We start from the raw sequence: 129,521 nt of genomic DNA, 5'->3' as shown, positions 1-129,521 counted from the left end.
GGTTAAACTCTTACAAGAACCCAGCGACCAGGAGCCTGTGGCTCCTCTCACCATCGGACAGGTGATCTGTGCAAAAGAACCCAGTAAGCACTTATTAAGCACTTGCTGTATACACAGCACTGGACAGCAGACCAGAGGGAAGAGAGAAGGCAGTCTCTCTCTCTCAGAGGATCCCCAGAACTCAATTGCGGGTGCCTGAGGGCCAGCAGTGACCAGAAGGCAGTTCTGTGGCATGGTCAGGCAAGGTGCTGTAGCAGTACAGAGAACAAAGAGGGGAGGGACCCAAGGACTCAGTTTGGCTGATTGCTAGATGCACAATCTCCTGGTCCCTGCCTCAGTTTCCTTTTGTGTAGCATGAGGTCATTGTGAGGATTGAAGGCTATAATAGGCATAAAAGTTCTTCGAGGATCAGAGGTGCTCTGTAGTGTGACACATCATTCTGCACACCAGGTGGCTGGATTCATTATAAGGAAAAGACACGAAGGGGTAATTAGCTCCTGGAGGAGAATCAGAACTGGAAGCCAAGGTGGGCACAGCCAGCTTCAGCCAGGGCTCAGGAGGGCTGGCTGCCTCCACCTGTCTTCCATCGCCTGCCCCTCCCCATCCCCGCTTCTCACACACACACACACACACACACACACACACACACACACTCAAGCATTTGCAAGGAGGCCGCCCCTTCCGTGCTCAGTTTGAGAGTCTGCAGGAGAGAGATTTCTGCTGAGACCTGCTTGGGACCACAGTGCTCAGACCCTGCCCTCAGACCCCCAGCTGTCCGGGGGAGTTCAGTCTTGCTTCTCCCTTGTCCTGGTCACAGCAACCAAGACGCCAGTCAGTAGTTTATTCAGCCCAGAAAAGAGCTTGTGTAGGAAGCAGTATAGGCCTCCAAGGGCAGAAGGCCATGACAGGGCATGGAGGTCACTCACCCAGACACATCAACTTCCAGGACCAGCCTCCCTACACCCTGGGCGAGACCCCCAGCCCTGGGCCTGCTGGGCTGTGCCCCCTGAGCTGTGTGGGCCGGGCCCTGTGTGACTTCAAGGAGACCCTGTGGGAACAACACACCCACATGTGATCAGACCAGAGGCTGAACAGAGATGGGCGACCGGAGCCGGCCCCCTACCAGAGGCCTTGCTGTACATGTCCCCCTAGGACCAACCGCAGGGCCTTGCTGGGCTCTGCCACAGGCTGCCGTGGGGCTCAGGGGTCAGGAGGAAGCTGCACGGGCAGCACTGCCCCAAGCCCTGGGAGCCACCTAGTTAACTGCCGGCTGTGGCCAGCACGGTGCAAGCCTCACAGGTCAGGGAGTGGAGGGCCGCGGCCCCGGCCCAGACTCGGGCTGCTCAGACCCAGGCAGCTCAGCAGCGGTGAGCCCAGTGGAACAGGACGTGAGTGTCAGCCGCCGGCTGTTAGCCCAAGGAGGACTGGGGTGGCAACAAGCCCATATGGCCTGGCCAATCTGACTGATTTGGTCACTGAAATGTCCCCCAAAATTCCTTCCCCCGGGAGCCACAGGTCACAGCTGGTCACAGCCTTGGGCTCACCTTGGGCCTGTGGTCTGGGCGGGCCTGGCTCTGCCAAGGGGAGCCCCGGTGGTGACACCCTGATGAGGTCTGGCCCAGGAAAGCGCCCAGGAGCTGCCGCTTGTACCGGAAGCAGCTCGGCGCCCGCGAGGAGGGTGGCCCTGGCCCTGTGAGCACGCGTCTTGTTCCGCAGTATAATAAACGAGGAGGGGTTTTCGCCAGCTCCCATTTGCCACAGCTCCTGTAACCCCTGAGTTTTGTCCCTGGGACAAACACCAGCCCGGGGCGGGGGACCCACTTATTCCTTGGGCTTTGGTCAGGGAGAGCCATGGTCCCCAAGCTATTGTAATTAATGGATCTTCACAAATTTTTTTAAATGCTCAATGTGTGTGCTTAATGTGTTAAAACATACTCAACAACAAGCACTTTAGAAAAATGTAAACAAATGTTGAAAGTTTGGATATGCCCGCCTCTGAATTCCTCCGTGGGGCACTCCTCGCCAGACTCCCATCAGGTGCCCATGAGGCCAGCATGACAGATGGCAGCGGTTCAGTCCTTTGTCCATACAGGATACAGTTTTTAGTGCCTGCACTTGACCTTCCCTTTGAATCAGGAGTCGAATAACATCCAGTCCATAACATTGAGAGTAGAAGCCACGGTTGGCACACGCTCAGGGCAACTGTACCCATTCTGCTTTGGTCTCCTTCGTTGTTCACTCTTCCGCTAAGCAGAACTTTCATTCTGTGTCCCCGTGAACAGCACAGCCTGGGGGGCTGAAGAAGGAGGATGGCAAGTTCCAGGCTGAGCTGGGCAACCCAGTGAGATCCTGTCTCAAAAAATAAAAAGGACGGGGGTGGAGCTCAGTGGTAGCCCCTGGGGACCCCTGGGTTTAATCCCCAGTACAGGAAAAGGAAATTTTTCAAATTAAAAAATACAGCACTGTTTAGTCCATCCTTGCCAGAAACCTGGGGCTCACTGTTCAATGCACCTTTTTTTAAAGCCTTCCACCTGGTGGGTCAGCGAGTCTTTTAGATGTCACCCGTTAAGTGTGGGCCAGACCTACATGCTTCCATGTCCACCGTGCTCTCTTGGTCTCCCCACCTCCAGTATTAGCCACCACTCTCTCCCAGTTCCTCAGTCTGCAGCCCAGGCCACCTTGGAAGAATTCGCATGTGCGCATAGATCAGTGTTTGGAGGGAACGCCATGGGACTGGGCAGGTGGGGATTCCCCGCCAGTCTGCCCTGGGCTGGCTCTGGCTCAGTGGTCTTGACTCTCCCACTTCTCCTTCCTGAGTCTACATTGCTTGTCTGTAAGATGGGAGGCAGAGTCAGCAGCAAACTGGGCGTCAAGTGACACTTTGGGAACTGCACTCTAGGTCAGGACCCCGCTGACTTGGGAAGCCACTTGAGAGCCATCTTCGTGCTGTAGCAGGCCAAGGGGGCCTTTTGTAGAACCCAGCAGTGTCCTCGGCCCTCAACATGTTACCCGACCCTGACCCCACTGCAAGGCCTCACCCAGCCCCAGCCCCAGGGGACGTGTGGCCAGCGATGAGTAAGAGGTCAGGATTTGCAATCCGACTGCTGGAAGTTTAAGTTTGCAGTTCTTTGGCCACCACAAGACCTCGGTCAAATGAATCAAACAACATTGCCCTATGTAAATTTATGATTTTTAATTAAAAAAAAAAAAAAGACCTCGGTCAAAGACGCCCATCAGACTATTTCACACTGTGTTGTGGCCTGATGGACTTTACCCTCAGCCCTAGCCTGGGGGTGGGTTGCGTGGCCTCCAGTTCACAGTGTGGAAAATGAGACCAGAGAGTCAGGAACTGCCTGAGGAGGGTGCTAGGACATACCCCGCCCTAGGCCAACGTGCCTTAGTGAACAGAGGACCCCCCCGGGCGGCCACCGTGAAGCGCCCCTAAGCCAGGCTGAACTGTTTCTGCCACATAAACAACTTGGTGTTTGCCAGGAAGAGCATCCCCCGTTTACACGAGTCAGACTTCGAATCTTTCAATTGCTCAGTAGAAACCAAACTTTGAATTTTGAACCTGGATCTTTTCCTGGGTTGGAGATGAGCCATTGATCCTCTCGCTTGGTGCTGGGCAGCAGCAGTGACCAAGGCTCAGGCCTGAGATCAGGAGGGGCGGGGACCATCAGTGGACAGTCACGTGAGGCCCAGCTGGGATGCTGGGAGGGGGACGGGGGACTGAGTGCGCTTCCCCCAGGACGTCTTCGCCTTGGGATGGGCGCGCTGTGGCGGAGACCCTCCCCACGGGGCACCTGCACACACCCTCTGCCCAGTTGCCTCCCCAGGGACAGTGGCCGCTCCTTGTGTCCATGTTTCTCACAGCAGTTGTCAAGACATGACTCACATGCCACGCAGTCCACCCACTTCAGCTTTCCGTTATCTAAGGAGTCGGGTGACCATCACTGCTATCTAATCCCAGACCCTCCTCACCCGCAAGCAAAATCCCACACCCACCAGGGTGGTGCCTAATTCCCCCTTCCCGCTTCTGGCAGCCGCCGCTTCCCACTCTGGCGTTCTGTCCACAGAAACGCCTCTAGTGACATAGAATCGTGATTATGTGCCTCTGGGTGGCTCCTCCCACCTCCCTCCCACTGGGAAGGACTTTGGGGCTGGGTCCTGAGTCCCTACCATGCCACCTCCTGTGCTTGTGAGAGAGTGCTTCCCAAGAAGGAGCAGGACGGCCACCTCACAGAACGTCAGAGGGTTTGACCCAAACGGAGTATCCTGAGGCCTTTCCCAAGTCACACAGCGCCTTAGGCCAGCCCAGGTCCCTGACCCAGGACCACAGGCCGGGAGTGCTGCGTTCAGTCGCGGTCTCTGCAGACTCAGGACTGGGCCCCTGCTTCTCTCTTCACCCGCAGGCCCCGGGGTGGGCTGACTCAGGGAGTCTCAGACCGAAGGGCCCAGCTGGGGCCCAGATCCAGCTTCCAGACAGGCCAGCCACCAAGCGCACCAGGATGTTTATAGACAACCCTGAACCATGGCCAGAGATGGGGTTCGAGCCTTCTCGGGACACCTCCCTCATGCTGAGTCACCCTGTGGCCCCCACAGTGGCCTGCAACACGCATCTGCTTCCTCTCCAAGTCGGGCTGAGTGAGGACAGCTGAGTGGCCCCTGTGCTGGCCCTCCCTCTGTCTTGCACAACAGCAGGATGACATCAGGAACGGTTCCTGCCAGGAGCCCACCAAGACTGGCTGCCTCCACAAGGGACCTCACACGACGTCCAGGCTCTGCAAAGCGGCTCCCAGAGAGGGCGCAAGAGGCCAGTCGCCCTGCCCAGCAGGGGTGGAGCGAGGATTCCAGCGCGGGACCTCCTGGCTTCCACGCCAGCCCCTAAGGACCAGTGTCTCACCTTCAGAACAGGGTTTGTTCACCAAGCACCTGCCTGGGGGAGGGGCGGCCCTGATGGAGATGCAGGAGGCCCCCTCTGCCCACAGATGGCCCTTCTCCAGGCCTTTTAAAGCAATCTGAGTGAAGGGCCACCTTCCACTTTTTTGGGCTATTTTTATGACATTATTTACTTCCCAGAATTTCCCAAAGTTTCACCGATAAATAAATAAATAAATAGTAAATAAATAAATAAACCACCCAGGTTCCTGATGAAATAAGTCCAGGAAATGTGACTAGCATGCCTTCCTCACGGGAATTCCCACGCCTACGTGCCTGTCACAGGCCCTGAGAAGTCCTGAGGGAGGCAGGCCTGTCCACCTGCTCTCTGACACCAGGCCTCCCGGATTTGATGCGCAAAGGGTTCTTACTCTCCTTGCCCAGCTCCTCCTTCTTTACCCGAAGTCCAAATGTTCTAAACCTTCTTCTCGTCTCCCCGCGTGGTCCCTCTGACTAATCTCAGACACAATTACGGCTCCACATACCGTACGTGACGGTGAGTTCCGTGTGCCAGCGTGGCCACACTCCCGATGCAGTTATTTAGACAAACGTGAATTGGGCTGTTGCTGTGGGGCACTTTGCAGAGTTGGTCGTCACCTTGCAGACCACTGGCAGTAAGTAAAGGAGGGTGCCCTCGTCAACCGGCTGGGCCTCATCCACAGAGGACTCCATCAGGGGCTGAGAGCAAACACACAAGGTCCCTCAAGGGGAGGTTCTGCCTCCAGACAGCAGCACCCGTCCCTGCCTGGGTCCAGCCTGAGGGGCCCCTGCAGAGCTTGGTCTCGTCGGCCCTGCTGTTCTATAAGCCAAGCCCTTGAAATAACTCCTGAGGTAGGTGTTGGACCCATAGGAAGATAGATAGATGGACGGATAGACAGAGATGGGCAGGCCAGCACCCTGGTGCACACCTGTAATCCCAGAGAATCCGGAGCCTGAGGCAAGAGGATCGAAAGTTTGAGGACAGCCTCAGCAACTTAGCAAGCAACTTAGTGAGACCCTGTCTCAAAATGAGAAATAAAAAGGACTGGGGATGTGGCTCAGTGGTAAAGTGCCTGTGGGTTCAATCCCCAGTACCAAAAAAAAAAAAAAGAGAGAGAGAGAGAGATACGTAGATAGATAGTTGATTCATACATAGAAGAGAGAAATACAGAGGTAGAGATACAGAGAAGAATAGAGCCACTCACACAGATATCCACACAGAGAGGATGGGCCAGAGAGACAGGGACAGAGACGCACAGAGGATGGGCCAGAGAGACAGGGACAGAGACGCACGGAGGATGGGCCAGAGAGACAGGGACAGAGACGCACGGAGGATGGGCCAGAGAGACAGGGACAGAGACGCACGGAGGATGGGCCAGAGAGACAGGGACAGAGACGCACGGAGGATGGGCCAGAGAGACAGGGACAGAGACGCACGGAGGATGGGCCAGAGAGACAGGGACAGAGACGCACGGAGGATGGGCCAGAGAGACAGGGACAGAGACACATGGAGGATGGGCCAGAGAGACAGGGACAGAGGAGCAGGGAGGCAGCCTGTCGCCTCTTCTCTGGAGATCCTGACTGATGAGAATCAATGCCAAGAGCTCTCAAAAGCCAGTTCCCTTCACAGGAGCTGCCTCTGGTGCCAGTGTCCACTGGAGAGGCCCAAACCGACCCTTCCGATCCTCTCTTGAGAAATGTGTCCTCCCTCCGCCCCCTGCCCCTCAGTAGATGGAAGCCCGGCCACTCCAGCCAAAGCTGGAAGAGCTCTTGGATCCCCTCCTTCCTGCTTCCACAGCCCTGTGCCCCCAGGGAGCCCTGCCCTAGCTCACCTCTCCATCTCCTCCTCACTTTGACCCCCGACCCCTCTGCCACACCTGAGCCAGGTGAGCTTTCCAAAGGCCTGAAAACCACAGCAGCTTTCCTTCCCTTGGGCGCAGTGCTGGGCCACCCAGGAGGCCCAGGCCACCTTCTGCAGGGCACCTGGCAGTGCCCCCAGGGAAGCCCAGCCCCTCGCCTGCTACACAGTCGGGAGCAGCCCCAGCAACTCGCGGGTTCCCCGAAGGAAGGGTGGAGTCAGCGCAGAGAAAGGACCCGAACCCCTGCAGGAACTTGAAGCAAGTGCTGCTCAGATTTATTTTAGCTCTTCTTTTACAGTATTGAGTAAAGCAGGATTAAACAAGATCCAAGTTATAGAGAAATTACCACAAAATTTATCATTAACCCCACTTTCCAGCAGGTGTCTAACACAGAGCGGGTACATTAAGGTCAACCTTCTATATTTTCTTAAAATTACTCACATAAGCATATTGCAGAGGAAGATATTTTCCTCTTTTCCCCCTATGACCTTTGTTTACCCTTTGGTGTCAGACCTATTGCCAGCACAATGACTCTATTTTGTTTTAAGCTAATTTTACCGAACTGCTAAGCAAAACATGCACTTAATCTTTAGCTCATATTATTATGTTTTTGATTTAACGTTAAAGGTCTACTCTATTACCTAAACAAGCTCAGTTAAAACTAAGCTAGGTTATTCACTGCCAAACAATCAGTGTGAGTGCTTAATTTTTATCCTAATATTCTTTATGTTATTGATTTATCCTCTTCCTACTGTAATACATATGTGAGACCTAAGCCAGCAGAAACTACTTAACCAGTTAACATGCAATGGGGGCGTTCGATTTTAAGGTAAGATTTTTCTAGTTGTCTATGTATGCTGTTTCTTTGTTCTTTAGTCCTACATTTCCAAGCCTTTGAAGGAAGGACAAATATTGGGCATTTGTCCACTTACCATTAATATTAGTTATTCATTCACCATTTTCATTGCACACTCCTGTATAGGGAAGAGGTGGGTCTCTGGGGGGTGGGTTCTTATACCTGTTTGCTTGTTTCCCTCGAGGACCACAAATGTCCCCCAGTTCTGTAAGCTAAGTAGGGCGGTCCTTGCTCTGTGGGGACAACAAGTCTCCTGCTCTGTGCGTCAGGCCGCTTTGCTGGTAAAGCGTTAACCGGGGCAGGTGTGGTCAGCATGGGAGCAAGCAGTTCCTGTAACTGTAGTTTCTGAAGAACTCCCCACTCTGTACTTTCAGGCTTTTGTGTGACATTGGTACATTTTTAAAGCATTCCCCATCCTCCCCCAAGCTCCGCAGACTCATGGAGGTTAAATTCTTATCACAACAATCCAGGGAATTTGATTTGCAGTTGCGCAGTTATAAGTGTGATAATTACAAGAAAACACCCAATTCCCGGGAGATGACGGCAGTTTCCTGGAATGGGGGCCTTGCCAGGCCCTTCTCCACGCTCGGACCTTGTAAGCAGCATGGCGGGAACCGTCCCTACCATCACAGCTATGGAGGCTCGTCCAGTGTCAGAACCTCCACAGGTCCCTGGGGCCCTTGGGACCGCCTTTCAGCTCGGTGCTCCCTTTGCCTGATCTTCTGTCCCTCCTTTTGGTGTCACTGAACTAGGAAATTTCAAACTGCTCATGCTGCTCTGGAACGCTGGGTCTGGCTGGCTCCACCTGCCTCACCTGCTCTCTGCACACGGCCTCCTCAGTTCCTCCAGCCACTGAGCCTCAGGACCTTTGCTTATGCTGTGTGCACCTCCTACTCCACGACTGGCTTCTTTTCGCGCTCCAGGACCCGGCACAGGACCCGCTGCCTCCCTGAATTGCCTAAGCACAAGTGCTCACCTCTCTCTGTGTCACAGGCCACTGTGTCCTGCTCCGTTTCTTCACAGAACTCACAGATTATAATGATGGGTGCATTTCAGTTGGTATCTGCCCCCATCCAGGACGGGGATGGTCCAGAGTGGCCCCACGTCTTCCAGGCAGGGTATGAGTGTCCTCAGCAACCCCAGTGGCCCTGTACCCAGAGCGTTGCAGCTCCTGGAAGCATGGTGTCCTGGGGACCTGTATGGCCAGTGCTAACATTGGCTGGCCATGCCCACTGTCCCGCGGGAACCTGGTTCCATCTCCGCGAGGAGCACCATAAAGGACAGCCCTTGTGTCCCCACCTCGTTCTTTGCTGCACACGGGGCCCACCGGGCATCTAGGCTACCAGACAGTAACACAGGAGCTGTGCCTGTGGGCACGTCTGCCAGGTCATACAGACAAGGTCACAGCACAGGAGAGACACAGGAGCATCTCCATGTCCCGGGCGCCCATGGGCAGCTGGACAGTGCAGCATTGGCCTGCACCATCTGATCCTCCCAGAAACTTTCAGAAGTAGGTGGGACTGGAACATTCCTAAGACTGCCAGGTCCCCTGCTGTCCCCAGAGGTCCTGAGGGGGCTGGCCCCTCTCCTGCACCCACTCAGCTCAGCAGGGCCACAAAAGTTGTTCCCTTACTCTTCCTTTCAGTCCATTCATGCCCCCCGCAGGGTGGATGGGGCCCAGCCACCAGGAAGGACGATCCACTTCGCCTAGGGTTCAAATGCTGGCCCAGTGCAGACACCCTTGTGGAAACACCCAGAAATCACAGGAACCCAAACATCTGGGCAGCCCATGGCCCGGTCAAGTTGACACAGGAAACCACCTGTCACACTTGGCCTCAGGCAGGATTAACCCCTCTTCCTCGTGCTCAGAGGGCGATGGAACCCGGCTGCCCTCTGGCTCTCCACGCGCACTTTCACAGATGTTGGTCTGTCCCAGTCCTCGCCAGCCTGAGAGCACCTGGCACAGGCAGGGAAGGGCCTCAGCCGTCTCTGCCCTGCCAGTGCCCACGCTGTGGGAGCCAGGCCATGTTTGTTGGCACAAGACGCACTGTTGATACACCTATCTATAGATGCGTGGGGTTATGAATTCATTCGGCAGGTATTTATTAAGCACCTACTGTGTTTCAGCCCTGAGGGAGGCACTGGGACTTCCATCCACAGAGATAAACTCTTCGCCCCAAGGAGCTCAGATGGCGGCGAGGAAGACAGGAAGCGAACACAGACAGGAGTGTATACGCGCAGAGGCGGCAGGGCTGTGAAGAACGACAGAGCCTGGCACAAGGATGGGCTCTTCCAGAAGGCTCTCTCACATGGGGGACTCGTGGGGATGGAAGCAGCTGGGGGAGAGGTGTGCGAGTCTATGGGATGGGTGCTTCAGGCAGAGGGAGGGGGCAGTGCAAAGGCCCTGGGGTGGGAGAGAATGGATGTGTCCAAAGCAGAGCAAGAAGGCCCAGGGACCGTGGGATGGGTCTCGGGAGGCAGCCCGGACTGGCATATACGGGCTCTTCCTGTGCCTGGCACAGAGCCTGGGAGGGCTTCACGCTGAGGCGTGACCTGGCCTGACTTGTTCTAGATAGAGAAGCAGAGCTGACCCTCCCAGGCGCAGGCCTCTCCCAGGGTCCCTGGGAGGTCTCCCCGGGCAGGTCCTCCCGTGCTCACAGCAGGGTCCTCCCCACCCCCTGAGAGGAGGCTTGGGGAGCCCAGCCAGGAGGGAGAGTCTCTCCTCGTCCTCGGAGCTTGAACCATCGACTGGCCCCTTCCCATGTTGGACCTGCGCCCAGGGCCTGCACCTTGGCCAGGCGGCAGCTCAAGCCCAGGCCACACCCGGGGCGCCTGCAGGCCTGGACACGCTCAGGCCCACGATGGCGGCTGTGAAGTTGTACACGCGCTGACCTTGCTGATAGAGGGCAGGGGTCACACCTGACCCACGCAGCGGTCAGCACTGAACAGGGAGAGGAGCGGGGACGTCATCGGCCAGCGCTCAGGGCAGGGAGGCCAGGAGGGGTCAGGAGACCGTGGGTGGCCACTCACTGCAGGGTGGCTCGGATGTCTGGCTAGACCTTGGAGGCTGTGCTGAGGATGTGGGCTCCGTTCCCGCCTTGAAGAACCTGCTGGAGGGGTCTAGAGAAAAGAGCGACTTGGGACCTGGAAAGTGGCCCTGGGTGTCGCTGTGAGCCTGTGACCACGAGTCCTCTGCCTGGCACGAGCACGGTCCCGCCCTGCCCCGCCATGATGCAAAGGGAAGCCCAGTCCACCCCAGTGCTGGTTCCTGGCATCAAGGACAACACAGGGCAGACTGGCCTGTGCCACTGGCTGCTCAGGGTGTCCTTTATTTCCAGGTGGCAGCCCTGAGTCCCCTGCTGGCCACCTCAGCACCCGAGAACCCAGGGGGCTCTTAGCAAGTCAGTCAGGCCAGAGTGTGAGGGTCAGTGGGGTTCCGGGGGCAGGAGTACAGACGGCCCCACATTCAGGAAAGACCCCCTGGAAGGCCCCGCTGCGGGCTCACTCCCAGCCCCTCCTGCTTCAGGCCTGTGTCCTGCAGAGCTTGAGGTGCCCTCACATGCCCGTGGCCCACGCGCCACAGCCCACAGGCAGAGGGGGACCCTCTGCTCCCTTGGACCAAGGTCTGCCTCCCGTTTTCCATCCCCGGCCAGTGACAGCTGGGCACGCATCTTCAGAGAGCTCCGGAGACACGCTCAAGGCAGCCACAAACTTGCCCCTGGAAGTCCAGCTTCCTGGGCCCCCAACAGTGACCGCATGCACAGGGGCCACCCTCTCCACCCTCTGCCTTCCGGGTGAACAAAGCTGAGATCAGACCCGCCAGGCTCTCTTGGCAGAACCCGACCCTGGCCGTGGGAGAGTAAATAGATGCTTGGCAGGGGACAGCTGGGAACAGGCACCTCTCAGACCCAGCCAGTCGAATCTCCTGTCGGAGGGAGCCACTGCCAGGGGCTAGCTGGCCAGACCCCCGCCGCACTACCCCAGAAGGAAAGACTGGGACTTGGCTCTCTTCTCTGGCTAAAATCTCCCCCAGGACAGTGTGAGGCCTCTGCCCATCATTCCCCTGGAGAGGTGTCTGGATAATAAGGAACGTCCCCAACGGCCGACGCCAGCTCCCCGCACACCTACCAAGCAGATCTCAGAATGCCCCTCGCACCCCATTTGAGGGTGCTGCTGGTCCCCACCAAGACACAGTGACAGAGAACAGAAAAGCCAAGCAAAAGCCAGATTTCAAAGACAAAGGAAGCATGTCACGTTGCAGACATGCGGGGCTGGCCTTCCAGGAGCTCTGGGTTGGCAGGCGAGGCCCTGCAAGAAGCCGGGAGCTGACCCGGCTTGGCTCCTGGTCAGTGGCCTCCCGCTGAAGGCCCCATTGCCCACCCCCCAAGGAGAGCTGGGATTTCCTACTTTCTGAAATGCGGGGTCCCGCCGAGGGTAACTTGATGGATGCAGACACATCAAACCCAGATTTCAGATTGCCAGGGAGAACCAGGGGCGTGCCCGGGGCCTTCCTGGCTCTGATGCTGCATGAGTCAGGCCTTCCCGGCTCACGGCTTGGGTAACCGGTCCACGCGAGGATTCTTGGTCATGCACCCCCGGTGACCCAAATTCCAAAGGGGAGCTCAAGTCGACTCCAGAAAGAGTCGCAGCAGAGCCCCAGGCGTTCGGGAGCTGACAGCGACTGGGGCGAATCATCCCTCCACGAGGCGGAGGCTCTGGAGGTGCCCACACCCGTTGGCAGGGCCTGTTGGGCGGCGTGCGCTCTGGGTGGGAGGGCCGGCCTCCCAGGATGTTTCCCAAGGAGCGGGGAGAGGGCTGAGTCATCTCCTACCATCCCAAAGTGCCAAGTGAAAGGTCAGCGAGCGCTCCCCTCCAGACCCCAGACTGCCTCCTCCGCCTGGAAGGCCGCCCACAGTGACATCACAGAGCAGACGTGGTTTCATTTAAGGCTGCCACCCGTCCCCGGCGGTCCCGGAACTGAAGGCTGGCTTCGCCGGCAGAAGACCCAGCCCGCTGTGAGCTCTTTCAGTTTCCATCCAGGTGAGCAAGTGACCACCTGTTTTATTGATTTTTTTTTCTCTTATGAATGTAAAAAAGAAGAGATTACATCTCTTTAAAAAAAATCTAACAGAAAGCTTCCTTCACACCCGCATATTGGCAGAATATGTTTTCTTAAGTGTACATTTTTTTAACAAAAATAATTCCAAATGGATTCCATGCCTTGTTTGGGTTTTAATCCCTTTTCCAGGATTGGGAGGCCGAGGAGGAGTGTTTGAAACAGCAAGGAAGGTTCCAGGCACTCTTTAAATCACAGTCAGTGAGACTCATCTCTGCTGTTTTGTTGCGGTGGCTCTGTAGTGTGTGGGGCTGGTATTGTGACGCCTGCTGTGTTACTTTTCTCACTGAGGATAGCTTTGACTATCCTGGATCTCTTGTTTTTCCAAATGAACTTCATGACCTCTTTTTCTGTTTCTATGAAGAATGTCACTGGGATTTTAATTGGAATTGCACTGTATCTGTATCTGTGTACACATTTGGTAGTAAGGCCATTTTGACGATGTTAATTCTGCCTATCGAAGAACAAGGGAGATCTTTCCATCTTCTAAGGTCTTCTTCAGTTTCTTTCTTTAGTGTTCTGTAGTTTCCATTGTGCGTGTCTTTCATCTCTCTCTCTCTCTCTTTTTTTTTTTACGTGATGTTGGGGACTGAACTCAGGGCTTGTGCATGTAAGGCAAGCACTCTACCAACTGAGCTATATGGTCAGCCCTTCTTTCACCTCTTTTGTCCCAGGGTTTTTTTTTTTGTTTTTTTTTTTTTTTTGAGGCTATTGTGAATGGGGTAGTTTTCCTAATTTCTCTTTCAACCGATTCATCATTGGTGTATAAGAACACAATTGATTTATGGGCATTGATTTTACAACCTGCGACTTTGCTGAATTTGTTTATGAGATTCCATTTCACTCTAGTCAGAATGACAATTATCAAGAATACAGGTAACAATAAATGTTGGCAAAGATGTAGGACATTGTTGGTGGGCCTGCAAATTGGTGCAACCACTCTGGAATGCAGTGTGGAGATTCCTCACAATACCTGGAATGGAACCACCATTTGACCCAGCTATCCCACTCCTTACTATATACCTAAAGGACTTAAAATCAGCGTACTACAGAAATGCAGCCACATCAATGTTTATAGCAGCTCAATTCACAATAGCTGAACTGTGGAACCAGGTTAGGTGTCCTGCAACAGTTGAATGGATTAAGAAAACATGGTATATATGCACAACAGAATATTACTAAGCCATAAAGAAGAAGGAATTTATGGCATTTGCCTGTAAATGGATGGAACTGGAGACTATCATGCTAAGTGAAATAAACCAATCCTAAAAAACCAAAGGTCAAATGTTCTGTCCAATATGTGGATGGTAACTCACAATAAGGGGCGTGGGGAGGGAAGAATGGAAGTTCATTGGATTAGACAAAGGGAAATGCAGGGAAGGGAAGCAGGATGGGAACAGGAAAGACAGTGGAGTGAATCAGACATCACTTTCCTATGTTCATATATGATACACGAGCAGTGTAACTCCACATCATGTACAACCTCAAGAATGGGATCCTAATTAGAATAAGTTATGCTCCATGTGTGTATGATGTGTCAAAACACACTCCACTGCCATGGATATCTAAAAAGAACAAATAAAGAACTGTAGGAAATAAAAAGAAAAAAAAAAATGAAACTCGTCAGCGCTAAGTCCAGCCATTCCCTTGCAGGGACTCTGACCTCACAATCTACAGATTCTGATTTATGAAAATCAATCCTCCCCAGCTGGCTTATGAGATTTCCTAAGGACAATCGCTGCTGTGGCTGTGTGTGGCTTGGACCCCACCTTGCTCTGTGACACGCTGACGTTCTTATCCATGCCGTCTATATTCCCCGTGTCCTCGCTGTCACCTGACTGTTGAAATCGAATTGGAAGAGGGCTAACTTGGTGAAGAAAATCACATCTTTCCCAAGAGCACAAGCCAGACTTGAAAAGTGCAGAAGTCAGAAAATATCACTCAGAAATTACAGAATTCTCATCTTTGGGAGATATGCCCAGTTTTTCAAAGAAAAGCAAATTACTGGGATCGATAGCTATGGTTTTCTGAGCACTTACTCTGTGCCGGGCAAAACCTCCAAGCTAAAGCCAAGAACTGACGAGGGAAAATTTCTCCTCTCTGGCCAACTTCAAACGCAGGTGGTGAAGAGGACCCCAGACTTGTGCTGTGGCTGCAGTGGCCACAGTCACGGCCAGGCCCTGTGGAACGGAGGGCAGTGCCTGCTGGCCCCTCAGACCCAGCCGAAGGCTCTGCATGGGCAATGGGGGTGGACACCCCGGGCGGACGTCAGTGTCCTGTGGCCGCTCTCACAAATTACCACCAAGTCTGAGGCTGGAAGCAACACAGATTGATTCCTACAGTTCTGGAGGTCAGGGCTAAGGCCGAGATGCAGCCAGGCCCGGGTTCCCCCTGGGCCTCCAGAGGAGACTGTTCCCACCTTCCCCGCTCCTGGAGGTGGGGAAGTGGCACCTCCTTTGCTTGCAGCACGGCGTGGTCTCATTTCTCCCTGACCCTCCTGCCTCCCTCTTAGGAGCACCTGCATGATGACCTGGAGCCCATCTGGATCACCCAGGACATCTCCGCACTGGGGGACTGTAATCTAATGACATCTGCAAAGCCCCTTTTGCCATGAAAGACAATATTCATGGATCCCAGGGGCGGGACCAGGACCCAGACACCTTGGGGCTATGATTCTGCTGACCCCACCCCTCCTCATCCCTGGGGAGGGACCTGCCACAAACATCTTGCAGGAGTTGGACGCCGACCCCAACTTCCTTGAGACGCAGAAGGTCCACACTTAGATTTCTGTTCAACATTTGGTTCGGGGCCGTCGTGATCAGAAGAGTACGGACAAAGAGCAAAATCTGCAGCGGTGGACTTCCGCCCTGTGTAAGTGGCCAGCCCGCGTGACAGCCCGGAGTCCCCCACCCACTCTGGCTCAGAGCTGCTGGTCCTAGGTGCTGGGGACCTTTGCAGCCACCAGCCCTCCTCCGCCACGCCTCCCACTCATCCGCCAGTTCCCTCTCCCGGCTCTCGCTCTGAGGTTCATCCCCTCCTTGGCTTCGAAGCCATCCACGCGATGACAACGCCCCGTTCGCTCTCGTTATCCCAGACTTTGTCCCCGAAAGCCAGTTTTGAATACCGAACGGCTCGCTGCCCGTCCCTGCTTGACGCCCAACGGACACCTCAACCCCCTCAAGTGCAAAAGCAAGCTCTGGAGCGTCCCCTGAAAAGTCCCCCGTTGCCGTGGCCATCTCCATTGGTGACAGCTTCACACTGCCCGCTGCTTGCTCTGGTCAAACACCTGGGCGTCACCCGCAACACCCAGCTCCTCCTGTCTCACCCCTGAGCCCAGCCAGACATGGTGCTGGTGCAGTTCAGCGTTTTACCATCCCCCGCACCGGCTTCTGGGGCCATCCACTGCCCATTGGCTACTTGTGCTCCTCATTTGTCCAAGTTCTGTTCCCGCGGGGCACAGGCCCTCTGGGAGCAGGGGCTGGCCTGGCTCACTCACCTGTGTCTCCAATGCCTTCAACAGTGCCCGGCCAGTAGTAGCTGCTCAGTAAGTACTTGTTCAGTGATGAGTGGTGGAGGACCCAGTGGGTTTACCCCAGTGTGAATGACGGAGTGTGGGAGCGACTTGACGGAATGTCACAGGTGGAAGATTTGTGGTCATCACATCCTCCGGGATATAAGGAAAGTGCCCCGTCTCTATTCTAGGCACAATTCCGCTGCACATTATTATGCTTATTTAACTCTTTGGTGATGCTCTGAAAGTCACAGCAACCCCACAGGTAGGCAGCTGCCCACTCCAGGTGTGGGACTCGGGGTCCCCTGAGTTGGCTGTGGCTGCCACACGGGCAAGTACCCACCCACCAGCAGCACAGGCCAGGCCCTGTGTGCGCCCTGAGGCAGGAGCTGGTGTTTCTTCCACACGTCCTTCTCGTCCCTCTCGCAGAAGAGAGGCAGTCCTCAGGGCCCAGTGCACACCAAGGCCCTCAGCCTGATCCTGCCGCTCACCCACCAGGTGCCCTGGGACAGGCTGGCTCGCCTCCCTGGGCCCACCAGCCAGCCCCACCCGGGAGCAAGAAGGGCGGCAGGCAGACCAGGCGCTGGCTCTCCGCTCCAGCTCCACTCCCACCAGCTGTGTGGCCTCAGGCACCTGCCGGGGGCTCGGCTCTAGAGCTCCTTACTGGTCACAGAGCGACAACAGCAGCCCCTGCCCCACAGGGCTGCTGGGAGATGGAAGGAGGAAACACTTCAAGGTACAAAACTCAGAGCCGTGCTGGAACCCAGAGGCCACCGGATGAGGGGCAGCTGTTCTTACTCTCCGGTGGCCCGAGATTCTCAAATGCAGGAGCCTCTTCCTCTGGAACCCTTCACTGTTGCCCCCAGCCGTCCACCCTACCAGCCCAGCCCCTGGCAGTTCCCCTGGCTGTGCCTCTTCCCAGCCCTGTGTCCCATCTTAGGTCATGACCCTGCATGCCCTCTGCATCCCCTCCAGGTGGCGAGCCCCACGGAGCCAGGCTGCTCTGTCCTGTGAATCTCCAGCACCTTGCAGAGTGCTGGCACCAAGCAGGTGCTCACTAAGTATCTGTTAAACTCTTTAGCAACAACCATAAAATGGTGTCTAGTAAGTCTAGGGGCGGCCACCCTTTCTTTGAGCATTTCCGTTCCCCCGAGCACCACGCCAAGGCACTCCATAGATAGAACCACCAGCCCTTGTCATGGTCCACAAGGGGGATGGGATTTGCTCTGATTTTTTTAGAAGGAGAGGAAAAGTCAATGGGTCTAAGTAGGCCACAAATGGTTGTGCCAGCATTTGAAGTCTGGTGTCAAAGTCCTGGTCCTTCCTCTCCACCAGACATCAGCAACCTCTTCCTCTAGAGCAGCAGGTGGTGAGTACTATCAGCTCGGAGGCCAGAGGGTCTGTGGCAGTCAGCTGGCTGTTGTATGGTGCACTTAGCCACAGGTGATATGCAAGTGACAGGTGCGGCCACGTGCCCATAAAATGTTATTGTCCACAGCAGGCGGCGGGCTGGCCTGGTCGGGGCTGTGGTTTGCCACCTCCTGTGTAGTCCATGCTCTTCTCATTGCAGGTCACTGTGGATGGCACCCCAGGCCCTCCTGGGGCTCCAGTTCCCCAACCAAAGCCTGCCGGCCTCCCCCAACACCACCTCCTGTGACAGGGCCCCCGAGGCCTGGGACCTGCTGCACAGGGTGCTGCCCACCTGCATCATCACCATCTTCTCCCTGGGCCTCCTGGGGAACCTTCTAGTCCTGTCCGTCCTCCTGCTGCCCCGGCAGCGACTGACCGTAGCGGAAATCTACCTTGCCAACCTGGCGGCCTCTGACCTGGCGTTCGTCTTGGGCCTGCCCTTCTGGGCGGAGAACATCCAGAACGAGTTCCACTGGCCCTTCGGAGCCCTGCTCTGCCGCGTGGTCAACGGGGTCATCAAGGCCCACCTGTTCATCAGCATCTTCCTGGTGGTGGCCATCAGCCGGGACCGCTACCGGGCGCTGGCGCAGCCCATGGCCAGCTGGAGGCGGCGGCGGCGCTGGCAGGCCCACGGCACCTGTGTGCTCATCTGGGCGCTGGGGGGCCTCCTGAGCACGCCCACCTTCCTGCTGCGGACCGTCAAAGCCATCCCCCAGCTGAACGTCTCCGCCTGCTTCCTGCTGTTCCCCCACGAGGCCTGGCACTTCGCCAGGATGGTGGAGTTGAACGTGCTGGGCTTCCTCCTCCCGCTGGCCGCCATCCTCTTCTTCAACTTCCACATCCTGGTCTCCCTGTGGGGGCGCCAGGCAGTCAGCAGGAGCCAGTGTGGGGGCCCCAAAGACGGCAAGACCACGGCGCTGATCCTGACGCTCGTGGCTGCCTTCCTGGTCTGCTGGGCTCCCTTCCACTTCTTTGCCTTCCTGGAATTCCTGTTCCAGGTCGGGGCCATCCAGGGCTGCTTCTGGGAGGAGTTCATCGACCTGGGCCTGCAGCTGGCCAACCTCCTGGCCTTCGTCAACAGCTGCCTGAATCCCACCATCTACGTCTTGCGGGGGCAGCTCTTCAGGACCAAGGTCTGGGAGCTCTACCAGCGATGCACCCCGCGGAGCCTCGTCGCACGGTCCTCATCCCGTGGGAAAGAAGTTCTTCAAGGCTTCTGGCGGAGTTAAGACGGCAGAGAACAGAAACGCGGCTTCCGTATGGATTATTTCCAGCGTCATGAAGACTGTTGTGGTAGGTCCAACGATGAGCCCCAAACGCCGTTCCTAGACCCTGGGGTGTTACTTTATGGGGTAACAGAGACTGGAGATGCGATGAAGACCAGGATCTCCTCGGGGGAGATGGTCCCGGACTATCCTGGTGGCCCAACACAATCTCAAGGGGCCTCATGAGAAAGACAGGGGGTCAGAGTCAGAGGAGGTGTGGGGACAGAGGTCAGAGCCACGAAGGCAGAGGCCGTGAGCCAAGATCACAGGTGCCCTTAGAGGCTGGGAAAGCCAAAAAGGCAGATTCCCGGGAGCATCCAGAAGAAAGAGGCCCGGCCCACACTTGTCCTTCAGAACCGTCACAGAATAAAGTCGAGGTGATGTAAGCCACCAAGTTTGGGCTAATTTGTTACAGCAGCAACGGGAAACTAATACAAGTTTCCAAGCAGGATTTCTTATTACATCTCCACTTGTCCAGAATGTTCTGAGCTGCTGGGAATACAAAGGAGGTTCAGCCAAGGCTCCTACGCACTAGGAATTTACCCAGATCTGAATAATTATGAAAAAGATAATGAGAAACCACAGCATGCTTCAGATCCGTCAGCGCTTCCGCCTCGGGCCAGGGGAGGGGGACTGTGAGCTGTTTCACAGAGGGTGGGGTCTGGGGACGGGAGGGAGGACAGGCTGGTGGCAGCAGCACACTGGTGGACAGTGCTGGCGCCTGGCGCACCGTGTTCTTCTTGCTGCCAGGGACCCCACGCACAGCCTGCCAGTGTCTCTGCCGCAGTCATGGCCGCAGGATAATAACCGGGGCATGCCAGGGAGCAGGAGGACCACCCGGTCCCCGCAGGGAGGGAAGGGGCGTGAGAGCACAGAGAAGGGCCTGGTTGGGTGGCTGGGAGGCGGTCAGAGCGGGCTTCCTGCAGGGAGAGACCATGACCCGAATCCCAAGCAACGGGCAGCAGGCCAAGCAAAACAGGGAAAAGGCACATTCCCGACAAAGGGACCAGCAGAACAGAGGCAGGTGGGGTCCAGGTTAGGAGGGAGGGACTGGAGGAAGGCCAGGGACCAGGGTGTGGGCTGCGGAGGAGGGCTCGGTGTTGGTGCTGGTCAACAGGCGGAGGCAGCTCACTGAGGAAGCAGGAAGGGATTCTGGGGCTCTGAGGCCCTGCCGGAGCTAGAAAGCATGAATTCACACTAGGTGCTCAGCAAACCCCGGAAGGCCAGCCACAGCCCACGAGGTGGGAGATACTGGTCAGACTGGTGAAGGACTGAAATAGGGGAGGTACAGGAGGTGCACTGGCTAGCTTTCCGTCACTATGGCAAAACACCTGAGAGAATCAGCTTGATGACAGAAAAGGTTTATTCTGGCTCATGATCTCACAGTCTTGCAGCCTCAGTCCATGGTCACCTGGCCCTGTTGCTTTGGGTCTGTGACAGCCCAGCACATCGAGGTGGGAATGCATGGCAGAGGACGCCTGTTCCCCTCAGGGCAGCCAGTGCCCAACACCTCCTCTTCAGCACCATCCCAGCAACCTACCTGCCAGCAGGCCCCGCCTCCCAACAGTGCCAAGGACTGGGGACCAGGCCTTCCACGTGGGCCTTGGGGGGCCATTTCAGATCCAAACCCAGCCAGTGTCCAGGTCGAGGACAGGCATGGCGCCCGCACCTGGTGACAGGGCAGGAACAGGGCAGGTCACAGCCACGAAGAGGGAGGTTGGGGTGCTGTTCCTGGGGAGAGCCGTCCTGGGAAACGGTGAGACAGGCGTGGCCGTGGGCTGGGCAGCTGGAGCTGAGCAGGGAAGGAGTCCAGAGTGGAGGCAGGTGGAGTGCGACCAGGGCGGCTGGCCTCCGCACCCCGCGCGCGGCAGAGGCCCTGCAAGGCCCTGGGGGAGAGAGTGCGCCCAGCGCAAAGTCGGCTCCCTGGAGCGGGGATGAAGGCCCGGTCCAGACCCCGGAGACACGGGAGGGCAGCCTCCCCGCCTGGACAGAAAGGGCAGGTCCTCAGGAGCACAGACTCGAGTTCGAGCGGGAAGTGGAAAGCAGTGTCCTGGGGCCACGAGGGTCCTGAGAGGCTGGCCGCTGGGACCCCAGGGGCAATGTCCCTGCCATCGGTGCTCCAGCCCAGAGCCGCCTGGAGAGCAGGCGAGGTCCAGCAACCTGGATTCAAGCAGGATGCAGTGGGCACCCTGAGGGCCTAGGACCGTGTGGTGTCAAAACTATGCTTTTGAGTCGTTGTCCAAAACGAAGCTCTACACGGGAACGGGCTCTCCAGCTCCTCCTGAACCTGTGGAAGATGGAGCCGCACCGGGCGGTTGGTGTCCTTGGCAGACCGTCAGGGGTCGGTCCACGGTGGTAGGCGCTGCCAGCACAGCCCTGAACAGCTGCCCGCCCCTTGCAGCTGGCCCTCTGGAGCTCCAGGACGCTGTGGGCTGGGCCCCTCCCTCCAGCATGGCACATGCCTGGTGCTGCAGGCGGCCGGGATCTGAGCTCCTTCAATTACAGTCCAGGGACAGAGGGCAGGGTGGCCGCCAGCACCCCCAGGGCAAACGCCCGGGGCACCTCATTCACCCTCCGTGACCACTTCCGAGGGCCCTCCCCATGTGCCAGGGAGGGAGGCGGAGGACAGGCTGAGCAAGGGGCAGAGGATGATAGACCAGGGTGACTTCCAGGCCCCAGGTGGGAACTCTGTAGGCAAAACCCCGAAGCCAGCGGCGAGGCGGGAGCCGCTGGGAACTCGCTGGACAGGAAGTGACAGCCAGCTCTCTTCCCAGGTGGGAAGTGACCTGAAAGTGCCCTTTGTCCTTTCTCCACCTGCACTGAGCTTGCGGCTGATAGAATCCCTCTCTGGGGGCTACAAATCGACCCCACGCTCAAGAACGCCGGCCTTGAGCTTGAGCACGAAGCCCAGGCCTGCCGCTCAGGGGCACGCTGCCCACCAGGTCCCCGAGAAGTCGCCTCCCAATTTATGAAAGGCAGTGCACTGGCTGACCAGAGGACAGCCTGCAGGAGAGCCAGGCGGCTACTCAGCCCTGCCGCCCCCTGCTGGGAGGCCGGTGCTCATTTGCAGAAAACCCGGCCCTGGCTGAAGAGCCCTGGGAGGAGGCCATTTTTCAGATTCCTGTGGGTGTGGCTGGTGGGCTCCCTCCTGGGTCAGGGCCGGGCCACACGAGGGATGCGTAAGCAGAGTCGTCCTCCGGATCCCATGCCCAGGGCCCACGTGGCTCCCACCTCCCCTCTGTGGAGAGCTAGTGGAGATGTGGGACTTCCCCCCACCCACTGCCAGCCTCGGGCCTGTCCTGGACCTGGGACCCTGTAGCCATCTGGCCATTACAGTCCTAATGCTGGGAAGGCAACAGCCCTCCCCCAGCCCATCCAGCCCCCCGTGCACCCCCTATCCACCACGGAATCCAGCAGCCCTAAGCCCCTCACACCCCAGCCCTGGAACTTGATAGTGCTGCAACCCCGGGGTTCTGGCCCCCTGCAGATGAGTCCCCCTGATGAGCAGCAGGTAGAAGCCTCCAGTCTCAGGGCCCTGGGCTCCCCGCCGAGCCGCCGCTCTCCGGCCTCTGCACACCTTCGGGTCCTTCCCGCCGCCCCCGGGGCTGCCCACAGCACAGCGCGGCCAGTCGGAGGCCAAGGGGGTCCCCAGCCCATCCACTGTCGGTGCACAGCGCCCGCATCCCACCCACCACGGGCAGATCCTATGCAAGTGCAGTGGCGACTGGCTGCCCCAGTCCAGGAAAGACATTGCGCCACCGGTGGAAGTCGCGGCAGGAGGGCAGTTTGAGCATGCGCACGAGGCCCAGCTGAGCCTGAGCGCAGGCTCTCTCCTGCGGGCGAGCAGAGGTGGCACCGAGGGCCAGGCGCTCACGTGGTGCTGTGCGCTTAGCATGCAGAGGCCCTGGGTTCAAACCAGCAGCAAATAAATAGGTATGTGAGCACGAGTGCAGGTCAGGTGACGGCTGCAGACACCTGAGAAAGGCACAGTCTCCTCTCTCCGGTTGTGACAGAGTACCATTCTCGTGTAAGAGGCCACCACCGGGTGGCTGAGAAGACTAACAGAACATCATCAAGTCTGACCTCTGTTTTATAGATGGAGACCAAGGCCCAGAGAGGGCAGGACACTTACCCATGATTCACAAGAGCTGGGCTCCTGGGCAGGTCTCCATCCAGACCCAGGATGCCCACAAGGCCTCACAGCTCCCAGAAGTGAGGTCAGAGAAGAGGCTGGGAACCCCACAATCTGAGTGGCCTCAATGGCAGCAGAGACACCTGTGCCTGCACCTGGATTTCAGGCAATGATTAGGAAGCCAGGCCTACTTTCCAGGAACTTACAGGGGACAGAAAAGCATCAGAAAGGGTCTGCTGGGCATCAGAAACCATAAGGGGAAGATATTTCTGGGTTGTAGTTCATAGGGAGCTCAGTATATGACTGCTACGGAAAAAGCCGCTATTGACTGCATCAATAGGAGTTTAGCATCTAAAATGAGGAGGTGAAATCCTGTTGACTCAGCATTGCCCAGGACACTTGGGGGCATACCGGGTTCAGCTCTTGACTGGTTCAGAAGGAAGAGATCAGAATGGCAGAAGTGGAGGGGACTCAACAGCAGGGCCTGAGATGTGTAGGGAGATGAACTATGTACTTAGTACAACCACCGTAAGATCAGAGAAAAAAATCTTCCTGAGAAATATGTTTGGGCTTGATCTGAGGAGAGCTTTCGACGGCAGAGCTGTCCCGAGAGCACTGGCTGGACCTGGTGCTGCAGAGGGACCAAGCTCTGGGGGCTCTCGGCAGCAGATGACAAGGACCCAAGAAGCGCCCCCTGCAGGGCAGACGAGACCTGTGCGACGGGCCATGGCGGGTGGTGTCTGCCCAGGGGCGGCCAGGAAGGACAGCAAGGGTGCTGGCTCCCACGGTCTCCCCGCCGAGTCGGAGGAGAAGTACGCCAAGGCCAGGGGCGCCGTCGCCCCCAAGGCTGCAGCCAGCGCGGCCCGCAGGGGCCGCGAGCGTCCAGAGGGCGCTGCAGGGGGCTGGCTCTCCCGGAGGCGGAGCAGAGGCAGCGACGCCCCTGCGGCCTGACCTGCGCAGCCCCTGCTCCACGCGCGCTCAGAGCCGGGCTGGGCCCTGCGTGGGAAGCCTGGGGAGCTGAGGAGCAGGCAGTCCCAGCCTTTGGATCCAGCGCCCCAGGACAGGACTGAGCACCGTGGGGCAAGCACTCATTTACAGACCAAGAACTGAGCCCGGGGCCGTGAGGCCTGGGAGCGGGTGCCCTGCTCCACTCCGTGGGCTCCGTCCTGCCTCGTGGCCCCCTGCAAACAGTCGCGGCTGGAAGAGAAGTGGCCTTCAGCCAGGGTTGAGGGGGCGGAGGAGGCAGGACCTCTCTGTGAGAGGTTCCTGAGGCCCAGCGCCCTGCCTGTGCGCCCCTTCTGGAGGAGAGAGGGCTGCAGAGGCCGTGTGGCCTGCTCACTCACCTCGCCAATGCCAGATGCTGTCACTTCTACGCAGAACACTGGAGATCGCAGATCTCCACGCCCTTTCTCTGCTGCAGCCAACCCAGAGACTTTGTGCAAGATGGTGATGTCATTAAGATCCAGAGACCCCATCAGCCTGCCCCCTGAGCCATAAGGAAAGCCAGTCCCCTGCCAACCAGTACGAACGGGGGAGAGTGAGTGGAAGATAGACGACTTTTGTTACTTCAAGCTACGAGAGATGTTTGCTACTGCAGCAGAACCCGCCCCATCCTGACCGATCCATCAAACTTTAATAGAAGGAGGATGGTTCCCTGCAATCCTGGCTCCGTCCACTCCTCACTCCTCACCACAGAAAAGGACTGACTTACCTAATTAAACAGCCTCCAAAAAGAACTAGACCTGTAGGGTCCAGCCTCTTTCTCCACTCTCTTTGGGAAGCGTCTGACTGCCAACTCTGTCTTCTCTTGGCCACGAGACAAGTGTAAAGTTGTCGCCCCAGTGGGGACAACTGCCAGCATTTCCTGGGCTTGGGTGGCGAAGGGGCTTGGTCTGAGACTCAGTTTCAAGAAGCCCATTGTGGGGCTGGGGCTGGGGCTCAGTGGCAGAGCGCTTGCCTCGCATGTGTGAGGCACTGGGTTCGATTCTCAGCACCGCATACTAATAAATGAATAAGATAAAGGTCCATCAACAACTAAAAATATAAATAATTTTTTTAAAAAAGAAGAAGCAGCCCATCACGGCCACTCGCCTCCAGCTAACCCTTCTTGGCAATAAAGATGACATTGTGACCCCCACACACTGACTTCTCTGCATCGGATGCAGAGCTTAGGAAGGGAAACCCCGCTCCCGTGGTCTCACTGCTATGATTTGAAGTGTCTCCCAGATGTCCCAGGCTCAACATGACAGTGCTGAGCTGGTGCTTTGGGGGAGGCCCTGGCCTCGTGAGGCCCAAGCCAGGAGACTGAGCCCCTCAGGATGAATGGCCGAGGGGGCCCCACAGGAGAGCCTGTCACGGAAGGGGCTCGGCCTTGCCGTGAGATGCCCCCACGTCATGGCACAGCATGAGGCACCCCCAGACGCCTGGAAGACGCGACAGCCACACTCGCGGAAGTTCCAGCCTCAGGGACCTTGAGAAGGCAGTGTTTTCTCCATGGTGTGAATTATTCACCTGGGGTGTTCAGTTACTGCCCCAGGAAATGGACTGGACACCTGCAGGAAACTGCAGGAAGGTGCAGATCTGCTTCCTGGGGGACTTCACAAAGCCCGTAGCGAGATCGCAGTGAGTCCCAGCTCGGGGCCCACAGCACAGTGGACATGCAGGGCCAGGTGACTTTTGTGTCACGAGCCGTGAGTAAGAAAGGAATCGAGTTTGGTTCCAACAAGTGGATTTTATTCACGTGGATTTTACACACTCAATTTATCATTCCCTATAATAGCGAGTCAACCTAAGGCTCCTAATAATAGCAAGTAACGAATACCTTAAAGATTCACCCTCCTGTTCACCTAGAGCCCAGTCCCCACGGACTTGCTCCATGCAATGTCTCTTAGCCAAGAAGTCAGTCAGCAAGACCGAGGGACCCTTCTCAGCCGTAGCCTCTCTCAGCTCCTCGGGTGTCTTCGGATGTCCTCGGGTGTTGGATGAGTCAGAGGCTGGGTGGTAGTCATCATCGCGGGAGAGGTGGTCAGCCGTCCAGGCTCAGTGACAACCGTTGATCGGCGATCAGCGATGGCGTGGACAGCAGCCGGGGCAGTCAAGACACAGAGCGACATGGAGTCCTCTGGTCACGGTCCAGGGGTTTAAGTAGCGATCTTCGGTCTAATCACGTTCTGGTCTCATAGATAAAGGTTCATGTCGACACTGGTCAGGAGTATCAGCCTGCCACACACTGCCACACTGTACTTGCTCCACACGGCAAGTGTGTGACAAGTTGACAAGCCACCTGCTACGTTTTATGATTTTAATTTACAAGTCCAGGCAAATACCAATACAACTTATTATCACTACGTAACACACAACTGTAGCCTTCCTATCATTTTCCTTGTCTCATTACACTTTGCTGGGGGAGGGGGGGGTTTCCTGAGCACCATTGGACGTCTGGCAGCAACTGGCCTCTGTGCTAGGTGAGGGGTCAGGAGCAAACCCCCCAAACTGTGACAAGTGAAGAGTCCCACAGTGGGTGAAGTCACCCCCACACACACCCAAGAACCACCCTCCAGCAGATACGATCAGGATGCCCAAGGAGGGCCTCGGGAAAGGCGGGTTGTCTGGGTGAAGCCAGAATTAAAGCCAGGCAGTTAGGATAGATAGGTGATGGGGGTGAATCGAGGAAATGGAGACCGACCTCTCTGGGAACATTGGAATGTCAGTGTCTCCAGAGCCCTTTGGTCACCAAGGTTACCTGCCTATCCTGTCCCTCCCGAAAGGCTGCAGGCAGGAGCTGCTCATTCACGCCCCTGGGCTGCTTCCTGCCTGGATCACTCCATGGGCCCCACCCCCGCGCATCGGCTTCCCACCTTCTGGCCACCCCACCAGCACCTCTGGGCCTAGTCCTGTGGGCAGGAAGGAGAGGGATGCGGGGAGAGAGGGCGGGAGAATGATGGAGTCTAAACCGTATGCTAGGGGCAGGGCGGCTCACTCCTGGGGATACCAGGACACCAGCCACCGCCCCCCCCCCCCTCCTTAGGGGAAGTCTGTGTCACTACTTTAAATAAAACCTGCTCTATCGCCTGCCTGGGCTGCTTCCTCATGTTCAGACTTCAACATTTGAGGGAGCAGAACTCGTCCCCGATACCCAGTAGTGTCCTGGGGAGAGGTCTTGGAGGCTCAGGGACTCTGACCCTGAAGGACTAGACTCGAGGGGAGCAGGAGCCAGTGGAGGAGGAGGAGGCAGAGGCGAGGGGCAGGTGCTGACCGGGGCAGCAGGGCAGGAGGGCCCATACAGCCAGTGAGGGGCCAGCAGAGCCACCTGAACTCACCTGGCCCACTCAGGCCTGCAGGGCCTCAGCCAGGGCTTGCTATTATCATTAAGTCCAAAGAGGGACAGTGGTTCCCAGCCAGTCCCCACTGTTGTTTGGTGACCATTCCCTGGTGCTGAACACCCGGCCCAGCACCTGTGGCTTCCGCCAGTTGTCCTCCCGCCTGGTCCAATCCCAGTATCAGGATGGGAGGGGAAGGCGGAGAGGGATTCCATCACAAGCAGATGCCACCACGCCACTACAGATGCGACCCCACAGGACCCCAGCCAGGAGGGGGACACACAGCAGTCCCAGGTCAGGTCCTGTCTTTAAATTTTGAGGTTTTGTTCATTTGGGTGCTTCTGTGTTAACTTTGAATGTTTAAAGACACTGTATTAAATTATGATTCATCTTGATTACGATGCCCACCCCCATTTCAACTTCTCGTCCCAGGAGAGAGCCAGCCTGACGCCAGACCTGCGCAGGAGGACTGGGAGGGGTCCAGCAGAGAAGCCTCCCCAAGCTTCTGTCTCCTGCTCGCCCTTCACACTCCCCTGAGAAAACAAGGAAAGGCTGTTATCTGAATACAAAGCACATTTCTCTTCTCTCAGGCCACAAATATTCCCCTTCCACCTGTGAGAAAAGCCTCAAGGGACAAAGGGGCTGCTGTAAGCTGCCACTTGACCCAGTATTTCCAGGGAGAAATCAATCATGGAAAAAAAAAAAAAAGACATTTTAATTTAAGAAGTGTCCTTGACTCAGAGGACGCTGTCACAGGCGAGTTTTGTGAAAGAGGGCAGAGCCCAGTGCCGTGGCACAGCCCTGTAATTCCAGCTACTCAAGAGGCCGAGGCAGGAGGATTACAAGTTTGAGGCCAGCCTCAGCTATTTGGTTAGATCGGGTCCCAAAAATTAAAAAAAAAAAAAAAAAAAAAAAAGAAAAGAAAAAAAGGATCGGGGATGCAGCTCAGGGGTAAAGCGCACTGGGTTCAATCCAAGCACAGAAAACTTGGGACAGAGACCCAGGGAGAGGAAGAGGGGTGGCGCAGAGGCTTTCCCCAAAGCCTTCCCACGGCGCCGGCCGGAGCCTGCGCAGGCGCAGAGGCCACACTCGGGCGCGCGTCGCCGGTGGCGCTGGGCGCGCGCGGGCTCCCTCTGCTGGCCCCGAGGTGGAGGCTCCTGGCCACATTTCCAAGCCGGCCCCACGCGGGGGACGCAGAGCTGCCCCGAGCGACAGCACGAACGACAGCGCGAAGAGTCTGAAGGTCTCTCCAGAAGGAAACGACCTCAAGCGGGAACCCGGGCGGGGCGTCGCCAGGGACGGCTTCCCTGAGGGAACGCGCTGGCCACCACCTTCCCTGAGAGGGAACGGCGCCCCCTGCCGGGCTCATGGGCGGCCGCACCCCGAGAGGCTGCAGAGCGAGGCGGACCTGGGGCGCAGAGAGCCGCAGCCAGCGCAGCTGCTGCCAGAGCGCAGAGGAAATAGGGCCAGGCCACTGTGAGGTGGCTTGCGAAACAGTGCGGCGTGACAAGTCAAGGAGGGTCGGGGGCAAAGCTGTAGGCACACGAGATGGACAGGGGCCCTGCTCGCTGCGGGGCGGCGGGCTTGGCACTGAGCGCTGGGCCTCGACTCGGCCCACCTTTACATTTTCAGACCGTCTCACTGGGTTGCTTAGGGTCTTGAACTTGTGATCCTCCTGCCTTAGCCTCCGGAGTCACTGGGATGACAGGGGTCTGCCACCAGGTTCAGTGGGCCTTGGCGTTTTTAAAAGAGCCCCTAGTAATTGCAGTGAGCAGACAAGTTTTGAGAACCCCTGCATTATCGTAGCCCGCCTCATTAGCCAGCAAATTTGCTGGATCCAACTTGCTTGCTTCAGGTGGCATTGCCTCCAGCGATATAGACGGGCCCAGGAAGCGGGAAAATCCTCCCTCTAGCAACAGCACGTTGTCTCTGAGCGGCGACTGATGGACCCCGAGGCGGGAAGAGCATGTCTGCGCCCGGCCTTCCTGCCTTCCAGCTCTACATGGGAGGCTGTGGGCTGCGGTGGGGCCTGCCCAGGGGCTCAGCGATGCAGTCCCTTTCTCCAGGGCACAGGCTGGGCTCCCCACCCCCCGGGCCCTCCAAGTGGCCCCGGCAGGACCTGACCAATGGAATGTGGGCAGAAATGCTGCTGTCCGCCTCCCCTGGCCACAGAAGCCAGCCTCCTCTTCTGCTAGTTTAGGGGTGCACTCATGTTCCAGAGAGCTGCCAGCCAGTCCAGCGCACGGACTGGACCTGATGTGAGGAATGAAGCCCTTGGCTGAGCCACAGAGATCTGGGGACTCACTGTGGCTGGGTTGGTCACTTGCCCTCAGCCTCCATCCTGTCCTCCGTGGGATGAAGATAACAGCACAAACACCACACCACAATCCACCGTCTGGATGGCGGTCATTCATCCCCACCCCCAACCCCTGGCCTGCACCTCGACCTCTGCCTGGGAGGCTGAGCCTCACTGCTGCAGCTTCCTCCTCAGGAGGCCCCATGGGAGGCCAGAGGGCAGGAGAGCGGGGGTGGGGGTTCCTTCCTCTGGCCACTCTACCCACAGCCACAGATGCATGCATCTCTCTCCTTAGGACCTGGGCCTGGGAGAGGGGAAAGCGCTGCTTCCAGCTCCTGGGATGACTGGGGAGGGAGCACATCCTGCTTCCCTGCCACCAGGACACCCGTGAGAGGCAAGAAGTGGCCACTGACTGGTGGCTCTGCGGCCCAGGACAGGCCCAGAGCTGGAACCTTCCCTGGGCCCACAGACAGCCCCAGCTATGCCAGGGAGCTCCCTCACCCTACCCACCAAGGAAGTAGCTCCTGGCACCTGGCACCCCACGGGCCGTGGGTTTCCTGCCAGGAGCCTGGCTGATACTGGGAGCGTTCTGTGGCTCAGTGCAGAATAGGGCAGTTGCCGCACAGTGAATCCTCAGCAGATGTTGAATTTATATTATTTTATATATTAGAATACTATTACCTAGTACTAAAACCAAGAAACAGTGAAATTACATTGAATAAAAGACATCTTTAAATTTTAATCGTTATCTTGAGTAGATAATTTCCCTTCCCGGGCAAAGTGACTGCACAGGACTAGATGGCCTCTGGGTCCTCCCTTCATTCACCACACACTGAGTCCCTGCTCCGGGCAAGGCACAGCACGGGCACCGTATGCACAAGGACGCTGCCCACGTGGGGAGACAGGGCAGGACCCAGACAGGACTTTCGAGAAGGGAGTCACCAAGAACTGACAGACTGTGTGTCTGCTACGCTGGACAAGAAGGAGGCAGGGAGGCGGCAGGACGCATCTGGGAAAGGACGTTGAAGCCAGGGTGTGGAGAAGCCAGGAGAGCCTCCGGCCTCCCCCGCCCGGGCTCCACATCCCTTTTGCCAGGGGAGCTTTCAGCCCAGTGGTTCTAAAGGGGGTTTTGCCCCAAGGGCCATCTGGCCTTTTCTGGAGACATGTTTGGCTTTCGGAGTGGGGAGGGTGCACCTGGCATCTACAAGGTAGAGGCCATGGAGGCTGTGAGACATCCTGCAAGGCACAGGCCAGCCCCCAACAAAGAATGACCAGGTGGCCAACACCATGCTGCCGAGGAAGGACCGTGCTTTGGCCGTTTTGACTTTACGTGTGACTCTCCAGGTTCCTCTGACCTCTGTTCACAGGCCTCCGCAGGAGCACAGGATGGGGCAGCTGGGGAACAGCCAGGAGGGGTGGGCGCACAGGTCTCATGAGAATCACCTGTGAAGACGGCTAGTGCTTTGCCCCAGTGCCCAAGCTGGATGATCACATGTGACACCTGCCACATCAACACTGCTTGTCTTTAAAATGCCTTTTAGGGGAGATGCAAGGTGGCAGATGAAAGGAGGCTGCCTTCCTTGTCGCTCTAACTTGGGATTCAAGCAGCCGAAATGCTGCGTCTGTGCGAGGCAGCCCCTGCCCGCCGACCCCGACGCTCACCCCACTCCTCCCCAGCTGTTGGCCAGGTATCGCCTGCCTTTGAGGGCGGATCGCTTGCCACTTGCCGCCTCCCGCCTGCCCATCACCCACTGCCTGACATCCACTTGCAGACTGCCAGTGGATCACCTACTGCCCACTGTTCCCTGGGAGTCTTTTGTCACAGTACCCACAGGTTTGGTTCCACGTGGCCACTGCCATCTTGGGACACCAGGACCCACGGGTTTGCCGATGCCACCATCACCATTGAGGAGCATGGCCACCTCCGTCTGGGGACACAGGCCAGGGCCTGGAGATACATTAGGGTAACTGCAGGTCTGGTTGCATCTGAGGTCTTTCTGCTCTGTGTGGTAGTGGCTGCCACCTGGCTGCCTCTTTGCAGGGCCGCTCCTTCGTGTGAGCACATGGCTGGTGGTCTCTCTGCAAGTTGAAAGGGCACTGAGATCTTGGGACAGCAGCAAAGCAGGGCCCGGGGAAGCTGAAGCCCAGGTCCATCAGGTTGCAGCTGGGTTTGCATGGGCCAGTCTGGGCCTGGCAAGCCTGTGAAAAGCTGGAGACGAGGGGCAGTTCCCCGGGAGGAGCAGAGGTTAGAGAAACTGGAGAAAATGGCTCTCTAGCTCAGCGAGTCCTGAGGTGTGCAGGGACCCAAGGGGACAGCTTCAGATTTGGGTGTTCTGATATTATGTCATTGAAAAGATTGTGCTTCCCTTTTGTTTGTATCTCTATGACCTTCGTCTATTCCAATAAATCTTAAATTTGGTCTTTTCATGTTATCCCATATTTCTTGGAAGTTCTATTCATGGTTTCTTACCATCTTCTCTGTGTGGTCAACTTTATTTTCAAGGGTGGGAAGACGGGAAGAGGACATAAGAGCATCTTGCTATCGGCTCACCCCAATCCCAAAGTCCGGCACCCACTGGACCGGAGCCAACATCAAACTTCAGACAACTCCACGTATTGGTGGAGAAGGGAGGCTGAGAAAAGCTTTTGAAAGTCAATGGAAGCAACCATTCAATTCTCCATTGAGAGTTTCCTTTCTTTTTCACCCTCTCTCTCACACCTCTCCCATCTTTGAAACCAAATGTGTTTCATCCATCACTATTGAGGAATGGAATGTCTGAATATTAGTTTTGTTGTGTATGCTTATATTTTTACTTTTTAAAAAAATCTCTATATATTTTTTCCTCTCACCTACCTGTCTCCCTGAATCCTCACTTCTTTCATGCTCACTGCCAACCTCTATTAACTCCCCTTGCTCTTACTATACATTCTTACCTGTCTTCTCTCCCTCTCCCTCATAAACATCACATCTTACACTACTTCTGTTCCCTCATTGTCCATCATTTGAAATGGTAAACCCTTTTAGCAAACTTACTGTTTATACTGCAGACAATAATTAAACACTTAATTTGTTTTGTTGTAATAAAACTGTAGACACCTTAACAGGAACCATTTGGTTTAAGGTGGTGTATCGTTTGCATTAGGTGCTGTTAATATTGGTCTCCCCCTTAAAGGTGAGGTACTGGAAGCCCCCAGGGACACTATGAGACTGCAGGGTAGAATCTGCACTGCCTCAGCTCCATACTGCTATATGGGAAGACAGAAACAACATGAAAACAAGGGAACAAAGTGCCTCAAACAAATCAAGATATTCCAACAATAGAATTCAGATGACACACCAGAAGAAACGTCCGTCAGAGAAGGAGTTTAGAAAATACATGGTTAGAATGATCTTTGGAAATAAGGATGGTATTGGAGTGAAAATACAGGAAGTGAAAGAACACTTCAATAAAGAGGCAGAGATTATAAAAAAGGAATCAAGCAGAAATCCTCAGAATGAATAAACCAAATTAAAAATTTGATGTGAAGTATCACCTACAGTCTAGACGACTTGGAAGACAGAACCTCAGAAAATGAAGATAAAATATATACTATTGAAAATAAAGTTGACCACACAGAGAAGATGGTAAGAAACCATGAATAGAACTTCCAAGAAATATGGGATAACATGAAAAGACCAAATTTAAGATTTATTGGAACAGACGAAGGCCATAGAGATACAAACAAAAGGGAAGCACAATCTTTTCAATGACATAATGTCAGAACACCCAAATCTAAAGAATGAAATGGAAAATAAACTACAAGAGGCTTACAGGACCCCAAATGTACAAAATAAAAGCAGACCCACACCAAGGCACATTATAATGAGAATGACTAAAATACAGAATAAAGATAGAACTAAAGGCTGCAAGAGAAAAAAAATCAAATTACATATAGGGGGAAACCAATTCAGATCTCAGCTGATTTCTCAACTCAGACCCTCAATGCCAGGAGGTCTGGAATAGCATATGTCAAGCTCTGAAAGAAAGTGGATGCCAATAGAGAATTTTATATGCAGCAAAATTAAGCTTCGGATTTGAAGATGAAATTAAAACTTTCCATGATAAATAAAAGTTAAAAGAATTCACAACTAGAAAGCCTGCACTACAGAACATTCTCAGCAAAATATTCCATGAGTAGGAAATGAAAAAAAAAAAAAAAAAAAAAACAATGAAAACCAGCAAAGGGAGGAACTACACTAAAGGAAAGATCAATCAAAGGAGGAACTAAGTCGAGTTAAAAATAAAAATAAACCAAAATGATCAGGAATATAAATCATAACCCTGAATGTTAATGGCACAAATTCATCAATCAAAAGACACGGACTGGCAGATTGGATTTAAAAAAACCAACAGTCTTCAAGAGACTCACCTCCTAGGAAAAGACATCTACAGAGTGAAGGTGAAAGGTTGGGGAAAAAACATACCACTCACATGGACTGCGTAAACAAGCAGGGGTTTCCATCCTCATATCAGACCAAGTGGACTTCAAGCCAAAGTTAGTCAGAAGGGATAAAGAAGGGCAGTTCATGCTGCTTAAGGAACCACACATCAGCACGACATAACAATCATAAATATTTATGCCTCAAACATGGAGCATCTATGTATGTCAAACAAACCCTTCTCAATTTCAGGAATCAAACAGACCACAACACAATAATGCTGAGTGATTTTAACCCACCTCTCTCGCCACTGGAGATATTCAAACAAAAAGTAAACAAAGAAACTATAAATTAAATAATACAATTAATGATTTAGACTTAATAGAGAAATATACAGTACTTCATCCATCATCAAGCAAATATGCTTTCTTCTCAGTAGCACATGGATCCTTCTCTAAAATAGACCATATGTTATGCCACAAAGCAATTCTCAGCAAATAAAAAAACCAGAAATACCACCCTGCATTCTATCAGATCATAAAGGAATGAAACTAGAAATCAACCATAAAAAAAAAAAAAAAATAGAAGCTACTCTAACACCTGGACACTAAACAGCATGCTATTGAATGATGAATGGATAAAAGAAGAAATCAAGGAGGAACTAAAAAAATACTTAAAGGTAAATGACAACACCAATACAACATATCAAATCTCTCGGAAGCTGTGAACTCAGTGCTAAGAGGAAAGTTCATTGTATTGAGCTCATACATTAAAAGGATAAAAAAAAATCAACAAATAAATGACCTAACATTACATCTCAAAACCCTAGAAAAAGAACAAATCAACATCAAAAGGAGCAGAAAGGAAATAATTAAAATCAGAGATGAAATTGAAACAAAAGAAACAATTGAAAAAATTGACAATAAAGTTAGTTCTTTGAAAAAAATTAAATTGATAAATTCTTAGCCACACTAACAAAGAGAAAGAAAACTCAAATTACTAAAATTCATGGCGAAAAAAGAAATATCACAACAGACACTACTGAAATACAGAAGATAAACTATTCTGAAAATTTATACTCCAACAAAATAGAAAATCTTGAGGACAATGACAAATTTCTAGAGATATACGATCTACCCAAACTGAACCAGGAGGACACACACAATTTAAACAGATCAATTTCAAGCAATGAAATAGAAGAAGCCATCAAAAGCCTACCAACCAAGAAAAGTCCAGGACCAGACGATTCTCAGTCAAGTTCTACAAGACCTTCAAAGAAGAACTAACACCAATATTCCTCAAATTATTCCATGAAACAGAAAAGGAGGGAACCCTTCCAAACTCATTCTATGAGGCTAGTATCACCCTTACGCCAAAACCAGACAAAGACACATCGAGGAAAGAAAACTTCAGACCAATATCCCTGATGAACACAGATGCAAAAATTCTCAATAATATTCTCGCAAACTGCTTACAAAAACATATTAAAAAGATGGTGCACTACCATCAAGTTGGGTTTATCTCAGGGATGCAGGTTGGTTCAACATATTGAAATCAAGAAAGGTAATACATCACATCAATAAACTTAAAAGACAAGAATTATATGATTATCTCAATAGACGTAGAAAAAGCATTTGACAAAATACAACATCTCTTCATGTTCAAAACACTAGAAAAACTAGGGATAGTAGGAACATGTCTCAACATTGTAAAAGCTATCCATGCTAAGCCCAAGGCCAACATCATTCTAAATGGAGAAAAACTGAAATCATTCCCTCTAAAAACTGGAACAAGACACTTGTTCACCACTTCTATTCAACATCGTTCTTCAAACTCTAGCCAGAGCACTCAGATGAAAAATATTAAAGGGATACAAAAAAAAAAAGAACTCAAAATATCACTATTTGCCAACATGATTCTTTATTTAGAAGATCCAAAAAATTCCACCAGAAAACTTCTAGAACTCATAAATGAATTCAGCAAAGTAGCACGGATATAAAATAAATACCCATAAATCAAATGCATTTCTATACATAAGCAAGAAATCTACTGCAAGAGAAATTAGGAAAACCACCCAATTCACGATAGCCTCAAAAAAAAATATTTGGGAATTAATCTAACAAAAGGGGTGAAAACCTCTACAATGAAAACTACAGAACACTAAAGAAAGAAATTGAAGAAGACCTTAGAAGCTGGAAAGATCTCCATGCTCTTGGATAGGCAGAATTAATATTGTCAAAGTGGCCATACTACCATAAGTGTTATAAAGATTCAATGCAATTCCATTAAAATCCCAATGACGTTTTTCATGGAACTAGAAAAGGCAGTCATGAAATTCATTTGGAAAAATAAGGGACCCAAAATAGCCAAGGCAATCCTTAGCAAGAAGAGTGAAGTAGGAGGCATCAAAATACCAGACCTTAAACTATACTACAGAGCCCTAAAAACAAAAATGGCATGGTATTGGCACCAAAACAGACATGTAGGCCAATGGTACAAAATAGAAGACACAGACAAACCCACATAAATATGGTTATTTCATACTAGACAAAGGCACCAAAAATAACAAATGGTGTTGGGAAAACTGGAAATCCGTATGTAACAAAATAAAATTAAACTTCCGTCTCTCACCCTGCACGAAAATCAACTTAAGTGGATCAAAGACTTAGGCACTAGAACAATGCCTAATAGAGGAAAAAGTAGGCCCAAATCTTCATCATGTCAGCTCAGGACCTGACTTTCTTAACAAGACTCCTAAAGCACAAGATGTATAATTAAGAATCAATAAATGGGATGGATTTAAACTAAACAGCTTCTTCTCAGCAAAGGAAACAATCAATAAAGTGAAGAGAGAGCCTACAGAATTGGAGAAAATTTTTACCAAACACACTTTAGAGCACTAATCTCCAGAATATATACAAAACTCAAAAAACTTATCAAAAACAAACAACCCAATCAATAAATGGACTAAGAAACTGAACAGACACTTCACAGAATAAAACTGATCAACAGATATATGGAAAAAAAAGATTCAACATCTCTTGCAATTAGAGAAATGCAAATCAAAACTGCTCGATTCCATCTCACTCCATTCAGAATGGCAATTATCAAGAATACAAGCAATAATAAGTATTGGTGAGGATGTGGGAAAAAGGGTACACTCATCTGTTGCTGGTGGCACTGCAAATTGGTGCAACCACTCTGGAAAGCAGTATGGAGATTACTCAGAAATCTTGGAATGGAAACACCATTTGACCCAGTTACCCCACTCCTCAATTTATACCCAAAGGACTTAAAATCAGCATACTACAGTGATGCAGCCACATCAATGTTTATAGCAGCTCAATTCACAATAGCTAAACTATGGCACCAACCTAGATGCCCTTCAACAGATGAATGGACAAAGAAAATGTCATACACATGCACAATGGAATATTATTCAGCCTTAAAGAAGAATGAGATTATGGCATTTGCAAGAAAATGGATGTAACTAGAGACTATCATGCTAAGTGAAATAAGCCAATCCCAAAAATCTAAAAAGACTGAATGTTTTCTGTGATAAGCAGATGCTGATCCACAGTGGGCAGGGTGGGGAGAATGAAGGAGCTTTGGATTATGCAGAGGGGATGGGGGGGGGGGAATGAGGCAGTGGGGATGGGAAGGGCAGTAGAATGAGACAGATATTATTACCCTATATTATATACATGTATGAAAAAAATTTAAAATTTTTTAAAAATGCCTTTTAGACCTTCCTTTATAAGGTCAAATATTCCTCCAAACAGAACAGATTTATCAAGTATTTATATAGGTCCATAAGACTAAAACTACAGGATTTATAAGTCCAAACTGCAGAAATAACAAATAGAGTAATTAATACTCAAAAGAGGGGAAGGAGGGGCTGGGGTGATAGCTCAGTCAGTAGAGTTCTTGCCTTGTAAGCACAAGGCCCTGGGTTCGATCCCCAGCACCCAAAAAAAAAAGAGGGGAAGGAGTGGCAAACTGTAACATTATATACCCTGTATGTTAAGAAATTGGTAGTAAAGCTAGATTTGCTAATGGAAGTACAAGATCATGTGAATGTCCTTTCCCAGTACCAAGGTCTGACACAGAGCTACTCACCCCAGAGGCATTTCAAACAGGTTTTGGAAACAATTCGAGGTGACAGACAACAGTTATGATTAAAGAAAAATCCAAAGAGTAAATATTTTAATTTTTTGAATATTCTTGATTTCATAATATTTTAAATAATCACACTAACAAGATACATTTCCACAAAAATACTTGTACAGTATCAGTATTCCTTAAGTATTCACATAATTAACATAATTAGGATAATTAGGAAAATTAGCAAAGATGGTAAACATCTACACGAATGTTCTCATAGTTGTGGCAAGATAATTCAGTATCTAAAATAAGTCAGGCTGGATCTACATAAAAGCTGAATTCGGTACCTCTTCCAAATTTCTCCTTAAAAAGACATTTGTGGGGGGAAGGGAAAAAAATAACAGAATGAATCAAACAACATTGCTCTATGTAAATTTATGATTACACAAATGGTATGCCTTTACGCCATGTACAATCAGAGAAACAACATGTATCCCATTTGTTTACAATAAAAAAAAAAAAATAAAAAATAAAAAATAAAAAAAAAAATAAAAAAAAAAGACATTTGTTCCTGGGTGACCAGCAGGTTATACAGAGCACAAGGCAAATCCTACCAGAAATCAGGAGCTGCCATTCCCTCTCCACACAATGCAGTTCAGACAGCACAGTGAACATGCCGGGGGGCTGCTATTCTGACCGCCCAGGCACAAGTGACACAGAGCTAGAGTCACACACTTGCCAGCTCTGGACACAGCAGCACTCTGGTGCTTACTAGGAAGCCAGCGCGGCTCTCAGAGGCTGTAACACACCTCTAACTCCTTCGTTGATAAACTGCCAACATGCAAAATGTGAACTGACACTCAAATTTCTCATCACAAAATAGACCTACTGTGGCATTTTATAGGAATGCTTTTTCTGTCTTCAATTTGCTGACAGTATGACAAAGGAAAATAATTTCTGACCAGCAGTAGCTGCCTTGCAACTGCACATCACATCATTCCAGGGAGAAGCAGGCCCCATGCCAACCTTAACTACTGAGATGAAAGCAGGCAGGCACGCTAAGCACTACTTGTTTGTTCTGGTACCAGGGACTGAACCCCGGGGCACTTAACCACAGAGCCACATCCCCAGTCCTTTTGAGACAAGATCTGTTGCTAAAGATGCCCCTGAACTTGAGATCCTCCTAATTCAACCTCCCAAGCCACTGGGATTACTGGTGTGCATGCCCAGCACATTATTCTTATATGAAGAGTGATTATACCTTCCAGCAAACCAAAACAAGATTTCCTGGTAATGAAAACAAAGAATCCTTTTATTTCCTTTATTATCTATATACTAAATAATTTTCCTGTTATCTAAGTCTTGAATGTTCATTTTATACCAATTGCTATGTCCAGCTGATGCATTTGCAGATCCAAAATGAGTGTTCACACAGTCCCTTATTTTCAAGGGACTTAAAACATCAGCTATTCTCTCTACTGCTGCAAGTGAGGCGAGAGGCTGTAAAGGGAGCAGGAAAGACATGCACCCACAGCTCAGCACATTACCCAGAACCTCAGGAATTCACTCCACACAGGCCTAAGAAAACGGAAGCAAAGTTGAGTGTTTCTCCTGTGGCTTTTCTTTTCTTTTTTTAATCCCCCAGAGGCTGGGGATTGAACCCAGGGCTCACTCCAGGCAAGCACTCTGCCAACATGTCACATTCCCAGCCCCAGCTTTTTACATATACAAAATTTACATTGATGTTAAGAGAATTAATAGTTAATCCTGGAACCATTTAGTGAAAATGTAGATTCTGCATTTAAAATTCAACTCTTCCCATTGGTTAGAACACAGGTACTATGGACCCATGTCAAAGGTCTTCTGAGGTTCAAAAGCAATTCCCTAAAGGTTGGAAATACTGCAACAGCACTTACTAGTGGCACGTGGCAGGGGATAGGAAACACTGGTTTTTACTATTCGGCCATCTTAGGCACATGTCCTCGGAAAGATTTTTCTTCTTAAAGTGACTTTTGCATATAAAAACACCAATGTCAAAGATACTTACTCTAAGCAGGAATCCATATTGTACTCAAACTTCATTAAAATGAAAGTCTACCCAGGAGCTCGGGAGGCTGAGGCAGGGGGATCTCATGTTCAAAGCCAGTCTCAGCAAAAGCGAGGCACTAAGCAACTCAGTGAAACCCTGTCTCTAAATAAAATATATATAAAAATACAGCTGGAGATGTGGCTCCGTGATGGAGTACCCGAGTTCAATGCCCAGTACTCCCCTTCCCCCCAAAAAAAGTCTACTGTTATGGTATCTGAGAGCAAGAAACACCGTTTCATCTGTTCTCAAAGGCCAGTGTTCAGATGGGCATGGTGGTGCACTTCTGTCATCCCAGGGAATGGTAAGGCAGGAGGATCGCAGGTTCAGTCAGACTGGGCAATTTAGCAAGGCTCTGTCTCAATAAAACAAAGAGCAGGGGATGTGGCTCAGTGGGTCCAACTTTTGGTGCAAAAAAAAAAGTTCAATGGATGCTGTACTTGTAAATAATAGCAACATGGGGACATACAGGAAGGTAAAAATGGTCATTTCAAGAGAAATACATCACTACAGTCTTTGCTGCCTATTTGTGACACAAAGTTAGCTCAACAGCACCAAGGAAATCTGACATTGCCACTCCCGGCAGATCCTCATCTAGCTTGCTTACCTGAATTCCTTGGGGAGACCTGCAAGGACTCAGGCCACAGCATACACAGTCTACTCTGGTCAGAAGAGTCACATCCTGATTCAACACACAGGCAAAGTGACAATCCAAAAACATACCACTGAGAACCTGAGTCATGAAGTAGCCCACAGCTGCACTGGGATGTGACCAGTCACAGCTCCCACTCAGTGACACCTGCCAGTGTGAGGTGGCACATGCTGTCACTCACACAGGTGCACACAGAGCCTCATCATCCCAAAAATTCCCACTGAGCTCTGTCAAAAGAAACCTTCACTAGTGGGCAAAACCGAGGCTAAGTGAGGACTATGTTGTTGTTGGCCAAGTCATCTGCTTGGTGACTTGCAGATCCAGCAACCCAAGGGTCCTGTCACACCCTTCACTGTCCTCACAACACAGAAATCTGAAGACAGTCTTCAGCAGGAGATAATGTGTATTCAAATACAGAAAGGCCCTCTACAAACAGCTCCTGTGAAGAGCACCTTGGCTAAACTGGCAATGAGCAAACCCTTGACACTGAATCTGAGACACAGTTTTTGTACCAGACAGTGTGGTCCCACCCAGAGTGGGGCAGGACTTGAGACAGAAGGCATTGCAGAGACGAAATGTCAATGGCAAAAAGCATATGTATTAAAGAGCTTTATCAACTTAATCTGTTAAAAGAAAGGTCCATCCGCAACTCCAGGCAGAGGAGGATAATTATTTCCCCCATACTACATTTAATTGAATTTAAATGTAACTATGGATTAAGAGATTAAAGATTTTACAAGTCTAATCAGTGTTTTCCAGCTTGACTGATCAGGTAGCATATACAACATGGTTCATTTTAGAGCTAACCCTAGAGCTAGCGAGCAGGGCCTCAGAATGAAGCCCAACAGCTGGGCTGTCATGGTTGTATTATAAACAGTGGCACCACCTTAATGTTGGTCAGGGCCATGCTACCTGGACTGTTCAACAGGGATAGTTAATTACAAATGGTTCCATGATGTTTAAACAGGCAGTTACTCCGAGCACTGTTTTTCAGCAGTAAAAAGGAAAAAAATTAAATGCTATGTAACACTTTTATGAATTCTAAGTGTGTGGATTTTTAGTTTGCCTTGCTTTCCTGTTTAGAAAATTTAGAGAATCTGATTTCATTTTCTGACCCCCCATCCCAAAAGAAAATACAATTCTAAAATCCAAATTCACTTCAACAATAGTCCCCTGCACCCCTTAAGACACTTTAGGAATGAGAAGCTACAACATAATACTCGAGTCAGGGACCTCTGCCACTCCTTGAGGATCATTTACTTGTTATTAACCACAACTGATCCTAAAAAAGTACTTCCAAATATCTTGGGGTAAATCAAAGTACTGCATTTATGAATATGCTCTATGAAAAGCAAAATATTCATTGAAGCATAAAACAATTTTACCTTTAAATAGAAAATACTTTATTCATTCCTGATGGATTATCAAAATGTACACTGTTAACCAAATAAAAATGGTACTTTGAATTATTAGTTCACTAGGGCTTATTTTTTTTTGAGGGTTTTAAAATTTAATTTTTGAAGAGTAAGAACTATTTCCAATCTCCCCTTCCACACATTCCTAATAAGCTTGCACTATATCTGCTTAAAATTAAACATATAACCAATTACGTGGGCCCAGTTCATTACAGAAGCACATTTTCACTTATATCTAGAGGAAGCTACCGTACTTGGGCACTTTCCTCTGCTAGAAGCTCTCAGACACATTTACTCCTCTTCATTGTTTTGTGTAACTTTGTAAATGACAAAGAATACAGCACATGACTTGTATTAATCTACACGCACGCACACAAACACACACACACACACACACACACAGGATAAAGTGCAACAGGACAGAATATGACTTCACTTTTTCCAGGCCCCAATGACAGAGCTTCTGAGTAAATGGAAGAATGCTGCTCTTGACATCTCAAGTATATTGAACACTTAACCTAGCAGGGCAGCTTGTGTTTTCACACTGATATTATATTAAGAATCCTGTTTGCTTTGCATCCCCTGTGGCTTCTCTCATTCTCAACCAAAGTTTTGAAGTTGTTTTTTTAAACTGTGAGAAAAATGAACTCACCAAAGCTACATAAATAGTGCTTTAGAATGCTCCAATGCTTTTTGAGCACTCTATACTGTAAAAGAAGGCTTCCAATGATATCCTGTCTATAACAAGGAGAATTATAGTCATTTTAATAAAAATAAGCAATACACTAACTTGGCAGCAAATGCTTTAACAACCTTTGACACCAGCCACCAAACGCTTCTACAGGCAAGTATCAAACTATTCCTAAAGGTCTGAATTTTTGGTTGCATGTTGTTTTGACATTAAATTATTTAACTAAAAAATGCTTTTGTTCCTGAGATGAGCACGATAAAATAAATGAGTTCCCTCTGAGGCTGCCACTGGGGCTCTGTGCTCCTTATTTCTATCCTTATTCTCTTCACAAGGAGTCCCGCTGGAAATGCCAGTCTTCCCCATGGCGCCATTTCTGTGATTCGTCCTGCCGAACATCTGGTCTAATTTGGTTTCTCATGCCACCCAACACGTTTGATGTTGCTTCAGTGGCAACAATCAGAGGCTTCACCACTGCTGGGGGAATCTGGCGCAGGACTTCACCCACAGCACCAGTAACTCCCCTGCTCTCATGTTCTCGAGCTGCTGTTTCATAAATGGTCTGAGCCGTGTCTGTGATTCCCTGTACAGAGGATGGGAGGTGGAGAGAGAAGGGGAATAAATTACTGGTCAGAAATCTAACTTATACTATACTATACTCTTCCAATATAATCAACATTATATTTATAAGTAGACAAAAAAATGCTTTTGAGATTACCCAGGATAATTATTTTTATGACAAATTCTAATAATAAGGAAGAGAGGCAATTACTATGATTTAGTATTTTGTTGTGACACCAGTGCATACAAAATGTAGCTGAACTACGATTTCACCCAGGGAAGCTCACAGAAATACTTAATGATCCAAGAGCAGCTTTGTGGCCTGATTAATCACTCCAGTTAAACCCAACCTAGCAAACAAAGCTTACACAAACACATTCACTAAAGGACCATGTGACAGCGCCTTTGATGCAATATAAAAACTTAATTCCACTAAGCTGTAGAAAATTATTTGCTTTAAATTACTGGCTATGTATTAGAAAAGATAACTGAGGAACATTCAATTACAGTAAAAAGCTAAACAGACCATTCTGCTGGGTCAAAGAGAAAATTCTGAGAACACAGAGCAGAAACCTGTCATCCAAGGACTAGAGCCGAAGCTTCTGCAGCACCCCGATCTCCTTGCCCTACAGTGTTACAGCAATCATGACCGCCCAGCTCTGGGGCTGAATGTATAAATGTGCAGGCAACTTAAGTAGTAAAACCTCACATGCCTTTAGAATCACTCCCATTCATCTGACTCAGAAATCCCCAAAAGAGACAAGGGGCACTGTTCAATTAGGACGGATCCAGTATAAAGGAACTTTGGGTGCTGCAGGGAAATTAGAGACCGTGTCCTAACTCAGAATCATCAGTTTAACAAGCTAATAATATACGGTTTTCATCCAGTGCAGCAGGCAAACACGTGAGTTACATGCACAGCACAGCACCAAGTCCAGAAAAGCTAAAAGACACAAAAGTGCTACCTTTAAAATGGTCTGGAAGATGACAGCCAGTCCAAGGGACTAGAGTACAAAACATCCATTTCTCTGCATCATCGTCCCTGCTCTGTCAGCTTCCCTTCCCCCTCACCACAATAAAAGGTTAGTATATTTTAGTGGAGTGATGGACTCCACCAGGTTTGGAGACACAAAAGAAAATTCAAATCCCAGCCCCAGTCACGTAGCTGTGTGACCTCAGACAAGATTTTTAAATGAGAATTAAAACACTGCCTGCCTCCTATGGTGTTTGTTAGAATTATACTCATCTAAAGAGTTTGACACTGCTTGGATAACAGGAGTGTTCACTGAATAATTCCCAGACAACCATGACCACCTCACAAGGACTTAACCACCAACAAAGAATCACATAGTGTAAGGTCAACAAATGTCTTCTGAGAAGGACCAGATGGTAGAGATTTGTGGGCCACACAGTCGCCAATCACATTTCTTTCTGGATTTCCTCCTTTAGAGTCTTTTAACATTGTGAAAACCATCATTAGCTTGAAAGTTCATCCAAAACCAGGCATGGGTAGACATGACCTGCAGCCTAGTCTGCTGACCCCGATCTAATGGATGAGCTATTTATGTAATACCTGATATGTTCTCTCTTCATCTTTGATTTATTAATATCTAAACTGAAAAAACAATTTCTCCACACTCAGGAACCTCTATTGTTAAAAAACATTAGTACGGAATTCAGATTCTGTCTAACTCAGCACACCATCACAACTCGACCCAAGTTCTATGCTCATACTCTCTTCCCTCATTCTTTCTATGGACAGTTTTTGAAAAAAGAACTCAATTTCAGCTGCAGTTCCCAGGTGCCAATCCTGGCCTACCACCTGCTCGCTGTGGTCTGCTGGAGGGTCCTTGTTCATGCTGAGCCTATTTCCTCACCTCTAAGCAGGATCAGCACCCATCTTTAAGGACCACTGTGTACCTGGCACAAAGTACCACATCAAAGCATGCGTTAGATGTCCACACCAGGCCAGTGCTCTGCAAGTGCTCCATATCCAAATGCTGCTCTGCCCTGCTGCCTACTGCCTGTGCTCTACCTTAAACCTCAGCATCAAGTTCCACACATCTGTCTGTTGCTAACTGGCCCAATACTGGTAATTCTTGTCAATCTCTGCACTAAATCTCTTTTTAGAAGTTGAACTTTGGTCTTCCCTTCATTTATCCCCTGATACAATTCTTGGGCCCTACCTCATTGGCCTTCCCGCAGACTTGGGGACCACAGAGGCTACTCCTGTCAGTAAAAGGATTGGCCTAGTTCCTTCTGTCATCAGAACATAACTGGTGAAATGTCTTTAATGAAATTCTAAAACATGAATCACAAATAGAATGACCACAAACTTCTTCAGGTAATGTTAAAAAGAATGTCAAAAAAGATGAGGCCAGGGAATGTCCCAGGCGACAAAAAGAACCAGCATTCAGTGGCACAACTGTTGGAGAGCCATGTAGCATGCCTACTACAGGGCAAGATCCCGCAGCTGCAACTCACCTGCTCCTCCCTAGAGACCTTCCTGCACATGAGAACATACACATTTAAGTGAAGATTCCCTTGGCGGTGTTGCAGGAGGAAAAATAGAAACTAAACGTTCATCAATAGGAAAATGATAAACCATAATATGTTTATGTAATGATAAATCAGATTAAATCAGATTACAAGTATTAACACGCATATATATTGAAAGAAATAAGCTGCAGTACACATATACCTTTGATGTAAACTTAAAATATAGAGTGTTTTGCTTATGAGTACTTATATAATAAAACCCTAAAGACACATACAGAAAAAATATGCATCACCTTCAGGTTAGAATGAAGGTGGATGGTTCACTGAAAACTGCATTTCTTAAACAAATCTAACATTTAATAGAGCAAAGTATAACTATGTGTTAAATGCATACAGTAAGCTGGGAACAGTGGTGCACACCTGTAATCCCAGCAACTTGGGAGTCTGAGGTGGGAGGATCACAGCTTTAAGGCAGCCTGGGCAACTTAGTAAGGTTTGGGGATGTAGCTTAGTGATAAAGCACACCTGGGATCAATCCCCAGAATCAAGAAGAAAAAAACAACTGCAGCTGGTGTGAACACAGGCATGGTGTCTGCCATTCCCCACATACTTCTTGTGATAAAGAGAATCTGCCCCTTGCTCTCTTCTCTTGGTGGGAGCCTATCAGTCAGAACCCAGCCCTCTCCCATTCCATGAAGACATGTCCCATGCTACTGGTGGCTGCTCTGATTCTACTCTCAGGGGTTTCTCTGAAACACATTAAAACCACTGAATGTTCTTTGGGTGACAGCCAGGAAAACATGCAAACCGCTGATTTGTCTGCTCAAGCACTCACGTACCTCTTTCACAACACTGTAGGCCTTGGCCACACCTTCCCTCAGGTCTACTGGCTGGTGAGCTAGCCGGTGATGAGGAAACCTTTTGGCCTTCTTGGGCTCAATAGAAAGAGTACCAGGAGATACCATGTCATACGCAGTCTCTGCTGCTGCCTAGATATTTTGTCAGAATAAGAAATGAATTAGAAAGCAGTCTGGAGAGTTAGATACCAATAGAGCATTCTATGGGAAGTATGCAGAGCTTCCAGGGCCTGAATTCATTACAAGAGTTTATAACTTCTACAACAAGAACATGAAAGATAAATTAAAAACTCATATCTGGGTTGAGTTCACTTATTCAGTTCCTTCCTCTCTCCACAGAGAAGGCTCAATGTTTCTATGTTGCTCTATGCAATGAATACTGAATGGAAACAAACCTTAATACCTCTATTGTTTAATCAGTTAAGTTTTCTTCAATTTAGCTTTGATATTTTTATACAGACTGGTAAAAGAAATCCTCTAATTTAATGGTTGCTATTTACCTAAAATATGCAAACAAATTTAACACTGCATTCCACTGTTCCATTCCACTGAATATTTAATATTGGACATCTAAGCGATAAAGTGATATTAAATCATTACAAATAAAACATCTACTCTCAACATTTAGTGTATTTATATTTCCACAGTATTGTTTAAAAACAAAACAGCTAACTTTACAGTGGTTCTTCTTTGTGGATTAAGAAAGGCTGGGAAAGATACCTGTATGGTTTGGACCATTCTGTTCGTGAGCTCCAGAGCAGCCATTGCAGTTGAGGTGCCAAAGGAAGCAGCACCTCTCTGGAACCCTCTGACAATGCGGCCATCCTTCCGGTACTGCTCTATTGGTAGCCACACCAAGTCCTTTAGACCTTGTACTGGAAAGTCAGCATAGAAATCAACATGAGTTCTGGGGTTCAGAGCTCTGTTAACATTCTAACCTTGGAGTTTTAACCCTGAAAACTGGAAGCAAAGTTTTGTGTCTGTCAGTACACATATAGATTTTTTAAGAAAAATGATCTTGACATAGACTCTCAAGAGCATTCATAACCCCAAAAGGGTTAAAAGAGAAAACTCACCTAACTGTACCAGTGAATGCATAGGCCCAACGCCTCCCAGGATTCCTGGTAGCTGGTTCTTCTTAATGTCATTGAGCCATTCAGTGATTGCATATGAGAATAATTTGTCAACACCTAGCAAACTGGAGTAAATGACTTAGTATATAGAAAAAAGAAATAAACTTTATACACTTAGGTAAGTTTTTCTTTTTTAATTAAAATTTATGAATTAAGAGAAAATTTTTAAACTTTTGAAAATATTTAAAACAAAAATTTTTTTAATCAAAAAGTAACATAAATCAGCTACTTAACTCCCAATCTGAATCTCTTTCTACATATTTATATTAGATGATAGGTAGATATAGACATAAACAGATATAGAAAATCCAATTGTAATGTTTCTAATTTCCACAAGACTTGGGTACACATGTGTGTTGTTCCACTATCCTTATTTCTTGAATATCTAAAGCTGTAGCATAGAATTAGCCCAAAGTCTATAAATTGCCATTAACTGAGTTTTTCCAAATAAGCTACTTTATAACTCTAGGAAATCATTAGAAATGTCCTAAACCATAGCTATTTTTAAAAACTAGTACTCTACTCAATTGACCGACTCCCTCAAAATAAAAATTAGCTGCCAACCAATCAGAGTAGTCTCAAAATGAGCTCTCTGCAGAAAACACTGTATTTTAAAATAACTAACATATATGTATGCTTGCTATGAGGGCTCCATTTCTAATCTGTTGTAAACTAGTCTTCCTAACCTCACCTTAAAACCTCCCAGGGTAAATCAACTTACCCATGCCGATAGAAAAGCCTCTTCAGTTTTAGCTCCGAGCAGTTTAACTGGGCCAGACCAATCAAAATCCCAGCTAACGTGCCCTTTAAAATTAAAGACATTTGAATTAATCTATAAATAAGGAGAGACTCAGCATTTAACATAGTTGTTATTTGGGGGAAATCACTATGATATTCATTAAAAAAGCTAAAAAACTTGAAATATTTACTGAAAAAAATATATTTTATAACACTCATGGTACTAAAGTAAATGACATTAAAATTATTTGGTATAAAAACAAATTTTAAAAAGTTGAACTTCATTTCAATTTCATATGTATATGTTAAAATTTTATATAAACTATGACAGTGCAAAGTTAAAAAAAATTAAAGCCATTAGGAAAAAAAATGAGATAATTTGTAAAACATATTTGTGCAAAATTTTCAAACCTGATCCATTGATACGTGTTTGCCATGATAATCAAGTCGAATAGGAACTTCTGACGTGAATCTGAATTCTCTATAGATAAACAAAGGACAGGAGAGTTATTTATATTCAAAATTACTAATCACTGAAATTACATATAAATTAATTCGTTAAATTGGAGAATAAAAATAGAAGCACAAAATAAATCTTTAAATATAGCCTAAATAAAAAATGTCTTTTAATTCTACATTTTAAGGTAAGATATGACTATTATCTGATTGTTTTGACAACTTTGTATTTGTTATATTTAAAATTTTCTCACAAAAACTTTTTCTTATTAAATAATGTTCATTCTTATAAAAATTAATTTTGATAGATACCCTCCATACAAATTATCAAAAACAAATTAATAAAAGTGACCTTTAAGAATAATCATTAAGTCAATCATTACCAAGAAGTAAACAAAGAGGTTAGATGATTCTTCTGGCTGGTGTGAAGCAGTCAGGAGACCCAGAAGGAGTCTCAGCTCCATCAGTTAATTGGGATGCAATCATGGACAAGTGATTTAAACACTCTGAGCCTGTCTTCACCAGCAAATGTTTTAAATGCCACCTACATTGGTAAATTTTGGTGAGAAGTCTTAAAATTTATGCTTGTAAGTAGGATATCAACATACTAATACTAAGAATCATGGGAGAAAAAAATAAAGTACACTGATGGCATACAGCAAATTCAGTTGGCTTCCAAAAGCTGACTGTAAATTAGGCACATGGAACATTATTTTCCCTATAGAATTAATATTGGTGTCACAAACTAAGCCACTGTCAACAAAAGTCCACTTAAATCTTCAATAAAATAGAAATACTGTATTTACAGCAATCTATTTTAGCCTGGGATCCCAGGTCGTCCCTCATTTCTTGAATGCTCATCTCCACCTGGTCTTCTGGGCAGTACACTTGGCACTTGCTCCTTCCACACTCTTTTACCCAGGACAACCATGTATTTTAATTATTTGTAAGCACAAACAGTTTTTTCACTGAGTGTAGACCAAAACCTGGTATATATACAGTAAGTGCTCAAGATATTCATAACATGACAGCACTTTCAAACACTTCTACTGCCACTTTGGGCCATGCCTAAACCTCAGAACCTAGAGGCAAAGACAGAGAAACAGGGGGCCATGATGTCAACAGGGGAGGGGGTTCAGAGAACCAGACAGGATAGCTAATTATCCCTCTCAACAAGGGGTTTTGCTCTTCCTCCCTCATCTTTCCAGTAATGCCAAGGCTCCATCCCTATCACCAAGGGTTGGGAAAGAGGAGGATGAGAAGATGAAAGTCTGGAGAGGAAGGAGAACTCCAGCATGTGGCCACCTGGCCAGGCAGCTGGGCAGCATCAGAGCAGAGAGCAGCAGTGCAGGAGACCAGGACATCAGGGAGCGATGATTCAGCCAAGGAGGAAGGGTCAGGAAAGACAACCATGATGGGGGGAAATCTGGTACAAAATCTCATAGGAGAAAAGGCAGGAATGCCAAAGCCAAGGTGTGAAAAGAGGCAAAAGGAAAACCTCATGTTTGGGAAGGTATAAGACACCATTAACAGTGACTAGGAAGAGGGAGACCAAGAGGGGAAAGAGGAAAGAAGTTAGGAGGAAAAAAGAACTTGTGCCACAGATGCAGTAGAGATGGATCCTGAACTGGGGTTCCTATGTATAAGAGAGGGTGTAAGTTAGATGGGCACCACATGTGAATAAACACACCAGTTAACTATGTGGCAATGCAAAGAAAAGCTAATGTAACCTCACAATTACCAGTACACTTACATATTACATAGTTACCTTCAAAACTTCAAAGGAACTTCACTTGTTATCAAAATTATTTACCTAAAAAACACAGGCTGATCACTAAATGATGCTTCCTCCGCTGAGAAGTCCTTTTCCTCTGCTCCATTAACTGCCTCCACTGAACTGGCACTATCGTTTGGGGAAGGTTGTTTTGGCCCAGGGAAAGAAAGAACTAGATTTGGCTCCTTTGAGATACTCAAATGCCTTGGCAAACTGCAGGTGACATCAGCTCCAGGAGACTTTTTGACTGAAAATGGAATGTGCACATTTGAAATATTAGATATGTCTCTATAGAGTAACTGTTTAAATCAATCTTGTTACATTTCATTTAATAAATATAAGTCCTATTACAGAGGAAATCCGCTTCTCAGTAATTATTACCTTTACATAAACTACAGTTGCATTAATAAAAATAAACACACACACATATATATACACATGGGAATAAAGATCGTTAAGTATATTCTCATGCATGTATGAGTAAGTCCAAGTGAATCCCACTATTATATATATCTATAATGTACTAATTTAAAAAAAGCATATTCTCAAAAATACCCCATATCAATCAACCCAATACAGACAGTCCCAATTAAATGAGTTTGACTTACAATTTTTCAACCTCACAATTGTGTGAAAAAAAAAAAAAAATACGCATTCAGTAGAAATTGTATCTTGAATTTTTATCTTTTCCCAGGCTAATGATTGTGGTCACATTTTCTGTGATGGTGGGTGTCTGTAGGCAGCCACCGTTACATCAACCCGTCAGTCACAAGGGGAGAATAACTAACACTCTAAAGCATGCTATGCTGCTATGATGTTCAGTAGGTTAGATGCACTATATGCATCTTCAACTTAACAGTGTTTTCAACTTTCAATGAGTTTCCCAGGATACAACCCCATCCTGAGTTGAAGGCATCTGTACTTGTTATAGATTTTTTTAAACTCTGTTAAATACCTTCTGGATCTGGAGTCAGTAGAAGCTCCACTTCTGTTGAAAGACTTGTGAAGAAATCCTTCAGGAAGAACAAGGCGTCCTAAAATTAAGAAAAGTCATTACAACTGAAAAGGACATCTATTTCTAAGACTATGAAACAAAGCATTTTAAAGTCTCACATTTTATTCATTATTCAAATATCACTATAATTTATTGAATCCCTTACTATTCTCAGGTCTTACTGCTATTCTGTCTCTGTCTCTCTTTCACACACACACACACACACACACACACACACACGTTCCCATCAATTCTCTTAACTGAGAAAATTAACTTAGAATTGGAGAAACTAAAAATTGCAAAGCTAGGAATGATTGTCAAAGTACCTTTTAGTTTTCTTAGAAATAGAGCATTAGAGCATTCTCATTCTTGTTTGGCATTAGTCTTCATTCTAAATTGGTAGTGGTAATACTGCTAACAATAATAATAGCAGCTAGTTTATTCTGGATACTCATTTGCCATGAGAGTTCTAAATGTCTTATTTCTGCTTTTACCACTATATTATCTTAATCCATTTTCTTCAGTGAACAATGATATTCAAAATAAGAATGAAAAATAAAATCACTCATTCAAGTATTCTTCTAATACTACAGAGTTTCTAACAAAAACGTTTGGCTGCAGGGCTGGGGAGATAGCTCAGTCGGTAGAGTGCTTGCCTTGCAAGCAGGAGGCCCTGGGTTTGGGGTTCAATCCCCAACACCACACACACAAAAAAATGTTTGGCTGTCTTGATAATCCCTTCAGTTGGCCCCCAGTTGGCAGCTTCATTCTGCCTTTCTCAAAGTGACCAATAATCTTGGAGCACATCAAAATCAAATGTCTGAGGGAATAAATTTCTTATTCCCTTCCACTTTAACAAAATCCTAAATTAATAGAAAACATTAATACTATACCAAAATACAAGGCAAAGTTCAGTTATAGGGTCACAATATTTGTTAGCACACCAGCCTGACAATTTCCAAGGCTCTGAGTACCTAGGATTCCATTTATCCCAAGTATAAATGATCAAGTTAGAAGAACATTCTAGGTACCATGAAACACAGGGGAATGAGGCAGCTCCAACACTACTAGAAGCAGGTATCAAGTTCATGGGCTGTTCGTTCCTCTGTGATGCTTTACACATGTATATTCTTGTACACAGTTCATACATTACTTACATTACACATTTATCATATATATTATTTATATCAAGTATTACACATTAACAAATTTAATAGTGTATAAAATGCTTTCCTTGGCCACTAGATGGTGACATTTTAATACAATCAAGGTTTTAAGTCCAAGACAGCCTTCATAAAAATAGAAAATTTCAGATATCAATTTGCTTTTTAAGAAAAAAAAAGGAAAACTAAACACAATACACAAAATGACAAAGGGGTACTACTCACCAGTTTTTTTAAATGTTCTAAATTTTTAAAATTTTGTATTTATGCTAAACTCTACAACTCAGTAAAATAGGCAATCTAAGACAGAGCTGTCACAAAAGGAAGATACACAAATGGCTAACAAACATGTGAAACGGCACATAACATCACTAGTCATCAGAGAAATCCACCACAAACACTAAGTAAAACAGCTAAACTAGAAAGCTGATGCTCCCAAGTTTGACAAGGATGTGAAGCAACTGTAGTGCTCACTGGCGATGGGTGGGAATGTACACTGGTACAGCCACTGAAGACACTGGCAGCTGCTTATGCTAGTTGAACATAAACCTACTTGACCACCTGGAAATTCGGCTTTTGCCTAATACATATTTATCAACTCAAAAGCAAATCAGTAGGTAAATGGATCAACAGACTGTGTAACATCCACAATGAAACCCCACATGCCAATAAAAATGCACTGACTGGGCTGGAGCTATAGCTCAGTGATTTAGCACTTGTCTAGTGTGCTTGGGTTCCAACCCCATCACCACGGAAACTATGAGCAGATTCCTGACATGCCACAACACACATGAATCCACTGACAAAATGTTGGGTGCAGGAATCCAAACACAATTCTATTTATATGAAGTTATGAAAGAAGAAAAAACAACTATGGTAATCAAAAGACAAATGGTTGCTTTGCTGTAGTGAAAACTGACTACAAAGGAACATGAAGGGATTTTGTAGGGTAGGGGAAAAGTTAAGCACTTCAATTGGTGTACTAGTTACTCAAGTGCACAAATCTGTCAAAGTTCAGCTGTACAGTTTAAAACCTGTGCATTTTATTATATAAATTATACCTCAATACAATAGTTTTTTAACTTAAAAAACTTGATTTGTTATTAATGCTAAACTTTCATAGCAAAATATTTATGCCTGGCTTTAAGGTGCAATAACAAAGGATATTTGCAGAGGAGATAAAAGGGATTGAACTCGGCATGCAACCACTGAGTCACATCCCCAGTCCTATTTTGAATTTTATTTAGAGACAGGGTCTAAGTTGCTTAGAGCCCTGCTTTTGCTGAGGCTGGCTTTGAACTCCTATCTCAGCCTCCCGAGCCACTGCTCCTGGCAATGAAGGAATAGTGCGACAGGATTTAAAGTGTTAAAGAGTTACTTTTAATGTCATACTCAACAAGGAAGTGATGAAGACGAAGTACACAAATATGTAAAGGTGCTGCTCCTTGTGCACCCTGCAAAGCCCCAGGTAAGCACTTTCCTATCTCACCAGAATGGTCTCCCAGCCCAGCCTGAGTTAAGTCCCTGGTGCCCTCATGAAGGACTTTACCGGACTTCCTCCCTGGCACTCCCTAAGATGCAGCTTGCATATCCCCACCTCCAGAAAGTCTTTCCTCACCATCCCTCACCCTCCAAACTCCCTCTGTGGGCCAGACATGTCATTCTACGCCTTCTTTATCACTTGTACTCACCACAGCATATTAAAAGCATCTGCTTTATGTCAGTCTTCCCCACTACAGAGAGATCTTTGAGGATAGGAATGTCTTATTCATCTTTGTATCCCCAGCATCCTAGTTCAGAACCTGGGACAAGGTAGGCATTCAGGAAATGGCTTTGAATTAATTAACAAGTCTCCCCTACACAATTCCTAGGCAGTGCAAGGCTAAAATGAACGCTACACTAGGTCAGTCAGGAAATCTGGCCCTTCATACTTTGGATCTCCATCTCCCGCACAGTGGGACTCATCCATCTGCACTGTTTACTGCCTATGCTATGGAGGTGCTGTGCTTTAGAAGCAACTGCACTTAATTTCAACGGCAATGAGGCTTGATGTCTACAATGCAATTAAGACAAATAAGGTCCAGAGCTGCTTAGTAAGAAAAGTATTACTAAAAGTAGCATCATTCACCAACTGATTTATTTTCCCAAGAAAAAAATGAACAGAAATGCATGGTTTTCTATTCAATGATGGTTTGCAATCTCAAAACATGGCATATCAATCTTAGGAGATGTAAACTAGAAAAAAAATTTTCATTCAATAAGAAACTTAAGGTTTGTATACTGTAGCATGGATTTGTTTTCCTAGGTTTTATGTCTTAGGGACTAATTTCCCTTTTTTCTTCAATGTAGTCACAACCTTTATTTCCCTATTTTAAAATTAATACTTCATTTTGAAGTTATAATGTTTTATAGTTCTAACAAAGAAATCATATTTAACATTTAAAAAGCCTACTAAAGGAACTGGGCTTGCTACATTTAATAAAGTCATGCAATAAAGATAAATGTCAACTCGGTCTTGCCCCCAATGGTGACTTATACAGATCAATTTTCCCATGAATATTTTTATCAAGCCAATATATGGATAAACTGAACTAAAATATGGATATCAAAAGATATTATTCTTATAATGAGAAAACATAAACCCAACATCTGGCCCATCCCAGAAATCCCAAGCATTAACATGAAACTAAGGTCCACTCCTGTACCTCAGAGTACAATTTTCTCTAAAATAGTGCCATTTTGTTTGCAATATAAACATTTAAATTCATTCCTAAAATACCTGTTACTTGCTTATAATTGATTATTCAAGTTTTATTTAAGTAACTAATGAACAATATCCAATGAGTATTATTTAATCAAATGAATAATGTCAACCCACAAATAAATACTCTGCTTCCAAACCTGAGAGCAAATCAATGTAAAGGATACAAAGAGGGTTTTATTACTTTAAAGCAGACTAAAAACTCCTTTTATGTTCTGCAGTTATGTGCTTCAGTTAATATTACTGACCCTTAACAGGGTGCCAAGAACTAAGCCTAAGTGTTTTCTTACATCAGTTTATAATCCTTATTTTTAAACATCACAATGCATGTATTACAATTTCTCTCATTTTATCAATGAGGAAAGTGAGGCTTAGAGAAGTTAAGCAAGTTAACCAAAGCCACACAATTTGTAAGTTACCGAACTGAATCAGGTCTGACTAAGCTCATGCTCTTCACCACCACACTACATTACCACTAAGCATCTTATTTTATATCTCAAATAAGGCTTCTTACAACCATGTTTTAAGCAGTTCTCTGGGTTAAATCAAGCCCAGAAAAAATTTAATGGGATGCTTACTTGAATATGGAAAATGGTTTTCTTTATGTACACCTTTCCATAAATCTGTTGTTTGCGACCTCTTTAGGTAACATTTGCTTATTTTCATTTTGCTCAGAGTAGAAAAATTCTTTCAGATGTTATGATTACAACACAATCAGGAAGTCTTTTAATAATCTCTGAAAATGGTTATGTATATCTGAATTAGAAGTAAGTCAACAAGGACTGAGGAGAGTAACATGTATTTTGTCCCACCTCATATAATGAATAGGAGACTGGGATAAATAACACCAATAACATTTACTCACCAACAATCCATATTTCAAACCTCTAATGAATTTGCCCTACTGTTTACCAAAAGTCTGCCTTAATTACATAATTCCACAAAAGTTCAGAAGAAATAAACATCACAGTTCCTTTGTTCTGGATGAGGGGGCATAAGTCTAATCACAATCACATGGATCATGCCTCTATTACCAACCTGGTCAATATTGAGGCGAAGTGGCATCAGTGATACCCTCAAGCAGCATTCCTGTGGTGACCTGCCAGACTCTGGGCGCACATGCAATGCTTTAATTGTCAACTACAAGACAAAAACGAAACAAAATATTTATTTTCCCAAAGATATAATGACCTTATTCTCATTTTTAAAAAGAAAAAAATCATAACTCTATGTGAGTACAAAAAGTGATGAATTATCTACCCTTTTTTCCTTAAAAGTCTGAATCAAACTTTTTTAGGTCACAATCCCTTTTAAGAACCTAATGACAGAAAATGGGCTCTCTTTAGAGGAAAAATTTCACGAGTAACATTGTACTTGCAGGCTCAATGGAGTCTGCTGAGGCCCAGGAGCTCGTCTTCCAAAGCCATCTCCCATAAAGAACCTCCAAGGTCCTGAGCTTATCAGTTCCACCCTGCTAAAAATAAGCAACTAAATCAAAGCCACACAACTCGTAAGTTACAGAACTGAGATCTGAATCAGGCCTGACTCTAAGCCCACGCGCTTCACGGTTACACTATATTACCACTAAGCATCCTACTTTATGTCTCAAATACAGTTTTTGACAGAGGTACTATGTTTTAAGCAGTTCTCTGAGTCAAAGCCCAGAAAAAATTTGATGGGAGGCTTACTTGAATGTGGGAAAGCGATTTTTCTTTACTTACATCTTTCCATAAATCTGTGGCAACATTGGTTACAAATCTTAGAAATCTGGAACACTTTCAACAACCTTAGAAAAAAAGTCTTAGAAATCTGGTACACTTTCGTCGTAACGCTAATTATTTTGCGTAGATTGCTATGGATTTCTGGTTTTCTTCAGTTATCAATATATTGGCCAATTATAGTTAATGGACCCTGGCAGTGATATACAAAGTAATTTTTAAACACAAAACTTTAAGTGGCATATTTAAAAGGGATTTTCATATTAAAGAGAGAACATAACAACAAAAAGTGAGGCTTTGAATCATACCATGTTGGAATGAGCTTTTCGAGGCATTTCTTTGCTGCAATACAAGTACAAAAATTTATTCATTTGTGATGTTGCCAGACGATCTCGAATTTCAAGATCCTGAACAATGAACACCTGCCGAGAGACTGGTTGTTCTAAGAGGCTAGAATCGCATTCTGCTTTGCATGTAGGGTAAACTTCATGCTGAAACTTCACCTTAACAGACAAGAAGGAACACAGAGCAGCCTTTACTTTTTATTTAAATTAGATTTCCTCTTTAAAATGCAAACGATCACTCATTTTCTTTGGATTCTCTCTCAGCTTATAATTCCACTTTCAAAGAACTAAATATTACTTCATTTGTTAACTTACTTATTGATCTGTGTGTACCCTACAATACACAGATAAGTTTTGCTAACATTTTTTAGTTGACCTTAGTAAAATCCCTTACTCTTTTAATTTTTTTTTATTCATTTATTTTGGTACCAGGAATCTGAGACAGGGTCTTGCTAAGTTGCTGAAGTTAACTTTGAACTTGTGATCTTCCTGCCTCAGACTCCCAAGTTGCTGTGATTATAGGCATGTACCACCACAACCACCCAATTTTATCCTCTTCAAGAAAAATGAGAAAACCTATGAAATTGCCTGAACAAATCAATGCAAGCAAGGTCCAAGTTCCCAAAAGGGGCAAAGATACAATTAAATACACAGAATTGCCATCACTACAATATTTGTATACTACCGACCCTAAAATATGACACTTGGGGCATCTTGAACAGGCTGGAGTTAAATTAAATGCATATAATATAAAGGGCCCAGTGAACCTTTAGACCTTCACAAAGGACCTGCCATATGCACTATCCAAAGGCAGGCCTTCCCAGACAGGTACTCTGAGGCAGCAGTTTATCACATGCCTGTGAAAGGAATCACCTGGAAACTCACTAAAACTTCATGTTTGTCAGATCTGGGCCCAGAAACCCAGGTCTCAATAGGCCCACTGGGAGATTTTAAGGGCACTCAACTCTGAGAACCCTACTCCAGGAGCAGCATGGGAGGAAAAAAAGACACAAGTACCACGGGCATCTTAGAACACCTGAGAGAAAAAGAAAAGGAAGTATTTTATACAATATCCTTATACTTTTTCAATCCAAAGGGCTGGGACTTAAGGGTCAAGACCAACGGGGCTGGGGCAACAAAAGAACCACCACTAATATTCCTTTCTTCTTAAGTGGACTTCTCAAAACACCACCTTACCTTGCTTAACTGTATTTCCATTAAAAAGTCAGGGTTCCTTCCTTTCCCCCCACATACTGTATGACGTCCATGTCTTGTGGGTGTGTGAGAAGGCGAACTGTGGGGACTACTAAAAATGAAGGAAAAAAGAAAATAGTGCTTAAAAATATTCAAAGAAATCTAATGAGTAATATTAGAACTATTACTAAGATGAAAAAGAAAAATAAAATTACAGAACTATCAGAAAGTTGTCACAAATTATATTATAAATCAAAACCAGAGTAGTCATCTGTTTGCTAAATATTCAGAACTTAGAAGAATCTAATTATGGCACTGGGTTCCATATCACAGGATGCACTTGGAAATGAGACCTCTTTATAGCATTCTTGTTACCTTAGAAACCCTTCTTGGTCTAAGAACAAGTCCTAGAAATTCCAGAAAACAGGAAAGAACTATAAGCAAGTCAGAGTGTTTTAAAGTAACTTTTAAGTACAAAAAGGTGAACTATTACCAAATGTTACTGCTCCTCCCACCCTGGCACACTCTCTTCCGAGTTCTGTTCTCCTGCCACAGAACATTGCCTTTGGTCAGTAATTTCTCGGTGAGCACTGGCACCACGCTCGGCACTCTCCTGCACGCTGGTCCCTGCCTCCTGACACACTCATTTCACTCCCCTCCTTCAGTCACATGACTCTCTCCCCCCTTTGGAGCTGAAGGAAGGACTGGGTCTTGTTCCTATTTTAGAATGTACATATAGTAAAAAACCTGAAAAGTTTTGCTGAATGAAAATCATGTGAGTCAACATTCACTACAATACAAGTAAGTTCAAAAATGGAAAATGTTAAGCATGACATTTAAATACTAGTCTATTAACTCTTAAGAAAAATTCTATGTATTTTTTCTAAGGAAAGAATACACTGGCCTGATAAATAAACACACACAGAAATTAACTTACATGTAACTTTTAGCTGGAGAAGTAGGAGGAACTATCCCAAAATCCTTGCCTCCATAAAGATGCCACACAAGAGAAACTTCCTTAACAACATATCGAATTACGGGAATGGGAAAGTGTAAAGGGGCTTTGCTGGTGTCTGTCTTCTTAACAGGTAGGCTAAAATAGTTGTCTCTTATCACAATTGCATCATCAACCATGATTTTTATGACTGGTTCTTCTTCCTTCTCCTGAAATCAACAGGTAACACACAATCTCACCTCATTAGAAATGACTGGTTATGCTACCTATCTCAAGGGGATTCCTTGAGTCTACATTCTTTTTCCTAATTTTGATATATAAAAAAAGATAATATTTCTGACATTAACCACTACATAAGATACTCTGTTTTATTAAGCATAAAATGAACTCTTTTCTGTTCTATATAAATAACCCATGAAGGTACAGATTGCATGTATTGGTGTGCATGTGTGTATTTTATTGCTTCAGTTAAAATCAATACCGCATTTCAAACCAAAACTTGACAAACCTCAAAACACTGACCAAATTATCATGTTTCTAATAAGAGGTTTATCCTGAGTTTGACTGCTTTGATTTTTAAAATTTTAACCAGAAGATTTTCAGAACTTAGTGAGCAAATGTAGTCACCTACGAAATTACTACTGGGCAGCTTTGTGTGTGTTTGTGTTCCTCTCAACCAACCACTGGCATTCACACACATCTCGCCTTTCCCAGTTAGACCAGCCACTCTGGGCAGCACAACTTCCTGTCATTTAATTTCACTATCCTTAAGAGTCATCTAACTATGAATGATATTTACAGTTCAATAATCTATGTAGGAAACGTTGCCAATATAGAGCAGTATTCTCTGAGTTTCTGAGAGATGTGCCATAGAAATAATAAAAGTATGCCGGTGCAGTGGTGCACATCTCTAATTGAAGCAGCTGCGGCAGGAGAAACGCGAGTTCAAAGCCAGCCTCAGAAATAGCGAGGCACTAAGCAACTTGGTGAGACCCTGACTCTAAATAAAATACAAAATAGGGTTAGGGATGTGGCTCAGTGATTGAGTACCCCTGAGTTCAATCCCTAGTACTCAAAATAATAATAATAAAGTACAACAAACATTAATGCACCAATAGTAAATTTTAAAATGAAGTAATTCTGAACTGAACTGTGAGAAATAAAAATCTAAAGAATCTTCTTCAGGTCCACTTCAGTCAATTTAACTTTTAACGCTATTTTAAGCCTCAATAAAGCTGTCAATTTATTACCTGGATGGCTGCTTTTGGTGCAAAAAGAATGCAAAAGTCATCATTTTCAGTGGGCACACCTGACATTGCATCGCTAATCAAGTGATGAGTGAATGAGGCGTAAGTGGGGCCAGGCTCCTGGGACACATTTCCACTCTCATCTGGGAACAGGAAAAGGTCTGAACAACATGGTTCTTGAATTTGAGATTTTTCATCCAAAAAACCTAGATAAAAAGATTACATTTTGTCACACTCTGAAAAAATACTAAACATCCTAACCATGTGTCATATATACAGGATGAATGCTTTCACCTGCAAAATCTCATTCATTTTTCTACAATAACCCTATGAAACTTAGGGTTAAGAACAGCTAAAGTAACTTGCCCCCAACACCTCAGCAAGTGGCAAAAATACATCACAAATACTGTTTAATAAATGTATGGATATATAAAAAGACAGTTTAACAAGTCTGAAGTTCTCTAAAACACAGCAAATGATAGTGTTCTAAGTAGAGATAGTTCCTCTCAGTTACCTGGCATTAGACAAGCTCAGGAATCCAGCAGATTAATGCTGACTCATTCTGCCTCAGTCAGAATTTCATTTTGACAATTCTGTCCTGTGGATGACGCTCCGTAAGAAATATCTTGGGCAATATTGCAGTAGAAATCAATTACATCTAGCACAGCCTTACCTAAAACTAGATCTCTGCTTACGAATGGGATAGGGGTGGTAACAGTTGCTGAGAATGTTTTAGATATTGGGAGAGGGCAGTGATTCCAAGCAATGAAAAGAAAACTATTTACTGGACACTCCCCACACTGGACACCTGTTCTTGGGAGCTCTCTCATTATAAAGTTCACAAAAGATAGCATACGCACAAAAATCTTATATATGTAAACATATATTTTTATACATTTATACTATATATTAGAGTCACTGATTACTTCTCCATTCATTCAAAACAAACATGAGATGGGGCTAAGAACCCAAAAATGTATAAAGTAACACTTTGGCCTGGAAAGGCTCACAGACAATATTCTCACCTTTATGTGGCAGCACCTCTGGATTATGCATCCTAAGTGCCCAGTGCTTAGTGAAGACTCTCATCTATTAAAGTCATTCATTATAGGAATGGGAGAATGGGAGTGAAGCTTACACCTATAATCCCAGCAATTCAGGAAGCTAAGGCAGGAGGATTGCGAGCATGAGACTGGCCTTGGCAACTTACGTGAGATCCTGGCTCAAAATATAAAATAAGAAGAACTGGGGATGTAGCTTAGAAGTACAGCACCCCTAGGTTCAATCTCCAGGAACCCCACCTAACACACACACAAATTGGTAAAGCCACTCGGTAAATATTCATTAAATACGCCTTCCCATGTAACTAGACTGCTGCTGTTTGTTACAAATAATGTAGTACAAAGGAAGCCAGAAGTCCCAGTTACATCCTTAGTTCTAATTTATTTTAAACTAGAATGAAAGTCACATTTAATGCTAAACTTTTATAACACCATATTTAAAAATTAAGATTTCACAATATATAGAAATAGCTATGTCCACCCTATTAGCAAAACGAGTTTTGAAACAGATGCTTCAAAATATTTAGATGGTTCTGTTTGGCTCTGAAGGATTTCTAATCATCCAGTTCCTCCCTCCTTGTCCAACTTCATTGTACAATTCTCAATAAGAAGGGTGCTTTCATCTGCAGCAGCCTGGCAACATTTAGAAGGCTAAGGCTCACAATGCCCATGTTCTGACACAGACCAGTCTATGAACTTCCAGGGTTACCTTCTCCCTCCTCAACACATACCTAATTCTACCCACTTTCAAATGTCAGCTCATCTCATTTTCACTAGTGTCATCAAACTGTTTCAATCCTTTCCAAATTGTGGAAAACAAACCACACTCCAAGGGATTTCCGACATCATTTTTCAATCATTCCAAGCAGTAGCCTCAGTGTCTGCCCATTTGTCTTCCTAGGTTGTGAGCTACCAAAAAATAAGTTTTGTCTCCCATTTCCTGTGTATCCTTCATGTCATCCTGACTATATCTACTAGACACTCGACAATCACAAGCTGATTGGCTAATAAATATAAACCAAAACTTGGACATGTCTTTTCTTCAGTAATTTACTTACTGAAGAATTTCTGAGAACACAAATAACAACATAAGACACTGCAATATCAATGCTGCTGGGGAAAAAGTCCTGGTCTTACCATTAGCCTGTGGTTTTACGGATGCAGTGGCCTGCTGCACGTCAACCTCCTCCATAGCATCACTCATCAGATCTCGTAACACCTGCTGATCTGCTTCAGGAAGCACGGGACCACGTGAGGATGATCCACCAGAGGAACCTATCTGTAGCCAAAAAGTTTAATTAAAAATAGCCAAAGATGGGTACCACAGTAAGTGCCTATAGTTCTAGCTAGTTTGGAGGCTGAGGCAGGAGCACTGACTGAGCCCAGGAGTAAGAGGCCTATGAAGTGCCATTTAAATTAAGGACAACATAGCAAGATCTGTCTCAAAAATAAATATATAAATAAAAATTAAAAATAGCCAAAAACACTCTTTAAGAAACTCCCTATTTTATCCTAGAAATACACTACATTTTACAGAAACACCAAAAATGGAACCACATTCATTTTTCTAAATTCTGCCCAGAGCTGCCCATTTCAAGTTTTTAGTATCATCATACAACCCTAACAATAACTGCCAACAGAAGTGACTGTGTCCATGACCTGGGACCTTGGAAAAGCAATGCACTAGAAGACAGCCAGGTTGCCAACACTGCTGGAAAGCTGGGAAAGGGCATTACTAGCAAGTTCTATCTGCCAAATCCAACAGGCTGGGATGACTTTCACTTTTGGAGACTAAGCAACTGCAGATCAAAGACTCCTTTCCTGGACTCCCAAGGACAGGAGTGGGCATACACAGGAGGGAAAAATCTACTAAGTGGTGATTCACAGGGCTCAACTCCAGTACTGCTACTTTACCACTTTGGTTAGTAAAATGGATTCATTAAATCCAGGTCATGCATTTTTTAATGGAAAGTCCAAACTGAAAGTGATAATATTTAACTTTTAATAAACTGGGGAATGTTTTTAAAGAGGACAAATAGTAGACAGGGAGTGTCATAAATCACCTTATTATCAGTGACTAATGCAGCAAATGCAGCAGGAGCAAGAAGTCACACACAGAATAACACATGAAGTGTAAGACAGCCACAACAAAAAATAACGCAATGCCAGTCACACGAGAGTTCATAGCAGAGGCACCCACCCCAGGGATTGAGAATTTTGTTCACAGAAGAGGCCATGAAGAGAATGGCCCTGAAAAAATAAAAACGCTTTAGAAAGAGGAGACTGTTTAAGTGGGACATAAGAGGTCAGAAAGGTGACACATGAGGAACAGAGAGCACTGAACTCAGACAAAAATAACTGAGTTTGTTCCTGTTTCTCCTACTGATTGTGGGTTTCGACTGATCCATCTATACAACAGAGGATGGTCTTTAACCTCTCTTCTCACTGGGTTGTCACAAAGGAAAAAGGAAACTGTGTATGAGAAAGACACTGACGCTAAGTAGCACTGCCTATAACCAAGAAGGAAAACACGTTACAGAACCAAGTCTGACAACACCAACACCATCCAGCTTCTCAGAGCGTGTCTTACATTCCACTTGCAGAGAACAATCCTTATATTGTTTTCATTCTTCCCTGAGAATAGATGACTGGATAACCAAAGACTGGAAAAAAGTATTAGTTGAGAAGATTGATGTTCTGAAACAAAGACTATCAAACGGAAGAATGGCTTTCCAAAAGTTCCAGAAAATCACCTTCCAGACCCCATTTCATAGACTATAAAGAAGAGTGAGCTTTCAAAGTTTCTTTCTTACCTCTGACTGTCACGAAGATAATGCCATAGCATGTCACTCACATGGCAGGGCTGGGGGAGTAACACTGTTGACTATACCTTGGACTTCCTCTGAGGGGCTCCAGGTTTCCTTTCCGCCTTGCCAGGTGCATGTAAGTCACCATAGCTTGCAATGTACTGAATGAGATTCATCAGAGCAGCACAGGAGTCTGAACACGTCCTGATGTGGACAACATCACTCGAACAGTGCAACTCAAAGCGAGGCTGAGTCTGGACAAGGCACGGAAGAAAAGAATAAAATGTCTTCCAAACAAGAAACAACTTCCTTTTTGGCATAGACTTACTTTAAATATCACATTTTTCATAGGAAAAATGTATTAACCTACTCTTGATTTTTAAATATTTTATCTATTTTTGACCAAAATTAGGTAAATGGCAAAATAATTTTACAGTACATTTTAATTTTTTATCCCTCAAAAAACAGGACCTCAACAAAAATTTCCATTATCTTACTAACTTACTTGCTCTCTGTCAGAATCAGATTTCACTGCAGTTATGGTTAATTCTAAAAGCCCCATATCCATCACACGAACATAATCTAAAAATGTTTAAAGAGAAAAAATGTCTTGAGTAGAGTTTTTTAAAAATTCTTATCCAATGTACACCAAAAAAATGAGCATTTCTTTAAAATTCATTGCAGATACTACACTTAAATGTGACATATTGTTTCATCCTACAAATCTGCCACAATTTTCATCCTACAATTCACTTTAATTTAGTGAGAAACTATTAAATTAAATAATTGGCATATATAATTTTGATGTACATAGCTAATATTTTAAGAATGTTATCAAACTAGAAAATCAATAACTGAAAAACTAATATATACCATATGATCACTATATACTTCAAGATTCTTTAATCTTCAAAGACCTTTAATAAGATCCTTAGTTTACTAGCATTATTCTAGTTAAACTGCTTTAAAATAATCAAACACAAAACAAAGCAGCTTTAATTTACTCCAGATGTTTTTTTAATTCTTACCTCTATTCAAATTCACAGTGACAGTATTACATTTGTCAGACAGATGTAAAGCAGCCTCATCCATGATTATTCTGAGAAAAAAGATAAAACCAACATCTGAAAAACAGCTTTGAATATATATCACATATCAAATGTTTGATGTTATAACACATCAAACTCACATGCAATTTCTAATGAACTCACTGTTGACAAGTACTAGAAATATTTAAGTGGTATAAAAAATTAGTCATTTGTTTAAATTCTCAATTTTTGGCAGTTTTTTGTTAACAGATGCTCAAATTCATAAGGTTTGAGTAACAAAGATAAAGTATATCAAGTATTGGGAAGTTCATTTCATGTTCTAAAAGCAAACTAAAACTCCCAAAGATTAATTTCTTCCAGAAAAATGAAATACAATAATGAAAAGAGTAAATGGGGTCTGGGTTTGTGGCTCAGTGGTAGAGTACTTGCCCAGCATATGTGAGGCACTGGGTTCAATTCTCAGCACCAGAAATAAATGAATAAAATCAAAGTCTATCAACATCTAAAAAATATATTTTAAAAAGAATAAATAGGGTCACTCACTTAAGAAAGAAAACTTGAGTAAGTTAGAAGGATATGACTACTAGTAGGATGCTGATTTTAACAAAAGATGGATAAAATGGTTGAAGTAAACATCAGCTAACATGTTCTGAACAGCTAGGTTCAGTAGACAATGAAGTCCACACAGGTACCTGAGAGTAGAAGACGATTTATCCAATGCGACACTACTAGAAATGCTGAACGCTTCAACTGTAAGGAGAGATCGGATTGGCAAATAAAGGGGCCTAAAAAGAAGTAACAGAATGTCAACTTAGTGCAACAACAGAAACTCTCTTTAAAAAATGTTTTGAGCTAGGTGTGGTGGTGCACACCTACAATCCTAGGGACATGGGAGGCTGAGGTAGGAGGGCCATCCTCAGCAACTTAGCAAGGTCCTATCCAAAAACAAAAGGGCTGGGGGTTATAGCTCAGTGATAAAGCACCCCTTGGTTCAATCCCTCATACCAATAACAAAAAAATAACCTTAACTCAATGAATTATGTATTTTTCAAAACTTAACACACATCTTAAATAAAATTTTATTTTGTTCCATTTGTGAATTTACCTGTAATCAAGTGCACAGCTCCAAAGGTGAACATGAAAAGTTGTAAATGAAGTTGGAGGATTATACCCCAAAACAGGTTCATCAGCAATATTCAAGAAGTATAAAATCTATAATCACAAAAATATAAAATACCCTGCTTTAGAAGGAATAAAGATTTTGATATAATATGCTTAATGGACATAAAACAAAGTATCTCACAGAAAAAGCATTCACATTGAAATTCATAATGCTAAAAGAAAAATATCATTGTGAAGGAATTCATTTCATAACTTACTTGTACGTGTGCAAGGGCACACACACACACACACAGAGGTAATTATGGAAGATGACAGATTTGTTAATTTGACCACAGTAAGCACTTCAATATATATATTTATATATTTATATATATATATGCGTGTGTATGTATATATACATGTATGTACATATATGTATGTATATAAAATGTAAATTTTACAGAATTGACATTCTGCTAGTATGGATGAATTCCATGTTTAGGTTTTGGTCCCCTCCCCAAGATAATTTCATTAAGTATATGCAAATATTCCAAACTCCAAAAGAAATTCAACTCCAAAACACTCCTGGTTCCAGGCATTTCAGATAAGAGATTTACATGGATTTTTTGCTGTAAATTATAGAAGTGATAGAAAGATATACAGATATAGATCTCTCTATACACACACACATCAAAACATCATGCTATACTTCTTAAATACATACAACTAAAAATACTTTTAAAGTACTTGAAACATCAGAATTTAAAATGAAGAGGCCCAACAACTGTATAGCTACAGAAACCTCAGAAAATCACATCTTATGAAATTAACAACAAAGTACAAATAAAATTTCACATTATTTTGCTTTGAAACAATTCTTGAAAGAATAAAGTTTACACAAGACCACTTTAAAACTCTGTTTCCTAAATAACCCACTGTAATGGGGCAGGAGGTCGGGGTCTGGTTTTCTGTACAACTCATTCTTGAAGGAAATTCTCTTTCCTTAATTAGTTATCTCTAGCTCAGTCTAAAAATCAGGTCCTCTCACCAAACCTCTCCTGACTCAGCTCTGAGAAGCTGAGTTTTCAGGCACGCATCACCAGACCCAGCTGATAACATTCCATTTCATACTGTCTGCTTCATGATAACCACTGAGCAGCATGTTTCTCTTGTTAACTGTTCCATATGTGCACTATATGTCATAATAGCTCTCTTACCTGCTCATGCCAGCTAAGCCCAGAAGGAAGCATTCTGTGCTGGAGTGTGGCTCCTTTCAGTCCGACAGCAATGAGAAATTCCTATACAGAACAATACAAAGAATCACACGTACTGCCCATAGAATCCTACTATAGTGCAAAAGCTTTTCAAAGAAAATAAATGTGTTGCCTTTTATGTAATCATTCTTTGTAATGAAATCAACAGCAAGTATTCAATGGTATAAAAGCAAAAAACACACACCTTTGTATTAGACTCTGATTTATCCGACAGTATTTTAACTGCAACGGAGAGCATATTCAAATTGTCTCCTCCAACACCATCTGAAGCAGCTCTACTGAGGCCGTCTTCTTCAGAAGAGTAAATAGTAGGTTCCAACCAATGCGGGCGGGTTGAACAGGGAAGTCGTGTTTCCATAGGAAGAACTGCTCCATCTACTATTCCTAGATCCACATTGAGGTGAAAATATTAACAAAATCATTACAAAGTTAATTATTTCATAACTATTTGACTCCTATAATTCAAAATAAAAACCACGTACAGCCAGTATCCCTTATCTGAAATGCCTAGTACCTGAAGCATTTTGGAGTTCAGATCTTTTTGGATTTTGGAATATTTGCATATACCTAATGAGATCATCATGTAACATTAATATGTGCATTATACCTAATGGGGAGGGGATCAAAGCCTAAATGTGAAATTCATTTACACCTCTAACACACAGCCTGAAAGCAATTTTATACATTTTTAGTCTGCCTGTATTTTGACTATGACCCATCACAAGTTCAGGTGCAGAATCTTCTACTTGTGATGTCATGTCAGCACTAAAACAATTTCAGACTTTGGAGCATCTCAGATTAGAGATGCTCAACCTGTACTTCCAGTGAAGGTAACAATCCTGGCAGTACAGCAACCACAAGAAATCTTGGCATTAATAATCCACTGCTCTTTGCTAATATTGGTATGACTGGCAGTGCATAACTAAAAACAATTAAAAAAAATAAAAATCTAGACTCAAAAAATGCTAAGAAAGTATAAATGGAAAAATGTCAAACATCGAAAATATGCAAGTAGCTCATGTCTATTCACAGGACACTGCTAGAAAAGTGGTAAGCATTTTCATCTGAAACTGAAAGGAAATAAAGAATATAAAGTCCTATCAACTGATGAACAGATAAGATGTGATATACTCATACAATGAATATTATTCAGCAATAAAAAGGTCTGAAGAAGTGACATGACTTAGATAAACCTTGAAAACGTCATGTCAAATGAAGAAAGACTACATATTTTTATGGTTCTATTCATATAAACTTTCAGAATATGCAAATCTATACAGAGAGAATATATTAACTTTTTTTCAGGGAGATAAAAGTGGAGGATCATAAGTTAAGTGTATGGAATTTTTTTTTTTTTTTTTTTTTGGTACTAAGAATTGAACCAGGAGTGCTTTACCACTGACTTATACCCCCATACCTTTTTATTTTGAGACAGGGTCTCTCTAAGTTGCTGAAGTTGGCCTCCAACTTGCAATTGCAATCCTCCTGGCTCAGCCTGCCAAGTCACTAGGATTACAGGCATGCGCCACCACACCCAGCTAGAATTTCTATTTAGGGTGATGAAAATCTTCCAAAAACTTACTCTGGTGATGACTACAAAACTCTGTGAAATCCTAAAAATCACTGAAATGTGCACTTTAAATGAACTGTATGGTATGTTAATTATATCTTAATAAAGTTTAAAAAAAACCTTCTAATTGACAGTATTACTTTGACATTGAAATCTGAATCCCACACAGAAAATAATTTCTACTATCAAAGTTTTATTCTCAACTGATTTTCTTTTAAAGGAGAAATTTAAACATGTCCAAACAGAAATGAACAAAACACACAGTTGTCCTACCTTTGTGATACAGACTGAAACTGCTAGAATGAAGGCAAATGTAGTGCTTGTCATCAAAACCTTCGTACTTTGTCACACAAAATAATGAACCATTATTGAACTCTAACCAAAATTCACCATGCTTGTTTTCCAGTAGGTCTCCATTATCTTGCTAATAAAAAAGATCAAAAAAGCACAGAAGCTATTATTTTATTTCAGTGCTGGAGAGCAAACCCATGACCTCACATGTTAGGCACATGCTTACCACTGAGTACATTCTCCACCCCTACAAGTCATTATTTAAATGTGGAGAAGATAGAATGTCCCTCAGTATACTCTTTCTTAATTCAACTCAGGAAAATCTCCCACACTACAATAAAGAAGTCTAATTCTTGAACCATTAAATATGGTGGTACTAACACCTGAATGATTTAAGAGCTACTAGGTAAGACCCCTTCTGCCCACTCTCTGATCTTCACCCTCTTTTAAAATGGACAAATTATCAGTTACCATTCTTGGGAGTAGAATTAGCACCTGTTTTTCAAAAGAAGGGCCAAAGTTTGGTCAGCAATGAAAGCTAAATTCCAAAAAGTATTGTCACCACGGTATGACTAAGAACACTAGAATCCTCAGTCACTGAAGCAATTTCAACCCATCTCAATCACTGGATACACATCATGTTAGATTTCTTTAAAATAAGATACTTCTCAAAAAACACTTTGGATTTGTAAACCATACCTTTACATCTGTGAACACTGCCATTAATCCATGATTAATATTAAGAAGAACTGAGAGAAAACTCTGAGAGTTCTTGTTCTGAGAGTCTAATTTTTTTTTCCTACGGGAACGATAGTTGGGATCAACAGTAGAAAAATACTGCAAAGTCTCTTCTTCAGATCCACTTTCTTCATCTATGAGGGGGGAAAAAATACGATTACATGGTTCAGACAGCTTATTAAAATAAAATAGCAACTTTAAAATTATCATGAAAACATTGTGTTTATAACCTGATTTTTTTACAAAGAAAATAAAATTGAAATAAAATAGTACCTTCTATGTTTTTCTATTTAACCCTGAACTTCAATGTGCACAGTACTCCTCTAAAGAAAATATATTCAAGTGATAATGATATTCAGTATAGAGATCAGAAATGGGAAAATGTTCTTATAAATTACTAAAGAAGTTACAAAACAATACAAATAGAAACACAAAAACATTTTTAAATCCACCATCTAAAAGCTACCACTTTATTATAAATAGGTATTTTAATTCTGAACAAATTTAAAATATATTACCATAGTGAACTGTAGATTTAAAAGGACTAAAACTATCTTTGTTGAAAGTGTTAATCAGTTGACTGGCCACTGAAAGCCCAATACCGTAGGAAATATTTTCAAATGTCTCCACTGGTGAAGGAGCTGTTGGCTCCCACAGTAGCAAGTCATTAAAGATCCTATAAAGACAAAAGTTGAAAAATAAATATAAAACTTCTAATTTAATGGAAGACAAACTAAAGAATATTCCTTTAAGAGATCACATGATCAATAATTTTTAAAATGGTGAAATGGAAATTAGATCCTATTAAAGAATTTTTAGAACGATTCTGTTTGATGGAAAAACGACTGCTAGGGCTACATGCAGGACAGTGAGAAAGGAATCTACACGGTAGACACCTAACTAGCTAGGTGCTTAGCTTACCTGTGTTAACAGACTCAAATTACAAACTCATACATTTAAATGTATTTTAAGGATGGAAGCTAAATGAAAATAAAAGCCCACAAACAACAAAATGAAAACGGTTTCCACATGAGAGCACTCTGTAAACTACCCACTTGTGCAGTCTCCTTTGACCCCATCTATCCTGGGGAGCAGCAGTCAGGGAGAACTGTTATTCTTACCTCACACCTGAGGAAATCACCTCACTCAGGGTATGTGACCTGCAACGTCACATAGCCACTTAGTGGAAGAACTGGAACAAGGGGCCACATTTCTTCCAGTTCCTGATTTTATTTATTTATTTATATATATTTATATATATATATATAAATTTTTTTTCCAAAGGAAAGCATGGCTTCACGAGAAAGAACATATGAAATGAAGACTGCATGTATCAGGGAGGAGAGGAAAACACTACCGACTAGCTACAAGAGCCCAATCAAATACTGACCCATGAGGTCACAGCTGGGCTACCCTTGTATCCTACCTTTTCAAAGAAATACTTGTTGCTACTCAGATGCCCTTCTGTCCTAGTATTCACGTCTCACCCACTCTCTAAGCTTTCAAGAAAACTCAAACTTAACAAATTTCTCCAGGAAGGCTTATGTGAGATCTGGACCCACAGCACATCCTCCACACATAGCTACTTCAATCCCAACACCTCACACTCTCCCTACTCTAGACCACCAGTCCTGCCCTCAGAGAGACTTGCATCTAAGCATCTCTACCTGTGCCTAGCACAGAGGCATCGTGCAGCAGGCAGCAACAGCTGAGGAGGAAAGGACAACCAGGTATCTCATGTGGAAGGACTGCCAAAGCACAGACTCATCATAAAGCCCAGCATGAACACCAAGCAAGGTGCCAAGTGATGAGATGGCCCTGCCTGCTTCAAGTGAGAAGTCTCTTTCTAGACCAATGGTTGAGCTTGTGAGTCCAAAAGTATAAAGCAGTACTGAGCACTGTGACTCTTTCCCCACTGTTAAAGACACCAGGGATACAGGACAGAAGGATGTCACATCTCAGACACTGACAGCTACGCCCCAAAACGCTGTGTACAAATGTGGCTTGCTGTTTCTGGGGCATATCAAAGGACAAAAAATAACAAAGGATTATAAATCCAAATTTTGGTCTGAACTCCTATGCCTACGAATGATGACAATATAAAATGAAGAATTTTCCTAGGAAATGCTCTTCCTTTACCTTACTGTTTACAAGTATTCTCTTCTCTTGATAGGATACAGAGAAACTATTATTTTTTTTAAAAAACCTGGAGTTCGTGCATGGCGTAAGATCTAAACATGTAAGCTGTGTATTATTTTACTGTTTTCTTTGTTTATATTTGGATCTAAACAGTCTTGACACCATTAAAACTATAAAACATGGAACGATGTCAAGAAAGAAAACAATGCTTAAGATACTTCAGGACATAACCACTATTATTCTGTATCTATCAGCCTGAAACATAACACTCAATTTTTATTTAATTAAACCAGTTATAATTCTTTTTTATATTCTATTCAAAGGAATTTTTTTGCATAGAAAAAAAATACTGTAACTGAAACTATCTTCAAAAAGTCAGTTAACCAAGGCCCAAAAGGAATAAAACAATATTTTAAATGAATGAAATAAAGGTAGAGTTGAGTATTCGTTATAAGCCCTGCTCAAACAAATAAATTTCTTTATAAAAAAATGGAAAAATATTGAAACATTTAGTAAACTTGATGAAAATAAACAGCAGGGTGTATAAATATCAACTTCCTGGTTCAGGTGCCTGAGTTTCGTCACGTAAAATGTCCTCGTTTGTAGGAAATTTATACTCAAGTACGCACACAAGGCTAAAGGGGAATCAGTCAACAACTTACTTTCAAATGATGAGGGAAGAGGAAGCATTTTGCATTCTAGTTGCAATTGCCTTAGTCTGAGAATAGTTGAAAAGTTTTAAATTATAGTAGTTTGAAAATACAAAGACAGGGCTGGGGCTTAGTGGTAGAGCGCTTGCCTCACGTGTGGGCACTGGGTTCAATCCCCAGCACCACATTAAATAAATAAATGAATAAATGAAGACACTATGTCCATCTACAACTAAAAATATATTTTAAAAAAAGGAAAATATGAAGACAACTAAGGGGCAAAGAATTAACACCCTGAGGAAAGTAGACCTGAAATTACATGATCCACAGAGAGAAGGGGCACTTCAGCATTCATGTGATTCCAGGAACCTGAGAGAGAGTAGGCAGAATAAGACAGAACAGACACTCTCCTCTGCAGCCCCACTTAATTCACAACCCTGATTAACAGAGGCTCTATTTCTTTGACTTAAGCAGTCAACCTTCACTGGTGCTGCCATCAGTGAAGTTACATACTGCATATATTCAGCAAGGGTCAAATGCAGCTAGCCTCGAATCTATTTATATTTGTCACTATAAACACAGTTTATTACTACATGCTAAGTGATTAATTTCAAGTACCCACTTTAGGGTAAAAAATCTTAAAAAAAAAAAAAACTGAGGATTCTGCACTTAGTTGACCTTGAAAATATTCTTTTTTTTTTTTCCACTCTAAAGAAAGGACAACTAGGTGGGTACAGTGACATACAGCTATTATCCCAGCTACTCTGGAGCCTGAGGCAGGATGATCACAAGTTCAAGGCCAGTATGGAGAACTTATTAAGACCCTGTCTAAAAAAGTAAGATTTTTAAAAAATGGGCTAGGGATGGAGCTCAGTGATCGAGCACACCAGATTCAATGCCCAGTACAACATACACACACAACACAAATGGAAATAAAAATTGTACATAGTCGTTCTGAGTATACTTCATGCAAAAAAGACAAGGTGGAATTGTAATCAGTGACTCATGTTTAAAAAAAAAAAAAAGCCTTATTCTATATTTCAAAAAGAAACAAAAGCCACACACAGTGGCCCATGCCTGTTGTCTCAGCTAACTGGAAGGTCAAGGTAAGAGGATCACTTGAACCCAGGAATTCCGAGTCATCCTGAGCAACCTAGTGACACTCCATCTCAAGAAGTAGTAAATGACTATACATTTATAAACTGCATTTTTATAGTATGCATTACTATTCTTGATCTCCTAGTTTAATCAACAATCTGCTCAATCAATGCAGCAAAGCCAGGGTCAAGCCCTCTGTCTTCCCAGTGAGCCTTGAACAAGTTGTTCATGACTCTCAGTCTCAGTCCTGTGCTTTTGTCCACGATAAGCAGATACCCCTCAATTACTTCTAAAGGGAGGAGTCTAGAGATCAGTGGTTTCCAAACTTCAGCTGTGTAATCAAACTTCCCCGCTAACATGAATTTGTAAATTGTGTGCTTTTTAAATGTTTTTTTGGTTGTAGGTGGACATGATACCTATATTTTATTCATCTTTTTAATATAGTGCTGAGGATCAAACCCAGGGCCTCACATGTTAGTCAAGCGCTCTACTACCAAGCCACAATCCCAACCATGTGCTGCTATTTCTAATATGTATTACAAAACAAATACAAAAACTATAAATTTGAAAAGTAGTTTTTGTGTGTATGTGGAAAGAGGGGTGTACCAAGGATTGAACTCGAGGCCTTGTGCATGCTAGGCAAGTTCTTTACCACTGAGCTACAAACCTAGCCCCTTTTTATTTTATTGGGAGAAAAGGTTTTGCTAAGTTTCCCAGGCTAGCCTAGAACTTGTAATCCTCCTGTCTCAGCCTCCCAAGCAGCTGGGATTACAGGCATGTGCCACTGTGCCCACTGAGTTGTTTTCAAAATTAAACTGAGTGCTAACCTTTGGTTCCTATATCACTGTGGGCTGTCCTGTGAACCTCACTGTCAAGACCAATGAAATAATGCGGATCCTTCCTGGGACTAACTGTGTGATTCTAAGACAACATCTAATGACAATTAGTAAAAGGACCTAGAGTTGATTATTCTCTGTTAAGGAATAAAGGCCCAGGGATATCTGATAGCAAGTAAACCTATAGCAGTAACAAATGGGAGCTTCTGAAGATTCATGGAAATCACAGTAACTTGTTTGGAACATGTGGGAAGCTACTGATGACAAGCACCAAGAGCTTCTTTTTCAAGAATCACAAGACTATCTTCCAGTTATATTATACAAGAAAGCCCTCCTGTGGGTTGGAATTATAACAAACCACTACTAAGTGCTTACCATACCTGACACTGTTCTCAGAACTTTCCAAGTATTACATCACTTAAACCCCACACAGTCTTTGAGTCAACAGGCACTAATATCATCACCACTTCACAGATGGAGAAACTGAGGCTTATGAAAGCTGGGCAAATTGTTCAAAGTCATTCGAGTTGGTAATCTAGAATTCCATTTATTTCAACATATTTTCCTGGTACGTATGTTGAGGGGCATTTAAATACAATAAATCTAAATTGTACACAAGTGCATAAATTACTCAAAATTCAAACAAAATGTCTTTTTGAATTCTGAAAAGACATGCTTCAGAATTCTGATTTTATGTCAATATGCACTGTCCCTTGACACAAGTTATCTCTTAAAGACTTTTCATGTCACTGCACATATAGAAAAAAATAGCATCTGCTCAGCATCTGCAGTAAGCTGACAGGGGCAACCAGTCAGCCTGAGGGCTGAGTGAATTAGTACCTCACACACCAGAAGCCCAGGCACCAGATGCACAGACTGGGAAAATCAGCTATGACGACAGCACGTCACAATGGTGACAGTTCTACAGTCACCATCAACATCATACAAAGTACACTGAGATGGTAGACAATACTAAAGGAAAGAAAAGGGAAAGGGGAGCAACAGGGAAACAAGGAGGCAGGGAGGCAGTTAGGCAGAGAGTCTGATTCCAAGGATCCAACTCAACATGTTTTTAAACTCACCTATTATAAAGTCTCTCATAAAAGCTCTTATTAGGTAGTGTTACATGAATATTAGGTAACATAAGTTCCAGCACATAGTGAGAATTGCTGATTGCTTTATCCTGAAACTCTACCATTTCTACAGGGTCTCCTGGCATCACCATCTGAAACATAAAAGTTTCACACATATGCAAAAAAGCTTCAAATAACCATTTTTTGTTTAAAATAGTTGTAACATCTCCTTAACTATCATAGCATTTAGTATATGAGCAATAAACATAACAGGGGAGAAAGAAAAACAACAATCTTGGAGTTAAAAACCTAGTTCGAAAAAGCATTCAAAGTATTTTTTAAAAAAATAATTTAGGGCTGGGGATATAGCTCATTTGGTAGAGTGCTTGCCTTGCAAGCACAAGGCCCTGGGTTCAATCCCCAGCATCGACAAAAAAAAATAGTAATAATAATAATGATTTAAATCATTACTACATGACTAAAGATAATATTTCTATCTTGCTGGCTCACGTTTTTATTTTACCTGTTCATTTTCAAACATGACTCTACGAGAAGAAAAAGGAGATGGGGCTGGTCTCCTTAGGTCACAGACATCTTTCAGAGAATGAGCACCTCCTTCCTCCTCTTCCTGGTAGTGACCATCATTCTCCTCCTCCTCTTCAGCTGCTATTCTCTCCAAAATGGAATGCATGGCTGGGGGATTTATTTTCAGTACCATTCTAATGGCAAAGATAATTTTTTTAGAAAATAAGATCTAAGTATAAATAGCAAGACTTTAACTTTTGTGCATATTAATACCAAAAAACATCGATTAGATTAATGATAGTATTAGGCTTTTTCACAAAGTCTATGTCTAATGTAACCCACTTATGAGCATAGTATAAACTTAAATATACTGTAAATGTAGAATTAAAAAAGCAAATAAAGGCTATAAACATGATAGCCTGACCTTTGAAGGCAAAAAGATCATTTCAAGTTTCATTAACAGGCAGCAAAATTTCCCCTAAGAATTTTGAGTTATTATCATGAAACCAAATCCTCTCATACACATTCTATTCTGCTATAATGGAAACCTTGCCTACCTAAGAAACCTCATGTTTTATAAACGGTTCAAATTTTAAAAAGTTGATTTAAGAATAGTTTCAGAACTGCAAGAACAAAGTTTTTCTACCAGGAATTTCAATGGAGAAGCACTTGTGTGACAGCTGTTGTGGATCTACAAACTCTAACCATCACTACATTAATGCAACCTTTGATTGCAAAAGTCAATGAGCTTTGACTTCCAAGTATAATCCCATTCCTTGCCTCATCTTCTACAGAACATCACTAGCACAAGCTTTTAGGGTCTTTTTTAAATGCCTTATCAACTCTCATGATAATAAGTCATCTCCATAATAGCAGTTATTCCACCTAAACAATATGTAGAGTTTTTTTGTTTTGTTTTTCCTTAAGTAGTGGTGCTATTTGGTTCTAGTACACCAACAAACCATTTCTTAATTTATGGATATCCAAATGTAAATTGTGCTTCCAAATTACTTAACTGAAGCAGATTCAATTCTTATAATGAAAACTTACATTCATTATCAGACATATATTGATAATGCCTGTCCTGAGAATGCAATAGGCTAAAACATAGCAGGGAAAAGGTATAAAGGCAGGAGAAAAACGGCACAAAAATAATCAATTTACTGTTAGCCTTCAAATATACAGTTTTCAATACAATAGTGGATCATTATTTCAAGTCAACTAAATTCTCTTAAACATGATCAGGTCCATTTACAGGCTAATTCAATTTAATAAATAATTTCTCCTGCCCAAGAAATCTTAGAGCCAGGAATGTTGGTGCACACCTAAAATCCCAGAGACCTGGAAGATGGAGACAGGAGGATCTCAAGTTCAAGGCCAGACTGGGTAAATTAACAAGACCCTGTCTCAAAATAAAAAACAAAAAAGGGCTGGGTGTGTAACTCACTTTTGGTCACTACCAGGAAGATCTATAATCCCTTGTATTGCAAAATAAATATGTCTATCTCTCTCTCTCTACAAACAGTGGTTCTCAAAGTACAGCTGCATATTAGAATCACTTGGTGTAATTTTTAAAATAAAATGATGCCCAGGTCCTGTCCCAGAATCTAAGGCTGGACCAAAGAATCATTAGGATTTTGGTAAAAGTGCCCCAGATTTTACAAACACTGCAAAAGCAACTACTGACTATAAAATTAATATGACAACTACTCAAATGATGCCTTATTCTTCTGTATCCTTTAAGTATTTTTAAGATGGCTACTGATAATTTTGCCCCTGTAATTAAACTAGGCAACTAGAAACCAAAGAAACACCTGTACCTCTTCCTTTTTTGCATAGTATCTAACAAATTTCAAAGCATAGTGCTCAATATTTGTCTATCCATCTTGTTCTGGATTCTCTCATTAAGGTTGACCATTTTTAGCATAAATTTAAAAGTCAAAATGTTGGTTAAAAGGACAACCATATTTTAATTTTGAATGAAAATACATTATACCTATACATTTCCTTACCGTGGCCAGTCAAAGTCATCTGACGATGCTGTATCTCCATCTACTCCACCAGACACATGGAAAAATTTAACAGATGGTTCCCCTTTCTCTTCCTGGAATGACCCTAATAAAGTAAGACTGATTTACTAGAATGCACTCCTTCTCAAGTGCTAAAAGATCTTTCTTCCTTGGAGGCGCACAGCTTCTCTAAATTGCAACTTAATGCACTATTAACTTCTATGCAATTTCTTCTTCTTCTTTTTTTTTTTTTTTTTTTTTTTTTTTTTTTTTTGCGGTACTGGGGATCGAACTCAGGGCCTTGTGCTTGCAAGGCAAGCACTCTACCAAATGAGCTATCTTCCCAGCCCAAATTTTGATGCTGTTTTGTATTCAAACTAAAATGCTTGGGTTTCAATATTTGATGTATAGGTGCATAATCATGACATAGTAAATATATTACCATGTATATTTATAGTAAATGTTATATATTTTATGTATTACTTATATATAACTATAGTAAACTGAAAGTACCACTTACTGAGTACTATTATTTCTTCATAAAAGTCTATATAACTTTAAGAGCCACTATCAAAGAAAAATAAGCACATTTCTAAAATGTAAACTTTGTACCAAGCACTATAAGAATTACAGTTCAAAATTACTGTTCAAAATAACTCTATACTGTTTAAGCTTTTTCATTTGATTTTACACCTGAAGAATGGCTTTCCTCCAAAATAATTTCTTACTGCTGAAGCTAAGGGATGATCAGGCAACATTTAAAGGCACTCTAAATGAGATCTCAAATGATAAATGTCAATTTTAAAAATCTCCACAGATACAGAAAACTAGTAAGAACGGGGAAGGAAACTTGCAGTCACTGCCCACCAAGGAGGGTGGTTGGTGGAAGCAGCAGCAAGCAGCCGAGGATTCACAGGCTCAAAGTCCTTCCAGGGCTCTTCACAGACTGGTTCACTCTAAGTTTATACGACGCTTTTCATTAGGTGACAAAAAGAGCAATACAGAAAAACTCAAAACAGATTTTACAAAGAAAAGTCACTAGAAATTAGATCATATAATGGTTGAAAATTCAAGTTCCTATTATGTCAAGATTTGGGTTTGAATCTTAATCCTGCCAGTTACTACATGATTCTGAAGGATACCTCCTTCAAAGTGCACAGATCTCCTCACCTACAAACTTGAAAGAACTGGAAAAAAATAAGCATATGGTGATTACAATGATTAAAGGAAACAAGATAATGTGTATGAAGTGCTTAGCACAATACCTACCCTAACACTGGCACTCAAAAGATTTTGGCTAGTATCAGCCCACCACAAGTAAGTTTACAAAAAAAGTAGGTTAAAGGCCACGTTTATTTTCCCTTGTAGGAAATCATTACTTGAACAAAGTGAATAAATCATCATGCTTAGTCATTTTTTTAAAAACTAACATATTACATATTTGCAAACAACCTCGGGGGGGAAAGCTGTTGCTCCTGTTTCTAACATACTGTTCTTCAATTCTGTTATATTTTGGAGCTGTCACATGCTTTTACCATATAAACTTCAGCAGTTATTTGTATCTTGTCTCTTAAAGCACTTTTAATCTTACCAGTTAGTTCTCTAAAGGTAAGCTCCAATTTAACTTGTTCTGGGGTTGAGCCTCCTACAAACTCTGTCTTAAATTCCAGATCTGTGAATGCTAAATGAAGGATCTCCTTCTGAAGTGACTTCTTAAACCAAGGTCCTCTTTCTTGATCTGACCGAAGATCAGGTATTGGGAAACGAACAGAAAGATTTAATGCTGGAGTAGCAACTTGTACCGATACCCGACAATTTGCAGGATTGTGTGAATCATCTAGAAATACTTCAGTGAACGCCTTGTGCTACAACACAAAATATCAAAAAAAATGCCAAAATATTAAATAAACATACATCACATTAGCATTCAACATTTCGATATGTACAAGAATTATTTCCCCACTGTAATCAATTAACATTCAAATAAAATTAACTACCACACTAATTTAGTGTAATGAAATTTTATAATGTAATATTTATTGGCAAAAGTCAGAACTACTGGCAACAGTTATACCCTGATATAAAAATAAATAAATCAAAATAAAAAACTGAAGACAAATACAGTAGGTATATACATATTTTACTATAAACTAAAAACAAAAGATGTAAATTAGCCTGTCAACAAATCAAATATGGTTAAAAATCATTACAGTATCCAACATTCAATCTGAAGGATTTACCTACCAACATATTACTTTAAAAATTCAATGTGAACTCAGATGAATTATGCCAAATACAAAGACCAGTCTCTGACTCATCTCTGTATTTCTAGGACTAAGTCCAGAGCCTGGCACATTGTAGGTTCTAAACAAACATTGACTAAATGACTCACCCTGAGTTCCTATTCAATCTAAGAGTATGATCCCATGAAATGGCTGCCAGAAAACAAACAGATGTACCACGTATCCCAAACCATGTTGTAACAAAAAGATCAAAGAATGTGCCATTCACATAAAGGTCCACTTCTAACTTTTCTTGAAAATGCATTAAAACCAATAAAGATTTAGTTCATTGTAGGTGGTAACAGTTCTATTTCTAGAATCAGTCTCTAAACTCTTCGACTAGAAATTTCCCTTCATATGCTAGACATTGATTTTTAAAAAACCTCCCCTCTCCCCTATTTCCAATACCATCCCCCTCTCTCCAAGGCAAAAGTTATGCAAGATATTAAACCATCATTCCAATACATCTACAACTAACAGCAAATACAGAGACTAGCCCAAAGAACTTAAAATAACTAGCAACTGGTGACAAAAAATGCCGATTTAACATGAATCCTCACTACTAAGGAAACAACAAATAAGCAGGAATATAGAATATCTTGTCCCTTTTCTTTTTAACTAAAGTTGTCTATGTTGGTCCTGTTCCTACAGTCCCCAAATTCCGGCCCCAAAATTCCTAATAGATTTCTTGCAAATATGACTTCCTTGATTTGCTTAGAAGACTCTACATACCAGATCTAAGTGATGTAATGTGATGCTCAAGGGATTATTTTTCTGATTTCAAAAGTATATCCTATATTATGGGCTACACTTTTTTGATGGTTCAAGAAGTTTACTTAATGTGTGAACAGGTCAAACTTTGTGACTATGTTACAATTAGTTTATGAAACTCAGATAAACATAGGAAAGGAAATCTAAGTCCAATAACACAACCAAATGCTCTCAAATGCCATAACTTCCATTAATTTTTTTTTTTTTTTTGTATTAATGATTGAACCCAGGAGTGCTCTGTCACTGTGCTATATCCCCGGGATTCCCCCACCCTTTATTTTTAAGACAGGATCTCACCAAATTGCCAAGGCTGACTCAAACTTGTGATCCCTCTGCCTCAGCCTCCCAAGTAACTGAGATTACAGGTGTACACCCCATGCCTGGCTTCTATTAATTCCTTTTCTGTGCATCAATTTATAGTACCACTTTAATATATGCTATTAAATCTATGTAGAATGCTTAGCTCAGAAATTATCTCAATAAGCCTATTAGTTAATTAAATTATGATTATTTACAACTTTTTGAATACTTACCAGACTGATATGCTTATTATATGAAGTATACATATGAGATGCCATCATCTCTACTGTAGTAAGTTTCTGTGGTTGAAGCAAGGAATTTAACCGGTCCACAATACTGATATCCAGTTCACAACATACTGGATTTAATTTAATTTGTAAATCCGCCTTCTGAGGAACTGAACTAAGTCTTGCTTGACTGCCCTGAAAAGGAAGGTGGGGAGCATTAATACAATCACTAATAAAACTACAAGATTAAGGCAAAGACCCTAAAATTGTGAGAGAATACATATCCAAAATTTTTACAAGCAGCACTCAAACAAAAAGATCTCTTACCTGGGGTCCTCTATTCTCAGAATGCTTATAATGAAGCTGAAGACACACAGGGGGGTGGGCATCAGTTCCTTCTTTAGAATGGAACGTTAAAAGCTTAAAAACAAAGAAATTAAATCTTAGATAATAAGCTATAATTAATCACATGAATTCAGAGGTGGGAAGAGCTATCTGAAGTCAGAAAAGTTGGCTTTACTTTTCCTTTTTACCACTTACTGGCAATGTAAATCTTAGTCCAGTTAGTTACTTTTCTTTTTTAAGACAGGGTCTTGCCAAGTCCCAATTTAGGAGTCTCACTAAATGGCCTACACCAGCCTGGAACTTGCACTCCTCCTGCTTCAGTCTCCCGAGTTGCTGGGACTACAGGCCTGTACACCACACTGGGCTTCAGTTAGTGTGAGACAGTATCTTATCTGCAGAATGCAGATGAGGATTCGAATAAATTAATACTCAAGAAAGATCTCTGAATATAAACACATAATAAATATTATTTTGCCAACATACCTTTGCATTTGAAAAAAATCAAATTAAGGTAAAAAAACACAAAACTTTATGCTAATCTTGAACAGTACTTGGCACATAGTAGGCATTCAATATTTGCTCAATAAAAAGTTTTCTGAAGAATGAAAATGAGTGAATTCCTGTATGCCTTCCTATGCATTTTTTCAGAAAACTATTTATGATCATATAATTTCTTAAAAGACAGATTTAAAGTGTAACCCAAAAAAAGTGACACCTGTTTACCTCTGTGTAGTGAGGAGGAACAGAATGACAGTCGGTTGGAAACAGACACTCCAAAAGCTCCATCTGCCCAATGGATGTATCAGTACTAAAATACCGGGAAGCTGATCTTTGCCTTTGTTCATAGGCTACTTTGATGCCAGTACCTATAAATCTATTATAAAAAATGTAGCATTTAAGGGCTTCCATATACTTCTAGATTAAAAGACTTATCTTAAGTAGTCAGGGAACAATAAACAAATGTTAATAACAGAATAATTACCCACTTATCTTGACAAATTCGAGTTAGCAATAATAATATTCCTAAGAATATTAACCAGGTCTGCTTCTAATTTGCCATTCCCTGACAAAGCTATCAGTTTAACTGATGGAAAATCTTCCAGGGTATATTCCTTTCCAAACACTGTACTTCCTTCTTACATTTAAAATTTACACTACAGTGGATAAAATCTTTCAAATCTGTAAAACACATGAAATAGTCCCTTGAAATTTAGAAACAACATGAAGTATGTTAAAACTTCAGTTGGTGGGACTTGAATGAAACTTACCTCTAATTTCTGTGGGTTTTGCTGTATTTTGATAGATATTGGAAAACTTGTCAAAATTGGGGGAAAAACAATCTCTACAATTTGATTACAAATACCATGGTCCTAATCTGTAGGTATCTTTTGGTAGGTATTGTAACTACTTTACACATTAACTTTAAAACTTTACAAGTTATGTTAAAATAAACCCCATCATATTTTCTACAAAATAAATTATATGTGCCTGAATTATTTATCAAAATAATATCACTTAAGTCATAAACGGTATTTTCATTTTAACAATAGGAACAAATTCAATTCATCCTTTAGGACTCAATTTATAAAGGTACAGTGGCAATTTGGACATTTTGGGTTTGTTTGGTTTTGTTTTTTAAGAAAAAGATGGAAATGTAGTACCCATATGACTTCCCATTCCTGGCCAGCAAACATGCAACACCGCACAGTCCCTCCTCATTAGTTTGCTCGCCACCACTGTCAGCTGTTAAAGCCAGTAACGATAAAAACTATTTTCATGTTGTAATACAGTCAGTAGAGATGATGGCAAAACACTATCAAAGAAACTTGGAACTACAGAGATGTTTTAGCAAATTCAGATTATCTCCATTGTTCTACATGCCACATAACCTGAGTGAGAAATTCTATACTAAACATCTTCATAGCATTTTAAGAAAAGTACCCATTCCACTCCTTTACAAATAAAATATAAATTTTTAAAACAAATACAGATAGATGAATATAAAAGTCCACATTTGGTTCTCAAAGGTCATTAACAAACATGAGAGAGTTTACCTAAGGTGATCATGTGAGCAAGCTTCCGCAAATACTGTTCGGAAAGACTTAAAATCATCAGCCGAAAATCTTGCTGGATCGATCTTTTCTATACAAGTAAAGAAAGCTACAGCCATAGGTGTCAATGGATTGAGGTTCTGTGATGTTTCCGGTGGAGATAAAGGATCAATGTGAAGCACAGAGATTGAAAAAGTTCCAACAGCTAGTCTAAAAATAAGTTCAGGCCTGGATTCATCCATTGAAACAGATCTGGACGGGAGAGCTGAAATACATGTGTTGAAAGTTTATATACATAAACTTTAATGCTTAAATTCACATATCAAAACTATAAAACATTTACTCATGTGTTAGGTTTAAAAAACAGATGACCAAAACAAAAAAAAGGTGAGCATACAATAGTTGGAATGACATTAAATAATTAAGATAAACTGCTAACTTGCTGCGTCTTACATTCAGTATCCTTGATACTTGAAGTACAAAGGAGTCCATTAAAATAGTAAATGTATAATGCTTTTTCATTATTAAAAGTATATTGGAAAAATCAAAATTAATTGAAAGTTGCTCACCAAATTTTCTTTTAAGGCTTGTGTTTATTTCAATTAAATTTTGCAGAAGAAGAGTCAGGGTATAGCTTAGTGCTAGAACACTGGACTCATATGCATGAGGTCCTAACCTTCATCTTCAGCACCACAAAAAAATTCAATATTTGCAGAGTAAAAACTTGAGGTTCTCTTTCAAGGAATACATAAACAGTAAAAGAAAAATAGAAGGCTGGGGACATAACTCAAAGGTAGAGTGTTTGTCTGGCACTGTGAGGCTCTGGGTCCGACCCTTTCTCTCTCTCTCTCTCATACACACACACACACACACACACCAGATAGTTTAGGATCCTAAACTGCAATAATAGTATGAAACTTATGTGATACTTTTCACTAACAATATCCAAGTTACTTAAATACACCAAGGCTATGATGAATGAGCCTATTCTAAAACACTTCACAGGGAATTGTTCAACGATTCATTTTTTTTCTAAACTTTGTTAAATGGCCTAGACCAAAACAAAGGACAAAAAAAAAACCCAAACAGTTCTAAGTAGAATACATGCTTAGCATATGCAAGGCTCTGAGTTCAAATCCCAGCACCAAAAACTTTTTTATAATAAAATATAAATAAAACTAACATTTATTTATTTTTGTTGAAAAAAAAAACTAGAATGATTAAAAGAATTTTTTAATGTTTCAAAAATTCCAGTGGAAACAGAATAACTGTCTTCCACTTACCAGCCTTCTGCAAAGATGTCGGGTGAACAAGGTTGGATGGAAATGCAGACCCCCTCACTGGCTGTTCTTTATGATGATCAAGGAACTCTCCCCATGTTGGCTGAAGCTATAAAAGATTTTTTTAAAGAATGTGAATAAAGTGCAAAATTTTAGAAGCAACTTTTTAAGAATAAAAAAATAAAATAATACTTTACCACAGTAGCACTTAATGGAGATCCTGCTGGGGTATTAGTGTATGTACTAGTTAGTGATAACTCCAGATCCATATTTGGCGGGTCCCCAAGGGGTGGAAGAGAAGAGAGACTATGGGACATGTCCATATCAGCCATGGAGAAGAAAACTTCTTCTTCTGGGGAGAATTAGACTTCATCACTTATGGCATAATTTCACCAATTCAAGTCTTTAAAGTAGGTTAATATACATTAATAGAATCTTCTTTTAAATTATTTGAGATATAGTGATGCCCCAGAATGTGTATTACTTCCAATGGGGCATTTGAATCCAAGGTATGAATGGCATTGGAAAAACTCAATTGAATATAACTCAACAAAAGCCAATGCTCTCTTATTGAATGGTTTTGTGGAGTTTTGTTGTTTATTAAACATAGTATTTTACATGGTGTATTTTTTTTAAGTGTCATAACAATTTAGAAGTTTAAAAAAATCTACATCTTAAAATGGCGTCAGCATACACAAGACCCTGGGTTCAATCTCCAGCATAAATAGTAAATATATTGCCATCTCTCATTTCATATGTATAGCTATTTCCTTTTGTAAAAAAAAAAAAAAAAAAAGAATCAAATACATTATTGAAACTTCTATTTATGTTTCAATTTCTCCTTTTGGAGCTTATTTTACCCTTATGCTAATAAAGTTTGTTACAGTCAAAATTTGAGTAGGCTTTTTTATTTGGGTCAACATTCCATACTTAAATTCTTACTATTTATGTTATCCATGTATCCATGTTCATACATTCCAAAACATCTTTAAATGTGAAGTCAGCTGGGTAATGATGATACTAACATAAAACTGATAAGTCTAAGAGTTTCCTATTGAAAGGAATCCACTGTACATCATTATGTGAGAACATAATATAACAATCATAATTACTCCCAATTTATCTTTTGTGTAAATCTATACTTTTATAAACTGACTTTACTGAAAGTAATAAAAATAATAATAACAAAACAAAATTAAAAAAGGAAACTGTAGCAACCATGTGCTGCTTCATCACTATTAATACTATGTTTAGATCACCTTATAAATTAAAATTTTCTTAATGGCATGGATATTTTATTTCATTGCTAATCTTTTCACAGAAGCAAAAATTATGTTTAATTTTACCTATGATGATAATGTAAGATTCTGATGTCAACTGAATTGCTTACCACGGCTAGAAGGTGTACGAGCCGTTTCTGTCTCATAAAAGCTTTGCTCTGAAGATACACCCACAGACAAGGAATCTTTCCTCAAATAATACCGGTTTAATTCCATCTGAATTCGATACTCGTCTTCCTGCTGCATAGGTCGGTTTTTCCTATCTTTATTAGCTAACCCTATTTTGCTAGAATTTTCTAGAAGTATACAAAAGAAAAGCAGAACAGTAATTAAATTTGAAGCTATTTAAGCATTTCTCTCCCAAAACCCACTTATCCAATACTAATGGCAAAATGGCAACTTAAGACCATAAGTCAGTGCAAAAACAGCACTATTCAATGTTAGTCAGAGATCGAAGCAACAGTTGTAAGCAACTAGCCAGGAATCAAAAAATCTTACCACTGGAACTTATCTGTTACTAAAAATATTTTAACAAGTGTGCTATTTACTGTGTTCGAGAAATATATTTTCTCCTTTGTATGAAGTACTACCACAAAGAAATCAGTCAGAACAATTTTGAAACAAAAACGTGACACATTCTGAATGTTTATGTGTGCCATGGTAGCACAATTCAAAAAACACAACCCAATTAACTCTTTAGGGCATGATACTTCATTAATTTACTATATAGCTTTAATTTCACATATTCAAAAATAATAAACTTTCCTAAATGTATGTTATATATTTCAGTTTAAAAGTTTCAAAGAATTAAAAATAATAATAGCAGAATTATACTTGCCTGGTCCAGCAATAGCTGCCAACATATCCAAAAGCAAGTGTACCTGTCTTGGTGACAGGAATAGATGAATGGAGTCTATCTGTCCATCGACATCCAACTTAAAAAAATAAACCATTCAGGATGAATACTCTTTCAAAAGCTCATCATCATAAATTTCAGTATATGTCAAGCACTGAGATAAGTATTTATTGATAGTCTTGAATTCTTTCACATAAGAGTCTAAACCTAAATGAAAAGACCTCAAGACCACCAAGCAGTGTGCCTCTCAGATGCCTGCTATGTTTCAAAGTCCACCCTCTCCTGGACATGAGTGGAAGCCACAGCAGGCATGTGTACAGAAGACAGTGCTTACATGGCCTTCTCTTCTTCCAATTCTTGGCCCACTACTTCTTCTGGAATCAAAAGTTCCAGCACACTCTTCCTGATTCCGGTTGAGAATACTAAACAAATCACTCTATTCTCTACACAGCTTTCTAAAAAGTTAAATATCCCCACCTTATTTTTCATTCACCTTTTCTTTGTTTGAATAAGCTAATAATAATTTACAGTATTTTTATACCATTTTGCAATTGATAAATAATCCAGTTAATGAAACACATTTTCATTTGGAAAATGGCTTCTTATCAAGAGAAAAACAAATTCCTTCTGATTCTTCAAACAAAAAATAAATTACATATTGACTGAGAAATTTCCATGATCTAAGAATATAATCTACTCCTTAAAAACAATAATCATCACTATCATTTTTTTGAGCATTGGTGCTTTTATGTATATTTCGTCTACTTCTTACTGTTTGTTTTATAGATGAAGAAACAGGTTCACAAGATTAAGTGACTTGCAGAGCAGGATTTTAATGGAGGCTGACCTAGATGAAGAGCCCTCTCTCCTTCCATGGCATGACCCCCCCTGCACTAACCACAGACCATTTTAGGGGGCTCCTTGCTAACTGCTGACACCCTAAGTCATGTCCCTGATTGAGGCTGAGGAGAGTAGGAAAACATATTTCTAATCATAAGCCAAATTTTTTAATGGTTTTTTAAAATTTCTTTGTATTGAAAGTACAATCTCTGATCTTCATTAGGATAGATAATCAAGGGTTGCATTTCTAATTTTTGCAAAAACATTCTGTTATTAGTAAATTCTGAATTTGGCATACAAAAGACAAAGTACTTATTACTTCCTTTTGGAAATATAAAATAACCAAAAAAATTTCAACACAGTGTAACATGGTAGCTAAAACAATCTCTCTAAATTCAATCCAGGCAGTCCTCTACTTTCATATATAATGTGTTACTGAAAACACACTAAGATTGGACAGACTTACACACTACTCATGTGGATGCTATTCCTGCAGAACTAAAAAAATAGCATGAAGCCTTTCTTAACCTTTTGAATGCATGGTTAAAAGATTTTAGTTTAATGAACACTGGAAAGAGACTAAAGATCTAACACTTAGAGCACACTATTGTAACGCTACCCCTTATCTACTCTAGTAAGGTTATTAGATCTATGCTTCTCAATGCTAATCTCCAGAACTTTTTTTTTCCATTTAGCACTCATTTCCATTAAATAAACACAAAATGTATTTCAAGTAACCAATTTATTACACAAGTTACTATATAGGCAAAGATAGTATCTCCAAATACTAAATATCCGTTGGTACACAATACTGCCACACAAAAATTTCCAGATGTCCTTTTGTCACCTTATACACAAAGTCTAAAAGTATAATATGACAAGAACGTATACCTATCAATACATAATATAAAAAACTTTGGGTGTGTACAAAGATCAAAAACATAAATGTTGCGACTGATATACATTTAATCAAAACTGAACTATAAGGCTGGGGCTATAGCTCTGTGGTGGAGTGCTTGTCTCACATGCAAGAAGCACTGGGTTCAATCCTCAGCACCACATAAAAATAAACACATAAAAGATATTGTGTCCATTTACAACTAAAAAATTTTTAAAAAACTGAACTATGAAAGTTATTGTTATGGCCCTTTCTTCTTAAATAAATGGGAAATACATTCCCTAACGACACCACCAATGTGCTGGTATCCCAAGGATGTTGCCATAGCAAGGGAGTTCCCATGGTGTTTACACACACCTACATCTACCTACTCCCTTAAGGATCCTCTAGTGATATTTCATGAAGATGTTGAAAACCTGGTTAAAGGAGGAAGGGCAAGGCAGTGAAGAAGGGGGAGGGCAATAATCAGTAATAGGACTATCTTCATTCTAATTCTCAATTTCCTCCTCCAACTCCAATCAGGTGTCCCAAATCCAAGGAAAGATTTCTGAGGACTCCTAAATACCCTGAAAATTTTTCTATGTATATTTACATACAGCATTCAGTGGCCCTTCTTCTATATTCCCAAAGCAATTTCCATACCCTTTAGCGTATCTTTCATTGTCTTTATATGATGTCTTCAAAAAGCTGAGAGAAATAAAAAGTGAGTATCTTTTCATAAATATTGCACTACTATAGAAAGTCATTCCATTCAAAATATGGATGGATGGAAAATTTTACATAAACACTTCTACAATCAACTTGCTTTTCAAATCTCTTTTTAACTTCTTAATTTTATGACAACAGAAAGACATGTTATTAACGAATTCCTAATTATCTTAACCGATGAAACCATGCTTTTGGTTTTGACTGTTAGAATGAGAAGAGTGAGTACAGGAGGCGGCCCTTCATAGAACCTGACTTGCAGCAGTAAGGCCAAGGCAGTCCTCATTTTAACTGTGAGGACCCAAGACACCAGCTCCTAGTGAGAGTAAAATGCTGATACCAAGAAAAGAGAGGCCTTTGGTAATCTACAGTACCCAACCAGAGGCTCAGGGTACACAGATTAAAGAACAGTTATAGTTTTATTAGACAAAATAAACACTGACCTTAGCTCCAGGAAGTACTTCATTCTGTTTCAATGTGAGACTCAACTCCAACCTACCAATTAACCCACCAATTTGCACTGGGTCAGATGGTGCTATCTCTGGTAAATTTCTAGTTAATTGTGGGTGTGGCTCATAAACAATTTTAGGGTTCCAGCTAGGTGACAGCTTTGGCTCAGTTTCCTGAAATAATGCAGTAAGAATAGAAGAATTATTTTAAATATCTTAGTGTTAATAAAGTAGAATGCAAAATATAAAATGTCAACTAAGAATAAAATATTTGGCATGCAAAGCCATATTGTTATACTGGATAAAGTAGTATCTGATAGCTAAAATGGAACAGTACTACATTGGGCTACAAATGAAGACATAACACAGAAAAGGAGTTTATGAAAAAAGTACAGTATCTGTTCAAGGTAATAAGAAAATCTGACAGACACTATAATTAAGAATACCTGATATGTGAAATAACGTAAAAGGTAAATAATGGAATGACTGATCTATAAAGATTTTGTGCTCTTGGAAGAAATTAAAGAGTTCCTTAATTATACAGATTTTTTTTTTTAAACGGCAAAATTTGTAAAATAAATTTTCAGCAATACATTTATTCTGTAAGATAAATTTGAATACTGCTTAATTTCCAGTTTATATTATAAAAGGATTACATATCAATAAGCCATTCTGCCCCAAGACACAGTTGCCAACATTTCTGTCAAACTAACACACAGCTAGCAAACTGTTAAGAAAGACACTAAATACAAGTATTTTTAAATCTCTGAAATACATATCCCCATTACTGAATATCTGTGCTAACTTGCAAATCAGATGAAGAATCATCACCATACTATACATCCTAGAAAAATTTAATAGCCCTCATTTAAACCTTCTAGAAATCCATGATCAAGTTTGGGATTGTTCTGTTTTTCTTACCACTGGTGCAGTTGAACACACTGGTGAAGATTTTGCTGATGCAGAAAACTCATCCCAAAAGAGAGACACTCCAGAGAGCTGAAGTAACTTGTGAGCAAAAGCTGTGGGCTGATGTACATTAATTCCTGAGGATTCATCAGCAGTTTCATCGCAGTATACAGTTCTAAAAATTAAAAACAAAAGGAGCATTTGAACAAAACTCCTAGGACAGGTCTGGGGATATAGCTTAGTTGATAGAGTGCTTGCCTCATATGCACAAGGCCTTGGGTTCAATCCCTAGCACACCACACACACACACACACAACCAACAAAACTCCTCGGACAACTTCCTTGCAATAATAAAAAAAAGGAGATCTTTTACGTTAAAGGGAGTTTTCAGGTGTTAGCACTTCTTAGAATATGCATTATAATAATGTCTCTCTCTAAAAGATGTCAGAATCATCACACTTCAGTAAATATTTCCTCCAAGAAAAATAACTTCATAAGGCTCTTAAATTGAAGGAAAAAATTAATAACTTCCTGAAGTTACCTTCAAGGAAAAGTTCTTCTACAATTTCCTAAAATATCTCTTTGTAACAGTGAGACAGCATTTGGCTTCAAGTCACAAGTCTGAAAATGGCATTTCTCAAATTCTTGTATGACCAAATCTTCATTTTAAATAAGATAAAGTATGTGGTTCCAAATTCATGAGATGTTAGATACAGTTTTAATATACCATCTAAGGCAATGCCCCCTATTTTCAAAGATCATTAACAATAACTGTTTAACTAATAGATATATTTTGAGAAAAAACAAACCACAATACATCTGTTTAAACCCTGGTAAATGCCTCCAATAGATACATATACAAAGTGTCTTGGGGGCAAGGCACCTTGATACACCAGGAGGCTGAGGCAGGAGGATCTCAAGTTTAAAGCCGGCCTCAGCAAAAGTGAGGTGCTAAGCAACCCAGTGAGACCCTGTCTCTAAATAAAATAAAAAAGGCTATGGATGAGGCTCAGTGTTAGAGTACCCAAGTTCAATCCCAGGTACCCAAAAACAACAACAACAACAACAAAAAAAAAAAAAAAAAAAAAAAACATAAAAAGGGTTGGGAATGTTGCTCAGTGGTTAAGTGCCCCCTGGGTTCAATTCCAGATACAAAAATATATATATCTTTGGGGGTTGGTGTACCTACCTCGGCCCGCTCATTTCTCTTAGCAGGTTGTACAGCACCAACTCTGGTGAAGTTACAACCTAACATCTATGTGTGTATATAAATAAACCTGTTTCAAGCTTTTATGGGGTGCCACCAAGTGGGTACAACAGAAAATTAAAAGCCGCATGTTTATATCTTTTTAAGTAAATCAATATTGCAGATATTTACCTGAAAATAATGCTTACAGATTCTCAAAAGAAACAGTGCCTTCACTCTCTCAGTCAAGCAGCACTCAGATTAAGCACAGCAGAGCACTCTTTCACATTCCTGAAACATATCTACATATTGCATTGCTCCATGAAGAAAAATGCAAACTCAGAAGAGTGCCTTAAGTTTAATAGCACTCAAATACTTACAGCTTTGATTTGATAACTGAAAGAAAATTACTTACTTTGAATTCAACATAGTATCATATATAATTTCAATAATAGAATTAGACTATAACTTGAAAAGTATGACTTTATTCCGAAGTTATGTAATATTTTAATTTAATATCATCACCTCTAGTCTCTAAAAGCACCCTGAATTAATTTTTTATTTTTGCCGTACTAGGAATTGAACCAAGGGCCTCACACATCTAGACAAGCTCTCTACCACTGAGTCACATCCATAGCCCAGCATTTTGAAGTGTAATATGAGAGTTAGAATACAGTTATTTTCAAATACAAAAATTCTTACCTTTCTATTCGAATTTCAAGGGCTGTTCCAGTTTTGGAATTTTCTGGCACATGTTCAATTCTCAAAACAGTGTCTATAAAAGTGACTTTTACTCTTCTTAGTACTAGAGCAAACAAGTAATCATCAATGGAAGAACCATACATCTACTAAATAAAAAGTTCTAATCAAACAAAGAAATACTAGTGTGATAAGAACTTACAAAATAAAAAAGCCAGATTTCTTTCCATTAAAATCCCCAAATTCTGAGTTTTAAAATAAATATTACGCTCACTGAACACTTACTCAAGCTATTGCTCAACAGACACTTAGAACAACCACTAACACTGTCTGTTGAACTCTAATCACATCATTTTGCAAAAGTAATAAATTAAACAAATGAGACACTAGGGGGAAAGAAATTAAATGAAATAACCCCAATTGTAAAGTTCTGAAATGAGAACAGTAATTCTTTTAAAAATTACTCCTAGAGAGCTGCCTTATAAAAGACTTAATTTATTAAGGTATTAAATTACTAAATAAAATCTGAATTTTTAGATATGATCAATAATGCCAAACCTGTTTCAATGGTTTCAGCAAATTTTTCAAGTCCTTCAAAAGGCTGGGATCCTTCTCCTTGTTCATCTGTTAATTTCTGGCTAAGACACTCTTTTGCCAGTTGCATACTGCTAGTCATGAAACTTGACCAATACATAGGCTCAGAACCAGTTGCTGTAGAAAATAAAGATTAATCCTAAATAATTTCTCAAAATTACAATACCATTTCTTTGCTTTTTTCCATTTTTTATCGCTGCATTATAGTTGGACATAATGATGGAATCTGTTGCTACGTATCTGTACATGCACATAGCGTAACAATATAATTTGGCCATCATCATACCTAGCCCAACAACCCCCATTTCTTATAATAACACATTTCAAGTAGATTTCTTATTAATATATAGTTATTAAGTTTGCATTTATGACACTTATTTTAAAGTCAATGAGTTCAGGGAGACTTTGAAAAAATCATTTTTTTCCAATTCCCATGTATAGAGCAAATCTGTTTTTATAGCCTCAATTCAAGTAGTTTTTTTGTTTTGTTTTGTTTTTTTTTGGGGGGGGGGATGGGGATTGAACTCAGGGGCACCCCACCACTGAGCCACATCCCCAGCTCTATTTTGTATTTTATTTAGAGATAGGGTCTCACTGAGTTGCTTAGCACCTCACCATTGCTGAGCCTGGCTTTGAACTCCAGGATCCTCCTGACTCAGCCTCCCGAGCCAATGGGATTAAAGGTGTGCGCCACCAAGCCTGGTTTAAGTAGATTTTTAACATTAGGGTATCATACGGGAAAACAATATTCTAGAGATCACTGAGATTTAAATGTCACCTTATAATAACTGAGAACAAAAAAGAAAAGTAGATCCCAGAAAAAAATCCAAAGGTATGTGCTCTCCCTGTATATTTTACTTGTATCAATTATTCATACACTCACTCAACAAGAATTGAATAGGTATTTTTATACATGTATGGTACTGTTCTAAATACTACACAGCATGGACCAACGAACTTTTTTTTTTTTTTTTTTTTTTTTGTTCCTGGGGATTACCTGGGGTGATTTACCACTGAGCCCTTTTTAGGTTTTATTTTGAGACAGGGTTTTGCCAAATTGCTTATGATCTCACTAAGCTGCTGAGAGTGGCTGTGAACTTGCTATCCTTCTGCCTGAGCCTCCCGGTGTTGGGATCACAGGTGTTCACCACTGCACCCATCGAGAGATAATGATCTTCCTATAAAGGTCAGATATTAAATGGTTTTGGCTTTGTGGGCAACATGTTCTATATCACGACTATTTAACTCTCCTACAACAGTGCTAAAGTAGCCATAGAAAGTAAATCAAATATGCATGGCTGTCTCAATAAAATTTTATTTGCAAAAACAGGTAACAGGCCTGATTTACCTTCCAGGTCAAAGTTTGCCAATCTGCTGTAGGGCAGAGAAAAATAAATCATAAATTTTGTCCTCAGAATGCTTACAATGTATAAGAAATAAAACATGACTAAGAAGAATTAATAGATGACTATTGAAAGTCAAAAGAAAACATCATAAAAGCCAAGAGAAGAATTATCTTCTAACTGAGGGGATCAACAAGAAATCTGGCAGAGGTGGCAGATGACATAGACTTCAGAAATTGGTATAAGTATAGGTGATATAAAAGAGCATTGTTTGTGGCAGAAACACATTAACTGTAAAAAATTCTTTCCAGACTTTCCCTCCCAAGAAAATTCCATTGCACCTCCTTAGGTATTCAAAACAAACAAAATTACTAGAATTATTGCCTTCCAAAATGGAATTTACAAGCCCTCTTCATGGAATACTTTAAAAGGGAAAAATATTTTAAAGTTTGACTTTTTTTTTCACAGGGAAGTATTGTATCTACCTGTCATGGTTAAAATATAGAATATTCATATAAATTAAAAATCAGATTATTAAAGAGGATTTCCATGATTATATCATCAATTTTCAAAATACAGGCCACTAAAATTCTACTAAGCAAAATTTGAACTTTGGAGTTTCAGGCAGTATTTGGAATTAAAACTTTTATCTTTGCATACCTACTCTTCAAGTCTATCTAATCCTACCAATTTTTTCTACACTTATAAGTAGGCATTCTCAAGAAGAGCATTTCCTTCTCCCTGCTCACCTTACTTATTTATATCAAAATAGCTTTGAGTACTCTTCCTTGTTTTGTGACAATATTCTGGGTCTTTAAAATTTTAGATAATAGGTAACAAATAATTAAATAAACCCAAGTATATGTACACTAAAGTTCCTGTGAGTAAACAGGGAAAGAAATAACTCTTATATCACACACATCCTTATAAAGAACCAAATCCTAATATTTTATCAACTGAAAATGTCAAATATACAGTGCAAATCAATAAAACCATTAGGTTACTTTCTCAATCTCTGCATAGAGAAAACAGAAGCAAATAAAACAGAAACATATAACACACCTACCTAGGCGAGGTCTAGGTCGGAAGACCATTTCTAACCCTTTCACTTCCAGTGCGCAATTATCCTGTAGCAAGGAGCCCCACGGAACTGACAGAGAAATTGACTGAATAAATCCTTCAGTGACTTCTAAAGGTGCATCTGCTGACTCCAGGATTTCATTGAGACACTAAAGAGAAAAACCAAATTCCTTTTGAAATCACACAAATGAGAACATAAAATTAACTTTTTCAAAGGTGTGAATATGCCCACACATGTGTCAAGCACAGAAAGCAGAGACCAAAATAAAAGGTGATTCCAGTTCTCATTAAGTTTACAAAATGGTATACAAGAGAGACAACTTTTGTTAAAGAATGACAAATTGCGTGACAGAGGAAAGAGAGGGCTCTTGAAGCACATGATAGAACCTAACCTGGAGTGTCACAGCAGGCCTCCAGACGAAGTGTGATTTTTAAGCTGAGACCAGAGGCTCAGGAGATAACCAGCAAGGTAACCCATGCAGAGGCAACAGCATATAGAAGCAGGGCCAGCAGTAATTTTCTGGTCGTTCCCTATCTTAATGCTTTTATTTATTTTGACATGACAATCCCAGTAATTCAAAGAACTCAATTATATTACTACTGCAAAATTCCTAAATTCTTATTTATTTATGATCAGTATTTCTCAAGTTTAGATTTATTTTTAAAATTTAGAAGGAAATTTATGCCAGGGCATATTGAATTCTAGGTTTAAGTGTATGCAACTAAGGATGCATGAACTAATTAGAGTATAGGAAGAAACAACCCATTCATATTGTTAAGAAATTTATTTCTGTTAATTTATTTCCAATAAAAAAATTTATTTATCAAAATGTATAATACACTTATACTGATCAACTGTAAACTTACAGTAATTGTAATAACACAATCCAGAGGAAAAATCTCAACAGTTAAAGCCTAGTGATTACTGAAGAAGGTATTGGTAAGATGAATATGGTAAACCCTACAGTAACCACTAATTTAAAAATCATGATGGAATCACTCAAGGAATTGAAATGTTATACTAGAAAGTATTCACTTGATGCAAAAAAAAAAAAAAATTAATGGGAGATCAATTCCAATTTGTACCTTTTTATTATAAAGAAATGAAAGCATAATCAGTAAGTTTTAAGCACAAAATATACAAATTACAATAGAATTCTACAGAGGAGAATGGACATATGAAGTTAATGGAAAAAGATATGGTAAAATTCCAACTACTAATGAAAAGTTTGAGCACTTTTACTTACTACTTACTTAGGTACCAGGGACTGAACCCAGGGGCACATAACCACTGGGCCATATCCCCAGTCCTTTTCCTTTTTTAGACAGGGTCTCACTAAATTGCTGTGCTGGCCTCCAACTTGCAATCCTCCTGCCTCAGCCTCCCGAGTCACTGGGATTATAGGCATGCACCACCACGCTAGGCTCTGAGTACTTTTAAATGGCTAATGGTGGAAACTGAGATCCTACTGGGTGAAAAAGCTATATTTTTTATATCAGTATTTATGACACAATGTTATCCTCTACAACAATTTAAACTTACGAAAAAAATTTAAGTCAACTTTAAAATGTACAAGGAATACATAATTTTGTTTTGCTTCTGTTTTTAAGGGCTAAGTAAGCAAACATGTTTGAAGACCATTCCTTTAATACACGCACATGTTCAGGTCCTAACTCAATCACTTAACTAGCTGGGTAGCTTTGGACAAGATTCTAACTTCCAGGTCTCAATTTCCTCATCCATAAAATTGGGATAGTACTCATTTCATAGGGTTACTGTGACCACAAATGAAACAGTACACATAAAGTGACTAACATAGTTCCTGGTACAAACTGAACACTTTTGAAATGTTGAGTGCCCACACAGTACAATGATGAGCTCTATGCTCTATTACAAATTCAAGGTGTGCTTGGCAGTATGAAGAAAAGCAAACATTAAAATGTATGTTCCTTTTTAGTAGATGATTCCATAAGATTAGGGAAAGAATATATCTTCACTAGTTTAAATCAAGGCATCAGAATTCAAATAGAGGGAAAAAAGTGTGCAAGAACTAATTTAGATCAATTAACATTTAGCACCTACTACATGCAGGACACCACACTGTACTATTTTATACCTACAATATCACATTAAGTCTTCACAAAAGCCCTCTGAACTGGATATTTAGTGCCCATTTTACAGATATGGTGACTGAGGACCAAAAAAATAACTTGTGAAAGGCCTTCCATTAATCACTGCAAAAAAAAATTTGAAAAGAGAAATTTATTTTTACAATGGAAGATTTTGAAGGAAGCTAAGCGAAACCATTTAGTAACATATCATAATTCTCAAAAATGTAGTACTGGGCTTTGCAGACCAGCCTTTTAAAACTAAATGGAGGCCAGGTGAGGTTGCACAAAACTGTAATCCCAGCTACACAGTAGGCTGAGGTAGGAGGACTTCAAGGTCAGCCTGGACAACTTAGCAAGACGCTATCTCAATTAAATAACAAACTGTAGTTGTAGCTCAATGGTAGAGTCCTTGCCTAGCATGTGTGAGGCCCTGGGTTCAATCTCCAGTACTGCCCCTCCACCCAAAAAAAAAAAAAAAAAAAACTAAATGAGAAGAGAAAAAAAAAAAAAAACTCCATCTCTTTTTCAAAATGCAGTCAGAACATATGCATCAGATTCTTCTAGGATGCTTATTTTAAAATGCAGATTCTTGAGTTTCTAGAATCAGAATCTGTAGGAAAGCGACAGAAGTTTGCATGTTAGCAAATTCCCAGGAGAACTGAGTGCTGCTAATGTCTGAGAAGTTCAGGTTTCTTACATCTTTTAAGGCAATGTGGTATACAAAAAGAACACAGAAGTCAGATTTAGGTTTCTGATCTTGCTGTACTGCTTTCTACTACTGTGCCTGAATAAACTACTTACTATAAAAAGGAAATGTTACTACCCAATTTAGAGTAAGATAACATATGACAAAGTGCCCATTTACAGTATGTAGAGATGGAAAGTGCTTAACAGTAGTTATTATTTTCAAAAGTAAACTAAAATCTCTTACCTCAATTCCATGTTCCCTCTAGTCATCAATACCATTTATCTTTCTTTAGTCAAATTAGCTATTTGCTTAAACCATAAATTAAGTCTACCTTCTAATCCTCCACTCCTCTGAACTTGCTCTTAGTCACCAATAACTGACAAATGCAATGACAACATTCAGTCCTTCTCTTCCTGAAATTCTCATCTCTAACCAGTCCTAGGACCACCTCTGCCCCGTTTTGAAATTCTAACTTCCCCTGGCTTCTGTGACACTTCACTCTCCACCTTTTTTTTCCAACGCTTTGCCACTTAAAAAGTTGATGTGTTCACCTGTATTTCATCCTCAGGTGTACTTCTCAACCTAATCCACCTACGTCGCATCTACTTTGAGTGGTTCCATCTCCTTCCAGTTTTGGTGACTACTGATCAACTCTGATGCTCCCAGTTTTTATCAACTTCAATCCTCCTCTAATCCCACTGCCTCTTGCCACCTCTACCTGAATGTTCCAAAGACCCCTAAAAATCAACATGATAAAACTTAAACTCACTCCAATCCCAATTTCCTTCTTAGTTCCCTGACCCTATATAAGTTCAAAACTCTTTGTTTAATGTATTATTTCCATAATTAAAAATTTGAAATTTGTGTGCCATATTGTTCTTTCTGGAAAAGAAGGGATTAAGGACTATTACTTCATACTTCATATTTCTTTTGTTTGATAGTTTTTGCAATAAACATTATTTTTATAATTAAAATGAACAAATGAAAATATATCAACCATTTTAAAGTGTACCCTTTGACTTAGTCTTTGCAACATGGGAATCTTAACATTAGACAACCATCTAAGAAACTGGCTTTGATGAGTACAAACCAAATTTTCTATCCCAATTTTGTGGCTAAACTTCTAATGTAATGGTTCAGAAAGTTTTATTACAGCACTGAAGAGTAATATTAAAAAGAAAATGTGGTAAATATAAAGAAAGTAGTTCTGGAGCATCAACAGTTAAAGAATTTACACTGTACTAATAAGCTGCAATTTGCCTAATTACACGATGTGTAAACAGGCTACACTTACAGTCTTATGTGCACTTGGACAAAATCCCTTATGTCTTGTTTCACAAGATACTATGAAATTCAGCCTGTGCAAATCCAGTCTACTATGCAATATGAACAGGATAAGCTTCTAAACCTCACTTGGTCAAATTGACTCCTTGTGTTGTCCAGTGACATTTTCCTCACTGGTTCACTTAAGTATATCCATGTGATTCAAAAATTCTTAAAAGTAGAACCACTTGAAATTCTCAGCAAATAAATGTCCTCTTGTAGATTTCCTTAAGGCTTTTCTTCTGTTTAAAGTTATTATGCTTTCAGTTATCAATGAGTTTCATGCACATATTCAAACAAAAAAAGAGAACACACTCTAGTCTCTACTATAGCATCTGGCAAATTATTAGTAATAAATGTTTCTAGAACTGAAAACAATTTATTATATATATATCAACAAGGTATAAGTATCAAAGCAAACAAATTGGGCTGGGGAGATAGTTGTTAAAGTGCTTGCCTTGCAAGCACAGGGCCCTGTGTTCGATCCCCAGCACCGCCAAAAAAAAAAAAATATATATATATATTATTAAACTGAACTTAAAAGACTTCAGTGTACTGAGTTGCTAATGTCTATCTTGTACCACACTGAGTTCCTGAGAAAAGTTCACTATTAGATCTCTAAGTCTTTCACAGTAGCACATGCTAAGCTCAATAAATGCATTTAATTCATTCATGAATTTCCATTTAAAAAATTAAAGTCATATCCTTAAAGAGTTGGAAGGGTGGGTGACTCATTAAATCCAACCTCCTACCAGATTTCTTCCTTCCTATGTTTTGCCCACTTCTAGAGACAAGGAACTCATGACACAATGAAACGACCCACTTCAACTGTGGAGCGGTTCCAAACCCCTCACTTCTCTTCCCCCTCCCACCACAAACTTTTTAAGGCATTTCTTTCAAAAAATGAGGTGTATATATATATATATATATATATATATATATATATATATATATATCAGGGAGTGGAAAAGATGATTCACAGGAATGCAAGAAAAAAAACCAGACATTCTACATTCAATGTCTCAATGGTTACATTACAAAGTTGTACTAATAGTATATAAATGGGCATGAGTACTTTCATGCATATGCACTGTACAGAGCTGACCAGCAGTTCCACAACAGGGAAGATTTAAGAGCAGTGTCCCCAAGTAGACGTTCCATTTCAGCATACTCAAACTTACTTAGGCTTACAGTCTATACACTAAAAGCAGACCTTTAAACGGTGGAATCTTTATAAAGAGATACTGAGTGAAAATAACTTTCTGGTTTCCTGATTTTTCTTGTCATCAAGTATTTACAAGCTGTTAGGAATAAGCAGTTCCCTTTTACACAGTGTAAGTAGTTCTAAATATGCCAAACATTTATGTGATGACAAATAGCTAACCACTAGTATATGATACCTGCAGGTATTTTCCCAAAAAATATATTTAATCTGCCTTTTGAAAGTAAGGAAAACATTTTAATAATGAAAACTAAAATAACTCCTTTTCAAAGAATACCTGTACTACAAAGAGGAAACATTTTTAAAAACTTTACTTGGAAATGTTTCCCTCCTTCCACAATTTTGTTGTTGAAAACAATGACTTTTAAAAAACAGTGTCTATTTAAACACAGCCTGTATTTAGAAGACACATGTTACACAGGTTACAAAAGGTTTGAAAATTTGGATAGACTATCCCTACCAATCTAAAAGTCTTCTGAACAACGAATTCGGGGGGAAAGGCTTTAAATCTAAAATAATAAACCTTTTTTATTCTGCAGCACTTTCCAATTAGCAAAATAACTGATAAAGATCAGGGAAGAAGGAACTGCCACTACAAATCTCAACAAAATCCTATGCATAATCAATAGTTAATAATTAAAACATTAAAAAAAAAATTGAGCCATTAGCCAGGCACCATGGCACACACCTGTAATCACTGGGACTTGGAGGCTGAGGCAGATCCAAAGCTCAAGTCCAGCTTCAGCAACTTAACGAGACCCTATCCCAAAATAAAAAGCAAAAAGGACTGGGGATGCAGTAAAGTGCCCAGGGGCTCAATTCCTAGTACTCCCCCCCCCCCAAAAAAAAAATCAGTAATGTAGCCAATGATGTAATTCTTCCATTAGAATTTATGGATCTTTGAGGTATCATTTTTTCAGTTATAAAACTAATTACAAACATGTATCAAAAGCAATTGACTTTGGAAACAATTTTGAATAGAAATAGCTAAGTATCTATCACATCAAGATTTATCTTAATCATAAACAATAGCGCACTAAAATTAATAAATCAACAGCAAATGTTACTGGGAGCTTTGACAGTATCATTTTAGTTGGCATAATCATTTCAGTTGGCATAACCCTTACAAGAAACAAAATAATCCTCGGATTAAATCTAGTCAAATTATTTTGCCAATGATCCTGAAGTCAATGTATAAACTTCAAATATCATCGTTTGATTTCCGACAAGGATGAAATAAAAGCACAAAAATGAAAAGGCCTAGACCAATGCCTGACATAAACAGGTGCTCAATGAACACTAACTGGCTTCTTTTGTTCTTTTTAGATGTACATGACAGTGTATTCTGACATATTATACATAAATGGAGTATAACTTCCCATTCTTGTAGTAGTACATGATGTGGAGTTTCACTGGTTGTGTATTCATATAAAAACATAGGAATGTTATGTCTGACTCATTCTTTCCTTCTTTCTTCCTATACACCCCCCTCCCTTCCCTTCATTCTCCTTTGTCTAATCCAATGAACTTCTATTCTCTCCATGCCCCCCTTAATGTGTGTTAGCATCCACAAATCAGAGGAAATTCAGCCTTTGGTTATTTGGTATTGGCTTATTACACTTAGCATGACAGTCTCCAGTTCCACCCATTTACTGGCAAATGTCATAATTTCATCCTTCTTCATGGCTGAGTGATATTCCATTGTGTATATATGCCATATTTTCTTTATCCATTCATCTGTTAAAGGGCACCTAGGTTGGTTCCACAGCTTAGCTATTGTGAATTGAGTTGCTTTAAACATTGGTGTGGCCTCATCACTGTAATATGCTGATTTTAAGTCCTCCAGGTACATATCGAGGAGAGGCATAACAGAGTCAAATGGTGTCTCCAAGTTTTCATCTCCATACTGCTTTCCAGATTAGTTTCCAGATAACTGCACCAAGCTGCAGTCCTACCAGCAATGTATGAGTGTAACTTTTTCCGCCACATCCTAACAACATTTGTTGTTACTTGCCATTCTGACTGGCGTGAGCTGGAATCTCAGTATAGTTTTAATTTGTGTTTCTCTAATTGCTAGAGATGTTGAACATTTTTCATAGATTTGTTGCCTATTGGTATTTCTTCCTCTGTGATGCAACTGTTCAGTTAGTTCCTTTGTTAGCTGACTTCCTCTTAGTCTTAAACTATGTGATGTAATGAAAACAACATGGGTTTAGGAACTAGATTTTAATTCTCACTGTAAAACCTGCTAGCTATGTTATTTGAGAAAATTATTTAACTTCTATAAAATGGAAATAATACCTATCTTTTAATGTGAAGACATTAAAAGAATAACGCATACAATGTCACTTCTCTTACAAAAGACATCTGATAAATGTCCAGGAATGAGGATAAAGCTCAGTTGTAGAACACTTGCCTAGCATGTGGGAGATCCCCAGCACCACAAAAAAGTAAATGCCCAACCCTCCTCCTTCAAAAAAGTCTATTCATAAGTATACCAAAAACATAGAATCATGGGTTGCTGAACTCAAAACTAACTATCAGAATCTCTATCTTCTGGTAAGAATTGCATTTATACTACACAAATCCAACATCACATATTGAACTCAGGTGAATTCTACCTCTACTATCATTCGGCTAATTGTGGCAACCTGGACAACCCTGGTGTTCAACTAAGTCTTTTTGCTACTCAAACTAGGGCTCCTTAAACTAATTGAAGTACTCTAGTTTAAGTCACCTACTTACTGATACAATTATATGCTTATTCACACTCCCAAGCACAAATTAATAATACAGTCATAATAAGGTGCTACCATAACTGAAGCTTTCCTATGGAGAAGGGGAGAAGCCACCCTAATCTTGTCCAACTGAAGACCAAACAGACTTTACGTAAAATACTATGCATTCAATCCACAGATGCCCACACAACTGTAGGTGGTGAGTTGAAATATACATGAAAAGCCTGTAGGACCCAATGAGTCAACTCACAGCCTCCGGATGACAAGGAGGCACACTATAAAAACGACTGAAAATCGCAACTTCAGCGCTTTTGCAACACCTGCTTTGAAGTAAACAGGCATAACAACTACACAGCATTATCAGGGCCACACAGCCACTCACAGCCTGGCTACACAAACTGGCCTTGAAAACATATAATCAAGCAGCGCAGGCAAGGCGGCACAGGAGGCCTTCGCCCAACTTTCTTCCAAACGGCAAATGCTTTACAGACAAACCAGGCAAACGCGCTGTGCAAGCAGTCACCCCAAAATAAACAACTGGGATCCTGACACCCCAACGGTCCTCTTCATCTTTCATCAATCCGGAAGGTCATCCAACGAAAAGGGGTCTGCCTGCCACGGAACCCCGCGGAGCCTCCCCTCCCAAAAGACAGGGCTCGCCGCCTCCTTCCTGGGCCCTGGCCTGCCTCACTGACCCCAAGGCACTGACTCGGCTACTCCCACAGCGTGGACTCCACGGCATCTGTGAAGTTTCTGGAACACGTGATTTGGGGGAGCCGACCTGGCTGCAAACAGATTAAACACCCCACTTGACACAATTCCCTGAGCCCGGTCGCACTCGGGTCCATACGCCCCAAGGAGGGACCGAACCTGCCAGCCGCGGAGGACGCGCGTTCAGGCCTCCGAGGAAGGGGAGCGAGTCCCGCCCGGCCCGCCGCGCTTACCCATTTGTCCAAGGGGACCTGGGCGAGGGAGCCGGTGCCCTGGTACAGGTCCAGGCTGAGCTGCTCCAGGCTCAGCTTCTCCTGCAGGAAGTGGCCCAGGTACCTCTGCAGGAGGTACCGACAGGCCCTCTTCTTGATAGACTCCGAAAACGGCCACGGCATGGTGAGGGCTGGTAGCTGGGCCGGGGGCGCTGCGGGCGGCGGCTCCGGCCTCGCGCCGAGGCCGGGCTCCGGGGGCGGCGGCGCGCGGGTGCGGCCGGCGAGCCCAGGCCGCGGCGGGTCTAAGCCCGGGGCGGCCCCTGCATGCCCGCTCGGCGCCGCCGTCCCTCAGGGCGACCCCATCGCCCGCGCCGCGCCGCTCGCGCTAGGCCCGGCGGGCACCGGGCGCTGAGGAGTGCCGGTCGCCCCAGGCCCGGCGGCTTCCGGGGGTCTCCGTCCGCCCAGATAGAGGGTGCAAGACAGCGCGAGGCAGGCGGCAGGGGCTGAGGCAGACACCTCCACCGCCACCACACGACCAATTTGTTGTCATCTGCGAGGCGCGCTCCCGGCCCCGGGGCGCTCCCAGCGCGTTCGCTAGACGCAGGTTCTCGCGCGCGGCCGGGCGCAGGCGGAAGTGACGCCACACTGGGGCCCCCGGAGGCGGGAAGAAGGCCTAGGGCCGAGCACTTCCGGCGTCCCGGGGGCGGGGCCAGGGCGGTGCGGGGGCGGGGGCGGGGCTGGCGCCGCGGGTCGGCTCCAGACGCCCTCGCAGGGAGGAAGAGGAGGACGCGGGGCGCGCGCAGGTGAGCTGTGGTGCGGCGGGCTGCGGGCGATCGGGCGGCCGCCGGGCGAGCTGCGGGTAGGGCGGGGCCCTCCGCACCCCCTCGCGGCGCCTCGGCTGGGTGGTCAGGGGCAACGGGCAGCGGGCCGGGTGTCCGCGGTGAGAGGGTTCTGGGGGCGGGTCCGGCCTGGGCTGGCGGGGTCGCTGAGACGCTGGCCCCCCGGGAACCGCTGCTCCGGGCGCCGCCGCCTCCACTGTAAGAACTGGCGGCCGTCGGCGTCCCGCCCGCCGCGGGAATACCGACCGGTGCCATTGTCAGCAAGTTGCGGGTCCCGAGCCTCCTGCGGGCATTGTTTCCGCAGCTTCCTCTTGGTTACTCTTCGTCCTGTGGTTTGCAGTTTGCAAAGCGCCTGTCGTGTACTCAGTCCTTCCTGGGTGTGCCACACCTACACCAGCGACCGGGAAACTTGGGGTCTCGAGGCATTTGTGGCAAAACTGCTTCCTTTATAAATGCCAGAGCCTCCCGACCCCTCGGGGACCTGGGTGAAGAATGCGCTGTCCTGGGCATCTGCGCAGTCCTGTTTCTGCCTGTAGGAGGCAACTCCTGCAGAGGCGGAGCCGGCTCTCAAGTTAGTCAAGCCCCTAGGCCGGGGTGCGGGTGGCCGGGAAGTCAGCTGTCCTGGATTAGAATTCTGACACTGTCTCTTGGTCGCAGAACCACCTTGAACCGGCCACTGTCCTCTCTCAGCCTACGTTGACTCTTGGCTAAGTGTGAGCATATTAATATCTTACCTCCAAGGATTTTTAGGAAGATTAAATGATGTGAGTTGGGCAGGAACCGAAGCACAGCCCTAAAACATACATCTGGTTAATTAAGGATAGTGAATTAAGATGACCAGTTTAAGGAGTTAAATATTTACTATTTTCTTAGTACTTCATGAATGTTAACATAGCCTCGAAATGTTGATAAATACAAAAAAAATTTTTGGTTATCCTTTCCATTTTAGAACCAGCGTGCTCTCCAGTGTATGTAGTGGCTTTGATTGTTGATGCCCTCACTCTTTGTAGATGTCTTCCCAAATTATTCCCAATAACTTCAATTCCCTTGCTATTCATTCATTTAAAAATATCTGTTAAGGGCTGGGATTGTGTCTCAGTGGTAGAGTGCTTGCCTAGCACGTGTGAGGCACTGGTTTAGATCCTCAACACCACATAAAAAAAATAAGCAAAATAAAGTCATTTCAAAATATATGTTTAGAGTCCTTTAAATGAAAGTCACTGCACTCAGTGATGTGAAAAACGTAAAAAAAAAATCAGGTGTGCAGCTCAGTGGTAGAGCTGTCCTTGGCATGCAGGTGGCCCTGGTTTCATTCCCCAGCACCAAAAAGAGAGTGAGTGAGTCAGGGGCTGAAGTAGAAGGGCCAGTTGTATATTTAGTATTTATTAATTACCTGGTGTATGTCAGGGGCTATTCTAAGCACTGGGGCTACAGCCGTAAACAGATTGTTCTGCCTTCATGGAGCTTACATTTTTATTGAAGGAAGAGGGAATGAACAAATCAAATGAATAATGTATCATGTGATAAGTGCTATAGAAAAAACTAAAGCAACGTAAAGGGATTTGAGATAGAAGTGAGGGGAGGGATTTGCCTTTACAGAAAAAAAAAAAAAGAATGTTATGAGCAGGCCTCTTGTAATATTGCCTTTTAGCAGTCTAGGAGTAAGCTAGGAAGCAAGGCACATGGAGTTGGGAACAGGTCCTAGGGCCTTGTAGACCATTATTAGGACTTCTGCTCTGGGTGAAGCAGGTCTAACAAGAAAAGTGACATAAACTGGCCTACCTTTTTACAAGGTCATGCTAACTACTGTGTTGAAAATAGCCTGGTGTGGGGGTTGGGGCCATATGTACATAGCAAGATCCAGTTAGGAGAATGTACAGTAATCCAGATTGCAGTGCAAACAGTACTGTGAACAGGGGCAACAGTGAAGATGGTTAGAAGCAGTTGGGTTTCTCTCTCTCTCTCTCTCTACCTATATATAATATATTTAAAGATATTAATACATGTTTGTGAGTAATAATTATAACCCTGGCCATAAAAGAAGTATTAACAAAGTGGTATGAACAGTCTAAGGTAGGGATCTCATCTGGCAGTGAAATAGGCCTTGGAAGGTTTAGACTGGAATTTTGACAGATGGATGAGACTTTTTTCAGTAACTGTTAAATAAGTGGTTTCTTTTGCAATGTGGATTTTTATTCAGACTATCCACAGGATGCCTGTAACTTCAATTCTCAGAAAGGAAAATAAAAACCAAAGATTTTGCAATTACAGACATACTCCACTGAAAGTGTTAACTGTGTTGTCTTTTACATTTCATGGTTTCTAGGAGAAATTCAGCATAAATGTTAAATGTTTTTGTTATATGGTTAGCACCAAACTCATCCCAAGTCACAGTGCTATTTTTGTTTTATAAAAGACAACTTCTAGCACAAAATGTTAACACCCAGCATTAATTGAGGAAGATGAAAATAATTACCCAACCCAATATTGTGAACTTTTGAAGAATTACATAAAGAGGTTTAAAATGACAAGTTAGAAGTTGCGTATATCACAGACAAAATGGGTCATTTCAAAATAATCATCCTTCAAAGAAATCCCTGCTATCAAGTGAAATAAACGAAGCTAATAAGAGGTTATGGACCTTTTTTAAGACTTACACCTGAGGAACAGGATGTGTTGTCAAGACTGCCATATCGGAGGTCTCTTGAAAGAAGTCCTACAAAACAGCAGTAGCAGCCACCACCCTGTAATGTAGAGACGAACACCTGGAGTTTCAGGACAGCACCACCTTCTTTAAAAATGTTTTAATAATAATTAACAGGTGCTATTTCTTGAACTTAGCATGCACACTGCACCATCCTAAGCACTTTCTGTATGTTGTCACTTAGTTCTATCAATGTCACTTTAAGGTAGATGTTCCTGTTCGCTCCCTTTTAGGAGATATATGTAACTGAGAGACTAAAACACCTGGCCCTGAGTCACTAACTAAATGATAGAGCTGAGAGTCAGCCCCATCAGCTTGAGAGCCTGTCAGCCACATCATGCTGACCACTTCTTGTTAGTGTTAGGAGAATTTTCCAGATTGTTGTCTATAGTGCCAGGAAAAGTGATAGTGATTAAGATGCTGCACCCCAGTCCTCAGCTGTTGTAATTACAGCCATCTGAAAAGCTAAACTTTGTTTCAAAGTGAGCATTTGTCATCTTTGTACCACTCTTGAAATCTTTCTTGCCAGGCATGCACATAACTGTCACTCTGCTCATTTTCCTCATTAAGGACAAAGCTCACCTCGACAGTTTTTTTCCAGGCCTTTGATGCTTTGAATTTGTGGTGAAACAAAATTAAGTCAAGTAAATTAAGTGGAGAATAAGGGATTTAGTAATCAGTATCTTGCTAACCAATTTCATGAATCCTCCAAAGACACAAAAACACTTATTTAGCACAGCCCAAAAATTATACCATCAAATGGAGAAAGAACAGAACCCTGAATAATGCATGATGTTTTAAGGAATCATTTTTGGAAACTTTATAGAAGGTGATGCAACCTACCGGAATGATTGAGAGCAATTATAATGAATTACAATTTTTGAAGGTTTTATTGACAACAGAATATTGCCCAGACTCTGGTAGAGAACCAGTGTAGGGTTTAAATGGGAAGCAGTGAGCTTTTCTGTTTTATCTATATTAATGTGTTTTATACTGGTTAGAATGTGCTTCATTTAAATATAGTGCCAAGTAATGCTTATTTCCTAGAGGGTTATATAGTAATAAGAAACAGTAATTGCTGGATTTTTTTTTTAAGCATTCAGTGTTTGAGATTCTTTTTAAGAACTTCATTTACAATCTCTGGTTTTGAAGAAAAGTTTACACAGGCAGAGTGTTGCTGTTTATTTATAGTTTTAAAACTTCTCAAATTAGCACAATGTGTTTCTTCACCCAGAGCTCCTGCCTCAATCTGGAAAACACACCACCATTCTCTTGGCTTGATTTGAGACTAGGTTATGTGTTTGTCTCTTTCCTTGCTGAAAGGTGGGTGCAAAGTAATTTTACAGATCAGTGCATAAGTGGAAAATAGCCATTTTTTACAAATTATTTGCAAATGTTTGATTTAAAATTTTTAATTTGAAAAGTATATGTGAGCTATTGAAAACAGATGTGAATGTTGTATTTCAGAAAATAAAAACTAAACTAAGTTTTAACTTTGCCTAAATTCTAAATGTTACCAATTATAATCTTTATTCATCTTTACTTTCAGATTATTTGAAATAGTGTAAGTCCAAACCTCTCATTTGAAATGGATGCTACCAGTTACTTTATCTTTTTATTTTTTTTTTTTTAAGTTGCAGGTGGACACAATACCTTTATTTATTTTTTTAATGTGGTGCTGAGGATCGAACTCAGTGCTTCACATGTGCTAGGCAAGCGCTCTACCACTGAACCACAACCCCAGCCCCGACTTTATCTTAATAATAATATAGCTGTTCTAAGAAAAATGTTTCTGATTCCACACCTGTACTTTCCATTATGGCAACAAATCTTGTTTTTCTTACTGCAAACATAATACCTTTTCATTTTACTAGAAATAGTAAAAGATTAAAACTACCAACAATTACTTTTTTTTTTTTTTTTTAAATACTGGGATTGAACCCAGGGGTGCTTTACCCCTGAGATACATCCCCAATCCTTTTTATTTTTTTTATTTTGAGGCAGGGTTTCTCAAAGTTGCATAGGGCCTCCCTTAGTTGCTGAGGCTGGCTTTGAATTTATGATCCTCCTACCTTAACCTCCTAAGTAGCTGGGAATCAAGGCATGTGCCAGCACACCCAGCCACCTTCACTTTGAATAAAAACAGGAGCGTAAGTGAAGTGGGAAGAGTTGTGAGGACTTGGAGGATGCCTAGCTCAGTGCTAACCTGCACCCTTCTCCCAGCTCCTTCCTCTGCCTTCTAACTTCATACTGCAGGGCACAGGGACTTTAATCCCTTGGGATAGGGCGGATGGTTTTACGCAAATACTTCTATCACAGGGCAAAGGAAACCCCAGAGATAGGGGTGTAACCTAAAGAGAATGTGGCTGGACACTTCCAAACATTTTTTGCTTTTTTTTTTTTTTTTTAATTCAAGTCAGTTTTGCATCATACTGCATGATATTGATACTGAAGAATGACATGTATTTTCTAAGAACGTTATCATACATGTACTGTGACTTTGCATTCCCCTCTTCACAGAGCTCAGTACCACAACTTGAGGAGCAGAGAGGTAGAATTTTTCTGTGGCTTATTCATTCAAAAAGACCTTTATGCAGACCCTGTGTTAGTGGTGTAGACGTCACAGGCCCCCAGCTTCATGGGTATGTAGTAATATAGACCCAAAAATCGTTGGTTATGAGGTTTGGTAAGTACAGTAGCACCATGCAGAGATGCTGGGTAGGGGATATGGTGATCTCTCCTAGGGTCAGACACAGAACCCTGGAAGATGTCGGAGTTGAACTTTGAAGGATTACGGTCTTCAAAGTAGTGTCAAAATATATTTTTTAAGTTAAAAACATGAATCTAGAGCTGGAGATGTAGCTCAGTGGTAGAGCACTTGCCTAGGCTGTATGAGGCCCTGGGTTTAGTCCCTAGCACTGCGAAGAAAAAAAGGTTATCTTATGGAAACATAAAGCAACCATGTGTCATAAACTTAATTAATCTGCCTAGCAGTCACGTGGCCCTGAGTTCAATCCCTAGTACCACCAAAAATAAACATGTATTTATTTCATTAATGAAGGAATCCACAAAATGGTAAAGGTGAATTAGAGACGTATAGGCAAGACCAAAGTCAGTGAAAGAAAAACCGATGAAATAGGATTGCAAAACTGGTGGGATTTCTCCGTCTAGCCAAGGTAGAGTGACAGGGACCCTCACACCTTAAAAAACCAGATTTGGGCAAAAATATATGAAGCAGTATTGGGGACATCAGTAATGGACAGTGATCCCTGAGAAGCAACATGTAAACCAGATGAGCCTACTGTTCGTTTATTGCCTGGGAAGGTTTTAAACATGGCACTTGGAAGGAAAACCCAGGTATAGTCTGGTGGTCTCCCTCAATGGAGGATGTGTTGCTAGGAGTTCAGGAAAGCCCAGGCAGCTCGGACAGAGTGTTAGGAAGCAGAGAGCTTCACAGAGCGCCCCCCTTGAGCCTCTAGCTGAATATTGATCAGCTTATTGCTGTGAGGACATTATCTGAAGGGAAGAAAAGAACTACCCAAAAGAACTAGAGGAAACAATTTTCTGAGCTAAAGCGGGACCAGAGAGAGCTCCTGTTCCTGGTCTACAGAATTCACAAGGCATTGGGTAGAGTACTCGGAAAAGCTTTGACTGTAGTGGAGCAAAATTAACCAGAAACTGAATGAAGCATTGATGCCTAATAAAAGATAAGGCTTAGAACAAGGCTCAGAAAATGAAGCTGATTCCAGATAAATCATTCCAGAACAATGCTCAACATTATTAATAGAAATATAAAATATCCAACACCAAATGCACAGTGTCTGGCATCCATTCAAAAATCACCAAGCAGAGTGACCTTATCCTGCGCCTTTTCCTTTCCTTGTGTGGACACCGCCCACTCCCGTCAGCCTCTGGCCCACCGTCTTCTTGAGACCAAACACCATGCCCTCAATTAAGTTGCAGAGTTCTGATGGGGAGATATTTGAACCTGATGTAGAAATTGCCAGACAATCTGTGATAATCAAGACCTTGTTGGGGGCTGGGGTTGTGGCTCAGTGACTCCTGTGAGGCACTGGGTTTGATCCTTAGCACCACATAAAAACAAATAAATAAAAAGGAATTGTGTCCATCTACAACTAAAAATACTTTTTTAAAAAAAGACCATGTAGAAGATTTGGGAATGGATGATGGAGATGATGACCCAGTTCCTCTACCAAATGTTAATGCAGCAATATTATAAAAGGTCATTCGGTGTGCACACGTCACAAGGAGGACCCCCCTCCTCCTGAGGATGAAGAGAACAAAGAAAATTGAACAGATGATATCCCTGTTTGGGACCAAGAATTCCTGAAATTTGACCAAGGAACACTTTTTGAACTTACTCTGGCTGCAAACTACTTAGACATCAAAGGTTTGCTTGATGTTACATGCAAGACTGTTGCCATTAGGATCAAGGGGAAAACTCCTAAGGAGATTCGCAAAACCTTCAATATCAAAAATGACTTTACTAAAGAGGAGGAAGCCCAGGTACGTAAGGAGAACGAGGGATGTGAAGAGAAGTGAAATGTTGTACCTGACACTGTGACACGAAGGATTGTCCAAATGCTATTTGCACTGCTCTGTTTACAGTTGTTAACATTAGACAAATGCAACACCAATCACTGGTATTAGCGTGATATTGTCTTATTGCATGTGTAGTGAGTACAGACTCCAAACCTATGACTGAATTTCTTCTGGTAGGAGAGTTTCTTTTCTTTGAATAAAACTGAACTGTGGGTTCTGTGTCGGAAGTGGCATTTTGGGCTTTCCCTCATTTTGTAAAGCAATCTCTGCCTAGTTTATTGTCCAGTTAACTTTACAGAGCTTTTAAAATGTGGCATTGTAAATAAAACAACTTGCAAAAAGTTTTCTGAAGTACAATTAACAAAATATTATCTCTACTCATGAGTTGGAAGCTGGACAAAGGCTACTTGAAGTAAATGTTTTCAGCTGGTAGTGTTAGGATGTCTTCCAGCCTCCTGGAGTTGGTCAGTACCACTGCAATTGAGTAGCCTGTATGTGGCAGGGTCCCTTAATTGAACCAAAGGACTTGGGTTTGTTTGTTTGTTTGTTTGTTTTAAATCTTGGCTTTGAATATGTTGCTTACAGACTCAGTTATTATCCAATTTGCAGATTTGGTGGGGAGAAATGTACAATTTGGTGACTTTTCAATTAAAAAAGACACTTAAAAAAAAAATCACCAGGCATGCAGAGCAGCAGACTGTAACCCAAAATGGGGAGGGAAAGTCGGTCAGTTGAAACTAACCAAAACACACACACACACAATGAAATCACTAGACAGGATATTTAAAAACAACTGTTTCATAAGTTCAAAAGTATTAAACAAGCAGAGACATTGAAAGGTTTGTTTAAAAAATTAGATGTCACAGAAGAAAAAATTTGCAAACTTGAAGATATAGCAGTAGACATCATTCAGTATGAACACAAAAGACTGAAAAACTGAACAGAGCAGTGAGAATAGAGTACTCTCAGCTGTAACAATACACAACATTTGAGTCTCCAAAAAAAGAGGAACAGATGAAAGTTTGAAATAATGGCTGCCAAAATTTCCCCAAATTTGTTGAAGACTATAAATCCACAGACACAAGGATCTTAACAAACCCCAAGCCAAGGAAGCGTGGAAAAAGTATACCAAGAAGTACAATGATAACCATGTTACCAGAGTTCTCCTGGGAAGCAGTGTGAGCAACATGAGAGCAGAAAAACATCTTTAAAGATTTGAAAGACAACTGTCAATCTCAGATTCTATATGCAGCAAAATATCTCTTAAAGATGAAAGGAAGACTTGTTCAAATACACCAAAGCTGAAAGAATTCATCAACAGCAGATGTGTACTGCAGGAAATGTCAAAGGAAGTCCTTTTAGCAAAATATACACAGATCATATATATAGATGTAGATCAACACAAAGGAATAAGTAGCATCAGAAATAGTAACTACATGATTAAATATAAAATACTTTTGTTTATTTCCTAAATCTCTTTGAAAAAAGTTTATTATGAAGTTTTTAACACATATAGAAGATACATGATAAATAAAGTATATAGTATTCTCTTTTAAGGTTCTTATACACAAAATGGTATATCTATTGAAGGTACATGGCAATAAATTAAAGATGTATACTGTAAGCTAAAGCAACCAACAAAAACACACCACAAAAAATCATATTTAATAAGCCACCAAAGAAATCCTAAAAAGTGGCCAGTCCAAACATAGGCAGAAAGATAAGGAAATAAAATACAGACAAAAAGCAAGATAGTAAATTTAAACTTAATACCAATAATTACAGTAACCGTACTAAATGTAAATGGTCTAAATAACCCCAATTAAAATGTAAAGGTTGCCAGATTGGATTTAAAAAACAGGACCAAACTATATGCTACAAGTATACAGACTTCAAATATAGACTGTTATTTTCATTCTCAAGACCTTAAAACAGCTTCTTATTTCAAAATCAAATTCCCCCTGTCTAGGTGTCAGCACCCTGTCAAACAGCCATCTGTGGCCATCCAGCATGCCCTTAACAGTTTCTTTGTAGGTCACCTAGCCTAGTCTCCTTTCACATCTTGCCATGCCCTATGCAAAACTGTGCTTGTCCTCTGTTCCCCGGGAAGAGACTCTCAAGGCCTCTCTGCTCTCCTTAACTCTATCCAAGCTCATTCCAGACCAGTTTCGACCTATTCATAAGTTGAGCCTCATCATAACTAACAGTTATGTCATAGACGATGCAATGTTAGAGCTCTTAAAATAGATTTTCCTGTCCATTTCCCTTATTTTATAGATGAGAATGCCACGAGCCCAATGAGGTTATGTGGCCAACCTCCAAGTTCACACAAGTGTAATGGTAAAGGTCATAGTAGGTCCAAGGCATATCATTGTTTTCTGTGATTATCAGCCATTCTCAATTAAGGACATTTCTTTGGTTGTAATTATGATGTGTTTGGTTTGTGGCTTTAGTATTTGTATAAATATGCCTCATGCCTGTTTTATTTCCTAAATTCGACCATAAGCTACCAGTAAGCATCCTGAATTGCCCCCTGGGCTTACCCTTTTCTGTGCTCTCTCCCCCTGACACACTTGTTAAAATCAAACCTTAATAAAACTTTACAAGTTCAATATGAGAAGAAGGAAGAAAACATGTCTGTATTTCATGTTTACCTTCCCTAGCTTAAATACCCATTTGGCATGTTTACATGTTTTCAATATTTCAATAATGGTAGGATATTTTTGTAAGTACAAATAATTGGGTGTCTGCTCAGAATGCTTTCACTCATGCTGTGTGGAATCAGAAATGTGGGCACTGCTTCCCTGGCGCTCAGTGCTCCGCTTTTCCACCAGCCACCATGGTCTGGGTATGGTCTGAGTGTGTCCTCAAAGGGTCACGTGCTAGAAGCATGGTCTTCAGTGTGGTGATGCTGAAAGTTGTTAGAACGTTTAGGAGGTGGGCCAGGCCGCAGTGCCCCATCTTCCGCAGGCCCAGGCATGGCACAGGCCTGGCCTCACTACAGCAGCAGCACAGCACACTCACCTTCGTCCTCGGTGCCAAACTGACAAGATCGTTCTAAAAGGCCTCCAGAACACTTTTCAGGAGCAGGGGATGGTGGCATTGGTGCACAGCGGCAGGACCATGGCTATTTAGCAGCATACACCAAAATAGCAGCTTTGCCAGTTTGACAGTTTGTCCACATAGATTTGTGTTGTGCTGCTGGTCCTTCAGAATCACTATAGCAATGCACAAGATGAGGAAGAAATTGATACGCTTTTGAACAAAGTAGAAGAAAGAATGAAAGAATCAAGTCTGACAGTGCTGGCTGGGTGTAGGGGCCACCGTTTGTGTAGGGGCCATCAACAGTTGGCCTACCAGTAATGGGTGGAAGAAGTGATGCAGGGTGAAGATGCGCCTTACAAATCATTAAAATTCACTTGAAGCAGCTTGGGAATGTTGTCCTCCCCATTGGGAACGTTGTTTTGGCAGGGAATGATTTGGCAGATACCCAGCTGTCATTGGCAGTGGCAAAGGAGATTACACTAGCAAAGGTACCGATTCTGCAAGCAGGCCTGGGGCATGTTATGTGAAATAGCCAAACTGAAACCAAAGCCACTAGCCAGGGAGCAACTGCAGAGCTGGAGCCCCATCAAGACCCCCAACACGAGCTCTGAGGACCGTGGTGGCACCATCTCCCAGGTCTCATGGCTTTCCCTCCCTACCCCCTTGGGAAGTCAGGAAAGGATATTGATAAATAAGAGTCTGTTACAGCCTGTTAGAAAAACTAGGTTGTAATCATAGTTTAAAATGTTGTTATTTGTATGCTTCAGTAGTAAAATATATTAATGTGTATCATGAAAAGTTCTGAATAATTTTGCCAGGTGAGATGGCACATACCTGTAATCTGAGTGACTTGGGAGGCTGAGACGGGAGGATAGAAGCTCTAAACCAGCATGGGAAACTTTGCAAGACCCTGTCTCAACATCAAAAAATGAAAAGGACTGGAGATGTGGCTCAGTGGTAGAACACTTGCCTCATTTCCACCTCGCCTGGTTTCGATCCTCATATCCCCCAGCAACAAGAAGTGCTGAATGTTATGCCTTTATCAAAAGGCATCTTGGAAAAAGGCTTCTGAGAGTTGTAACAGTCTCAGGGAAAGTCTTTCACTTCTGCAGCTTGGTGCTGATTATCGCACAGCGACAATTTGGTGACCTACTTTGCCTACCTGTGAGAATTTCTTCCATTCTAGCACCAGATTCTTCATCATTTCCGATCGTTAAGGTCCTAAGCACACTGAAGAGAACTTTATAAACTGTCAGACATTCTCAAATAAAACATTTCTTTCAAATAATGATGATAATTTCTTATATCTGTAATCAAAGTATTCGGTCACTTTAGCAAAATAAAAATGACATGATGTTTAGAGATTTATAGTGGACAAGCACATTTCAAAACCTTCAAAACTAAATTGCAAAAATATGAAACATGCTCATAGCTTATATATAAAACCAACTGTGATATGAAGCAGCATATTGATGATACTAAGAGGAAGGTTGAAATTTTTATTAAACCAAGTATTTTTGTTTTCACATCTATAGTAAATCAGTTTAGATTTTAGCCACCTGACAGGTTGCTTCAGCAGTAATTGATCATTTTGTAATTGTCTTATGTTGTCAGCAGTGAGTGGCTAGTTCTGTAAAGTGTTGTGGGAGACAAAGGATCCTTAAACATTATTAGCTGAGATAGAATGGAGGAATACATTAGGTATTCATTCACTTTTAATTTTCGTAAGTTGCCTTTAGTCAGTAGTTTTGGCTTTAATAATGTGCAGATGACGTGCAGCTATAGGATCTCTGTCTCCTTAAGCCTTTTGCTGGAAATTTAGATCAGGAGCGGCACAGCAGAATCACCCAGGAGCTCTGAAAACCCACCCGTCCCTCGAGATCCAGGTTCCGTTTCTCTGCAGTGGGGCCAGTGCAGCTATTCATATATGCTCTCCCAGGCAGTTCTCATGAGCAGCAGAGGCTGAGAACTACCAACTTAAAGCATTTTGGATGTCACAGAAAGGGCACAAGTGAGTGACTTTAGAAAAAGAGATGGAATACCCAGCGTAACCGACAAATGGTATAAACCAGAATGTTCATACAGGTCCTCAGCATTGTCAGAAAACAAGGTTATGAAGCTCCTGTTAGGAAATGAGTTTCTTACTCCCTAGTCTCGGCTCTCCTGCTCAGCGGAGGGTAGCGCTAGACCTCGACCACGGGCAGACAGGGAGGGAGCGCCCGGGGGGACGTGTGAAGAGTGTCCTGCCTCCAGGATGGCCGTGCTTATCCCCATCAGACAGGACAGCCTTAACTTAAACCTGCCAGGTATAAAGAAAGTACGGGATTCTATTCTCCAGAGGCTTTTTTACAGTCCTACACATTTTCACATTTATCAACTTTTTTTATTCCTACATTTCAAAATTTAACTCGCTGCCAGGAAAATCTTTTTTAACCCCAGTCACAGATGAAATGCTAGAACTGCATAGCAGCCTGGCAGCAATATTGGATCAAGTTGGCATGAGAAATATCATTTTTTAAAATATTTGGACCAGTTCAAATAAGTGGTAAAAAGACAAGTTTTTCAGTAAATGTGTTAGGATTATAGACTGGCCTTTTGCAAAATAAGGCTACAGAAAATAATCCCAGGCTAACTAAAGAGTTAAATGCAAATATGAGAATTTAGAAGCCTGCTAGGGATTTAATCAGATGTTGTCCTGGGGTGGGGAGGGCCTTCTCACACAGTCCAACCCAGAAGTCTGAGCAGAACCAGGAGGGAGCCAAGTGTTGTCACAGGCAAGGACTTGAACGGAACTTCAGACGGCCTGGGTTCCTCTGCATGTCTGCCTTTTATGATCTTAGAACTGAAAGCACACTCTAAACAGCCAAAAAGTGTTTGCTCAAGGAAATCATACTAACATCAGGAACTCTCATTCTTCACCTCTCAAGTTGGCAAAACTCAGAGAGGATTGGAAAGCGTGTGTTGAAAAAGAGAGCAGACGCCTGTTCTGTTGGTGGGTGTGTGATTAGTACACCTCCTTTGAAGCGTGAAGTGCAGTGCCTGTTGAAAATTAAAGTCAGCATGTTCTTTGACTCTGCAGTTCCAGTTCTGAATCTCTCCTAGAGAAATAATTACACATTCAAAATAAGTGTGCATAGTCTCTTTACCAAACCATTATTCAAAATAGCCAAAAATTGTAACATGCTTATCAATATGGGAATTGATCTTTTGGGGGAAAGTGGGGAAGAAAGACCCCTTTTTTGATCCATAGGTATCTGTAATTTTACTGTAAAAAATACTGGAAATTATTTTAGACAGTATTCTGCCTAAAAATTGTTAACTACTTATGTGTTTCATGCCAAGTCGCAAGTGTATAGCTATTTTAAACAAACAGTACTTTGAATGTCTTTCTGTAAAAAAAAAAAAAAAAAAAAAAAATTATATCGGCCTTTTTGCAGAATGGAAACGGACTGTAATCCCGTGGAGCTAAGCAGTATGTCAGGGTTTGAGGAAGGTTCAGAGCTCAATGGCTTCGAAGGAGCCGATATGAAAGACATGAGGCTGGAAGCCGAAGCCGTGGTAAACGACGTTCTCTTCGCTGTTAACAACATGTTTGTCTCAAAAAGCCTACGCTGTGCAGACGACGTGGCCTACATCAATGTGGAAACAAAGGAAAGGAACAGATACTGCCTGGAGCTCACTGAAGCAGGACTTAGGGTAACTCATTTTTCTTTTCACACACACACTAAAGCGTTTCTTTACCACCTTTTCAAAAAAGGAGGGGGCAGAAGGGATGGGAGTGGTGTTCACTGTAAAAATTAGACATTCAATAACTTCCAAACTCTTAAAGAAACCTTTATCTTAGGAATTTTTAAAGTCTTTTGATCATGAGAAATTGAATTTTTTGAAAAAGACAAAATTCTACTTGCAAGGTATTATATTGCTTTAATCATCACCCCTAAAACTAATTTATTTTTCATCTGTGGCTAAATGTGTCCACCAAAATAATGCATTCTCTGCAATGAATGAGTTTTGCAGTCTATGTAGGATCTTTGTGCACATCTTATAAATGTCTCTTCTATTAATACAAAGTACTTGTCCGTACTGTTTCCCAGCTCTTGGATTAGAATTAAATCAGAAAGTCTGGGAGTGACAGCAGAAGCATGTAATCCCAGCAACTCTGGAGGCTGAGGCAGGAAGATCACAAGTTCAAAACCAGCCTCAGCAACTTAGCAAGATCCTAAGCAACTTAGCAAAACATTGTCTCAAAGTAAAATATAAAAAGGGCTTCGGATGTGGCTTAAGGGTTAAATGCCTCTGCATTCAATTTCTGGTACCAAAAAAATCAGAGAATAACATTGTACCTCCAAATTTCCAAGAGTGTCCTATTGTCCCCTTATTACAAGAATCTGTTATAAGATCTTCCAGACAGATTGATCTTTCACATCTTTTAACCAGAATTATAAATTTAGGATAATAAAAAACATCCACTGAGAGCAACTTTACAACGAAAAGACTTAGTACCACACACCAGTTATCCTAGCAACTTGACAGGCTGAGGCAGGAGGATGGCCAGTTTGAGGTCAGGCTAGGTACTTAATGAGACATTGTCTTAAAATACAAAAGGGTCAGGGATGTGACTTGGGACTTGCCTAGAGTGTGTGAGGCCCTGGGTTCAATCCCCAGTACTGGTGAGGGCTGAGGGGATATTATATTATGAAAATCTTTGACTTACTAAATAAAAGGATAGACTTTAAAATCTAAAATTAGTTTCTACTAACCAACCTGCAATCTGAGTTTCCTGCATTTTTATGTCTGTTCTAGTGGTTGCGTACAGTCATAAGGTGGAAGACAAAGCCTGTGCATAGTAGAGTACCATCAGATAATACGTTAAACAAATGCACAAGCCTCTCTTTGTCTCCTGGATCCAGTTTTCTTCAGATGACTTCTAGGCGCTGTATGTTCCATGACAGTGTCATGCCCAGCATCTTCACCATTCCCAGTTTCCTCACAACCCACAGAGGTAGCTGCTTTAGTAGTAGTACCTGCATTCACCTGGGGATCAAGCCCAGGCCTTGCACACACAAGGCGAGTGCTCTACCGCTAAGCTGCTTCCCCAGCCCTGCATCCACCAATTTTTATGCACCCCTTTCAAAATTTCATAATTTGTACTAAAAACTGTGGTGGATCTTAAATACAAACAGGCAAATCAAAAGTAAGGACAAAAATGGATTTTAAAGACAAACATGCAAATCAGATTTAGAGATAAATGACCAAGGTAAATCTCTCTTGGTTTTGGCTAATTCTAGGGTGGCTGCAGTGAGGTTGAAGGGGTTCTTTTTCCTCTGTGCTACTCGGGATTGAACTCAGGGCACTCTACACTGAGCACCCCAGCACTTTTTAGTTTAGTTTTTTTTTGTTTTGTTTTGTTTTGTTCTGTTTTGTTTTGTTTTTTCAAAAAAAACAGGGTCTTGCTAAATTGTCCAGACTGTCCTTAAACGTGTGATCATCCTGCCTCAGCCTGTCAAGACTCTGGGATTACAGGCGTGCACCACAGCACACAGCTAAGAGAAGGGATTCTGATGGAGACTCAGAAATCTTTAATGTGAGTGATCTTGGTTGAGTCAGTCTACTCTGAACTGCTTCTTTATTTATAACCTAGAAATTAAGAACTAAAACAAATAGCACTATTAAACTAATAAATGACACAAAGATCTGGATCAATCATAAAAACTGGTATGTTGTCAGTCTGTTTTCACATATTTTTTAGTCTGATCAACCTAACAGTTATTGAGCAACTATCCTGCATCAGCACTTGGAAATCAAACCACAAAGATGTGACCCCTGACCTTCGGAAGGTCACAGTCTAGCAGGGATAAGTGAGGAACAGACCGAGAGTACCCCACAGCAGGGGGTGCTATACAGGTGTGGACTCAAAGAGGTGTCATCCATCTTCCTTAGGTGTCTGCCTCTGGTTTTATTTCATTTTTGTAATTACTCAACTTCTGTTTCTAACATGAACTTCTTCTATGGCTTAAATAGATGCATCAAAATGTAGAGTAAATATGGAGGTTTACAAGTTTTAATGATCAAAAACTAAATTAATTTTACCCTTACTGCGCTGGTGAACCATGATATATCTTATTATCTTGTCAGGGAGAAAAGTTTAGCTATGCTTAAAGGGGAAAAAAATCACCAGAATAACGTTCCCATTTATCTCATAGATTGAGCATTTGTTCCCTTTCACACCATCAGATAAGTAATGTATTAGGTGAAAGTGACCTTTCACATCACTAATTAAAAGCCAAGTTGTTACTGAAACAAATAAGTATTAAAATAAGTATTAACAAAAAAATTAATAAAGCTAATTCGTTATTTAAATTAAACCATTTATAGGAATAATTTTGTAATACTTTATTTAAAAAGTCTAATGATAAAATATGAATTGATGTCATCTATTATAGCACCTTAATGTAGTGGACCCTCAATATATGTAGAATTAAGTAAGGTAAAAAAAGCTTGTTTTGATATATGAAAATGAAATTTTTGTGTATGTAACTTTTTAAATTCTTTCTCTATATCCCTTTTAGGAGCAGAAGTGGGTAACTCAAACCTTTTAAATTCTGAAAAAAAGAATCCCATAGGAAGTATTTTCCTGGGGCTGTTCACATTATAAGTTACTTAAATACTAAAGGTCGTGTTCGAGAACAAGCTGTGTAAACACTCAGTTTTCATTTTCTGAACCCAGGTGGAAAGGAATTATGTAACTCACTGGTACATTTCTTTTGCAGGTGGTCGGTTATGCTTTTGACCAAGTGGACGATCATTTGCAGACTCCCTATCACGAGACTGTCTACTCTCTGTTGGATACGCTCAGCCCTGCCTACCGGGAAGCATTTGGAAATGCACTGCTTCAGAGACTGGAAGCCTTGAAAAGGGGTGGACAGTCGTGACTCAGCTGTCTCCTTCCAGAGGGGGCTGCTGCTGGTACAGAATGTTAACATGAAACCTGAAAGTTTTGCACATGGTCATAATTGAAAATGCTTCTTCAGTTCTGTGTGTTTATCATTTGCTTCAGATTTAGGCTTTTGACTTAGAACATCAGTGACTAATCAGTTGTCTTAGTTTGATTCATTAAAGGAATTCTGAGGCCATTGCTATGACACCATCATAGGATATCAAATTTCTTCGTATAATTTCTCTGCATCTCAGAACCTAATCAGTATTTCATTCTCTTTTTACAGGGCTTTGATGCTGCCAGCACTCTCTTTTACATATGAAATTCTAGATTTGCACAGTAATAATAGGAATTAGAATTACTAACTTCAAACATGGATTCAGCCTGCTAAATCAGGGGTTTACTACTAGCTTGGACTGACTTTGTAGTGATTATTTTGCTACTGGCCTTATTGGAAACAAACTATTGACTAGTTTCCCCTGCACAAATTTTGAAATTCAGTGCTTCACTTAATCTATTTATATTACTAATATGAATTGAAAAAGATGAGTGAATTATATGTTATAGCTAGTATTAAATGAAAAACAGGGACTGAAGTAGTTCTTGTATTCCTTGTTTGCAACAGCCAGCCAGCTAAGCAGAAGATAAACCGTTAGCAAATGAATGTAATAATTACTTGTTTCCAAGATATCTAAGCACATAAGCAAATATAGGAACAGGCTTCATTCTCAACAAAAAGCATCCTCAATGTGTGTGATTTAAAAGAAGACTCTGGAAGACAATATTTTGGCCTGTGTTAATTCTTATTCTGAATGTTTGTTTACATAATGTACAGTATATATCCAGAAAGTATTTTTGCTTCAGCGTTTACTTTCTATGACGTAGTGCTTTGGTATTCCCATGGCACCTCTCCTTCCCGAGTAGATGGACAGTGTTCTATCTCAGTGCTAAATGTACAGTGTAATATGAGTGCATTGTATGGGTTTGAAACCAAAGGATGAATGAAGCATTCAGAGACTTAATATTTGAAAAAGAGATACTCTGTATTTTATATTTTACTACAGGTACTGAAATTTATAAATAACTTAATAAAATGTACAATGCTGCTGCCTGTTTTCAAGTACATGTTGAACAATAAGGATTGGGGAGTTTTTTTAATAGTCACCTAAAGCAGCTGCTATAGAAATATTGAACTAAAATTCTGCATCCAGACACACCTTCATAAATTTGTCATTTGCAGATTTTTTTGTCATTATTCAAAAAACAGGCATTTCTAGGTTCCAAAGATCACATGAGGGCTATGGGTGTGTCCCAGTGCTAGAGCACTTGCCTAGCACATGTGAGGTCCTGGGGTTCAATCCCAGCACCAAAAAAGGAAGAAAAAGGATCATGTGGACTAGAGCAAATTAAAGTTCAGCTTGTTATCATTATCCATTGTCAGATGTCACTGGAATGCTTTGTGTTTGATAATGCATGTTCATTCTCAACTTTATTTTCAGACGCTTAACTGGGCAATGAAGTCTAACTTCAGGTCGAACTTTCTCATGCTTAATCTCAGGCTAAATGTAAATGATATTTGTAAAGTTTGAATAAAATTCTGTTTACTCATTTTTTGAGTTAAGTATGAAGAAAAGCAATTGTGTTTAAAAATTGATATTGTTCATTTTGTGATAAATGATTAATTCCAAGAGCTTCTGTTTCCATTTTCAATTCTGCATTGATACGTTTTGATTTGAAATGAGTCAAGTGAGTTGCCCTTTTTAATTAACAGGAAGAGAGGATGTTAGTAAAACCACAAAGATGTACATGAAAACCTAGACATTAAAACCTCCATTTTGCTGGGTACAGAGGCACATGCCTGTAATCCCACCTACTCAGAAGGCAAAGCAGGAGAATTGCAAGTTCAAGTACAGCCTGCACCCTAGATCAAGACCCCATCTCAAAAAAAAAAAAAAAAAAAATAGGTACAGTGGCACACACCTGCAATCCCAGCAGGTGTGGAATCCCTGGGAGGCTGAGACAGGAGGATTGCAAATTTGAAGCCAGCCTCAGCAACTTAGACCCTGTCTCAAAAATAAACAGGTGGGGATGTAGCTCAGTTGTAAAGCACCTCCAAGTTCCATTCCCAATACCAAACACAATAAAACTCCCCGTTAGCTAAACAGTACAAAGAATTTAGGCAGACATTAAGCCTTGTCACTCCTAAAAGAAAAACCAGGGGGAGGGAAGCTTCTAGATAAATAACTGTTACAAGAGAATAAGAAAAAGAAAAAAGAATGGGCAAAAAATACAGTCAACGCAGGGAAAAAAATATACACATCTCCCACTTGAAAACTATTTAAAAACAGAAAACATGAAATATGTTCAATTAAGAATATCAGAAAGTAAAATTTAAAATAATCAGGTCATTTCACCTGGTAATTTTATGATTTCTTTTTTAAATATTGGGATTTAGTCGGGGGCTCTATTCCATTTAATTGGAGAATATATTGATGAAATATCAGTAACAAAATGACAAAAGATTTTTACTCTTACTAATTTGAACAAATAAATGAAAAACATTTTATCTTGCACTGATGATACTGTAGCAATCTGGTGTGGGAAAATGATTCAACAAATGATGTTTAATGAAAAATTGGCAAGGTCTAAAGAGTAGTGAATTATGCTGCATCCTTTTGATGAAAAATATGCAGTGATTTAAAATTATGCAAGATGGCAGTGGGGGAATTATGCTGCACTAAAAAAATAGGAGCTACACACTAAAATCTCACAAGAAGAATAGATGAAAATGGTCCAAAACGTTAGTGGTCACCACTAGGTGGGAAGTTGGGTGATTCTCATCTTCTTTATGAGCTCCGGTGTGCTGATGGAAATGGGAAATTGTGAGCTGTAGGGCGTAGGCCAGTGGCCCAGCACACGCTCTGCACGCATGAGGCCCTGGGTTCAAATTCCAAAACCAACAATAAAAAAGGCGTGGAGGCAGGCGTGCAGCAGACACTGGGCTTAGGCCAGCTGAGGAACGTTCTTTGACAAAAGCACCCATGTGTACCATAGGGTCCTGTGGCAGTAAAGTGGCACCTTTTCCTACAGGGCCACGCCTGCCTCTCCTCAGTTCCCAGAATCAACTGTTAAACTTCCTACACAGCACATTAGCTGCTAGTGCTATACTGACTGCTAGCTTCTTCCATCTCACGCTGCACTGTATTCTCTCTCCAGGATTCAGAAACAAAATGTCATGGGTGCACCCCGTAATCCCAGCAACCCCTGGAGGCCGAGGCAATTAGATGGCAAATTCAAGGTCAGCAATTTGGTAAGACCCTGTCTCCAAAAAAGAGCTGGCTATGTAGCTCAGTGGTAGAGCGCTCTTGGGTGAGGCTCTGGGTACCATGCCCAGTATAAGTAAATAAATAGCACCGTCGATTGTTCCCTCTTAGGTTCTGAATGTGCCACATGACTTCAGAAATCTCTCTCAACACCTTCTTTTAGGAATGGCATAGCTGAGACTTGGACAGACTGAGGGACCCACTCAGCAGGCCAGCTGTGAGCAGTACATTTCCATCAAAACAGGTCTAACACCGAGCATTGTGGTGCATGCCTGTAATCTCAGCAACTTGGACGTGGAGGCAGGAGGCCCGAGTTCAAAGCCAGCTCAGCAACTTTGTGAGGCCCTAAGCAACTCAACGTGACCCTGTCTCAAAAAAATTTTAAAGAGCTGAGGATGCAACTCAGTGGTTAAGCATTCCTGGGTTCAATCCCAGACCCTCCACACACACACAAAAAGAGGTCTGCTCCATATAGTAACATAAAATCCATCACATGAACTTTGTGATTATGTATAGGCTGATTTAGAAAGAGGGAAAAAAATAACAAAGATATATCAGTCAGTATAATAGAATCAATAGGCTACCAATATAAATATAAAATTTTCTGGAAGCCATCCCCATTGTAACTACAGAGCTAGCTAATTTATCTGTTATCAGGAGTGTAAACAATAAGAATGAAACAAAGGTAAGTTACAGTATTTCACTGTAGTTAACTAGCTGAAATACTTCCAAAGTATTTACCTGCCTAATTATATCACTAAGGGAAGTAAAGACAAACTAAAACTTTGAAAATTAGGAATCAGGTGAGGAATATTCAAACCAACAAGTCATTTGAAAGAATGCTGAATTATTTTGACTCCATCAGCTTTGGCACTGGTCTTACATGAGCATGTTTACATTTAAATTGACAGCACTTCTTTGTGCCTTGAGCAAACTGTTTCCAACTTTGCAAAATTTCCAAGTGTGAATTCATCAGAAGTTTTTTTTATTATTATTACTTTTATTTAGCTTTTAATTTTTTACAGACTGCATTTTGATTCCTTGTACACAAGTGAGGTACATCACTTCATTTCTATGGTGGTACAGGATGTAGATTCACACCATTCGAGTGATCATACATGTACAGAGGGCAATGATGTCTGTCTCATTCCACCATCTTTCATACCCCCCTCCCTCTCATTTCCTTCTACATATTCTAAAGTTCCCCCATTATTCTCTTCATTCTCCACCCTATCAGAAGTTTGAATGAGGCTCTCTCAAACAATGGGGATGGCTTCCAGAAAATTTTATATTTATATTGGTAGCCTATTGATTCTATTATACTGACTGATATATCTTTGTTATTTTT

At 42.3% G+C, this 129,521-nt stretch overlaps 3 protein-coding genes and 1 pseudogene across 9 annotated transcripts; 3 read left to right on the top strand and 1 right to left on the bottom strand.

Annotated features, from left to right (window-relative positions):
- The first annotated feature begins 12,250 nt into the window (after positions 1-12,250).
- BDKRB1 (bradykinin receptor B1) lies at positions 12,251-19,531 on the top strand. 3 transcript variants are annotated; one of them, XM_079128038.1, is made up of 2 exons: positions 12,251-12,672; positions 17,830-19,531. In XM_079128038.1, the coding sequence occupies exon 2, from the start codon at positions 17,840-17,842 to the stop codon at positions 18,896-18,898; it is 1,059 nt and encodes a 352-aa protein (XP_078984164.1). In that variant the 5' UTR covers positions 12,251-12,672; positions 17,830-17,839; the 3' UTR covers positions 18,899-19,531. The 3 variants fall into 3 exon arrangements, with proteins under 3 accessions (XP_078984164.1, XP_078984163.1, XP_078984165.1); XM_079128037.1 differs by lacking the exon at positions 12,251-12,672 and adding an exon at positions 16,711-16,995; XM_079128039.1 differs by lacking the exon at positions 12,251-12,672 and adding an exon at positions 16,711-17,628.
- A 23,575-nt stretch (positions 19,532-43,106) lies between these two features.
- ATG2B (autophagy related 2B) lies at positions 43,107-107,369 on the bottom strand. Of its 4 annotated transcripts, none has more exons than XM_079128951.1 (42): positions 106,784-107,369; positions 97,743-97,905; positions 95,298-95,450; positions 94,743-94,845; positions 92,867-93,029; positions 91,940-92,119; positions 89,036-89,132; positions 88,308-88,493; positions 87,115-87,269; positions 86,921-87,026; positions 85,641-85,902; positions 84,310-84,460; positions 83,569-83,661; positions 83,248-83,436; positions 81,253-81,526; positions 79,665-79,767; positions 77,651-77,846; positions 77,137-77,279; positions 71,850-72,007; positions 71,293-71,465; positions 70,576-70,726; positions 68,917-69,116; positions 68,676-68,756; positions 67,463-67,569; positions 67,050-67,142; positions 66,337-66,407; positions 65,814-65,890; positions 65,392-65,562; positions 63,639-63,780; positions 61,444-61,646; positions 60,176-60,402; positions 59,242-59,350; positions 58,009-58,203; positions 57,021-57,122; positions 52,020-52,098; positions 51,104-51,311; positions 49,246-49,315; positions 48,818-48,900; positions 48,040-48,161; positions 47,684-47,838; positions 46,946-47,095; positions 43,107-43,629 (listed from the first exon to the last, which is right to left on the bottom strand). In XM_079128951.1, exons 1-42 carry the CDS (start codon positions 106,943-106,945, stop codon positions 43,375-43,377), a joined length of 6,261 nt encoding a protein of 2,086 aa, XP_078985077.1. In that variant the 5' UTR covers positions 106,946-107,369; the 3' UTR covers positions 43,107-43,374. The 4 variants fall into 4 exon arrangements, with proteins under 4 accessions (XP_078985077.1, XP_078985079.1, XP_078985078.1 ...); XM_079128953.1 differs by having other exon boundaries at positions 52,020-52,077; XM_079128952.1 differs by having other exon boundaries at positions 87,115-87,266.
- An 87-nt stretch (positions 107,370-107,456) lies between these two features.
- Positions 107,457-126,540, top strand: GSKIP (GSK3B interacting protein). The gene is made up of 3 exons (XM_079128965.1): positions 107,457-107,565; positions 121,351-121,609; positions 124,684-126,540. Exons 2-3 carry the CDS (start codon positions 121,352-121,354, stop codon positions 124,843-124,845), a joined length of 420 nt encoding a protein of 139 aa, XP_078985091.1. The 5' UTR covers positions 107,457-107,565; position 121,351; the 3' UTR covers positions 124,846-126,540.
- On the top strand, positions 112,434-119,213 carry LOC306654925 (S-phase kinase-associated protein 1-like; annotated as a pseudogene). Its single transcript has 2 exons — positions 112,434-114,352; positions 114,395-119,213. The product of its transcript is annotated as an S-phase kinase-associated protein 1-like (transcript).
- Positions 126,541-129,521: the final 2,981 nt, after the last annotated feature.

Source organism: Sciurus vulgaris (genome assembly GCF_902686455.1).
Source record: "Sciurus vulgaris genome assembly, chromosome: 2".
In the NCBI taxonomy this organism is placed as follows: domain Eukaryota; kingdom Metazoa; phylum Chordata; class Mammalia; order Rodentia; family Sciuridae; genus Sciurus; species Sciurus vulgaris.
This window is presented reverse-complemented; position numbering and strand designations above follow the sequence as displayed.

Bases quoted from the DNA above. Each gene is read 5' to 3' on its own strand.
- ATG2B (XM_079128951.1), bottom strand. From the start codon at position 106,945: ATGCCGTGGCCGTTTTCGGAGTCTATCAAGAAGAGGGCCTGTCGGTAC. The intron at 71,466-71,849 runs GTAATATATTTT...CCCCCCTCATAG, and splicing joins TAAATCTACAGTTCACTATG to ATGAAGAAAGTGGATCTGAA. The intron at 51,312-52,019 runs GTATTTAACAGA...TTCCATTTTCAG, and splicing joins ACTGACTCCAGATCCAGAAG to TCAAAAAGTCTCCTGGAGCT.
- BDKRB1 (XM_079128037.1), top strand. From the start codon at position 16,973: ATGGAAGGAGGAAACACTTCAAG. The intron at 16,996-17,829 runs GTACAAAACTCA...TTCTCATTGCAG, and splicing joins GAAGGAGGAAACACTTCAAG to GTCACTGTGGATGGCACCCC.
- GSKIP (XM_079128965.1), top strand. From the start codon at position 121,352: ATGGAAACGGACTGTAATCCCGTGGAGCTAAGCAGTATGTCAGGGTTT. The intron at 121,610-124,683 runs GTAACTCATTTT...TTTCTTTTGCAG, and splicing joins TCACTGAAGCAGGACTTAGG to GTGGTCGGTTATGCTTTTGA.